This window comes from Callithrix jacchus, chromosome X, assembly GCF_049354715.1.
Source record: "Callithrix jacchus isolate 240 chromosome X, calJac240_pri, whole genome shotgun sequence".
In the NCBI taxonomy this organism is placed as follows: Eukaryota; Metazoa; Chordata; class Mammalia; order Primates; family Cebidae; genus Callithrix; species Callithrix jacchus.
Window position 1 is genome coordinate 63,577,931 of NC_133524.1, and position 144,179 is coordinate 63,722,109.

Genomic DNA, 144,179 nt, shown 5'->3' on the forward strand with positions numbered 1-144,179 from the left:
AAATTTATGGAGGCAGAAAGTAGACTGGTGATTGTTTAGACCCGAGAGGGACATGACATAGGGAGTGATAGCTATAGGCTAACTAGGTTTGTTTTTGAGACGATAAAAGTATTCCAAAATGGGTCATACTGGTAGTGTTACATATCTTTCACTGTACTAGAAACATTGAATTGAATACTTCAACTTGCTGGATTGCATTATATTGTAATTATATCACAATAAAGCTGTTAAGAAATACTATGAATAACTTTGCAATCATAAACTTGACAACTTAGATTTAATAAAAAAACTTCCTGAAAAAAAGACAAATTACCACAATTCACCCAATATAAAATAGATAATTTAAATAGGCCTATAAACCAGTGAATCAGTTTTGTAATAAAAGCCTTTCAGATCTCTAGGCCCATATGGTTTCACTGGAAAAATCTACCAAACACTTAAAGAATAATGAATACCAATGTTACACAATTCCAGAAATAAAGAAGTGGAAGACAGATTTTCCATCTCATTTCATGAGACTAATATTACACTGATACCAAACACAGACTAATACAGTACCAGGTATATTTCTGATTTATTTTAAATTAAACAAAATGTAGTATGTACATGCAATGGAACATTTATTTACCCTTAAAAAGGAATGTAATTATGATACATGCTACAGCATAACTAAACATTAAAAACATGCTAAATGAAATATGGCAGACACAAAAGTACAAATATTATATGATTCCACTTACACAAGATGCATAGAATTGGCAAATTCAGAGATACAAAGTAGAATAGAGTTTGTCAGGGGCTGTAGGAAATGATAATAAGGAGTTACTTGTTACAAAGTTTCTGTTAGAGATTATGAAAAAATTCTAAAAATAGATATTGATGATGACTGCACAACATTATGAATATAGCTGATACCATTGAATTGTGCACTTAAAATGATTATAAGGGTAAAATTTATGTATATTTTGCCAGAGTTTAAAAATATACCATGTACAAATACTTCAAATGAAATGAAATATTATGATAAAAGGTTAACAAATCACCTAAAGATCTGTATGAAAATTAAAAAAGGCTCATGAAGGAAACCAAATACTTAAATAAATGGAAATGTATATCATGTCCACCAATTGAAACACTTGACTTACTAAAGATGCCAATTCTCCCCAAGTTGATCTATGGGGTTATGTCAGTGCATATGAAAATTCCAGCAAGTTGTTTTCATTTTATTTTATTTTGATTTTTCTTTTCTTTTCTTTTCTTTTCTTTTCTTTTCTTCTTCTTCTTCTTCTTCTTCTTCTTCTTCTTCTTCTTCTTCTTCTTCTTCTTCTTCTTCTTCTTCCTTCTTCTTCTTCTTCTTCTTCTTCTTCTTCTTCTTCTTCTTCTTCTTCTTCTTTTCTTCTTCTTCTTCTTCCTCTTCCTCTTCCTCTTCTTCTTCTTCTTTTTCTCCTTCTTCTCCTTCTTCTTCTTCTTCTTTTTAGACTGAGTCTCACCCTGTTGCCCAGGCCGGAGTGCAATGGTGTGATCTTGGCTCACTGCAACCTCTGCCCTCCAGGTTCAAGTAGTGATTCTTTTGCCTCAGCCTCCTGACTAGCTGGGACTACAGGCATGAGCTACTACTCCTGGCTAATGCTTGTATTTTTAGCAGAGACGTGGTTTCACCATGTTGGCCAGGCTGGTCTCAAACTCCTGACCTCACGTGATCCACCAACCTCAGCCTCCCAAAATGATGGGATTACAGATATGAGCCACTGTGCCCGGCCAAGCAAGTTGTTCTTAGACAGCCAAATTTATTTTAAAATTTACATGGAAAAGCATATGCTCTAGAATAGTTAAAGCAATATTGAAATAGAAAAATGAAGTGGGAGGAAACACTCTATCTGATATTAAAACTTATTATATATCAACAGTAATCAAGATAGTGTCGTATAGCAGAGGGATAGATATAGAGATGAATGGAACAGAATAGAGAACCCAGAAATAGACACAGAAATATGCTCAATTGATTCCTGACAAATATTACAAAAGCAATTCCCTGTAATAAGGATAGCTTTTGTGACAAATGATCCTGGAGGAATTGGACACACATAAGTGAAAAAAATGAGCATTGACATAAACCTCACATCTTCTATAAAAATTAATTCAAAATAGATCACTGACTTAAGCATAAAACATAAAGCTGTAACACATTTAGAAAAAAAGGAAAAAATCTTGAAAATTTAGTGCTAGGCAAAGAATTCTTATACTTGACACCAAAACCATTTTTCATGACAAGAAAAATTGATAAATTTTGTCTCACTAAAAAAAAAACCAAAAAAAACCAAAAAAACAAACTTTTGTTCTACAAAAGATTATATTGAGAGCATAAATATACAAGTTACTGATTGGAAAAAATATTTTCAAACTACATGTCCAACAAAGAATTAGTATGCTGAATATGCAAAAAAAAGCTCTCAAAATTTATTTTTAAAAATCCAAATAAATGATAGCCAAAAGACATGAAGAGGCATTTCATTGAAGAGGATAAGATGGCAAATAAGCATATGAAAATATTTCACCATCATTAGTCATTAAAGAAATATAAGTTTAAAACCACAGTGAGATATCACTATAATTCTCTCAGAAAAGCTAAAATAAAAATAGAAACAATACTAAACACTAGTAAAGACGCAAAGAACCTGGATCACTTATACATTGCTGGTGGGAATGTAAAGTAACACAGCCACTCTGAGAAATATCTTGGCAATTTCTTATAAAATAAAAACTACTATATGACCCAGCAATTGCACTCTTAGTCATTTACTCTAGAGAAATGAAAACTTATATTCACACAAAGACTCGTATATGAATATTCATAAGAGATTTATTCGTAATAGCCAAAACTGGAAATAGCCAAGATTCCTTCAACGGAAGAATGGTTAAGCAAATTCTTTTACAATGATACAATGGAATATGGCTCTGCAATAAAAACGAATAAGCTATTGATATAATCAGCAAGTTGAGTATTTCTCAGGTAATTATACTGAGTGAAAAAGACTTATCCCTCAAAGTCACATTGTATAATTCAATTGACACAACATTTTGGTGTTGGTAAAATTATAGGAATGAAGATTATTTGTTGTCAGAGGTTAGGTATTGGACCACTGAGTGGTGAGGGGTGGCATGTGAAGAGAGAGAGGTGTGTTATGATAGGCAGTATGAATGATCTTTGTAGTGATGGAACTGTTCAGTATATTGACTGTGGTGGTGAGCACATAAATATACATATGTGAAAAAATTTTTTAAATTAAGTACACATACATACAAATGAGTACAATTAGAACTGGGGAAATCTGAAAAAGATTAGTTGACTTATCAATGCAAATATTCTGGTTGTATTATTGTACTATAGTTTTGCAAGATGTTACTATTGGATGAAAATATAAAGAAATATTATACTGTATTATTTCTTGTAACTACATGTGAATTGACAGCTAGTTCAGTAAAACTTTTCACTTAAAAACCTTTCAACCTGGCCCCCTATGCTAGGGCCACACATGTCCACACTTGTTTTCCCAACAATCACTGACATGATTGTAGCTTACTCTCTGCCTTTAATAAGTCTCTTTTCCCACTTCTGGTATCTACCTGTCTCATACACCTGGATTCCCTAGTATTAGGAATTAGTCATTTATCTACTTCAAGTTGTCTGAGGCTTGATATCAGAACAGTGGTATTTAAAAGGGTAAAAAATCACTGGTTAATTGGTGCTCAGGATAACAATACCTTTAAACAAACTAATACATAGACATAGTTGTCATCCATTTGTCCATATGCCACTTCTACTGAGCAATCTTGCCTCATTGGCTAAATAATTTTTTAATTCTGAAATCATTGTTGCAGTTATTTTGGTTATATGACCCTGTAAAAACGTAAGTGTTACCCTCTCTCTCAAAAGATCCATCATTCTTATTGCCCAAATAGTTTTACCCAAATCGATTTTGTCATTGTGATGACAATGAAGCTCCTTTGCCTCGCTGGGCCTCAATTTCCTGTTGTTTAAAATAACAGAAAATCTCCATCAAATATTCACATTTTAAAATTCTAAATAGAGTTTTAAGTCTTCTTTCCAACAAGAAGTACTCCCTAAGAAAATTTGCTACCTTAAAGCTTACAGTGAGCTTTACTTTCTCTAAACTCCATTTGCATTTGGACTTAGTACCAAGTAATTCAGCATTAAGGTTTATCTTAGTTGTTTGATGTATGATGAGAATGGAGCACCTGCTTTATACCTCTGGACCTTTTCAGCATGCTATCGTGATTAAAAACTTAACCTCAGAGTTAGATTACTAGGGCCCACAATCCCATCTTGACCGCTTACTATATTCTTTTTTTTTTTTTAAATTTTTTATTGGATTATAGGTTTTGGGGTACGTGAGCAGAGCATGCAAGACAGTTGCGTAGGTACACACATGGCAGTGTGCTTTGCTTTTCTTCTCCCATTCACCAACATTTGGCATTTCTCCCCAGGCTATCCCTCCCCACCTCCCCCTCCCACTAGCCCTCCCATTTTCCCCCCAATAGACCCCACTGTTTAGTACTCCCCTTTCTGTGTCCATGTGTTCTCATTTTTCATCACCCACCTATGAGTGAGAATATGCGGTGTTTCATTTTCTGTTCTTGTGTCAGTTTGCTGAGGATGATGTTCTCCAGATTCATCCATGTCCCTACAAACGACACAAACTCATCATTTCTGATTGCTGCATAATATTCCATGGTGTATATGTGCCACATTTTTCCAATCCAGTCTATTATCAATGGGCATTTGGGTTGATTCCAGGTCTTTGCTATTGTAAACAGTACTGCAATGAACATTCGTGTACATGTGTCCTTATAGTAGAACGATTTATAGTCTTTTGGATATATACCCAGTAATGGGATTGCTGGGTCAAATGGAATTTCTATTTCTAAGGCCTTGAGGAATCGCCACACCGTCTTCCACAATGGTTGAACTAATTGACACTCCCACCAACAGTGTAAAAGTGTTCCTTTTTCTCCACATCCTCTCCAGCATCTGTTGTCTCCAGATTTTTTAATGATCGCCAGTCTAACTGGCGTGAGATGGTATCTCAATGTGGTTTTGATTTGCATCTCTCTGATGACCAGTGACGATGAGCATTTATTCATATGATTGTTGGCCTCATATATGTCTTCTTTCATAAAGTATCTGTTCATATCCTTTGCCCACTTTTGAATGGGCTTGTTTGTTTTTTTCCTGTAAATCTGTTTGAGTTCTTTGTAAATTCTGGATATCAGCCCTTTGTCAGATGGGTAGACTGCAAAAATTTTTTCCCATTCTGTTGGTTGCCGATCCACTCTAGTGACTGTTTCTTTTGCCGTGCAGAAGCTGTGGAGTTTGGTTAGGTCCCATTTGTCTATTTTGGCTTTTGTTGCCAATGCTTTTGGTGTTTTGTTCATGAAGTCCTTGCCTACTCCTATGTTCTGGATGGTTTTGCCTAGATTTCCTTCTAGGGTTTTTATGGTGCCAGGTCTTATGTTCAAGTCTTTAACCCATCTGGAGTTAATTTTAGTGTAAGGTGTCAGGAAGGGGTCCAGTTTCTGCTTTCTGCAAATGGCTAGCCAGTTTTCCCAACACCATTTGTTAAACATGGAATCCTTTCCCCATTGATTGTTTTTGTCAGGTTTATCAAAAATTGTATAGTTGTATGTACGTTGTGTTGCCTCCGGTGCCTCTGTTTTGTTCCATTGGTCTATATCTCTGTTTTGGTACCAGTACCATGCTGTTTTGATTACTGTAGCCTTGTAGTATAGTTTGAAATCCGGTAGTGTGATGCCCCCTGCTGTGTTCTTTTTGCTTAGAATTGACTTGGCTATGCCGGCTCTCTTTTGGTTCCATATGAAGTTCATGGTGGTTTTTTCCAGGTCTGTGAAGAAAGTCAATGGTAGCTTGATGGGGATAGCGTTGATTCTGTAAATTACTTTGGGCAGTGTAGCCATTTTCACGATGTTAATTCTTCCTAACCATGAACATGGAATGTTTCTCCATCTGTTTGTGTCCTCTCTGATTTCGTTGAGCAGTGGTTTGTAGTTCTCCTTGAAGAGGTCTCTTACGTTCCTTGTGAGTTGTATTCCAAGGTATTTTATTCTTTTTGTAGCAATTGCGAATGGCAGTTCGCTCTTGATTTGGCTTTCTTTAAGTCTGTTATTGGTGTAGACGAATGCTTGTGATTTTTGCACATTGATTTTATGTCCTGAGACTTTGCTGAAGTTGCTTATCAGTTTCAGGAGTTTTTGGGCTGAGGCGATGGGGTCTTCTAGGTATACTATCATGTCGTCTGCAAATAGAGACAATTTGGCTTCCACCTTTCCTATTTGAATACCCTTTATTTCTTTTTCTTGCCTGATTGCTCTGGCTAGAACTTCCAGTACTATATTGAATAGGAGTGGTGAGAGAGGGCATCCTTGTCTAGTGCCAGATTTTAAAGGAAATGCTTCCAGTTTTTGCTCATTCAGTATGATATTGGCTGTTGGTTTGTCATAAATAGCTTTTATTACTTTGAGATACGTTCCATCGATACCGAGTTTATTGAGGGTTTTTAACATAAAGGGCTGTTGAATTTTGTCAAATGCCTTCTCTGCGTCAATTGAGATAATCATGTGGTTTTTGTTTTTGGTTCTGTTTATGTGGTGAATTACGTTGATAGACTTGCATATGTTGAACCAGCCTTGCATCCCCGGGGTGAATCCTACTTGATCATGATGAATAAGTTTTTTGATTTGCTGTTGCAATCGGCTTGCCAATATTTTATTGAAGATTTTTGCATCTATGTTCATCATGGATATTGGCCTGAAGTTTTCTTTCCTCGTTGGGTCTCTGCCGGGTTTTGGTATCAGGATGATGTTGGTCTCATAAAATGATTTGGGAAGGATTCCCTCTTTTTGGATTGTTTGAAATAGTTTTAGAAGGAATGGTACCAGCTCCTCCTTGTGTGTCTGGTAGAATTCGGCTGTGAACCCGTCTGGACCTTGGCTTTTTTTGTGTGGTAGGCTGTTAATTGCTGCCTCAACTTCAGACCTTGTTATTGGTCTATTCATAGTTTCAGCTTCCTCCTGATTTAGGCTTGGGAGGACACAGGAGTCCAGGAATTTATCCATTTCTTCCAGGTTTACTAGTTTATGCGCATATAGTTGTTTGTAATATTCTCTGATGATGGTTTGAATTTCTGTGGAATCTGTGGTGATTTCCCCTTTATCATTTTTTATTGCATCTATTTGGTTGTTCTCTCTTTTATTTTTAATCAATCTGGCTAGTGGTCTGTCTATTTTGTTGATCCTTTCAAAAAACCAGCTCTTGGATTTATTGATTTTTTGAAGGGTTTTTCGTGTCTCAATCTCCTTCAGCTCAGCTCTGATCTTAGTTATTTCTTGTCTTCTGCTGGGTTTTGAGTTTTTTTGATCTTGCTCCTCTAGCTCTTTCAATTTTGACGATAGGGTGTCAATTTTGGATCTCTCCATTCTCCTCATATGGGCACTTATTGCTGTATACTTTCCTCTAGAGACTGCTTTAAATGTGTCCCAGAGGTTCTGGCACGTTGTGTCTTTGTTCTCATTGGTTTCGAAGAACTTCTTTATTTCTGCCTTCATTTCGTTGTTTACCCAGTCAACATTCAAGAGCCAGTTGTTCAGTTTCCATGAAGCTGTGCGGTTCTGGGTCTGTTTCTGAATTCTGAGTTCTAACTTGATTGCACTATTGTCTGAGAGGCTGTTTGTTATGATTTCAGTTGTTTTGCATTTGTTGAGCAGTGCTTTACTTCAAATTATGTGGTCAATTTTAGAGTAGGTGTGATGTGGTGCTGAGAATAATGTGTATTCTGTGGATTTGGGGTGGAGAGTTCTGTAAATGTCTATCAGGTTTGCTTGCTCCAGGTCTGAGTTCAAGCCCTGGATATCCTTGTTGATTTTCTGTCTGGTTGATCTGTCTAGTATTGACAGTAGAGTGTTAAAGTCTCCCACTATTATTGTGTGGGAGTCTAGGTCCTTTTGTAAGTCATTAAGAATTTGCCTTATGTATCTGGGTGCTCCTGAATTGGGTCCATATATGTTTAGGATCGTTAGCTCTTCTTGTTGTATCGATCCTTTTACCATTATGTAATGGCCTTCTTTGTCTCTTTTGATCTTTGTTGCTTTAAAGATCTTTAAAGAGAATTGCAACTCCTGTTTTTTTTGCTTTCCATTTGCTTGGTAAATCTTTCTCCATCCCTTTATTTTGAGCCTTTTTTTATCCTTGCATGTGAGATGGGTTTCCTGGATACAGCACACTGATGGGTTTTGGCTTTTTATCCAATTTGCCAGTCTGTGTCTTTTGATTGGTGCATTTAGTCCATTTACATTTAGGGTTAATATTGTTATGTGAGAATTTGATACTGCCATTTTGATGCTAAGTGGCTGTTTTGCCTGTTAGTTGTTGTAGATTCTTCATTATGTTGATGCTCTTTAGCATTTAGTGTGATTTTGGAATGGCTGGTACCGGTTGATCCTTTCTATGTGTAGTGCCTCTTTTAGGAGCTCTTGTAAAGCAGGCCTGGTGGTGACAAAATCTCTGAGTACTTGCTTGTTCACAAAGGATTTTATTTTTCCTTCACTTTTGAAGCTCAGTTTGGCTGGATATGAAATTCTGGGTTGAAAGTTCTTTTCTTTAAGAATGTTGAATATTGGCCCCCACTCTCTTCTGGCTTGTAGTGTTTCTGCCAAGAGATCTGCTGTGAGTCTGATGGGCTTCCCTTTGTGGGTGACCCGACCTTTCTCTCTGGCTGCCCTTAGTATTCTCTCCTTTATTTCAACCCTGTTGAATCTGACGATTATGTGCCTTGGGGTTGCTCTTCTTGCGGAATATCTTTGTGGTGTTCTCTGAATTTCCTGCAATTGAGTGTTGGCCTGTCTTGCTAGGTGGGGGAAATTTTCCTGGATGATGTCCTGAAGAGTATTTTCCAGCTTGGATTCATTCTCTTCGTCCCCTTCTGGTACACCTATCGAACGTAGGTTAGGTCTTTTCACATAGTCCCACATTTCTTGGAGACTTTGTTCATTCCTTTTTGCGATTTTTTCTCTCATCTTGGTTTCTCGTTTTATTTCATTGAGTTGGTCTTCGACTTCAGATATTCTTTCTTCTGCTTGGTCAATTCGGCTAGTGAAACTTGTGCATGCTTCGTGAATTTCTCGTATTGTGTTTCTCAGCTCCTTTAATTCATTCATATTCCTCTCTAAGTTATCCATTCTTGTTATCATTTCCTCAAATCTTTTTTCAAATATTTTCTCAAGGTTCTTAGTTTCTTTGCATTGATTTAATACATGATCTTTTAGCTCACAAAAGTTTCTCATTATCCATCTTCTGAAGTCCAATTCCGTCATTTCGTCACAGTCATTCTCCGTCCAGCTTTGTTCCCTTGCTGGTGAGGAGTTTTGGTCCTTTCTAGGAGGCGAGGTGTTCCGGTTTCGGGTGTTTTCCTCCTTTTTGCGCTGGTTTCTTCCCAGCTTTGTGGATTTGTCCGCTGGTCGTCTGCGTAGTTGCTGACTTTTCGATTGGGTCTCTGAGTGGACACCCTGAATGTTGATGATGAAGTATTTCTGTTGCTTGGTTTTCCTTCTACCAGTCTAGCCCCTTCACTGTACGAGTGCTGAGGTCCGCTCCAGACCCTGCTTGTCTGGGGTGCACCTCTAGCAGCTGTGGCACAGCGAGGGATGCTACCAGTTTCTTTTTCTGCTATCTTTGTCCCAGGATGATGCCTGCCTAATGTCAGTCTTTTGGATATAGAGGGGTCAGGGAGCTGCTTGAGGAGACAGTTTGTACTTTATAGGGGTTTAATTGCTGAGCTGTGAGCTGTGTTGTTCATTCAGGGCTGTTAGGCTGCTATGTTTGATTCTGCTGCAACAGAGCTCATTAAAAAACCCTTTTTTTTCTCAAATGCTCTGTGTTGAGGGCTTTGTGCTTTATTTTTGGATGTCCGTTGAGGTCCTGCCCAGCTAGGATGCAGACTAGCCACTGTTTGCCTGCCGAGGCCCCGCCCTGCTGTTGTGAGGCTCGCCCTGGCTCTGCTGTTCTGCTGTTCTGCTGTTCTCCACCACACCCTGCAGCGGAGTCTCTCTGTTGTAGCGTGTTGCCTTGGCGACTGCTGGCTGCGTCAGCAATGGGCGTGTATCTCATTTGGGGCGGGTTGCCTTGGTAATGGTGGCCGCCCCTCCCCCTCAGAGCGTCTGGGGCCGTCTGCAAGGGGCTTGTTTGAAATCGCGGTTTTGTTCGTCCCACTGGGCCAATCCTAACGCTCTGTTCCTGCAATCCCCTGGGCTGGCCCACTGTCCAAGTCTAGCTCAGTCTCAAGTCCAGCCCTCTCACGTCTCCGGTTGCCTGTTCAACGGGGCACCCGGACAAGTGCACCCTGTGGGGAGTGCTGGGTAGGGCCGGCTGCCGCCACCCCGGCTGCCAGCTTCGCCAGGCAGAATATCTGCCTGGCGTCCCGCGTCTCCTCTTCACTTGGGAATTTCCCCTTTCCATGGGCAACAAAGATCAGTCTGGAAATGCAGCTCAGACTCACCTCTCCGCAGACACAACGAGAACTCCGATCCTGGGTTGTTCTCACAGCGCCATCTTGAGTCCTTTCCCCGTGTTGTCATCTTATAATAAAACTTTAATAGATGAAGTGTTACTTCTTATGACTGAGCAGAAAAAGTAGTTTCTTGAGGCAGAATCTACTATTGGTGATGATGATGTGAACATTGTGGAAACAACAACCAAGAACTCTGAATATTACATAAACTTAGTTAATAAAGCAGCAGCAGCAGAGTTTAAGAGAATAGACTCCAATTTGGAAAAAAAGATGTATTCTCTATGTCTATACCACCATGAATGTGCCCAATCTTGTCTGGTCTTGGAAGCTAAGCAGGGTCGGCCAAGTTAGTACTTGGATGGGAGACTGAATGGGAATATCAGGTGCTGTAGACTTTAACAAAAAAAAAAAGAAAAAAGATGTACAGTCAGTAAAATGCAATCAAACAGCATCACATACTACAGAAATTATTTTTTGTGAAAGGAAGAGTCAATCAATGTGGCAAACTTTATTATTGTCTCATTTTAAGAAATTGCTATAGCCATTTTATTCTTCAGCAAATACCAATCAGGTCAGTCAGCAACCCTCAATTTTGAGGCAAGACCTCCCACCAGCAAAAAGACTACAGCTTGCTGAAATATCAGGTGATCATTAGCATTTTTAGCAATAAAGTATTTTAAAATTATGATCCGTACTTTTAAAAATATTATAGATTCATGGGATATTTGTTCAGGTTTATTAGTTGGATAAATTGTGTAATGATGAGGTTTGTTTTGAGTGTTTGGTATATACAACTTTTTAGACACAACATTATTGAATATAATAGACTATAGCTAGTGCAAACGTAAAACCTATGCAAAATGAAATGAAAATATTGTGTGACTTGCTTTATTGCAATATTTGCTTTATTTCAGTAGTCTGGAGCCAAACCATAATAATTTCTCTTTATTTTATTTTGTTTTATTTTACTTTATTTTATTTTATAACTTCCAGGATACAGGTGCAGGATGTGCAGGTTCTTTGCATAGGTAAATGTGTGCCATGATGATTTGATGCACCCATCAACCCATCACCTAGGCATTAAGCTGAGCATGCATTACCTATTTTTTCTGATGTTCTCCCCCACCACCACCTTCCCCCAACAGGCCCCAGTATGTATTCTTCCCCTCCCTGTGTCCATGCTTTCTCATTGTTCAGCTCCCACTTATAAGTAAGAACATGCGGTGTTTGGTTTTCTGTTCCTGTGTTAGTTTGCTGAGGACAATGGCTTCGAGCTCCATCTATGCTTCTGCAAAGGACATGATCTCATTCCTTTTCATGGGTGCATAGTATTCAAGGGTGTATATGTACCACATTTTCTTTATTTAATCTGTTATTGATGGACACCTGAGTTGATTCCATGTCTTTAATATTGTGAATAGTGTTGCAACAAACATACATGTGCATGTATCCTTTTAATGGAATGATTTATATTCCTTTGGGTAAATACCCAGTAATGGGACTGCAGGATCAAATGGTATCTCTGGTTCTAGGTTTTTGAGGAATCATTTCACTGTCTTTCACAGTGGCTAAACTAATTTATATTGTCACCAACAGTGTAAAAGTGTTATTACAAAAATTGCTAGCATTCCTATACACCCACAACAGACAATCAGAGAGCTAAATCATGAATGAACTCCCATTCACAACTGCTACAAATAGAATAAAATACTTAAGAATATAGATAACAAGGAAAGTGAAAGACCTCCTCAAGGAGAACTATAATTCACTGCTCAAGGAAAGCAGAGAGGACACAAACAAATGAAAAAATTTGTTTTTCCATAGTCATGGATAGGAAGAAACGATATTGCGAAAATGGTCATACTTCCCAAAGTAATTTGTAGATTCAATGCTATTCCTATTAAATTATCATTGACATTTTTTATAGAATTAGAAAAAATACTATTTTAAAATTCATATGGAATAAAAAAATAAAGCCTGTATAGCCAAGACAATTCTAAGCAAAAAGAACAAAGCTGGAGCTGTCACACTACCTGACTTCAAACTATACTATAAGGCTTCAAGAACAAAAACAGCATGCACGTGTACAAAAACAGACACAGACCAATGGAACAGAATAGAGAACTCAAACCACGTCTTTGAGGTATACCTGCATTAAATGGGACAAAAGAAAGGTAGAGAAGCATGTGCAAAGGTTAAAGTAAAGGACCAAAAGTGGCCTCAGAGTGGGTGAATGCAGGAGACAAGAAACTGATAGGTTGGACTGGAAGGAAGCCAGATCACTAGGCAAAAGTAGTGCTAACCATGTCAAATTGTTTATAATATTTCATGATAGACTATTATACTACAAGTCTTTGAAGAAGATGAAACACAGAAGTAAGAAGGACATAGATATTAGAAGTCTATACCCTGCCTATGAATTTCCCTTTTGGATAGGAAGCCAGGAGGTAAAATAATTTTAGTGCAACCTTTATGTGATTATGTGTAAGTTTCTCTTTGGATCTCATTGCTCTATCAGTACAATGACAGGATTAGACAAAATGGTCTTCAAGATTTTTTCCACTTTTGACAACCATTTTCTTATTCACTTATCTATCTATCTCTATCTATCTATCTATCTATCTATCTATCTATCAATTCAACATGTATATTATAGAAACTAAATATTGGGCCATGTTCAAGGTCCTAGAGATATTTATGTGAATAAGACACGCTCCCTGACTTTCAAAGAATATACACTTTTTGAGGGAAAGTGGTAGGGAGGGTAGGATAAAGGGGGAGAGCAGTTAGCCAACAAGATCAAAATTAGATGGTAGAAGCTATAGGATACAGTGAGGATACAAGATGGAGATTGTTAACGCTTTCTTTCACAAAGATCAGGGAAAGTTTCATAGAAAAAGAGAGTTGACATTTTCAAAATTATCAGTAATTTTAAAATTTATTTTAATTGACATATAGTAATTGTACATATATATGGGTTATAGTATGATAGGTAATAGTTGGATGTGTAATGGTCAATTCAGGGTAATTAGCATACCCATCATCTCAAACAATTATCATCTCTTTATGTTGGAAACATTCAAATCTGCTCTCTAGCTATTTGAAATGTCAAGTAAGTTGTTGTTAACTACAGACACCCTACATTGTTACAGAATGCTAGAACTTATTCTTCTGCCTACCCAGTATTTTTTTAATCTGTTAACCATCCTCTTCCTATATCCCTTTGCCCTCTCTTTTTCCAGCCTCTAGTTACCACCGCTCTACCTTCTACTTTTATGAGATCAACCTTAGATTCCCTATGTGAATGAAAACATGTGGCAATTAACTTTTTCTGCCTAATTTATCTCACTTAGCATAATGTTCTCTATCTAGGCTCATTCATTTTACCATAATGACAGGATTTCGCTCTTTTCTATGTATTAAAAATATTCCATGGTACACATGTGACACAGTCTTTTCAACTGTTCATCTGTTGATTAACATTTAGGTTGATTCCATATATTGGCTATTGTGAATAGTGCTGCAGTAAATTTGGGAGTGCAGATATCTCTTAAACTCATTTCCTTTCCTTTGGATATATACCCTGTAGTGCATTGCTGAGTCATATGGTAGTTCTGTTTCTAGTTTTTTTTAGGAACTTCCATATTGTTTTCCATAATAACTGTACTAATTTACATTCGCACAAACAATGTATAAGAGTTTTCTTTTCTCCACATCCTCCTCAGCATTTTTTACCTTTTATCTTTTTGATAATGGTCATTCTAAGTGGGACAAGATAGTATCTCATTAGGTTTTGATTTGCATTTCCCTGATGATTATTGATATTGAGCAGTTTTTCATATGCTTGTTGCCCATTCGTATGTCTGATTTAGAGAAATGTTTATTCAGAATATTTACCCATCTTTTATTGCATTATTTGGCTTTTGCTATTAAGTTCTTTTTATATCTGGGATATTAATTTTCTGTCAGATGAATAGTTTGCAAATACTTTCTGCCATTCTGTAGGTTGCCTCTTCACTCTGTTGATTGTTTTCTTTGTTGTGCAGAAGTTTTTTAGTTTAATGTAATTCCTTGTCTATTTTGTTTTTGTCACCTGTGCTTTTGAGATTTTATCAATACAGTCATTGACAGGCCAATGTCCTGAAGAGTTTCCCTTGTGTTTTCTTCTAGCAGTTTCATAGTTTTGGGTCTTATATTAGGTCTTTAATTCATTTTGAGTTTTTATTTTGGTATATGGTGAAAAACAGTGGTATAGTTTTATTTCTCTGCATATGGATATTTAATCTTCTCAGCACCATTTATTGAAGAAACTGTTCTTTCCTCAATGTATGTTCTTGGTGCCTTTGTTGAAAATCAGTTGGCTGTTTAAGTATATGGATTTGCTTCTGTATTTTCTATTCTGTTCCATTGGTTTATAATTGACTTGAATCCTGAAGAATGAGTAAAAAATAGACATTCTGCAAGTGTTGTGGTGGGGAAAAAAGTGAATAGCATTTGCAAAGTTATTAGAACATTAAAAAACCAGGATATAGTTAGAAAATTTTAATCCTCAAGTGAGAAGTTCAGTTCATAGAAAGCCTTGAGCGCTACACTAAGATCAGCTTTTTCTTTGTTTAAAATTAACTCTTACTCTTGAATCATGGCTTGCTCGCTCTCAGAACCTAGTCCAGGGATTTCTATGGAATACATTTAAAAAGGTATTGGTTAAGATTTTAGATAGCATAGCAACAACAAAAAAGTAAAGATAAAATATCAAGGAATAAACTCAACTCCAAAATTTAATGACTACATGAAAAAAACTCGGAATTCAGGAACATAAAAGATAACCTGAATGAATATACAAACATGTTGCTTTTGGATAAGAAACTCAAAGTTGTAAAGGTGTCCCCTGAATTTGATCCCCTGAAAGTCCTCTGAAAATTCCCTTGAAATTTTTCTATAAATTTAATGTAATAGCAAGACTGGCACTAACTGAATACATGTTTATGGCCAATTCAGGTTTAGACAGGCTGATTGCAAAGTTTATATGGAAAATAAAAGAGACTATCCATAAGATTTCTAAAAATAAAATTATTATTCAGATATTCCTGCAATAATTCTGCATAACAAATAGCCTCAAAATTTTAGTAGCTAATAGCTGAAACACCAACATTCTTCTTATTATTATTTTGTTTGCTCATGGGTTTATGGGTCACTTGTTATTCTGCTGACCTTAACTGGGCTCATTAATTTTTGACTTTGGTCTGTGGTTTTGGTACATATATGTTCCATATGACCCTTTTCTACTTGGGCTAGCAGCTACCCAGGACATGTTCATCTCATGGTGACTTACGAAAGCCTAAGAGAGCAACCTAAAATATTAGGCATAGTTAAGGCCTTTGCTCACATCATGTCCTCTAAGTTTCCATTAGCCAAAGCAAGTCACAGAGCCAAACCCAACATCAAGTAGTCATGATAATACGCTACGTCTAGTAAGAAGCGTTGCAAAGTTAAATAGTAAAATATGTAGATAAGTGAAGAGTTGGAAGCAATAATTCAAACCACAACAATAATAATAGATAGAACCTTATCTACAAGATATGACAACATAAAATAAAGCTATGATAGTTAAAATATTTGGTGGCTTATTTATGAAAGCACAGGAACACCAATGACAGATGCAAATATATGTTAAAAGTTAGTATATGAAGGCCAGGAGTGGTGGCTCATTGTCGGGGTCGGGCACATCTGCCAGGGGACTACCAACCTGCAGGAGTCCCCAAGACTGCCAACGTAGATGTCTCGTTCAACCTGAGGGAGAGAGTGCACGGAAGTGAAAGAAAATAGAAAAGCGGAGTCTGGAGGGCTGGCTTAGGCTATGTCCAAGCAGCAATTTTATTTTTGCAATATGTTTCCTTATATACTTTTCTGAAGTCAAAGTTGTTTACACCAGATCAATGTACTTAAGTTACAGTAAGCAAGTTACGCTCACTAAGTTACGACCAGTAAGTAAGTTAATCCCATTAAGTAGGTTATGCCCAATAAGTAGGTTACTTTCAGTAATTGGGTTACGCCCAACAGATCAATGTAAGTAAGTTACAGTCACGCCCTGTAGTCTATGGTAAGTAAGTTACAGTTACGCCCTGTAAGCTATGGTAAGTAAGTTACAGTTACACCCAGTAAGTTGGTAAGTAAGTTACCAAGTGTAAATACTTAAGTTAATATTTTTTTTTTATTTTTTTTTTATTTATTTTTATTGCATTTTAGGTTTTGGGGTACATGTGCAGAGCATGCAATACAGTTGCATAGGTACACACATTGCAGTGCGTTTTGTCTGCTTTCTCCCCTTCACCCACATTTGGTATTTCTCCCCTGGCAATCCCTCCCCACCTCCCCATCCCACTGGCCCTCCCCTTTCCCCCCTATAGACCCCAGTGTTTAGTACTCCCCTCTCTGTGTCCATGTGTTCTCATTTTTCATCACCCGCCTATGAGTGAGAATATGCGGTGTTTCATTTTCTGTTCTTGTGTCAGTTTGCTGAGAACAAACAAGCCCATTCAAAAGTGGGCAAAGGATATGAACAGACACTTTACCGAAGAAGACATATATGAGGCCAACAATCATATGAAAAAATGCTCATCGTCACTGGTCATCAGAGAGATGCAAATCAAAACCACATTGAGATACCATCTCACGCCAGTTAGAATGGCGATCATTAAAAAATCTGGAGACAACAGATGCTGGAGAGGATGTGGAGAAAAAGGAACACTCTTACACTGTTGGTGGGAGTGTAAATTAGTCCAACCATTGTGGAAGACGGTGTGGCGATTCCTCAAGGCCTTAGAAATAGAAATCCCATTTGACCCAGCAATCCCATTAAGTTAATATTTTACAATGAAGGTAAAAAGGGTCCAAAATGAACACAATCAAGCAATAAACCATAAGAAGCTGAAAGTGGACACGTTGCCTCCCAAGTCCTCATATCCATAAAGTAATGTCTGTTAATTATTTAGAATAACATAGTCCCTCTCTCGGTTCCTGCTTTCCCTCAGCTCGACTCCCCCAACCAGGGATCTGTGTCTGGGCTCAAGCTCACGTATGGTGAGGCCCATTTCCCAGGGGCCTCACACGGGAGCAATCCCCACAGATTCCCTCAGCTCATGCCTGTAATTCCAGCACTTTGGGAGGCCGAGGCAGGCGAATCACCTGAGGTCGGGAGTTCGAGACCAGCCTGACCAACATGGAGAAACCCCGTCTCTACACATATTAATAATAATAATAATTAGTATATAATAAAAGTAGTGGGTCAGTTGAGATTCTCTTATTTCTGGCATCATAAACGGACTCTGGGTAATTTAAGCAAAGAAAAGAAAAAGAGTTACTGGAAGCATTTCAGAAAGTGCATAAAGTCACCCAAAAAGAGAACCAGGTATAGAAATGGGCAGGAAACAAAAAAGACAGCAGGAAAAAGCATAGCTAAGGTAAAATAGCAGAAATTTCTTGCTAGGACATCCATCAGAAGATGTTTATGAGGGTGAATTCTGAGTCCTTGTCTTGATTGCATTAGACTAAGAGTTCTGGGAGAAAGTATTCGATTACCTAATTAGCATCCTAGCTACCAGGAGGTGGGGAAATGCATATCTGATTTCATTTGGTTTTGTTATTTTATTTGTGGAAGGGAAAGAGAAGCCCACATTAATAGGAAACGTTTCTGAATGCCAGGAATCCTCCTGTAAGTGTCTACAACATATTGCATTTTCAACACAGAAAGGTATGGAGTATTCAGTAAATAGTCCTGAGACTATCGATGGCCAATTTTAGGGGTAGGGGAGGAGGCTGGGTCTCTACCTCATTTTTCACATGAAAATAAATGGACTGAAATGTAAGAGATACAACTAATATTATGGTAAGAAAGGAGAAGAAAATTGTATTTTAATTGTTGTAGTTTTCAAAGCAAGACATTGAATCCAGGAGGGACAAAAGAATTGATAAATTGATAAATAAAATACATTAACATTAAATATTCTTATGCACAAATAAAACATAAGAAAATAAATGGCAAATCGGAAAAAAATATTTCAAATACATACAACAATGATTTAGTTTTTTGAAATTTCTTTAATGCATGAAATCTTTTTTTTAATTAGTAAAGAGATCATCAATGGAGGAATGAAGTGCAAAAATAAGAAACTCACACAGAAGGCACAGCAAATAGATTTTAAACAGGAAAAGAGTCTCAACCGCACTAAATATAAAAATAAAAATTAACATAATAGCAAGACAACATTTTGCAGGTAGCAAAGAGGCAAAATATCAGATGGGATCAGGTTGCCTAGGTTTGAATCCCAGTTTTGACACTTACTGCTGTGTGACTTGAGCAAGTCATTTAATCTCTCTGTGCTTCAATTTTCTAATCTGAGTTAATATATGTAAAGCACTTACATAGTTTTTGCCACATCATAAGCACTATATGTGTTATCTATTATCATTGTTGTTATTAGAGAAGTCCCACAAATAAATTTTGTTTTCACTTTTTTTTCTCCAAGTGTGGTAAACAGTGATGAAATTCTGAGGAGGGAAAGAAGATGTTAAAGAGTTTCAGGAATTATTATGTTACATGTTACATAATACTTGCAAAGAAAAATTTTGATTCCCATTTTAGATATGGAGAAACTGAGATTCTGAGAACTAATGACACTTGTGTAAGTTCACATGACGTGTATTGCAGAATGAGGATTGAAACAAGCCCATCCAACAAACAGGGCTAGGATCGTTTTACCACCAAGATGCCTTCTCCAAAAAGAGTGAAAATGGTTTGTGAGAAGGAGGCCAGATCTCCAGATCCGTTGAAGATGAAAAAAGTGACTCAATTCTGGTTGGATATGAGAAAGAACTTTTGTTTCTTTTTTGAAAATCTCCCTCAAGGGAAGTACACATCTGTTTAATCATCTTAAGTTTTAAAAATAAAATATTTAATTGAGGAGCTCTCTAGATGCCTCTCCAATTGTTCTGTTAGATTTCTCATCAAGTTTGAATTCAGAAAGCAATGCTTGCACTTGACAACAAATTCAAATAGTATGAAAGGGTTTGTAGTGAAATATAAGTCTCTTTCCCTCTCTAGATCCTTGGCTTTCCAGGTTCCTCCACATAGGAAAATAGTATTGGAAGTTTCTTGTGAATACTTCTATAAACATTCTACACATGTACATATAAATGCACTTTGTTCTTCCTCTTTTAAGTAATGGTTTCATTCTATGCATAGTTTTACACACTTTTTTTTTACGTAATATCACGAGCATATATAGAAATATCTCACTTTTAAAAATAATAGCTTAGTACTCCATTGGTTGTATGTTCCATAGTCTGTACAACATAGCTCTTATTGATGGCCACTGGCTATTATCAATAATGCTGTAATTAACTTCTTTGTACCTATTTTTCAGTACATATGTGAATATATCTTGATAAAATTCTTTCTAGTAGAATGGCTAAATCAGTTGGGCATTTTGATAGAAAGTAAAAACATGCCCTGCACAGAGGATGCACATCAATTTATACCTCCAACAGTGGAGTGTGATAGTGACAGTGCATGTTTGCTTGTCTTGCCATATTAGTCACACCTTTGTAAACACCATGTTATTATCAAATTTTTTTAACTTTACCAATTATACCCATAACACTTATGTGCTGGACACTGATCTCTGTGGTTTGCATATATTAACTCATGTAACCCTTACAAAGCACTGATGAGATGGGTATTATGTTCTCTACACTGCAGATGAGGAAACTGAAGCAAAGGGTGATTATGTAATTGGGAAGTAGTAGGGCTTGCACCCCGAAATCTAGTTCCAGAATCTATACCCTTGATTCCTGTGCTGAAACACTTCTAAATTTCTTCTCTTTATCCTCTTCCCTCACTGAAGCAATTTTTTTTTTTGCCTGTGTTAAGAACTCAAGCCCTTTTCTTCCTTAATGTCCAGGTGAAGGGCAGGCAAAAATGTTTACTACCACTGTCACTTAATAGGGATCAATATATTACACTAAAAATTAGTAATCTTCAAATCAGGAATGTCACAGATGACATGTGGGAAGCAAGTTCTCTTGGCTTGTTTTGGTTTATTAATTAGACTGATTTTCTTTCTTCTGCAGCTTTCTTCAACACATGGTAGGTACTTTGGGGTCCTTTTTCACCTTTCAACACAAATTTATTGTTTTTAAAAAATAAAATTTTAGTTTGAGATAATTGTGGAGTCACGTGTAACTTTCAGAAAGATACAGAGAGATCCCTGCACTTTTTACCAAGTTTCTCTTCAATAATATTTCAAGAAACTATAGTATAATATCACAACCAGGATATTTACATTGATATAGTCAATATACGTAACACTTCCAACACCACAGGGATCCCTACTGTTGCAGTTTCATAGCCATCTCTACCTCTCTTCCCACCTAAACCCCTTGTTAACATATGGCAATTAATCTATTCTCTATCTCTATAATTTTGACTTTTCAAGGACGTTATACAAATAAAATTATACAATGTAAACTTTTTGAATTGGTGTTTATTCATTGAGCAAATTTTCTGGAGATTCATTTAAGTTGGTGTGTGTATCAACAGTTTGTTCTATTATATCGCTAAGGAGTATTTCATGTATGGCTGTACCACAGTTTGATGAACCATTAACCTATAGAAGGACATTTTGGTTGTTTCCAGTTTGGGGCTATTATAAATGAGGCTATTACGAATTTTCATATATAGACTTCTCTGTGGTCCTAACTTTTCATTCCTCTGAGGTAAATGACTAGCAGTGTAACTTCTGTGCCACATGGTAAGTGAATGTTTAGTGTTTTTGTTTGTTGTTAACTGTCAGACTATTTTCCAGAGTGGCTATACTATTTAATACTCCCATCATCAAGGTGTGAGTTTTTCAAGTTCTTCATATCCTCTGCATAATTTGATGTTGCCAATATTTTTCATTTTTGCCATTCTGATTAGGTATCTAGTGATATTGCATTGTGGCTTAAATTTACATTTCCCTTATGGCTAACAATAGTGAACATGTCCTTATGTTCATTTTATTTGCATCTGTATATTCTCTTCAGTAAAATACCTGTTAAATGTCTTTTGTCAATTTTCTATCTGGATTGTTTAGTGATTTTTTTTTTTACTGTTGAGTTTTGAGAGTTATTTACATATTCTTAGATGCTAGTCCTTTGTCAAATGTATAGTTTGCAAGTAATTTTTCTAACTCTGTAGCTTGTCTTTTGGTCTTTTTATCAGTCTTTGGCAAAGCAAAAGTTTTTAATTTTGGTGAGGTATAAATTTACCAAATCTTAATTTTATGAGTCATGCTTTGGGTATCAAGTCTAAGAATAATTTTCCTTGTACTAGATTCCAAAGACTTTTACCTGTTTTATTTCTAAATGTTTCATAAGGTTATATTTAAGTCTGTGATTCATTTTGATAATTTTTATACAAGCTATGAGGTTTAGTTCAAAATTCATTTTGTAGGGGGCACTATAATTGTCCAATTGATCCAACATTATTTGTTGAAAAAGATAACATTCCTCTATTGAGTCGCTTTTACACCTTTGTTAAAAATTAGTTGTAGATATTCATAAGGATGTATTTCTAGGTTCTCTATTCTCTCCTTTCAATCTTAAAATATAAGATTCAGAAAATGTAATTAAGTATAAAGTTTACTTGTGTAGACAGCCTGAGGATAACTACCCAGGAAATACAGACTCCAAACAACTGGAAACAATATTCCAAAATGGGAAAATTAAGGGTTCATTTATGTAGGCAATTAACAGGATTACAACAATTTCCATACGAGGTAAATGCATATCTTCTAGAGATTGTATTGGTTATAGCTTGCTACAATCGAATGAAGACTGCTGCAACATTCTGTAAGGTCGAATGATGATCCTAGAGAGTCTTAACTCTGGCATCACAAGGCCTTTCTTAATCACTTATAGGAAAAAGCAGAAGTTGTAGCTGCCTGCTACATGACTCAGGCCACTTCATCACATTCCCCTCAGGGATCAAAATAATTTAAAGTTCTATTAGCTTTAAGTTCGAATTATTTAATTCACATTTCCCCTTTTTATTAAGATCTTCCTGGGAATATATTGTAGACAAACTCAGATAGTTTGGCTACTTTCATGTTCAGGAACCTAGTCACACATCACCAGGAAGGCTTACTCTTAGAGAGTCAAGTCCCACATTTCAGGGAATATTCAGACTGTACAGCTAATTGGGTATATGCTGAATTTAGAGCAAAATGAAGGAGTTGACCTTTTGAGTTAAGCCAGGATACATGGCTGCATCTTCAAATAATGCGATTCATTAAGCAACCATTATTATAGTTTTATTTTCAATTGTGCAAACTGTTGCAAACAAATGTTGCGGAAGCAGTAAAGATGAAAACAAGGTTAAAACACAATAAATGACTTTAATTTCTAGAACAGGTTCTGCCACCAGTTTACCAAAGATCCAAACCAGCTACTCAGCCCATCATTCATAGAGCATATTAGATGAAAAAAGCTGGTTATTTGGTTTTTCATATCAGCCATTAATTTAGTGATGCTATTCAATTCATCTGGAATATAGGCAAAACACTAATTTTTTTATGATAGCACTGTATTCCCTTTGGGCTGTAGTACGTCTAAAGCCATATGTTCTAAAATACAGCCTTTCTAATATGAGCAACTTAATTGTTTAATAAAAAGATAACCATGTAGCTGTCATTTGTGGCCTTTTTTGTGTAATTGGTTAAGGCCTCTAAATGCCAAATGACATCCTCGATATTCAGTTATAGCAGAAAGATGGAAGCTAAATGAGCATATCAATGGAACACAGAAAAAGTGCAATGAAATTGTAAATAAGGAAAATTTGCAGGTTTTGAAAAGGTATGAACTATTTAACGTTGTGCCCAGACATAACCCAAAGAATATATTCTTACAATACTTGGAGTAACCATGGCCATGGATTGGTTCTACGCAGCCGAAATGTTCCATTCAGAGCTAGCCAATAAATATACAGCTGTTGTGCCCATTTAGTGGTATACAAATCAGTATTTTGTAATACAATGATGTGGATACTCTGTTTCTCGGGTGTCTGTCCCACATATTTAGTGCTGTTGGATCATGTATCTTTGGTGTGGTTCTTTGTTCCCAATGAAAACGAATGAGCTAAGCTGACCAAAAGAGGAGATAAGCCAGACAAAACTGTCCCAATTTTTTAAAATAACATTTCAAAATTGAATTGTCTTGTTTCTCAGTTGGGACAGTGCTAACATTAAACCTAATGAATTGGCTACCAAAAATCTCTTCCTACGTCCCTTACTTTGTAAAGTATTATTAATAAGTCAGTGTTTTATAGCATTCTTGGCTATGCTTGTTTTAAGCACCAATGACTTTTCATAGGTCTGTCTTTTATAATTTTATATAGCAACAGCCAGTGTTTACCAGAATGGGTTGATTTTAACTTAAGCAAAACCAATTAAAGAGCTTTGGGAAAGGAATTTTAAAAGCCTCAGTTAATTTTGCCAACTGTGCTTTGATTATTCCACTTGTGTATTCTACTAAATCAGATGACTGAAGGTGATATTCACAGTGAAAATGTTAGAGAATGGGCCAGATTTTCCATATTAACTAAATTATTTTTGCAGTGAAATGATTATTTCTGTCATGATGAATTTCTACAGGAGTTCCCAAAGTTGGAATAATTGTTTCTAAGATAACTTTACTTGCCACTATCATTGTTGCTCTTCTGAATGAAAATGCTTCTAAAAAATAAGAAAACTCAAATAATTATTGGAATGTACTTGTATCATTGTGATAGTGGCATAAAATGGATAAAATCAAATTGCCATACCTTGACAGGGCTTTCAGAACAAAGAGACGACCTTGAAATCCATGTAAAATTTTCCTATATTATGATTTGGACAGATGTGGCAAAAATCGTATGCCTTACAAGTAACAGTTAGTGAAGGCTTATAATTTTACTGGGGCTCCAATGACTTAAATCCTGTGCATAAGTTAGGAAAGATAACTAATTTGGTTTGAGGCATGGGTAGAACATTTAGTCCAAACCATAGCCCAGTCTCAAAGAACTATGTTCCTCCTTTTCTTTCCCAATTTTGTTCTGTTTTTGGATCTTTGGATTGAACTATTTTTTTTAATCAAAACCAAGTGCTTTTTTTAAAGCTAAAAGTACATTTATTTTCCTATCCAGATATTTTCATAGCAGTCATTTGGCTATATTATTTCCCAATTTATTTCATTTGCTTTCTGGAAGGTCAGACTTTGAATGGCTTATAATCTTGATAATGGGAATTGTTTTGGCAATAATATGCCTTCTAATAATTCTGAAACAAGTTATTCATTTTTTATGTACTGACTAAAAAAAGTTAAAATTTCTCTGTTTCCATAGCATTCCAAAGGCATTGGCGATCCAAAAACATATTTGCTGTATAAATATTAGCAGTTATTCTTTTAGCCAATTGATAAGTTCTAATTAATTCTGTTAACTCTATTTTTTTGAGCTGAGCTTGCTTCCCAAAGATAAACACATCTTCTTTCCTCAATTAAAGATTTATAGCATAAACAGTATGACAAACTCCAGATTTATTTTTCAAGTAAGATCCATATGTAAACTAAACAACATCAGTATTATTAGTAAGGGCAATTCTTTGTAGGTGAATCTTAGCAGTGAAAAGCTGTTTAATTAAAATTATTCAATCATGTGGCATTTTATCTGAAGGCAGAGGCAGAAGAGTGGTAGAATTCAGATGATTGCATCTGGAGATTAAAATATAGGGAGAATTAAGAAGAACTTCATAGGAAGCCAAACTATTAACTGAATCTATTTTATATATTTTTGTAGTAAAATATCACAGACACAACACATATAAACTGTAGGCATACTGACACACAGACAGAAGCAGGTCTTAGAGCTGTATGAGATTATTCAATTGTCAGTTTTTAGTTTCTCTCCCTTCTTTAGACTGTCAGCTTCTTCATTGCCTGTTCTGTTGCCCTAGATAATTGGCAGCTAGGCAACCCTAAATTTGCATTTCCAAATTTACTCTTCCAAATTTCACTCTTAGGTGAAAATGTATAGTCCAAAGTCACAGAACATAGATCTAAACACTATTCTTTGCTGAGACAAAGAAGGGCATATAGAACCAGTGAAGAAAAGATTGCCAGGAAAAGCATCCTAACCCAAGGTACGGCTTGTTATGTAAATTTTAAGCTTATGTCCTCCCCATAATAATCAACTTAGTGTGTTTCTTGATTAGATTACTGACTTCAGGCTAGAGCGCTTTAATGTATAGGGCAAGAAAAGCATGCTGTTTTCACTGCCTAATAATGACATATGTGAAAACCAGGTGTAGCTGGAAAGCAGACTACTTCAGTTACCTCATGGGAGTCTTTTCCCTCACTGGTGTGTTTTTTCATAGCTTCAATGTGTCCAAACCACACTTATCTATATGCACAAAGAAATAAGTAATAATCTACAGCAACAACCACTTATTGTAAATGCTGTCAGCCACCTCCAAACTGCAGCCCTTACCAGGTGGCTTGTCAGCAATTCACACCCACAGGTCAAGTTTTTTGAAAGAATAAAGTAATCACCATTAAGTCCAAAAGTCAAAGAGATCAGGGAAAGAGAACAGAGCTTTATAGCTGGGAGGAATCTTTCCATGACTCTCCAGACTCCACAAGAAAAAGAGAAGACTTCCAAAGGGATGTGTGGGGTTTTTTTTCTGTGCAGGTCTCAGGGCTGCTAGAAGTCTCTATATTTTTTGAAGTGGTATAAAAGATGGAGGAGCAGAAGTAGAATAAAATGGAATAACAAGTCTTATAGGAGACCAATTGGGAAGATCTTAAGCCTTCCAAAAGACAAAAATTATCTGTTTGGTACTATTGAATATTGAGAAATGACTAAGTAATTAATTGTTCTTGGATTCTGTGCAAATTTCCATCCTATACATTTGGTTTTCTTATCAGAAGGAGAAGAAGGTTAACTGGGATTGCACAACAAATACTCAAGCCTCTTATTATCTAACCCAAAACTCTAGATTTTACTCTCTCCAAAGCCTCTGATTTTAGAGGGTAATACTTAAATTTTAGAAGACATTTTGATAAATGTATTTGAATTTTTATTGGAGCAGCTAGAATAATTTTTCCAATATTGGTGGAGAGTTTTGACAACAGTTAATTAAGTACTATCTTTAACAGCTCCTGTAATTCTTCATTATTTATCAATGTAGTTTCCTCCATGGTGATATAAATTGTAATTTTCAAATTAAGAGAATCAGATTTTGAAAAAAATTGTACTCGTAGTTCTATTTTATTTTCTAATTCTAAATATGTTTCCCCCTTTTGAGAGAGGAACAAATGGAAAATATATTGTTCTAAGAATATTTTTTCTGTCAAATGGATAGGGCCAGAGGGAGTCAAGAGGAAACCATTTGTTCTCAGTAGAGAACCTAATTTAAAAACTATAGATTCAGATTTACGTGCTGTTAGAGGAATATTCGTTACACTCACCATCCGTATTGGTTTTGTTTTACCCGGAGGATTAGGACCTTATAGTAAGGTGGGATTTATTTCTGATAACGTAGCTCCAGTGTCAATAAGAGTTTCTCTTTGTTTTTTATTTAAAATAGTTACAATTTATCTTAAGGTATTGGTATTAGTGAGAAGAGGGAAGGTCCCTTTGATTTCCTCAGAGCACCCCATTTTTTCTTTTCTTTTTTTTAAGAGTTAAAATTTGCAGTGTTTCTAAGGGGAAGAAAATGTCACCTAGAAAGTATTACAAAGAAAGATTAAATTTGTCAGCTGTCTAAACACGATAAGACCACATGCTTTATACAGCGGCAATGCAGTCAAGTCCGCTTCTCCACACCGGGACAGGCCTCCTCCGCAGAAGGTGGCTGAGGAAGGCAAGGGAGCGCTAGGAGGCCTGCTGCTTCTGAAGCCTCCATTCCGTGGTGGCAGCCAGCATCCTTCGAGGGTGGCGGGGTCGGAGGACGCACCATCTGAGGCAAGGAAGCTCTCTGAGGCTATGTCATATTCAGAACTTTTGTTCAAGAAACGCTTGCGAGCCTGCTGGAGGAGCTCATCCTTACGCTGCACCAGCATGCGCTGTCTCTCATCAGCAGACCTGAAGAAGTGGCTCCCACGGGCCTCGAAGTCTTCAACCTCGCTGAGCTCCATTTCCAACTCACCAAAGTCCAGTGTCTCCTCCAGGTGAGGATTGAGGTCCAGCGGCACACACTCGGTCTGAGCAGAAGTTTCTCCCTCTTCCTGGTCACTGCTTGGCCTTTCCACGGAACTGTTCAATGCAGGTCTGATACTATCTGACCGCTGTGTAGGAAAAGGTACTTGGATCTGTCCTTCTAAAATGTTGTCTGTTGTTATTTCCACTGAGCGTGTCAGCTGGAGGTCCTGCAGCACTAGATGGTATGGAACCTGGGGAAACATCTCTTGAATCTGATGAACCATTGCATTGAGCTGGGAGTTGCTGGCCTGCATAATGCCAATAATGTTAGTTGTGTGCATCACTTCAACTGAAAAACTCGGCAGCCAGCTCGCAATCCGAGACCCATCGAAACGGAAGAAGTGATTATGTTGGTTTAAGCGAGGTCTCCCTTCGGCTGCTGCTACAGGAACCAAATTCTCATCCAAGTTCTCTCCTTGATGGTCTTCCCTGACACGATTATTGTTGGCGATATTAAGAGACATTCTGCATGTTGGACAGGAGGTGTCTTGTCCTAGCCAGGAACGAAGAGAGGAGTTGTGGAAGAGATGTCCACAGGGCAGTTTCCGTGCAGCCTGCATGGAGTCCCAGGAATGGCACAGTCGTCATTGTTGACAGCCAGCCCCTCTGGAGTTGCAACTGCAAACCTGGTCTCCATGTTCCCAACCACACGCAGAGAGTTCTGGTGCCGACGAATTCGACGCTGCACCTGATGAAACAGGTAACGCAACTGCATAAAGATGACCAGGCTGGCCATGGATAACCAGATGTTGCCAAATAACAACATGTGAATGTGGTGCATGAGGTCCAGGAACAAGAGAGTGAGCTCCATGATGAAATCTGTGTAATAGACGTATGTCCCCTTTCCTTCCCACGTCCCTTTGTGGTTGAGGTCCCAGAGGTGAATTACATACCGTAAAATCAAATGAGCAGTCCTCACTGTCTCAAGAAGAGACTCTGCAGCCATGAAAGCCAAGGTGTGCATTCCATGGGTGTAGCCAGTGATGCAGCAAACAGCCGCCAGTCCACAGCAGGAAAGCAGCACGGCAACCAACAGAGACGGGACTCGACCATGGCTGCTCATAGGTGTGGTGGGCGAGAAGGAAAGATACTCAAATTGATCCTTGCAGAGCTGAACCATCAGGTGCAGAAAGACAAGTCCAGCAAACGAGAGGCACCACATGACAACCTCTTCCACAGTCTGGACATTCAGCACACCAAAGATGAAAATGAACTTGTAGAAAATAAAATTCCAAAATTTGTCTTTGAGATGCTCTCTCTCACTCACCCGAAGAGGGCCAAACATAATACACTAGATGAACTTAGCCGCCGCTGCCGCCGCCCCCAGCGGGACGCGGCCCATTTTTTCTTTTCATTGGCCTGTTGTTCTTTCTGTATAAATTTCTACAATCCTTCTTGAAATATCCAGACCTTTAATGGATAATTTACACTTAAAAATTAGTTGGATAATTGTTCTAGTTGTAAACTTATTTGCTCTTTCTCTCTGTTTAGCTTCATTTTCCTTTTCTTCCATAGTCAGAGTATGAAAAATTTGATTGTTAAAATTAACTATGCCATGAGTTTGAGACGTAGACCAACTGGGGGATTGTCTCTTTATTGTAATTACCAATTACTTATCTATTTTAAAAACAAAGTTGGAGTTAAGGAGTTAAGGAGAGCATCATTTGGCGGTTGGCATGAATTTCTTCGGATAAGCATAAATATTGCTTAAACATCTTTTCAAATTTTTCATAGTATGACATCATAGGCTTATCAATATTCTGTCAGCATTGTTTAATTTTGTTCTAATCAGTCACTTTTTGTAAAACTAAAGGGATAGTGTCTAGTAAAGCTTTGACAGTACTGTGGGCTCATTCATTATTTGCTTCAGAAACGTTATGTAAGTCCTCTAAAAAATTTTCCCAGTTTGTCTTTGCAAACCAATCTTTGGCTTTACTTTCTGATACTAACATGTAAACCAACTAACATAAGTCAGATAATTAGGTCTGGTGCAGTGGCTCACGCCTGTAATTCCAGCACTTTGGGAGGCTGAGGTAGGTTGATAACCTGAGGTTAGGAGTTCAAGACCAGCCTGACCAACATGGTGAAACACCAATTCTACTAAAATTACAAAAAAATTAGCAACTGTAATCCCAACTATTGGGAGACTGAGGCAGGAGAATAGCTTTATCCTGGGAGGCAGATGTTGCAGTGAGCCAAGATTGTGCCACTGCACTTCAGTATGGGGAATAGAGTAAGACTCCATCTTAATAAAAAAAAATCAGATAATCCGAATCTTAAACTTAAATGTTTAAATCAAAATCTTTATTAAATCTAGTAGGGTTATGAAGAGAATCAGATAATTTTTAAGTACATTTTTAAGTTCTACTTTTAACCATGGTTGATAAATCAAGGTAAGTTCTCTTCTACTGGATGCAGGTGTTCCTGAAATAAAGTCAGAAAAGCAGAAGAAGAAAGAGGAGGCAAAAGGGGAATAAGTCCAGACAGAAAAGTTTTGACAATGGAGGACAAAGCGAAGCATCAGCTGACGGAGGAGAATAAATTTCAATAGTCTTTTCAATTCAGAAATTGTTTTAGACAATTTTTTTTCTTTCTGCAAAGACTTTATCAGACCTCTTTTAGATGCTTCTAAGTACAATTGGAAATATCTGTGTCAATTATTGTTATTTTTTTAGGGCTGGTTTTATCTAATTGAGCAAATATGCTAGTTTAAGTCTTTCAAAGGCATTCCATTTTGGCCACTATGATTTGGGATTATTGCAAATTATGCATGACTAGTTTTCTAAGTACTTACATGAAGAGGCACCATAAGTATTAAATATGAATCTAGCTGATATTTCTAGTGGAGGATCTCTCCTTAAGGAGGAAGTCTAGGTTTTAGATGGACAGCTGCCCATAATTTAGATTTACCTCTTTAATGACCAAAAGATTTAGATGGAGGTGTCTTGGATTGAGTGTGCTGCCTCCAGAAATAGCTCCTCAAGGAAATAGAGTCAGTTCCTTCTCTTTTTGTGTCTTGATATCCCAAGAAACTTGGGCGCTTAATGCACAAGATAATCAGCCTTTATTCATGCCCACCATATTAAATAAGGTTTTCTATATAATCTACTGAAGGGATTACTTATGAGACTATTTCACATCACAAGCATTGAGCTCGAACACTTCCACAAGAACTCGATCACCTAAGGTGCCTTTTGGCCAGGAGAAACAGTGTCTCTCATTTTGGTGACTTATGATTTTCCTCATAAAGAGCATTCTGTTCACTTAAGAAGAAAGTTTAGATTTTTCAATAGAACCAAGCTTCAGAATATGGCCAATTTTAAAGATTACAGATTTGCTTAAACCACAAAGATTCACTTACATCTTTCAAAGAGAAACTGTCTTCTCCTTGACCAAAATTTTAAATAAGGGAAAATATTATACAAACTACGAGTAATTCAAAACAAAATCTTAACCTCATGGGAAAGTAAAAGTTACAAATGTACAGTTAGCAGAATTTCTAAAGAAACAGAAACAAAACTCTAACCTGTCAGTCAGTAAAGTTTCAATTGCAATCTTGTTGAGTTAGGAATGTATATAGCACAAAAAATTATAAATTTCATTTGAACTGTGAGGCTTGAACCCCTGAGAGAAGCCTTTCCAAAGATTGTTTTGGATTCTGGCAAGGTCGGGTGAATAAAAGTAATTTGTGTTGGTGTCAGGGCTCCAGTTATCTGCTTGATTAGTTCTATTATAAAGAGACACTGGGGAAGGGGGCCAAGATGGCCAATTAGAAGCAACTGTTGTTCATGGCACTCATGGTGACGAATAAAAGAGGAGTGTAAATACAGCACCTTCAACTGAAATATCCAGGCTCTCACATTGGGAATGATTAGGCAAACAATTTGACACATGGAGAAGAAATCAAAACAGAGTGGAACAATAGCCTAGCTGAGAGAAACATAGAGCCAAGGAAACCCACACTTACAGCCAAGGAAAGTGGTATGGGAGAAACTGAGGCAACTAGGGTCTGGAATAGATCCGCAGCAAACCAAAGCAGCCCTGCAGAATAGTAGCCAGACTGTTAAAAGAAAAACAAACAAATAGAAAACAACAACAAACACAAAAACTCCATCAAAAAGAGAGCAACCTTGAAGATTAAAGGTATATAAGCCCAGAAATATAAGAAAGAACCAATGAAAAAACACTGAAAACTCAAAAAGCCAGAGTGCCCCTTTATTCCAGATGACCGCAACGCCTCTTCAGCAAGGGCTCAGGTCCAGGCTGAGGCTGAGATAGCTGAAATTACAGAATTAGGCTTCAGAAGGTGGGTAATGCCAAACTTTGCTGAAGTAATGGAACATGTAGTAACCCAATGCAAAGAAGCTAAGAATTATGATAAAACAATACAGTAGCTGAAAGTCAGAACAGCCAGTTTAGAGAGGACCATAACTGACCTGTTAGAGCTGAAAAACACACTATGACAACTTCAGAATGCAATCACAAGTATTAGTAGCAGAATAGACCACAAAAAGGAAAAAAATCTCAGAGCTTGAAGACTATCTATCTTTCTGCAATAAGATAAGTAGATAAGACTAGAGAAAAAAGAATCAAAAGTAATAATGAAAACCTCAAAGAAATATGAGATTATGTAAAGAGACTGAATAAATGAATGATTAGGGTACCTGTAGTAGATGGGGAGAATGGAACCAAGTTTGAAAACATACTTCAAGATATCATGCAGGACAACTTCCCCAAGGTAGCAAGACAGGCCAACTTTCACATTCAGTAAATGCAGAGAACACCAGGAAGATACTTCATGAGAATATAATTCCCAAAATCACGTAAACATCAGATTCTCAAAGGTCTAAATGAAAGAAAAAATGTTAAGGGCAGCCAAAGAGAAAGGCCAGGTTACCTACCTCCAAAGGGAAGCCCATCAGACTAACAGTGGACATCTTTTTTTTTTTTTTTTTAAGAAAGAAAGAAAGAGAAAGTGGGAGAGAGAACAAGAGTCTTACTCTATTGCCCAGGCTGGAATGCAATCCAAAAATAGGTAACACAAACCTCCTTTATGCCGACAATTGTGCTTAACAGTGGAGACAGGAAGAAATAAGGGAAGAAAATAACAACAACAACAAAAAACCCAGCCAACCAATATTTCATTTAAGTCTGTGAAATGCTATGCAATGCTGAAGAGTGATTTGCTTCCAATTATGTGGTCACTTTCAAAATAGGTGTAATGTGATACTGAGAAAAATGTATGTTCTGTGGACCTGGGGTAAAGAATTCTATAAATATTCACTGAGTTTACTTGTTCCAGGTCTGAGTTCGAATCATAGATGTCCCTGTTAATTTTCTATCTCATTGATCCGTCGAATATTAACAATGTGGTGTCAAAGTCTCCCCCTATTATTGTGCTGAAGTCCAAGTCTCTTTACAAGTCATCAAGAACTTGTCTTATGTATCTGGGTGTTCCTATATTGGGTGCATATATATTTATGATCATTGATTCCTGTTGTAGCATTGATCCTTTTGCCATTATGTAATGTCTTTCTTTCTTTCTTTCTTTCTTTCTTTCTTTCTTTCTTTCTTTCTTTTCTTTCTTTCTTCTTTCTTCTTTCTTTCGACAGAGTTTCACTGTTGTTACCCAGGCTGGAGTGCAATGGCATGATCTCAGCTCACCGCAACCTCTGCCTCCTGGGTTCAAGCAATTCTCCTGCCTCATCCTCCCAAGTAGCTGGGACTACAGGCACGCACCACCATGCCCAGCTAATTTTTGTATTTTTAGTAGAGACGGGGTTTCACCTTGTTGACCAGGATGGTCTCAATCTCTTGACCTCGTGATCCACCTGCCTTGGCCTCCCAAAGTTCTGGGATTATATGCATGAGCCACCACGCCCAGCCTTCTTTGTTTGTTTTAATATTTGTTACTGTTAAAGTCTATTTTGTCAGAGACAAAAGTTACAGCTCCTGTTTTTTTTTTTTTTTTGCTTTCTATTTGATTGATAAGTCATCCACCAACCCTTTGTTTTGAGTTCTTGTGTGTCTTTGCTTATGATGTGGATCTGGATACAGTGTACCAATGAGTTTTGACTTTTTATTCAATTTGCCTGTCTGTGTCTTTGATTCAGGCATTTAATCCATTTAAATTTAGGATTAATATTGATATTTGTGAGTTTAATGTTGTTTAATGCTCGCTGGCTATTTTGCCCATTAGTTGATATAGATTCTTCATTATGGAGATACTCTTTACCTTTTGGTAAATTTTTGGGATGACTGATACTGGTTGATCCTTTCTGTGTATAGTGCTTCTTTCAGAAGCTCTTGTAAAGCAGGCCTGGTGGTGACAAAATCTCTGAGTGCTTGCTGGTTTGCAAAAAATTTTATTTTTCCTCCATTTATGAAGCTTAGTTTGGCTGGATATGAGATTCTGGGTTGAAAATTCTTTTCTTTGAGGATATGAAATATTGACCTCTACTTTCTTCTAGTTTGTAGGGTTTCAGCTGAGAGATCTGCTGTGAGTCTGATAGGCTTCCCTTTATGGGTAACCCGGCCTTTCTCTCTAGCTGCCCTTAGAATTTTCTCCTTTATTTCAACCCTGGTGAATCTAACGATTATGTGCCTTAGGGTTGCTCTACTTGAGGAACATCCTTGTGGTGTTCTCTGTATTACCTGAAGTTGAAAACTGTCCTGCCTTACTAGGTTAGAAAAGTTTTCCTGAATAATATCCTGAAGAATATTTTCCAGCTTGGATTCATTCTCTTGATGACATTCAGGTACACCTATCAAATGTAAATTAGGTCTTTTCACATAGTCCCATATTTCTTGCAGACTTTGCTCATTCCTTTTTACTCTTTCTTCTCTAATCTTGTCTTCTCATTTCATTTCATTAAGTTGGTCTTCAACTTCTGATATCCTTTCTTCTGCTTGATCAATTCGACTGTTAAAACCTGTGCAGAGGGACTCAAGATGGCGCTGTGAGAACAACCCAGGATTGGAGTTCTCATTGTGTCTGCGGAGAGGTGAGTCTGAGCTGCATTTCCAGACTGATCTTTGTTACTCACGGAATGGGGAAATTCCCAAGTGAAGAGGAGACGCGGGACGCCAGGCAGATATTATGCCTGGAGAAGCCGGCAGCCAGGGTGGTGGCGGACGGCCCTACCCAGCGCTCCCCACAGGGTGCACTTGTCCAGGTGCCCCGTTGACCCGGCAACTGGAGATGTGAGAGGGCTGGACGTGAGACTGAGCTAGACTTGAACAGTGGGCCAGCCCAAGGGATTGCAGGAACAGAGCATTAGGATTGGCCCAGTGGGACGAACAAAACCGCGATTTCAAACAAGCCCCGTGCAGACGGCCCGAGACGCTCTGGGGGGGGGCGGCCACCATTACCGGGGTAACCCGCCCCAACTGAGATACACGCCCATTGCTGACGCAGCCAGCTGTTGCCGAGGCAACCCGTCCCTACTGAGATACACGCCCACTGCTGACGCAGCCTGCCGTCACCGAGGCAACCCGCTACAACAGAGAGACTCCACCGCAGGGCGTGGTGGAGAACAGCAGAACAGCGGTGCCGGGGCGAGCCTCACAACAGCAGGGCGGAGCCTCGGAAGGCAAACAGTGGCTAGTCTGCATCCTAGTTGGGCAGGACCTCAACGGACATCTAAAAATAAAGCCCAAACCCCTCAACACAGCATTTGAGAAAAAAAAAGGGTTTTTTTAATGAGCTCTGTTGCAGCAGAATCAAACATAGCAGCCTAACAGCCCTGAATGAACAACACAGCTCACAGCTCAGCAATTAAACCCCTATAAAGTACAAACTGCCTCCTCAAGCAGCTCCCTGACCCCTCTATATCCAAAAGACTGACATTAGGCAGGCATCATCCTGGGACAAAGATAGCAGAAAAAGAAACTGGTAGCATCCCTCGCTGTGCCACAGCTGCTAGAGGTGCACCCCAGACAAGCAGGGTCTGGAGCGGACCTCAGCACTCGTACAGCGAAGGGGCTAGACTGGTAGAAGGAAAACCAAGCAACAGAAATACTTCATCATCAACATTCAGGGTGTCCACTCAGAGACCCAATCGAAAAGTCAGCAACTACACAGACGACCAGCGGACAAATCCACAAAGATGGGAAGAAACCAGCGCAAAAAGGAGAAAACACCCCCCGAAACCGGAACACCTCGCCTCCTAGAAAGGACCAAAACTCCTCACCAGCAAGGGAACAAAGCTGGACGGAGAATGACTGTGATGAAATGACGGAATTAGACTTCAGAAGATGGATAATGAGAAACTTTTGTGAGCTAAAATATCATGTATTAAATCAATGCAAAGAAACTAAGAACCTTGAGAAAAGATTTGAAAAAAGATTTGAGGAAATGATAACAAGAATGGATAACTTAGAGAGGAATATGAATGAATTAAAGGAGCTGAGAAACACAATATGAGAACTTCACGAAGCATGCACAAGTTTCAATAGCCGAACTGACCAAGCAGAAGAAAGAATATCTGAAGTCGAAGACCAACTCAATGAAATAAACGAGAAACCAAGATTAGAGAAAAAAGTGCAAAAAGGAATGAACAAAGTCTCCAAGAAATGTGGGACTATGTAAAAAGACCTAACCTACGTTTGATAGGTGTACCAGAAGGGGACGAAGAGAATGAATCCCAGCTGGAAAATACTCTTCAGGACATCATCCAGGAAAATTTCCCCCACCTAGCAAGACAGGCCAACACTCAATTGCAGGAAATACAGAGAACACCACAAAGATATTCCGCAAGAAGAGCAACCCCAAGGCACATAATCGTCAGATTCAACAGGGTTGAAATAAAGGAGAGAATACTAAGGGCAGCCAGAGAGAAAGGTCGGGTCACCCACAAAGGGAAGCCCATCAGACTCACAGCAGATCTCTCAGCAGAAACACTACAAGCCAGAAGAAAGTGGGGGCCAATATTCAACATTCTTAAAGAAAAGAAATTTCAACCCAGAATTTCATATCCAGCCAAACTGAGCTTCAGAAGTGAAGGAAAAATAAAATCCCTTGCGAACAAGCAAGTACTCAGAGATTTTGTCACCACCAGGCCTGCTTTACAAGAGCTCCTAAAAGAGGCACTACACATAGAAAGGATCAACCAGTACCAGCCATTCCAAAATCACACTGAATGCTAAAGAGCATCAACATAATGAAGAATCTACAACAACTAACAGGCAAAACAGCCACTTAGCATCAAAATGGCAATATCAAATTCACACATAACAATATTAACCCTAAATGTAAATGGACTAAATGCACCAATCAAAAGACACAGACGGGCAAATTGGATAAAAATGCAAAACCCATCAGTGTGCTGTATCCAGGAAACCCATCTCACATGTAAGGATACACAAAGGCTCAAAATAAAGGGATGGAGGAAGATTTACCAAGCAAATGGAAAGCAAAAAAAAGCAGGAGTTGCAATTCTCATCTCCGATAAAATAGACTTTAAAGCAACAAAGATCAAAAGAGACAAAGAAGGCCATTACATAATGGTAAAAGGATCGATACAACAAGAAGAGCTAACTATCCTAAACATATATGGACCCAATGCAGGAGCACCCAGATACATAAGGCAAGTTCTTAAGGACTTACAAAAGGACTTAGACTCTCACACAATAATAGTGGGAGACTTTAACACTCCACTGTCAATACTAGACAGATCTACCAGACAAAAAATCAACAAGGATATCCAGGGCTTGAACTCAGACCTGGAGCAAGCAAACCTGATAGACATTTACAGAACTCCCCACCCCAAATCCACAGAATATACATTCTTCTCAGCACCACATCACACCTACTCTAAAATTGACCACATAATTGGAAGTAAAGCACTGCTCAACAAATGCAAAACAACTGAAATCATAACAAACAGCCTCTCAGACCATAGTGCAATCAAGTTAGAACTCAGAATTCAGAAACCGACCCAGAACCGCACAGCTTCATGGAAACTGAACAACTGGCTCTTGAATGTTGACTGGGTAAACAACGAAATGAAGGCAGAAATAAAGAAGTTCTTCGAAACCAACGAGAACGAAGACACAACGTGCCAGAACCTCTGGGACACATTTAAAGCAGTCTCTAGAGGAAAGTATATAGCAATAAGTGCCCATATGAGGAGAATGGAGAGATCCAAAATTGACACCCTATCGTCAAAATTGAATGAGCTACAGGACCAAGACCAAAAAAACTCAAAACCCAGCAGAAGACAAGAAATAACTAAGATCAGAGCTGAGCTGAAGGAGATTGAGACACAAAAACCCTTCAAAAAATCAATAAATCCAAGAGCTGGTTTTTAGAAAAGATCAACAAAATAGACCACTAGCCAGATTGATTAAAAATAAAAGAGAGAACAACCAAATAGATGCAATAAAAAATGATAAAGGGGAAATCACCACAGATTCCACAGAAATTCAAACCATCATCAGAGAATATTACAAACAACTCTATGCACATATACTAGTAAACCTGGAAGAAATGGACAAATTCCTGGATTCCTGTGTCCTCCCAAGCCTAAACCAGGAGGAAGCTGAAACTATGAATAGACCAATAACAAGGTCTGAAGTTGAGGCAGCAATTAAGAGCCTACCACACAAAAAAAGCCCAGGTCCAGACGGGTTCACAGCTGAATTCTACCAGACACACAAGGAAGAGCTGGCACCATTTCTTCTAAAACTATTTCAAACAATCCAAAAAGAGGGAATCCTTCCCAAATCATTTTATGAGACCAACATCATTCTGATACCAAAACCTGGCAGAGAGCCAACAAGAAAAGAAAACTTCAGGCCAATATCCATGATGAACATAGATGCAAAAATCTTCAATAAAATATTGGCAAGCCGATTGCAACAGCAAATCAAAAAACTTATTCATCATGATCAAGTAGGATTCATCCTGGGGATGCAAGGCTGGTTCAACATATGCAAGTCTATAAATGTAATTCACCACATAAACAGAACCAAAAACAAAAATCACATGATTATCGCAATTGATGCAGAGAAGGCATTTGACAAAATTCAACAGCCCTTTATGCTAAAAACCCTCAATAAACTCGGTATCGATGGAACGTATCTCAAAGTAATAAAAGCTATTTATGACAAACCAACAGCCAATATCATACTGAATGGGCAAAAACTGGAAGCATTCCCTTTGAAATCTGGCACTAGACAAGGATGCCCTCTTTCACCACTCCTATTCAATATAGTACTGGAAGTTCTAGCCAGAGCAATCAGGCAAGAAAAAGAAATAAAGGGTATTCAAATAGGAAAGGTGGAAGCCAAATTGTCTCTATTTGCAGACGACATGATAGTATACCTAGAAGACCCCATTGCCTCAGCCCAAAAACTCCTGAAACTGATAAGCAACTTCAGCAAAGTCTCAGGATATAAAATCAATGTGCAAAAATCACAAGCATTCGTCTCCACCAATAACAGACTCAAAGAAAGCCAAATCAAGAGCGAACTGCCATTCGCAATTGCTACAAAAAGAATAAAATACCTTGGAATACAACTCACAAGGAACGTAAGAGACCTCTTCAAGGAGAACTACAAACCACTGCTCAACGAAATCAGAGAGGACACAAACAGATGGAGAAACATTCCATGTTCATGGTTAGGAAGAATTAATATCGTGAAAATGGCTATACTGCCCAAAGTAATTTACAGAATCAATGCTATCCCCATCAAGCTACCATTGACTTTCTTCACAGAACTGGAAAAAACCACCATGAACTTCATATGGAACCAAAAGAGAGCCCGCATAGCCAAGTCAATTCTAAGCAAAAAGAACACAGCGGGGGGCATCACACTACCGGATTTCAAACTATACTACAAGGCTACAGTAATCAAAACAGCATGGTACTGGTACCAAAACAGAGATATAGACCAATGGAACAAAACAGAGGCACCGGGGGCAACACAACATACATACAACTATACAATCTTTGATAAACCTGACAAAAAGAAGCAATGGGGAAAGGATTCCATGTTTAACAAATGGTGTTGGGAAAACTGGCTAGCCATGTGCAGAAAGCAGAAACTGGACCCCTTCCTGACACCTTACACTAAAATTAACTCCAGATGGATTAAAGACTTAAACATAAGACCTGGCACCATAAAAACCCTAGAAGAAAATCTAGGCAAAACTATCCAGGACATAAGAGTAGGCAAGAACTTCGTGAACAAAACACCAAAAGCATTGGCAACAAAAGCCAAAATAGACAAATGGGACCTAATGAAACTCCACAGCTTCTGTACTGCAAAAGAAACAGTCACTAGAGTGGATCGGCAACCAACAGAATGGGAAAAAATGTTTGCAGTTTACCCATCTGACAAAGGGCTGATATCCAGAATTTACAAAGAACTCAAACAGATTTACAGGAAAAAAACAAACAAGCCCATTCAAAAGTGGGCAAAGGATATGAACAGATACTTTACGAAAGAAGACATATATCAGGCCAACAATCATATGAAAAACTGCTCATCGTCACTGATCATCAGAGAGATGCAAATCAAAACCACATTGAGATACCATCTCACGCCAGTTAGAATGGCGATCATTAAAAAATCTGGAGACAACAGATGCTGGAGAGGATGTGGAGAAAAAGGAACACTTTTACACTGTTGGTGGGAGTGTAAATTAGTTCAACCATTGTGGAAGACGGTGTGGCGATTCCTCAAGGCCTTAGAAATAGAAATTCCATTTGACCCAGCAATCCCATTACTGGGTATATATCCAAAAGTCTATAAATCGTTCTACTATAAGGACACATGTACACGAATGTTCATTGCAGCACTGTTTACAATAGCAAAGACCTGGAATCAACCCAAATGCCCATTGATAATAGACTGGATTGGAAAAATGTGGCACATATACACCATGGAATATTATGCAGCAATCAGAAATGATGAGTTTGTGTTGTTTGTAGGGACATGGATGAATCTGGAGAACATCATCCTCAGCAAACTGACACAAGAACAGAAAATGAAACACCGCATATTCTCACTCATAGGTGGGTGATGAAAAATGAGAACACGTGGACACAGAAAGGGGAGTATTAAACACTGGGGTCTATTGGGGGGAAAAGGGGAGGGCCAGTGGGAGGGGGTGGTGGGGAGGGATAGTCTGGGGAGAAAAGACAAATGTGGGTGAAGGGGAGAATAAAAGAGAGCACACTGCCATGTGTGTACCTACGCAACTGTCTTGCATGCTCTGCTCATGTACCCCCAAACCTATAATCCAATAAAAAATTAAAAAAAAAAAAAAAAAACCTGTGCATACTTTGCAGAGTTCTCATATTGTATTCTTCAGTTCCATTAATTCACTTATATTCCTCTCTAAATTGTCTATTCTCATTAGGATTTCGTCAAACCTTTTTTTTTTTTTTTTTTAAGTTTCTTAGTTTCTTTACATTGGGCTAGAACATGTTCTTTTAACTCAGAGACGTTTCTTGTTATCCACCTTCTGATGCCTAATTCTGTTAATGGAACACACTCGTTCTCCATCAGGCCTTATTCCCTTGTTGATGAGGAACTGTGATCCCCTGTAGAGGGAGAGACACTCTGATTTTGGGTATTCTCAGCACTTTTATCCTGGTTTCATCCCATAATTGTAAATTTATCCACCTGTCGTCTTTGTAATTACCGACTTTCAAATTAGGTCTCTGAGTGGACGTCCAGCTTGTTGATTCCCTGTGCTGGAATCTGAGCAACCCACTGTGCCAGGTAAAACAGTGGCATTAAAATTCATGGTGCTTTTCTGCCCAGGAATCTTTGGTCTGGCTTCCTTCTTGAGTCCCTTTTTCAATCAGCTGAATAGGCGACTCTGCCTTCCCGGAGCTCCAAATGTCGACCAAAAGGGGACGCAGTCTCGTTTACTCTGCACCAAGAACCACTGTGCTGGGGTGCCAGCAAAACTGCTGCACCAGCCACAAGAGTCGTGCTGGTGACCTGTGGGGCTCCTCCGCTGAGAATTTCCTGGTCCATGAGCAACAAGAATTCATCTGAAAGTGTGGTGTCCTCTTGTTCTTTGCATTTTCACTCGGAGCTAGAATCCTGAGCTGCTAGTAATCAGCCATCTTGGATCTCTCTCCCCTAACAGTGGACATCTTAATGAAAACTCTTCAAGTTAGATGAGATTGGGAGCTAAATATTTAATGTTCTTAAAGAAAAGAATTTTCAACCCTGAATTTCATATCCAAGCAAACTAAGCTTCATAAGTGAAAGAGAAGTCAGTTCCTTCACAGACAAGCAAATGCTGAGGGAATTCGTTACCACCAGACCTGCCTTACAAAAGCTCCTGAAGGTAAGACTAAATATGAAAAGAAAACCTATTACCAGCCACTTCAAAAACACACTGAAGCACACAGATCAGTGACATCATGAAGCAACTACATAAACAAGTCAGAAAAATAACCTGCTAGCATCATGATGACAGGATCACATCTGCACATAACAATACTAACCTTAAATGTAAATTAACTAAATGTCCCATTTGAAAGACACAGAGTGGCAAGCTAAATAAAGAACCAAGATCCATTGTCATGCTGTCTTCAAGAAATCCATCTCACATGCAGACACATAGGCTCAAAATAAAGGAATTGAGGAAAATTTACCAAGCAAATGGAAAACAGAAGGAAGCAGGGGACATGTAGGAACATTTCTAGTTTCTGGAAAAACAGGCTTTAAACCAAAAAAGATAAAAAAGAAAAGACAAAGAAGGACATTATATAATGGCAAATGATTCAATTCAACAAGAAGAACTAACTATACTAAATACATATGCACCCAGTGCAGGAGCACTCACATTTATAAAGCAAGTTCTTAGAGACCTTCAAAGAGACTTAGACTCCCACATAATAAAAGTGAACTTTAATACCCCACAGACAATGTTAGACAGATTATCAAGACAGAAAATCAACAAAGACATACAAAACTTTAACTCAGCTCTGGATTGAGCAGACCTAATAAATATATGCAAAACTCTACCACATAACAGCAGAATATGTGTTCTTCTCATCACCACACAACACTTACTCTAAAATTGATCACATAATTGGGAGTAAAGGACTCCTAAGGAAATGCAACAGAACTGAAATTATAGCAGTCTCTCACACCACAGTACAAATTAGAAATCAAGATTTAAAAGTTTACTGAAAACCACACGACTACATGGAAACTGACTAATCTACTTCTGAATGACTCTTGGGTAAATAATAAAATTAAGGCAGAAATCAAAAGTTTCTTTGAAAGTAATGAGAACAAAGAGACAATGTACCAGAATCTTGGGGAAGTTAAAGCAGTGTTAAGAGGGCAATTTACAGCACTAAATGTCCATATCAAAAAACTAGAAAGATCTTAAGTTAACCTAACAGCAAACAAACTCCAAACGTATCAGAAGACAAGACATAATCAAGATCAGAGCTGAACTGAAAAACGTAAGAGACACATATACTAAAATTGGATTGATACAGAGAAGATTAGCATGGTCCCTGCACAAGGATGACCCACCCTGCTTTTCTTTCTTATCCATGTGACAAGTTATTTCCCTAATTCTTTCCAATGCAATCTCCTAGATATTTCAGTTGAAGGTGCTGTATTCAGTCTCCCCTTTCACTCCCATCCATGAGAAGATTCAAATAAACACAATCAGGAATGGTAAGTGTGATATCACCACTGACCCAACAGAAATACAAACAACCATCAGAGAATACTAATAAACAATTCTATTTATATAAACTAAAAAATCTAGAAGGGATGAATAAGTTTCTGGACACATACACCTTCTCAAGACTGACCAAGAATGAAACTGAATCTCTGAATACACCAGTGACAAGTTCTGAAATGACCAGAGAGATTCACAGCTGAATTCTACCAGAGGTACAAAGAAGAGCTGGTATGATTTCTACTGAAGCTGTTTCAGAACAATGAAAAGAAGAGACTCCCCCCTGACTCATTCATTGAGTCCAGCATCACCCTGATACTAAAACCTGGCAGAGATATAACAATAACAAAAACTTCAGGGCAATATCATTGATGAACATCAATGCAACAATTCTTAGCAAAATACTGGCAAACTGAATCCAGCAGCACATCAGAAAGCTTATCAACCATGATCAAGGAGGCTTCATCCCTGGGATGCAAGGTTGGTTAAAGATATGCAAATCAATAAAGGTGATTAATCATATAAACAGATGTAAAGACAAAAACAACATGATTATTTCAAAGGATGCAGAAAAGGCCTTTATTTATTTATTTATTGTTTCATTTTCATAGATTATTGGGGAACAGGCAGTGTTTAGTTACAAAAGTTAGGTTTTTAGTGTTGATTTTGAGATTTTGGTGCACCTATCACCTTAGCAGTATATGCTGTACCCTATTTGAAGTCTTTTATCTTTTATTTTTTATTTTTATTTTAAGTTTTTTATTGCATTTTAGGTTTTGGGGTACATGTGCAGAGCATGCAATACAGTTGCATAGGTACACACATGGCAGTGTGTTTTGCTTCCTTTCTCCCCTTCACCCACATTTGGCATTTCTCCCCAGGCTATCCCTCCCCACCTCACCCTCCCCCTGGCCCTCCCCTTTTCCCCCCAATAGACCCCAGTGTTTAGTACTCTTCTCTCTGTGTCCATGTGTTCTCATTTTTCATCACCCACCTATGAGTGAGAACATGCGGTGTTTCATTTTCTGTTCTTGTGTCAGTTTGCTGAGAATGATGCTCTCCAGATTCATCCATGTCCCTACAAACGACACAAACTCATCATTTCTGATTGCTGCATAATATTCCATTGTGTATATGTGCCACATTTTCCCAATCCAGTCTGTCATCAATGGGCATTTGGGTTGATTCCAGGTCTTTGCTATTGTAAACAGTGCTGCAATGAACATTCGTGTACATGTGTCCTTATAGTAGAACGATTTATAGTCCTTTGAATATATACCCAGTAATGGGATTGCTGGGTCAAATGGAATTTCTGATTTTTTTATTTTTTTAATTTTTTATTGCATTTTAGGTTTTGGGGTACATGAGCAGAGCATGCAAGACAGTTGCATAGGTACACACATGGCAGTGTGTTTTGCTTCCTTTCTCCCCTTCACCCACATTTGGCATTTATCCCCAGGTTATCCCTCCCCACCTCCCCCTCCCACTGGCCCTCCCCTTTTCCCCCCAATAGACCCCAGTGTTTAGTACTCCCCTCCCTGTGTCCATGTGTTCTCATTTTTCATCACCTGCCTATGAGTGAGAATAAGTGGTGTTTCATTTTCTGTTCTTGTGTCAGTTTGCTGAGGATGATGTTCTCCAGATTCATCCATGTCCCTACAAACAACACAAACTCATCATTTCTGATTGCTGCATAATATTCCATGGTGTATATGTGCCACATTTTTCCAATCCAGTCTATTATCAATGGGCATTTGGGTTGATTCCAGGTCTTTGCTATTGCAAACAGTGCTGCAATGAACATTCGTGTACATGTGTCCTTATAGTAGAACGATTTATAGTCTTTTGGATATACATCCAGTAATGGGATTGCTGGGTCAAATGGAATTTCTATTTCTAAGTCCTTGAGGAATCGCCACACCGTCTTCCACAATGGTTGAACTAATTTACACTCCCACCAACAGTGTAAAAGTGTTCCTTTTTCTCCACATCCTCTCCAGCATCTGTTGTCTCCAGATTTTTTAATGATCGCCATTCTAACTGGCGTGAGATGGTATCTCAATGTGGTTTTGATTTGCATCTCTCTGATGACCAGTGACGATGAGCATTTTTTCATATGATTGTTGGCGTCATATAGGTCTTCTTTTGTAAAGTGTCTGTTCATATCCTTTGCCCACTTTTGAATGGGCTTGTTTGTTTTTTTCCTGTAAATCTGTTTGAGTTCTTTGTAAATTCTGGATATCAGCCCTTTGTCAGATGGGTAAACTGCAAACATTTTTTCCCATTCTGTTGGTTGCCGATTCACACTAGAGACTGTTTCTTTTGCTGTGCAGAAGCTGTGGAGTTTCATTAGGTACCATTTGTCTGTTTGGGCTTTTGTTGCCAATGCTTTTGGTGTTTTGTTCATGAAGTCCTTGCCTACTATGTCCTGGATGGTTTTGCCTAGATATTCTTCTAGGGTTTTTATGGTGCCAGGTCTTATGTTTAAGTCTTTAATTCATCTGGAGTTAATTTTAGTGTAAGGTGTCAGGAAGGGGTCCAGTTTCTGCTTTCTGCACATGGCTAGCCAGTTATCCCAGCACAATTTGTTGAACAGGGAATCCTTTCCCCATTGCTTGTTTTTGTCGGGTTTATCAAAGATTGGATGGTTGTAGATATGTTGTGTTGCCTCTGATGCCTTTTCTGTTCCATTGGTCTATATCTCTGTTTTGGTACCAGTACCATGCTGTTTTGATTACTGTAGCCTTGAAGTATAGTTTGAAATCCGGTAGTGTGATGCCCCCCCTCCCACCCCTTCTGCTGTGTTCTTTTTGCTTAGAATTGACTTGGCTATGCGGGCTCTCTTTTGGTTTCATATGAAGTTCATGGTGGTTTTTTCCAGTTCTGTGAAGAAAGTCAATGGTAGCTTGATGGGTATAGCATTGATTCTGTAAATTACTTTGAGCAGTATAGCCATTTTTATGATATTAATTCTTCCTAACCATGAACATGGAATGTCTCTCCATCTGTTTTTGTCCTGTCTGATTTCGTTGAGCAGTGGTTTCTAGTTTTCCTTCAAGAGGTCCCTTAAGTTCCTTGTGAGTTGTATTCCTAGGTATTTTATTCTTTTTGTAGCAATTGTGAATGGCAGTTCGTTCTTGATTTGGCTTTCTTTAAGTCTGTTATTGGTGTAGAGGAAGGCTTGTGATTTTTGCACATTGATTTTATATCCTGAGACTTTGCTGAAGTTGCTTATCAGTTTCTGGAGTTTTTGGGCTGAGGCGATGGGGTCTTCTAGGTATACTCTCATGTCATCTGCAAATAGAGACAATTTGGCTTCCACCTTTCCTATTTGAATACACTTTATTTCTCTTTCTTGCCTGATTGCAGTGGCTAGAACTTCCAGTACTATATTGAATAGGAGTGGTGAGAGAGGGCATCCTTGTCTAGTGCCGGATTTCAAAGGGAATGCTTCCAGTTTGTTCCCATTGAGTATGATATTGGCTGTTGGTTTTTCATAAATAGCTTTTATTACTTTGAGATACGTTCCATCGATACCGAGTTTATTGAGGGTTTTTAGCATAAAGGGCTGTTGAATTTTGTCAAATGCCTTCTCTGCGTCAATTGAGATAATCATGTGGTTTTTGTGTTTGGTTCTGTTTATGTGGTGAATTACATTTATGGACTTGCGTATGTTGAACCAGCCTTGCATGCCCGGGATGAATCCTACTTGATCATGATGAGTAAGTTTTTTGATTTGCTGTTGCAATCGGCTTGCCAATATTTTATTGAAGATTTTTGCATCTATGTTCATCATGGATACTGGCCTGAAGTTTTCTTTTCTTGTTGGGTCTCTGCCGGGTTTTGGTATCAGGATGATATTGGTCTCATAGAATGATTTGTGAAGGATTTCTTCTTTTTGAATTATTTGGAATAGTTTCAGAAGAAATGGTACCAGCTCCTCTTTGTCTGTATGGTAGAATTCAGCTGTGAACCCATTTGGACCTGGGCTTTTTTGAGTGGTAGGCTCTTAATTGCTGCCTCGACTTCTGACCTTGTTACTGGTCTATTCATAGTTTCAGCTTCCTCCTTGTTTAGGCTTGGGAGGACACAGGAATCTAGGAATTTATCCATTTCTTCCAGGTTACCTGTTTATGTGCATAGAGTTGTTTGTAATATTCTCTGATGATGGTTTGAATTTCTGTGGAATCTGTGGTGATTTCCCCTTTATCATTTTTTATTGCATCTATTTGGTTGTTCTCTCTTTTATTTTTAATCAATCTGGCTAGTGGTTTGTTTATTTTGTTGATCTTTACAAAAAAGCAGCTCTTGGATTTATTGATTTTTTGGAGAATTTTTCGTGTCTCAATCTCCTTCAGTTCAGCTCTGATCTTAGTTATTTCTTGTCTTCTGCTGGGTTTTGAGTTTTTTTGATCTTGCTCCTCTAGCTCTTTCAATTTTGACAATAGGGTGTCAATTTTGGATCTCTCCATTCTCCTCATGTGGGCACTTATTGCTATATACTTTCCTCTAGAGACAGCTTTAAATGTGTCCCAGAGTTTCTGGCATGTTGTGTCTTCGTTCTCATTGGTTTCGAAGAACTTCTTTATTTCTGCCTTCATTTCGTTGTTTATCCAGTCAACATTCAAGAGCCAGTTGTTCAGTTTCCATGAAGCTGTGTGGTTCTGTGTTGGTTTCTGAATTCTGAGTTCTAACTTGATTGCACTGTGGTCTAAGAGGCTGTTTGTTATGATTTCAGTTGTTTTGCATGTGCTGAGCAGTGCTTTACTTCCAATTTTGTGGTCAATTTTAGAGTAGGTGTGATGTGGTGCTGAGAAGAATGTATATTCTGTGGATTTGGGGTGGAGAGTTCTGTAAATGTCTATCAGGTTTGCTTGCTCCAGGTCTGAGTTTAAGCCCTGGATATCGTTGTTGATTTTCTGTCTGGTTGATCTGTCTAATATTGACAGTGGAGTGTTAAAATCTCCCACTATTATTGTGTGGGAGTCTAAGTCTCTTTGTAAGTCGTTAAAAACTAGCCTTATGTATCTGGGTGCTCCTGTATTGGGTCCATGTATGTTTAGGATTGTTACCTCTTCTTGTTGTATCGATCCTTTTACCATTATGTAATGGCCTTCTTTGTCTTTTTTGATCTTTGCTGCTTTAACGTCTATTTTATCAGAGATGAGAATTGCAACTCCTGCTTTCTTTTGCTCTCCATTTGCTTAGTAAATCTTCCCCCATCCCTTTATTTTGAGCCTTTGTGTATTCTTGAGTGTGAGATGGGTTTCCTGGATACAGCACACTGATGGGTTTTGGCTTTTTATCCAACTTGCCAGTCTGTGTCTTTTGATTGGTGCATTTAGTCCATTTACATTTAGGGTTAATATTGTTATGTGTAAATTGAATACTGCCATTTTGATGCTAGCTGGCTGTTTTGCCCATTAGTTGTTGTAGATTCTTCATTATGTTGATGCTTTTTAGCATTTAGTGTGATTTTGGAATGGCTGGTACTGGTTGTTCCTTTCTATGTGTAGTGCCTCTTTCAGGAGCTCTTGTAAAGCAGGCCTGGTGGTGACAAAATCTCTGAGTACTTGCTTGTTCACAAAGGATTTTATTTTTCCTTTACTTCTGAAGCTCAGTTTGGCTGGATATAAAAATTTGTGTTGAAAATTCTTTTCTTTAAGGATGTTGAATATTGGCCCCCACTCTCTTCTGGTTTGTAGAGCTTCTGCTGAGAGATCTGCTGTGAGTCTGATGGGCTTCCCTTTGTGGGTGACCTGACCTTTCTCCCTGGCTGCCCTTAGTATTTTCTCCTTTATTTCAACCTTTTTGAATCTGACTATTCTGTGCCTTGGGGTTGCTCTTCTTGCAGAGTATCTTTGTGGTGTTCTTTGTATTTCCTGCAATTGAGTGTTGGCCTGTCTTGCTAGGTGGGGGAAATTTTCCTGGATAATATCCTGAAGAGTATTTTCCAGCTTGGACTCATTCTCATCGTCACATTCTGGTACACCTATCAAACATAGGTTAGGCCTCTTCACATAGTCCCACCTTTCTTGGAGACTTTGTTCATTCCTTTTTGCACCTTTTTCTCTGATCTTGGTTTCTCGTTTTATTTCATTGAGTTGATCTTCGACTTCAGATATTTCTTCTGCTATTGAAACTTGTGCATGCTTCGTGAAGTTCTCGTATTGTGTTTTTCAGCTCCTTTAATTCATTCATATTCCTCTCTAAGGTATCTATTCTGGTTATCATTTCCTCAAATCTTTATTCATATCTTTTTTCAAGGTTCTTAGTTTCTTTGCATTGATTTAAAACATGTTCTTTTAGCTCACAAAAGTTTCTCGTTATCCACCTTCTGAAGTCTAATTCCGTCATTTCGTCACAGTCATTCTCCATCCAGCTTTGTTCCCTTGCTGGTGAGGAGTTTTGGTCCTTTCTAGGTAGCGAGGTGTTCTGGTTTTGGGTGTTTTTCTCCTTTTTGTGCTGGTTTCTTCCCATCTTTGTGGATTTATCCACCTGTCATCTGTGTAGTTGCTGACTTTTCGATTGGGTCTCTGAGTGGACACCCAGATTGTTGATGATGAAGTATTCCTGTTACTTGGTTTTTCTTCTACCAGTCTAGCCCCTGTACAACTGCTGAGGTCCACTCCATGCCCTGCTTGTCTGGGGTGCACCTATAGCAGCTGCGGGACAGTGAGGGATGCTACCAGTTTCTTTTTCTGCTATCTTTGTCCCAGAATGATGCCTGCCAAATGTCAGTCTTTTGGATATAGAGGGGTCAGGGAGCTGCTTGAGGAGACAGTCTGTACTTTGTAGGAGCTCAAGTGCTGAGCTGTGAGCTGTGTTGTTCATTCAGGGCTGTTAGGCTGCTATGTTTAATTCTGCTGCAACAGAACTCATAAAAAAAACCTGTTTTTTCTCAAATGCTCTGTCTGGGGGTGGGGTTGGGGCTTTCCTTGTGAGTGTCCGTCTCACTGTTCTGACCAGCTAGGAGGCAGTCTAGTCACTATTTGCCTGCTGAGGCTCTGCCCTGCTGGTGTGAGGTTCGCTCTGTTGCTGCAGGCTCTGGCCTTCTGCTGCGGTTTCTGCCCTGTTTCCATGAGCTCCACCCTGCGGCAGAGTCTCTCTGTTGTACTGGGTTGCCTCGGCAACAGCAGTCTGTGTCAGCAGTGGGCGTGTATCTCAGTAGGGGCTTATGGCCTCGATAATGGTGGACGCCCCTCCCGCACAAAGCTGTGCTTTAAGAAAACCTCCTCACCCGGAGCGCTTGGAATCGCCATTTTGCGCTACCCCAAATGCTGTCCCTGGGATTTTCTGGGCTGGCTCACTGTCCAAGTCCCGTTCAGTCTCAAGTTCATCCCTCTCATGTCTCAGTTTGCCTTTTCAACAAGGCACCCGTAACAGTGCGCTTTTGTATGGAGCGCTGTGGAGCGCCTCTGTGCTCCGGCATGAGCCACAGCCACACCGGCTGCTGGCTACACCAGCCAAGACCTCTGCCTGGTGTCTTGTGTCTCTTTTATACCTGGGAATTTCCCCGTTCTGTGGGCAACTAAGATCCGTCTGGAAATGCGTCCCCGACTCACTCTCTCCGCGCATCCAGCGAGAGCTTCAATCCTGGGTTGTTCTCCCAGCGCCATCTTGAGTCCTCCTTTTATTTGAAGTCTTTTATCTCTCACACCATTACCACTTTTTCCACCTGGGTCCCCAAAGTCCATTTTGACGTTCTTATGCCTTTGCATTACCATAGCTTAGACCCAGCTTATCAGTGAGAACATACAATGTGTGGTTTTTCATTCCAGAGTTACTTCACTAAGAATGATAGTCACCAGTCTTATCTAGGTCACTGTGAATGCCAGTAATTTATTCATTTATATGGCTAAATAGTATTCCATAGTGTATATATATCACAGTTTTTTTATCCAGTCGTTGATTGATAGGCATTTGGGTTGGTTTCACATTTTTGCAATTGCAAATTGTGCTGCTGTAAACATGCATGTATGAGTATCTTTTTTTAAGGGAAATACAGTGTGCTCAATTTTGATTATCATTGAATATAAGGCACTACTCTAAGCAGTAAAAATAAACTCACTAAATCCTCATGCCATTATGAAATAAGTATTACTGGCCTCATCCTCATTTTACAAGCAGAAAGTGGGAAAAGGAGATACACTGATTTTTTTGTACAGTCAAAAGATAATCATTTGAGCTTGAGTTTGAAGCCAGTTAGTCTGACCTGAGTCCACTTCCTTAGCCCAAGCTATAATCTTTCTGCTATAGTGTGCTGGTTAATTGGCTCACTGGTCTCTAAAAAAAATTTCAAATCAATCTTGACTAAAATTCAGTTTTAGATAAATCAGGTAAAACCCATAAAGTATTATTTTACAGTGTACTTTAAAGTTGAAGCACTTTTTCTTCAATTTCTCTTTCTGCTTATCAAAACAATCACTGGGTAAACATTGAACAAAATCAAAACTGGTGATTAAAATTATTATTATTTAAACAAATAACTTTTTTGTTATTATACTTCAAGTTTTTCTCTGGTCCACTCTTCCTGAAGTAATTTTCCTCCTTTATAAACAGAGTACTAAATAAGGCTGGGAATCCCTGATTTTCTTGGCTTGCCTCTCCCATCATGGATTATTTACCTTAAGAGTGAGTTCAGGTGTGGGCAATTAGGGTACAGCAGTCCTCACCTGTCATACTTTAAATAGACATTCTACACTGAGTAGGAAGCCTTGGTCAAGAAGACGGACACAGACCTCTTGGCTACAGTTCCTTAAAGTGTATTTAACACAGAGCTGAGAGCTGATAAATGACAGTGGTATGCCCTTCCAAGGGAAGAACTGAAGCCCTAGACTGGGCATTGAAAAGAGAGGGAGCAATGTCTTTTGGCCATGACTACCTGTTACAGAACTATCATCACACTTAACCTAAAAGGGGAAGGAAGTGGTTTGTGGTTTAAATGCCATAGACTTTCACTGTTTTTATAGAGATTTAGTAGATTTTCTTGAAATACATATTTCTCCATTTTCTGAAAGGTGTTAGGACAATTTCCAGAGATATTGATAGTTTTATATAATCTTTCCAGATTAATACTTGTTTTGTTATGGAGAAGATCCACTGAGCACCTCATTGTACCATTGGGGAAGTCTTTCCATTCTGTAGTGTTTTTGAGTGTATATCCTTATGCAGATTTTTGAAGTTATTTCTCCGGCTATTAGAGTATATATACATGACTTATCAAAAGCTACTGAGCTGATATTTTGCCTTTTTGGGTAAAGAATCACGATCTCATCTTGTTTTGTGTTTTTAAAAATTATTCTATTTTAATAATTGTCTTAAATTTTTTATACATATATTGAGAAACACATCAGATACTATCGTAATTTTTCTTTAACCATAAAAAAAATTAAAAAAAACTCAAAAGAAGGAAAATCTATTGCATTGTATTTACCCATTGTTTTGCTTTTCTTTTTTTTTTCTTTTTTTCTCCTTGATGGTCCAAGATCCCTTCTTTTATTACTTCTGTTCTGTAAAAGAACTCTGTCATTTTTTTAGGGTAGGTCTGCTAATGACAAATTTACTTAGGTTTTCTATTTCTTAAAGTGCTATTATATATTCTTCATTCTTGAAAGATACTTTCACTGGATACAGATTTTAGGGTTGGCAAAACTCAAAACATACTGTGCCAATTCTATATGGCTAGCATGGCTTCTGATGAAAAAAAATCTTCTGTCATTCCAATAGTTTTTCCTTTATAGGTAAATTGTTGTCTCCCTCTTGCTGTTTTTCAGAAGTTTGATGATAATTATATGGTGCCTTGGCATAAACTTCTGCAGTTTTTATTTTGTGGGGGGTTTGTTCATCTTCTTTAATCTGTTGGTTGTGGTCTTTTTGCCAAATTTGGGAAATTTTAGCTATTATGTTTTTGAATACTGTGGCAGCCTCACCCATTTTCACCTTTCCTCCTGGGACACCAATGATTTGAATGTCAGATCTTTTTTTTATGGTCCCACAGGTCTCTGAGTCTCTGTTCATTTCCTTTTCCAGTCCATCCTTTCTCTGTTGTTCAAATTGGATAATTAATATTGCTTTATCTTTAAGTTCACTGATTCTTTTTTGTCTTATCCATTCTTCTCTTGAGTATATCCACTGAGCCTTTTTAAAATTACAGATATTGGAGAGAGAGATCCAAGATGACTGATTACTAGCAGCTCAGGATTGTAGCTCCCAGTGAAAGCACAGAGAATGAGAGGATGCCACACTTTCAGACAAATTTTTGTTGCTCATGGGCCAGGAGATTCCAAGTGGAGGAGCCCCACGGGTCGCAAGTGCCACTATTGTGGCCGACATGGTGGTGCTCAGTGCAGAGTAAACGAGACTGGGTCCCCTTTTGGTCAATGTTGGGAGCTTCGGGAAGGCAGAGTCACCTATTCAGCTGATTGATTGAAACAGGGACTCAAGAGGGAAGCCAGACCAGAGATTCCTGGGCAGAAAAGCACCATGAAGCTTAATGCTGCTGTTTTAGCTGGCGCAGTGGGTTGCTCAGATTCCAGCACTGGGAATTAACAAGTTGGCCATCCACTCAGAGACCTAATTTGAAAGTCGGTAGTTACAAAAACAACAGGTGGATAAATTTACAATCATGGGAAGAAACCAGCGCAGAAAGGCTGAGAATACCCAAAATCAGAATGCCTCTACCTCTACAGGGGATCACTGTTCTTCATCAAAAGGGGAACAAGGCCTGATGGAGAATGAGTGAGTGCATTCCATTAACAGAATTAGGCTTCAGAAGGTGGATAATAAGAAACTTCTCTGAGTTAAAAGAACATGTTCTAGCCCAATGTAAAGAAACTAAGAAACTTAAAAAAAAAAGGTTTGACGAAATCCTAATGAGAATAGACAATTTAGAGAGGAATATAAGTGAATTAATGGAACTGAAGAATACAATATGAGAACTCTGCAAAGTATGCACAGGTTTTAACAGTCAAATTGATCAAGCAGAAGAAAGGATATCAGAGGTCGAAGACCAACTTAATGAAATGAAATGAGAAGACAAGATTAGAGAAGAAAGAGTAAAAAGGAATGAGCAAAGTCTGCAAGAAATATGGGACTATGTGAAAAGACCTAATTTACATTTGATAGGTGTACATGGATGTCATCAAGAGAATGAATCCAAGCTGGAAAATATTCTTCAGAATATTATTCAGGAAAACTTTCCTAACCTAGTAATGCAGGACAATACTCAACTCCAGGTAATACAGAGAACACCACAAGGATATTCCTCAAGTAGAGCATCCCCAAGGCACATAATCGTTAGATTCACCAGGGCTGAAATAAAGGAGAAAATTCTAAGGGCAGCTAGAGAGAAAGGCCGGGTTACCCATAAAGGGAAGCCTATCAGACTCACAGCAGATCTCTCAGCTGAAACCCTACAAACTAGAAGAAAGTAGAGGTCAATATTTCATATCCTCAAAGAAAAGAATTTTCAACCCAGAATCTCATATCCAGCCAAACTAAGCTTCATAAATGGAGGAAAAATGAAATTTTTTGCAAACCAGCAAGCACTCAGAGATTTTGTCACCACCAGGCCTGCTTTACAAGAGCTTCTGAAAGAAGCATTACACACAAAAAGGAACAACCAGCATCAGTCATCCCCAAAACTTACCAAAAGGTAAAGAGTATCTCCATAATGAAGAATCTATATCAATTAATGGGTAAAATAGCCAGCTACCATTAAATGACAATATTAAACTCACAAATATCAATATTAATCCTAAATTTAAATGGATTAAATGCCTGAATCAAAGACACAGATAGGCAAATTGAATAAAAAGTCAAAACCCATTGGTACACTGTATCCAGATCCATATCATAAGCAAAGACACACAAAGACTCAAAAAAAAAAGGATTGGAGGAAGACTCACCAATCAAATGGAGAGCAAAATAAAAACAGGAGTTGTAACTTTTGTCTCTGACAAAATAGACTTTAATAGTAACAAAGACTAAAAGAAACAAGAAGGACATTACATAATGGTAAAATGACCAATGCAACAACAGGAATCAATGATCATAAATATATATGCACCCAATATAGAAGCACCCGGATACATAAGACAAGTTCTTAATGACTTATAAAGAGACTTGGACTCCCGCACAATAATAGTGGGAGACTTTGAAACCATATTGTTAATATTAGATCAATGAGAAAGAAAATTAACAGAGACATGTATGATTAGAACTCAGACCTGGAACAAGTAAACTCAGTGAATATTCATAGAATTCTTCACCCCAGGTCCACAGAACATACATTTTTCTCAGTATCACATTACACCTATTTTGAAAGTGACCACATAATTGGAAGCAAATCACTCTTCAGCATTTGCATAGCATTTCACAGACTTAAATAAAATATTGGTTGGCTGTTTGTTAGTTATTTTCTTCCCTTATTCCTTCCTGTCTCCACTGTTAAGCACAATTATCAGCATAAAAGAGGTTTTTAATACCTATTTTTAGATTGCATTTTAGCCTAGGCAATAGAGCAAGACTCCTGTTCTCTCTCCCCCTTTCTCTTTCTCTTTCTTTCATAAAAAATAAAAAATAAAATTACAAATATTTTATTTTTCTGTTCTAAAAGTTTTATTTGGCTTTTTTGCTGTATTTTTATTTATTTTCATTTGTATTTCCATGTATCATTTTAGGTACAAGGGTACATGTGCAGGTTTGTTAAATAGGTAAATTGTGTGTCAGATTATTTTGCCACCCAGGTAATAAGATTTGTGTACAGATTATTTTTCCACCCATGTAATAAGCATAGTACCCAATAGGTACTTTTTTTCCTGATCCTCTTCCTCTTCTCACCCTCAATTAGGCCCTAGTGTCTGTTGTTCCCCTCTTTGTATCCATGTGTTCTTACTGTTTATCTCCCACTTTTAAGCGAGAACATGCAGTATTTGGTTTTCTGCTGCTGCATTAGTTTGCTGAAGACAATGGACTCCAACTCCATCCATGCTGCTACCAAAGAAATAATCTCATTCTTTCTTATGACTGCATAGTATTCCATGATGTATATGTACCACACTTTCTTTATTCAGCCTACTGCTGATGGATATTTAGGTTTATTGCATTTCTTTGATATTGTGAATAGTGCTGCAATGAACCTATTTGCATACATGTGTCTTTTTCTTTTTGAAAGAGTCTCGCTCTGTCACCAGGCTGGAGTGCAGTGATGCGACCTCTGCCTCCCAGGTTCAGGTGAGTCTCCTGTGTCAGCCTCTCAGGTAACTGGGACTACAGGCACCCACCACTACGCCCAGCTAATTTTTGTATTTTTAATAGAGACAGGGTTTCACCATGTTTGCCAGGATGGTCTCGATCTCTTGGCCTCCAAAAGTGCTGGGATTACAGGCATTAGCCACTGTGCCGGGCCCTGAACGCATGTGTCTTTATGGTAGAGCAATTGATATTACTTTGAGTATATACCCAAGAATGAGATTGCTGGGTTAAATGGTAATTCTGTTTTAAGTTGTTGGAGGAACCACCACACTGCTTTCCACAATGCCTGAACCCATTTACACTCCCACCAGTGTATCAGCATTTGCTTTCTTCAACCTTGCTTACATTTGTTATTTTTTGACCTTTTAGTAATAGCCACTCTGACTGTTGTAAGATGTTATCTCACTGTTGTAAGAGGCCTCTGGCTTTGTTCTTTTTGCTCAGGAATGGTTGGCTATTCAGGCTCTTTATTGGTTCCACATGAATTTTAAAATAGTTTTTTTTTAATTCTGTGAAGAATGTCCTTGGTAGTTTTATAGGAAAAGCATTTATATATTTTTCAATTATGAAGCAAGTATATAATCGTGAATTCAACAATTTTTATGATGGGTGCTTTGAAATTTTTCTTGGATAACATCAAGATCTGTGTCACCATATTGACATTGGTTATTTTTTCCCTATTTGAGATTTTCCTCATTGTTGCTATAATATATGGTTAAAAAAATTATCCTGCACATTTTAGGTATCATTAGATCCTCGGTAATTTTTAAATATTCTATTTAACAGGCCTCCTCTGATACCATACAAATGGGGGAAGTGGAGTAACGCCATCAATAGTGCCAGGTGGGGGACAGAAATCTAAGTCTCATACTCAGCCTTCCTTGACACCCCAGAGATGAGTGCCTTCTTACTGCTAGGCAAAGTTGAGAGTTTTAGCTTTTTGCTAGGTCTCTGATTACACCACCCTGGCAAAAAGGAGGAGAAGCACATTTTTACTGTTTCCCATGTGGTCTCCACTGACATCTTTGGGTAGGAAAATGCCTTGTAACTTCTGGATGATAGAGAATACTCTGGCATCTTACTCAGCCCCCACTGACATTGGTGGAGCAGGGAGTTGGAAGAGTGCCCTGTAAACCACTGGGTAGGTGTGGAATCCGAGACCCCTGCTAGGCCCCAACTGATACCATAGAGACATGCTTGTTATCACAGGGCGGTGATAACAGTCTCCAGTCCCCACTTGATTTTCTCTGATACCACTTTTACAAGAGAGGATGGGACACCTCATTACAGCATGGCAAAGGTGGAAGTCTTGGCTTTCTCCACTGTTGTCAGTAGTGTGGAGATGATGCCATAGTTTTTTCCATGATGTTTGGCTGAGGTAGGGCAGTTATTGTCTAAAAGTTTTCTGTATCACCGAGTTGCCGCTTTTCTTGTCTTTTGGCTGGAGAGAGCAGGCTTTTCTTGGGAGCATTTTAGGTCTATGCTTATTAATATTTCCATGTTGCTGGTTTTCTTGCCACCCAATCTGAAATATACGAGGCAAAAAGAAAACCTAGGGCACTCATGTGTTGTTTACCAAGTTCTATGGCGCCTAGATGGTCCACCTTCTTCTCTCTCTACCTTTTAGGGTCTTCTCATAATCGTATATACAATGCCTAGAAATTCCACCTTTAATCAGTAGAAGGAATAGAGAATTGCCTCCATTCCTTTTTGGTCTGGAACCTAAAGCCTTTAATTGGTTTTTATGAGGTAAATTTCGATGTAGTTTGGTTTGAGTCTGTGGACTCCGCCCAGGAAGCTGGCATATTAGAAGCCCTCTACATTTGGTCATCACAGGAAATTAAAAAAAAAAGACAAAAACCAATCTCCTATGTCCAAGCTGCACTACAGACAGTTAAGTCGGAATCTCTGGGGATAAGATCTAGGTGTCAGTATTTTTAAAACTCCCCAAGTGATTCCAGTATAAAATCAAGGTTAAGTATCACTGCTGCATGATTTTTTGACTAGGGCTAAATTAGAAACACATCTCATACAAGACAGCAGGGAGGCAGAATCAAGAAGAGATTGATCAGTGATTGGAAAGACTTCATGAAAAAAAAAGTCTCTGACTAAACCCAGATTTTTTCATCTTTCTCCATATATGCTCTTCAGTACAATATTGTTAAACACTATAATGATATTTAATATTGTTACCGATTTACTGAGTTCTGTTTTCAAAGACAACACATACCTGAGTAGAAAAGTCCACCACAATCTGTTTCTTTATTGTCCCTACATATGGGAAACTTACCTTCTTAGATTTAGCTTGATAATCTTAAAATGATCCTTAGAGGCAAATTTAATCAAATGTGATTAAAATTTCAGGATTAAACAAAGCTGATTCCAAAAGGGAATAAAAATATCAATAAATCGCATAGATTAGACAAGAATCAATCCCTATTCACTCAGTTGTGTTCTAGTGACCATTTCTGGTTTTCTTCTCTGTCTTCCTCTTTGAGATCTCTGTCACCAAGAATGAGTCTACAGCAAAGGTAGGTTTCATTCATTGCACATTAGGTTGGAAATGGTTCTAGTGATCATAGAGCCCAGTCTCCATTGTGCACAAAGGAGAAAATTGAGGTCTAGAAAAAGGAAGGGTCTTACTACAGCTATGGAATTAGGGAATGGTGGAAGCGAGACAAGAATTCAGATCTCCAGCATGTTCTTTGAATGATACCACTGGGGCCAAGGAAACAGTATAATCAATGTAGTTACTCACATTATATAGGAATTAGTATAGTATAAACTGAAGATATTTTGAAACTAGTATGGAATTCTTGAAAACTCCTAGGGAGACTGCCTGATGTAGCTTTCCAAGCTGAACACTATGAGGAACTCAACGGGATAAAAATCCTCTTTTTTTGAGGCCTGTCTTAAGGAGGCAGCTGTGGTATAGTGGACAGTGCTGGGCCTCAGAGTCAGACAGACTTGGGCTGAAATTCAGAATGTCACTTGCTGCTGTATAGTCATAGAAAAATTGTTAAATCTTTGTGAATTTTAGTTTCTTCTTTCATAAAATAAAGACTGTAAAGGATGCCTACCACCCAGGAATATCATGAGTATTGAATAAGACAAAGTGTGGAAGTAGAAAAGCACTTGAGGAATAATCACTAAATATAGTTTTTCATCCACCTTCTCTTTCACTAAACTACTCCTTAGTAGTTTAGAGCTCTTAAGGAAGGTAATTTGCTCCCATTAGAATCCACAAGGAAGAAATGCTTTGTAGATGGCAAGGTGACTGCACAGCTGCCCTCAGTGGGGATCCATTTTGTCCAGACAGGCAGCATGTGAGCCCCCAACACTCGTGTGTACACAGTTTCTGAGGCCTTACAAGGCTGCCGGGTACACGGAAACTTGCCAGTCACACTGTGGGCATAAAATGAAGTGTCATACCAGCCCAGAAATATGCAAGTGTTTAGTCCCTAATGAAAAGGTTATTAACAATCACCTAAGAATTCTGTTTAACCATTTGATGACTTGTCTGCTGCTTTAATCCATCTATTCACAGAGATCTGGTTTCCCCATGTCCTTCTAGGGTATAGAGTGGGGGTTCTCTGCCCTTTGACTGACACAGGCACACACTGAAATCAACTCCAGAACAGATAAGGGTTGCCCAAATGCTAACCATTCCTATGTTTTTATTATCATCCAACAATCAGAGGATTAAATCTCCCCCACTGAGCCACCATTTTTATCAAGTGAGAATGCAAGTCCCGGTTAGGCTTTAAAAAATGACTTCTCTCAAACAGAGTTATGATAAATACACAAGCCCTGGCCTCTTACCTCCTGGTAATTCCAGTCACTTCTCCCCCATTCTGTAGTGGTTCCCTCAATAAACCCTTCTACAGCCTGTGATAGTATTTCCCAATATTGCTTTTCCTATTCACACCCCTAAGCCTTAGTGGTTTCCTCTATCCTTTCTCCTTTGGTTTGAGTGATATATCCTAAGTTTTCCTTCTCTAAGTTCCGCCTAGATGCTTTCTCTCCCTCTTTTCTCTGGGTTACATAGGGTGTAGAGAGACTAAAAAGAAGAGAACTGAATAGGACTCCAGTTTTGTCTCTTTCTTTTGCCCTGAATTGAGTAATTAAGTGGTGTTTGCCTGTGTGTGTGTGAGAAAGAGAGAGAGGAAAAGAGATTGCTTATAGAATCAGTCCTGGTAATGTGCACTTTTTAGAAAGTAAATTAGTAAACCAACAGCAGTCTACTCAGAGATCAGTAATCATAGAATATCTTTTTAAAACAGCTTTATCAAGGAATATTCTGTATATTATAAAATTCATCCATAATTTCATGTATACAAGTCAATGATTTTTATTAACTTTATTGAGTGGGGCAGACATCCCCATTACTAAATTTTAGAACGTTTTTATCCTTTAAATAAGATCCCTCATGCCTATTAACATTTAATCGTTTTTTTCTCATGCCCATTCCAAGGCAACCATTAATCTACATTCTGTTTAGATTAGCATGCTTTTTATGGACATTTTATATAGATGAAATCATACAATATGTGGTCTCTTGTATCTGGCTTATTTTACTTGGCATGATTTGAGGTTCATCTACAATGTATCATGTGTCAGAAGTTCAATCTTTTTTATTGCTGAATAGTATTCTATTATATGTATATACCACAACTTTTTATCTCTTCATCAGTTGATGGACATTTGGGTTATTTCCACTTTTTCGATATTGTAAATAATGTTTCTACGTTTGTATAAGTATTGCGTGTACATATGTTTTTAATTATATTGGGTATATACCTAGGAGTGATATTACTGGATCATACTCTAGCTTTAGCTTTTAGAGAAACTGCCAGACTATTTTCAAAAGTGGCTATACCATTTTATAATTCTACCACCACTATATGAGGTTTCTCATTTTTCACATCCTTGCCAACATATGTTGTTGTCAAGATTATAAAATATTAAAGACGAAGGAAACTTAATTTTCCTCTCTCTTAAATTAAGTTTTAGTAAAGTATAGCATTCAAAATTAAATAGTGTCTCTTTAGGTGGTCCCTTTAATCTGGTAAGATTATCAACACACACAGAGACCCTGAAATGGCAAGGCAGTACTCTTAAGAGGTAATCATCCAGATGGTCTAGCTAGAATATGCTTGAATTTTAACAAATTATAATCAAAATGAAAACACACACACATATACAGACACACATGTAAATTCCTAGAGATTTTGCAGACCTCGGAAGACTCATGCACAGTTCCCTAGGGCCATGGAACCCTGTTTGAAAAGTATTAGTTTAGAACACAATAGTTTCTAGTAGATCCTTATCCCAGAGGATAATATAAATGGCATAAACAAGTTTAGAAAAAAGAAAGACAGCTTGTGCTATAACCCAGATCTCCTGTGCGACAAGTCAGTGAATCCCAGCACTACTGATGATCAGAAACACATTTTTTTTTTTTTGCTGTGTTCAGTGAGAAGAAACACACCAGCAAAATAAGGCACCTGGTTCTCTGAAAGTAGAGAAATAAACAAGGTGTTTGGATATATTTCTGTTTATTGGACAATATAAAATGCTCGCAGAGAATCATAAACAAACATAGCTCTGCCAGTATCTACACATGCATATGGCTCAAGATTTAACAAAATCTCTATAAATAACACATTCATGAGAAAAAAACAATAATTAAAATGTACCAATATTCAATATAAAACACCGAAGACCTAGCTAGTGAGGTGGGGTTGGCAGAGAAGAGGGGAACAGGAGGGAGTTTGATCTCAATGTGACAGGGCTGTCTGTTGTAGATGGGTATGCTGTAGTACTGAATCCTTTCCTAGCCTGGATCTGAGAATCTTGGAGGAAAAAACTGTTTTCCCAGACTCCCTCCTGTCAAAATCCAAGTCAAGGTGTACGGAGAGAAAAAGAGTAAACCAAAAAACCCAATTCATTATCAACAAATACCTCCCCACTTCCTTACAAACAAAAACTACATTTTTTTTTTATTTTGCTAATTCATATGAAGACAACTTAAATATTGTTTAGGCTCAAGGGTGTGTTGAAAATGTTTCTATCAAGGGTACTTTGTGCTTCCACTGACCAATGACCACTTTGTCGAAATACACATAAAAGCATAGTGCTCAAACAAATATGCCCCAAACTTTAAAAGCATTGAAAAGGAAAACTGTAAAAAGAATTTTCCTGAAGCAAATACTCAACTATGACATTTGCCATGGCCCAACCAGAAACTATAAAGAAAAACATCCTCCACTTCACCTTTGCCTGAAATACCTTAAAATGCAAAGCCAATTGCCACCTCCAATTGCTGACCCATAAAAAGTTGGAATTAAGGTGATTCTGGGTATGGCTTGGGCTGTTCACATAATATTCATGCCATGAGCAAGCACAGTGAAGAAGGCTGGCTCTGTCACTTTATTATATTATTATTATTATTATTGTGTTATAACCATTATCTTTCCTCTAGAGCAGCGGTGTTAAATGTGGGCTTGAACTACTGCCAATCACATGGCAGCTTTTGAACACCTGCAGCACCTGCAGCCTGCTCAAGCCGAATCATTCCCTCTCTGGATACTACTTCTACCAGAAGGTGTAAACATGATCAGTGAAAGTCAGTGAGATAATAATAAACTGTAGCAGAAACAAAACAAAACAAAACACACCACCAAAAAACACAGCACCTAAAGGCCAAGGCCTAAACTGTTGGTTGCCACATATTTGTGAATACCTATGCAGGGCCAGGCTGCTGGCTTGGTACAGGTTTCTATTTTAATTACTTCTAATCCTCAGTCAGTACAATGAGACCTTTTTTCTTTTTCCCAAAGTACTTTTAGCAATCTGATCAATTGGTTGTCTCAGGGGCTCTTAATCAGTGTTTGTAGATGGACTAAAGTATTTACTAAAAATATTTATGTATTAAAACTCTAAAGTATTTAATAAAACTCTAAAAGCAAAAATCTCGCCATAGAGAGCACTCTTGTTAGAGCTAGAATAAGGTGATGAAGTGCACATTCTGCCTAATGTACTTAATGAACCACCTAATACTTGTGGGACAAGAACTAACTGTACAAGTTTCAGACAGATTCTCAGATAATAAAGAATACAACCTCCATGGAACTTGTTTTTCTCTGAGCATGATATGTGCAGGTGGGAACTAAAGGTAAAAAGATAACTGAGAAAGAATCAAAGGGAACAGTGGGGAGACAGCTGAGATTCAATTGACATTTCACCAGAAAGACACATACTCAGATGTCCCTAAATGGATTGAGGGCTGTCTTTGAGGGACTGCTGGGAGGTAGTCTGGGAAACCCAGGCTCCAGAAGGAAGATTACTTTGGTTCAGAAATGTTCTGTAAGGTTCCCAAATGGCAAACTTCAGCCCTCCTCCTTGCTGAGGGTGGAGAGCACCTCAAATACAGGGCGAGGCCCAGGGGATCTAGAGGGAAAGTGTTTACCCTGCCCTATGCTGTAGAGCAGGACCATTGTTCTTCAAACATATACAACACCCTACAACTGCCCCAGGGAGTGCAGTGAGTCTAGAGAAGAAGGCAGAAGAAAACTTATAATCTGTAGAGGGTGAGAAATAGAGGGACAGAAAAGTAAAAAATTATTTATCCTGCCCCAACTGAACTAAGATGCAGATGAAATCATATGCTATTTTTTTTTATTGGAGACTACACTGCTGCCTTGGAGACACTCAACAAACTATGGGGCCAGCTATTTTTTCTGCGAGTGGGGATGGGCTGTCTTAATCAACCTCCTAATCTTTCTCCCATGCTCCTTAATGATCTTTTAAGGATCATTTACACAGTGTCTGGTGAAGAGAAATAACTAAAGAGGGCCTTTCAACAACCCTGCTTGTCTCTATGCCATAGCCAAGCCTAGTTTCTGCTCTAGCTGCTCTTCTCTGGCTTCTACTCTCAGTCAGGGAATGCACACCTGGGTCTGTGGGTGGATGTGTAGGCCACACTATCTTTCTCAAATAGGAATTACTTTGGGTAAGTCACTACTGTTTTGGCCTCAGTTTCCTCATATTTAAAATAAGCATAAAATATCAATGAGGTTTTTTAAAACTGTATAGCACTAAATTGTTATTGACAGTTTTGCCCAAACATTTACAGTATCTGTCTAGGCTTTTAAAGATGGGATAATTGCCCATTCTGACTTTTAAATAAAGTTAAAGCCTCAAGTCACCTAAACTAAAATTAGAGACTCAAATTGCGGAAAGGAGAAGCAGGGGGACTGAGGAGTTGGAGGTAAGTGGGGGAAAGGAAAATGAATGTTCCTACTGGCTCTAGCCTATATCCCTTCTTTCACATCCAAGGGACCAAAAAAAAAAAAAGACAGGAAGAAAGAGCCCTGTCTAGCCTCGCAACTCTTCACATTTTCTAACCTCTTTGGGACAGTGATGAATGGCAAATCTTTTAGCTTTCCAATGTGGTCCGACCTAGCAGAGAATGTACCAGGCTGGCAGAAAGAGTCGTGGGAAACTGGCGGGACGAAGAGAGAACAGGCTTCATATGATGGGCAAGGACATTACCTCATTCATATTCAGGCAAAAGGGCCTTATGTGTCTATCTACCCCTTTTCCTTTCAGAAAGAGTTGTTTTCTCAAACAGATATGGCAAGAAAACAAAAAATCCTCCTACCCCATAACATTTTCTTCCAGAAAATGAAGATTTCAAGATATTGAAGAGGCCATGAAGGCACCCGAGCTTGCTGTTCACCCCTGGATAACTGAATAGCTTAAAGCCAATCACTTTCCATCTCTGGGCTTCAGTTTTCTCATCTGTCAATTGGGGATGATAATCTCTGCCTTGCCCACCTCTGGGTCTGTGTAAAAATCCAGTGAGATGATGACTATAAAAGCACATTGCAAAACGTAAAGGGAGACACCCATAAATGCAGTGAATTCTAGCATTCTTAATCTAGGATAACTGTGCCCTATCTTGATTTTTACAAATTGTCACATCTAACATCCCAGACTATATAAGGTGCTTTCAAGTGAAGGAGCCAGTTGCTCCACTCATTTGAGTGCTTTTTCTTTCCAAACTTGATACTTTATGCGGGAGTGGGAATCAGCCCAATTGGCCCATTATGGACAAAAGGGGAGAGTTAAAAATAACTTGTGATGCTCGCACCTGAGCCCTGAGGGTCTCATTTGCTCTGCTTGTTATCAGAGAGCCATGGAAAGAGTAGTTTTATTCATGCTGAGAAGCATGTGAAACTGGTATTAAGAGCTAATGAAATGCTAATTGGGTTTTTTTTTCTAAACCAATAAAGCACAAAATGGTCCCTAAGCTGCCTTAAGGCCAGGACTCAGTGAGAACTTTAGCTCCTCCGTCCCTGAGACCTCAGGAGCTTTATTGTCAACCCAGAGTCCAAAGCTCTGAGCTTGGAGTTGGTCTTGGGATCTAGAGACTGAGTTTTGGGCTTTAGAAGATGAAGAACCTGGAAGGGACAAGAGACAAGAAGAGAAGAGAAATGTTGAAAGTAACTTTAAGAAGGACTAAAAAAAAAGACACTAGTTTAAATCCTCACTAAATAAGGGTAGAGATCTACTTGTAGGGAAGAGGACCTTAGCAAATGTGCTTGCTTCAGAGCTGTCACAACTAGGAAACTCTATGAGACACGAGCTGGGGAATTATGGCACCAGGCCTCCCACAAGATAGATATTAATACGTGTGTGTGTGTGTGCACGCACGTGTGTTGAGGAAAGAGGCAGTGTTGAGGAGCTAAAAAGGGAGAAGGGTTTGATTTTGTCCCTAAAGTGCTAGGTAGATGTGCTGACACAATTTTGAGAGGCTTACCTGACCAAAAATGCAGGCATGAAAACCCTACCCCATTCACTGCCCTTCTCTCACCTTTTCTATATAATCAAGTTGAGCTAGGAACATGTCTGGTAGTCTTATGAATGGGAAATCTGGCTCCCCAGGCTACAATGGGGAAGCAAGAAATGCTGCAGATCAGTCCTGGTGAAATGGAGAATCAATTCTCTGGTGAGATGGGACAAAATATGCCCCATCTGTAGGATATTAGCTGTTGTGGACACATTTCAGGCCCCTGTTGCTGTTGTGGTATAGGAACGAGGAAGCAGAGTCCAGAGAGAACAACTAGGCAAGGCTGCCAGGAGCCCAAGAGACCTAGGGAGAGAGCAGATCAAATTAGAAATGTGGGGAAATCTCACTAGCACCCTTTTCTCTCTACCCCTCCAAATATCATACGTTAAGCCAATGGTTGAGGTTGTAACAGAAATACATTAGCTAGACAGTGATATGACAATTCTACCTTATTCTACATTGGTGAAACCATTTATCATGAAGATGGGTTTAGTTCTAAGCTCCACAAAATTTAGAAGAAACTAAAGTGGTATTCTCCAGAGAAGCGATGTTATCTTTAAGCCTCTGCAGGGCTATCACAAAACAGAGGAAACAGATGAGGTCTGTCTGGCACAATGAACAGAGCCAGGATGCATAGATAGGTACTAAAGGGAGACAGAAAGCTCTTTTTTTACATTGACTTCAAACCTGCCAGTCACAATTGTGTATATTGTAATATACATTGAGAAGTAGTCAGCCATCTGCCACCTCAAGTATGTGAGCAAGGACTGCACAAACTCTTATTGGGAATATTATAAAAGGGACACATGCCTTGGAAGAAGAACTGGACTAAATAACCTTGACGGTACCTAAGTTCATTAATTTGATATCTGTTATGACTTTTAAATGTACATTTGTTCACATTTTCTTAGGTTGGATGTAGGGAGCAGGGAAGTCATTGGGAGAACTGAAAATGTATTAACTGAAGAAATACATCAGTGGGCGATACAAGGTATTTGATTAGTTGAAAACTGGAAATCTACCTCCTGTCCTATCTTTTGCTGCTTAAGCCTTTGAGAAAGTAACATTGGCTATCAAATCGTTGCAATGATGCAGTTGGATGAACTCTAAAATGGAGCCCCTAAACCTGGGTTCTTGCCCAGTTCTAGCCCACGAATTTGCTCTGTGACTTTGAGAAACTAATTTTCCCTCTCTGTGTCTCAGTTCTTGCCTCTGTAAAATGAAGGGATATGCACAAGGTTTGTATAGCTATTAGGGAATGGAGGTTGATTTGAAATATAGGGTTTCCCGATGAGAAGGCTTGCATATTTTTTTCTACTGTGCTATGCTGTTTGTACATATAAAGGGAGATAGCTGAATGTGACCATTAGATAGTGGAGCCCTGAGAGAGCTTGTGAAAGGCCAGAATGGAAAGACTGGTGTCATGACAGCCTTACCAGTTCCCTGACAATCGGAGACCCAGAAGTGTGATATCTGACTGGCTAAAAAATCAACATCACCGCTGTTGTCCCTCCACCCACAAGTGTTCCTAGCTTGCTGCTGTTCCTCCACTCTTTGTGAACAATAATATTCCAGAGGGGAATTCCTTGAGGGTGGTCCCTAATTTCTGTTTTGCTTTTTTTCTGATCCATCTTTCTGGCTCACCTCATTAGAGTTAAGGGCTGGGAACTTCAAAGGGCACATTGAGCTCCAGCCTGTCTCCTGTGCTTTCAGCTGTGTTTCCCCCCAAGGTCTCAGCTCCAGTATAGGAGGCAGAGCTGGAAAACTTTTGCAGGTCCAGCTCTGTGCATTCGATGGGGTTGTGGACCCAGTGGGAGTGGCTCTCTGAGGCGCAGGAGGCCATGGTAAAGGACTCCTGTGTGGGAAAGCCACCAGTCGAGCTGCAGTCGTCCTCGAGGATAGGGTTAAGTGGCTGCGTCTGAAAGATGCTCTCACTCACTTGGGACTCAGGACTGGTCTCCTTGCTGGGTGGCATGGGGAAGAGAGATTCTTCCTCTGCTGCCTTATCAGCCTCAAATTGCAGCGAACCTCCTGCAACTCGAAGCAGAAAGCCACTGGGTTACCCAAAAGCAGGTGCTCTTCTCAGCTCAGCACTGGGTACTGAGCACAAGATAGGGATGTCTGGGAGCAGATTCTTACCTTCCTCTCCCTGGGGACTAGAGCACCTAGCACCAGGCTGAGGTGACACAGTTGAAAAACATACTTACATTTGGGTATCAGATTGGGTTACCTGGTACTGGATCAGGGAAAATAATCAATTTCTCTAGACAAAAAGAAACCTTTGTGGGAAACAGGATTTTGATACCCTCTCCCTTGCCATAATCTTCATGGCCTGGGGTTATGTCTGTATACATTATTTTATATGACAAACTAGACTCTGCAGATGGAATTAAGGTTATGGATCTCAAAATAGGGAGAGAATCCTGGATTATTCATATGAGTCCAATGTACTCCTGTGACCCTAAAAGCAGCAGAAGAAGACAAAGGAGACAGAGAGTATGAGAGAGATGTGGCATGAGAGAAACTCAACTCACCATTGCTAGTTTTGGAAACAGAAGGGGGCCATGAGCCAAAGAAAGTAAGTGGCCCTAGAGGCTAGGAATGGCCTTCAGCTTAAGGCCAGCAAGGAAATAGGACTTAAGCCCTTTAACTCCATAGGCCTGAATTCTGCCACCTTCATGCATGATCAAACAAACAGATTATCTCCCCAAGACTCCAGAAAGAAACAGAGCCCTGCCAATATCTTAATTTTGGCATCGTAAGACTCCTAACAGAGACTGAACAGCCTGCTGAACTTCTAAGCTATGGAAACTGTGAGATAATAAACTACTAAATGTGTGGTGATTTGTTATGATGATAGAAAATAATACACCTTTTATGCATAGGTCTGATTCAACATCAGGTCAAAAACAGAACCTGTGAGATGTGTGTTTGTTTGGCCTCTTAACTTTGATTGTGATTTTGCTCTTTATTCAAATTCATTGACTATGTTTACTACAATTTCACACACACAAAAATCCAGATTTCTGAATTCTCTTGAAAATGTAGAAGATTCTGGAACACTAAATATTTCCACATGGTTACAAAGACCTGGAGCTGAGTAGTGGATTCCACTTTAGACAAGGGAGCGCTCTCTAGTTTACCACATTTGCTACTTGTCTCTCTTGCAACCTTACATTGGATCTAATTCATACATACATCTCACCTCGGTATGTGTGTAAGTCAGTGACTCCTGAAAAAGTTTTCCAAAAATGTCTAGCCCTCCTACCCCTTATAAAAACACTGGGGAAGCTTCTTGCCCTTATATTCCAAGAAGGCTACCACATTATTATCTTCAGGATAGGACAGCAGAAAAAAGTCACCCATCTCTCCTCTCCTGAGGCAGCTCTCAGATATTCTCTCATTTTCATCTTTTGGACCCTGGGGTCCAATTGCTTCACTGCTCATGTTTCATGTCCATGCACCCAGGGACTAAGTAACACCTCTTATCTGGGACACTGGCCTCCAAAGTCAGAGACAGGAAGGTCTACCCTGAGTCACAATGTCCCAGGGGCTAGCAAAGAGTAGACAAGAGAGAAGTAGACTTTGAGAAGGATCATAAAGGGACAACAGTGTTCCCCATGTATCATGAAGCCCATGAAATGCTATATTCATCTCCATTTAAGCCAGGGCACAACCAAATATACCTCTTGGGTTTTTCAAGATCATCTGCCAGGCCCCAGAGCCAAACTGACGAAGACAAATCTACATTAGCAGGATCTTCCCGCACAATTAGTGCTGCTTTAGGTCCAGTGTCCAGTGGGATGAAAAGGAGTCCTGAGCACTCTTTTATCTAGTAAACTTTATCAGCCTCCTTATAAATAAATCAACTTCATTTTCTAGTCTGAGTTTCCTATTTCAGTGTCCCTGCCTAACTCTCAGTTCCCTTAATGGTGCTGAAGCTGCAATGAACCTTGGTATTCTTGGCTGGAGTTCTAACTCTTTGCCTGGTCCTGACCAGCCACCTTCCCACTTCCTCCATCTTTGCCCTCAGTGAGCTGGATTTTCTGTCCCATATTCTTGTCTAGTAGCTGAAGTTGTGCTTAACAAAGATCACAATGTTAGTGTGACTTTTTTTTTTAAATTATGGTAAGTTGTGTAATTATTCTATTATATATTAGTAGTAATAATAGAAATAAATTAAACAATAAATATAATATGCTTAAACCATTCTCTCCATGGTCTGTGGAAAAACTGTCTTCCATGAATTAATCTAGTGTGACTTTATATATGATTTTCCATCTGGACTTTTGCATGGCCATCTGATATGGACTGGGCCAGACCTCTTGGACATCAGTATTATCTGAGGAAGAAAGTCTAGGTTTGCCAACTCTTCTGGACGTTGGGGTTTCAGTTATCCCCATTTGTGAAGTTAGTATACTGACAGAAGTTGCCTTAGACCTCAACCACTTTTATTACAGTCATATCTCAGATATAGCCAAGCCTTCCTCAATTCCTGACATGCTCTAGAATTTATACCTAGTAGTATAGATATAAAGAATTGTAAAAGAACTCAGAAATCAAAAAGATCAATCCTATCTCATCTTAACGATTAGGAAGAAAGAGTTCTGAAGAGGCTATATGACTTGTCTAAGGTTACATAGTGATTTAGCGGTAGCTGTAGAACATAGGTCTCTAGTTTCCTTTCCTGTGGTATCCCACCATACCACATTCCTTTACAAACCCCTGAAATGTAATGAAAAAGTTCTTCTAAACTCTCAGCGTTAGCCTCAGTAATCTCTGAAGTCCTATGCTTCCTACTGCAGCCCCAGAGAATTCCCCAGACTCACAGAAGACTATTCATGGGGTTTTCAAGCAAGGTAGAAAAGGCCCATTATTTCTCAACCTCAGAACAGTCCTCTCTTCTGCCAATAAAAGCCTTGTTCCTGATTCATGCGAAACGTTAAACAGCCACCCTTACCACGCTGGCAATGTCTGTTGAAGAACTGCTTGCAGTAGAGGAAGAAGAGCCCCAGGAAGGCCAGGGTAAATACCACCAGCAGGCTGCTCACCAGTGCAACAAGTGTGGCCTCCTGAGGGGGCACTGTGGGTTCATCTGCCTCCACTAAGCTCAACTGAAAGGCACCTGTGAGACAGAAAAAAAAAAATGGGGCAGGTCAGTTAGTGAGGGCAGTGAACAGTCACCCTGACCCTGGGCCTGGACTTCCTCAGGCTGTCACCCTTCTCCCTAGGGCCTTCCCCAGCTAGAGTTCCTATGCTGGTTTTACTTCTTTCCAGAGCAGGCAAAATTATAAAGAACAAGGCAAAAGAATTTGCACATACTGGTGGTATGTACAAATTAGTACAATTAATCTAAGATGCACATATCCTATGATCTTTCCATGCCACATTTAATAACACAATCCAGATAAATGGCAACAAGCTAAAACATTCATCATTAGAGCACAGGATAAACAAATCATGATATAATCCTGAAATTACATATTCTTACATAGCACTTGAAGACCTTTATGGATCAATGTAAACAATCTAGAGGGGAAAAAGCAAATTGTAAAAAGAGAATATGTAGCTTGATATCATTTCTATAAAACATTATAAAATACATAATAATGGCATATATTGGTTATGAATATGTACATATATCACAAAAGAATTCAAGTATTAAAACATTAGTGGAGAGTATGGCAGAGGCATAGTGCTTACCAGTTATCCACATGATCCCCTGTATTCCCCTTATACCCCTGCAGTAAGGCCATCAGAGTACTTCTGGCCAATGAACTGTGAGTCAAAATAACATGTGTCAATTCCAGACTGAGGCAGTTAAGAACCAGTAAGTCTCCTCCATCTCTTCCCCTGTATCATTGACTTGGAAGCTATATGGTTTAGAAGGCACTGTCAAATGAGGTAGGAAGGTCGTCGCATAGTGAAAAATAAACTTTTATTGTATAAAGTCACTGAGATTTTGCAGTTTGTTTGTTACTGTAGCATACCCTACCAACAGAATACATACAATTTCAGGATAGTGGTTGTATCTGAGCAGGTAGGGAGATAATAGGACTGAGAGGATCGCGAATTCCATTATATCTGTGAAATCTTCATTCTTTTAAAATATCTGAAGCAAATATGCAAAATGCTATAATTTATTAGCTTTGGATGGATGCTGGGTAATTGCATTTTAATTTTACAATTTTCTGCACTTAAAAATATTTTTATGTTTGAACTTTTTCATGATTTAAAAATATACATCAATAATTTAAAAATAATAAGTAAATATCTGGAAGACAAAAATAATAGATAGTAAGATAAATGGATACTGATATAGGCATAGATTAGACCCTAGTTCTTCATTCAGTCTTTGCAAATCCTCAGCCCTAGGGCCTCCTATATATTTCATATAATAGTAATATCTCATAAGTGTACATATGTTATAATTTGTAAAGTGCTTCCTAATACCCATTTTATCATTAGACCTAGACAGCCACCACACAACGTATGAAGAAAAATTATTATCATGACTCACATTTTTTTCAGAGGAGGGAAATGAGGTTCAATGAGTTTGATTTGCAGAGGGTTACATAGATAATATGTCGTGAAACCAGAATTCAAATCTGATTCCCTTGCCATTCTAGAGGAAAGGGTATGAGGGAATAGCGGAAGTCTTTACTACCCCATCTTGCTGCCACCCAATGGGTTGAGGAGGAAAGGGAAGAAGATAACTTGAGTACACACATTGAACCTCAGAGGTGGGGGTCTGCTTCGTGCACGGGATGCACTCTTGGTCCTGCAGGCCTCCAATGCGTGTCTTTCGGTAGAACCTGTGTTCAGAGCAATTAGGAATGGCAGGGTGATCAAACAAGGAAAGCACTTGGACCAGTTCTAACAGCTCCTAAGAATTTTGCCAACCTGAAAATAAGTGCCCACCCATCATTGTGAGTTATCTGCCTCTGTGTCTTATTCTGACTCAGAAGCCTAGACAGTCCACTTCTTTCCCCATTCACCACACCATGTAGCCCAAAGGAGACCTAATTCCAAAGAGAGGGAAGAACTGCTTTGCTACCAAATGCATCATAACTTCTTTTAAGTCTACAGTGAGATTTATCTTGAACTTTGGTCCTAGGCTGAGAGTGATGATGAAAAAGCTGTGAAGTACTCATTTGTGACTGACAATGTGCTAGGCACCTTATAGAGGAATCTTAGGAAGATACCACTTCTCTCTTCTGGGAGCTTAAACTGAATATTATGTTGATGGTTAGACTACCTCAACTAAGTTCTAAGAGGTGAGGATGGGAGAAACCTCCAACAGCTAGAAAAGCCCAGACAAACTTGGTCTCATAAACCAGGCTCACCTGGGCAGACAGTCTCCACAGACAGCATTAGAGGTAGCTGTGCAGTTGAACTTCTGAACACGATTGATGACAGCACAGGTAATGCAAGTTTGACATCTGTGGTGGCCCCAGCTGCTTTTGTACCTGTGAGGAGGGCAGGCTGTGCAGTATGCATCTCCACCCTCTCCATAACCACAATCCTGTAGAGAGATGGGAGTTGTTAATATTGCTCTACATGGGATCACCTATGGGATAAGTGGACTTGTACAGAGTAGTATTTTGCAAACTCCAAGTTGTAACCCCACTACTAGGTCATAAGACCAATTCACTAGGTTGCAGCCAGCATTGAAAGATAAAATAGAATAATAGTATCAAATATAAGAGTACATAGAATGAAGTAAAGCTAAATATTTGTATCAGTCAGCATAAGCTAGTCTGTAGTATGGCAAAAGGGAAACCCTAAATTTCAGTGTCTTAAAATAATAAAAGTTTATTTCTCACTTATTATATTTGCCTACCAAGGGGTTCCTGAGGGCTCTACTCTACATCATCCTCAATGGGGTACCCAGAGTTACAGAAGCTTTATCTTTGTGCTGCCATGATTACAACATTGTGAACTATGTACAAGCTCTTAAAGTTTTCCCCAAGAAATGACCCATTTTGCTTTACTCACATGTCCTTGGCCGTACACATCACATGATCATTAATATTTACAAAGGGTACAAGAAAATGCAATTCTTCAATGTGGTGGAATGTGGGGAGCTGAAATATTTAACAAATAGTCTTAAGCACTACCCACATCAGTACTGTTTTATAAAAATTTTACAGATAAAATACATGAAAGTCAAGCTTTCAAGATGGCGGTAGCTGAGGGGTAGACTGAGAGGCCGAGTTGAAGGCCCTTACCAAGTAAAAGAGGTCAGGAATCACTCCCTCCCCGCTTCTTGCAGTCCTTGGAGCACAGCCGAAGTGTTTTTCTTTTTTTAATGAACAAGTAAACCATACAAATTGTCAACATGGGACGGAGATCTACATCATCCACTAAGAGTGGAAAATTTATGAACCCCACAGATCCAGCCCGAAAAGAAGCCCGGAAGCGAGAATTGAAGAACAACAACAACAACAAAAAAGGCTCGTGATGATTTGAGCTGCAGTTTTAAAGATGAGGGATCCAAAACAGATTATCGAAGATATGGAGAAATTGGATGAAATGGAGTTTAACCCAGTGCAACAGCCACAATTAAATGAGAAAGTACTGAAAGACAAGTGTAAAAAGCTGCGTGAAACCTTTGAACGTATTCTACGACTCTATGAAAAAGAGAACAGATATTTACAAAGAATTGCGAAAGCTAGAGATAGAGTATGAACAGAAGAGGGCTCAACTTAGCCAGTATTTTGATGCTGTCCAGAATGCTCAGCATGTGGAAGTGGAGTGTATTCCTTTGCCAGATATGCCACATGCTTCTTCCAACATTTTGATCCAGGACATTCCACTTCTTGGTGCCCATCCACCCTCCATCCTAAAGAAAACCTCAGCCTATGCACCTCCAATTCGGGCAGTTTCTATCCGTCCTCTTCTTGGACATGGTGTTCCACAGTTGCCCCCTGGCAGAAAACCTCCTGGCCCTTCCCGGATCCACCTCCTCTTCCTCCACTTCCACAAGTCGTGCAGAAGTATGGCCGTAAAGTTGGTTTTGCCCTAGATCTTCCCCCTCGTAGGTGAGATGAAGACGTGTTATGAATATTTGAAGAAATAATGGCTTAAAACTTCCCAAATTTGATAAAATACATCAATTTACCCATCCAAGATGCTCAAGAAACTCCAAGCAGGATAAACTTAAAGAGACCCATGCTGAGATACACTATAAACAAAATATTAATAGCTGAAAACAAAAAGAAAATATTGAAAATCAAGAGTAAAATTATTTGCCAAATAAAGGTACTTTCAATAAGATTCAAAGCATACTTCTCATCACAAAGTGCAGAGACTGAAAGTCAGGGAGATGACGTATTTAAGTGCCTAAACAAATAAACTGTTAACCAACAACTCTATATATAGCAAAAAAGTTCTTCAAAAATAAAGGAATAATTAAAACATTCCTAGATAAAAAATAGCTCATTGGTATCACTAGACCTGACTACAAGAAGGGAGTCTTTCAGGCTGAAATGAATGGACATTGGACAGTAACCCAAAGCCATACAAAGAGTAAATATGTCTGGTAAAGGTGAATGCATGGAAAATATGATTCCACTTATATGCAATATATAGAATAGGAAAATCTGTAGAGCTAGAAAGTAGAGTAGAGGCTATCAGGCACTTTGGGGAGGGGGAAATTGGGAGTTACTGCTTAATGTGTACAGAGACTGTATTTGGGGTAAGAAAAAGTCTTAGAAATAAAGGGATGATGGTTGCACAACATTGTGAATGCGATTAATGCTACTGAATTCTACACTTACAATGGTTAACACAGCAAATTTGAGGTTATATATTGTACCACAATCTTAAAAATCATAATGCAATATACAAAAAACCATGAATTGTAAACTTAAATGGGTGAATTGCCTGGTATGGAAACTGTATATTAATAAGGCTGCTAAAAAACACAGATCTCCAATAAGTCTGGGTTTCTAAATGGCTGAGAAGAATCTTCCTACTCCCCAACATGAATTGGAGTTACATTCAGGAATAAATACTTAATCTGTTATGTCACCAAACTTTAGCATTTGTTGCAGCAGTTAGTATTACCTGAACTAACATTTAAGTTATACTTTCCCAGGAGTTGGAAACAGTGAGCATCAGGCAGACTCTAAATACTCCCACCATTCTGTCCTTGTGTTTGCCCACTCAGGCTTTACCCAATGCCTTACATACAGCCTCACTCACAATGATCTCATATACCAATGGGATCTGACATGGGCACTAGCCATTTTACTCATAATGTAATTTTCTTGAAAAGGCAAAGGGCTTCTCAGACTCTCTGCTACCTTATGTGCAGCATTGGAATAGTGATAGCTGCCATATCTGTTTTAAACAGTGAGCTGAGGGTCAAATTAATAGGAAACACAATGTGGTGATGGAAATCCCTGATCCAAGGTAGCAAAGACCTAGCTTTAACTCCCACTTCCACCACTGACCAGCCCTGTGACTTTGGGCATGTCATTGGGCCTGAATTTTCTTGTCAGAAATAATGCTATCCAAATTATAGGTTTGTTAAGTTTACACAAGCTGACCAAATGAACAAGGGAATATCTCAAAGTAATGAAGAATAGCTGGCTTTTTAAATAGGTCATGGTGGATACCAGAAAGATAATGTGAAAAATGATCAAATTTGATACATTCCTCACACTATATACCAGAATAAATTCCAAATAGATCAGAAATTTATCGATAAAAATTAAAACCCAAAAGTACCAAAACAAAAGATAAATAAATTCCTCTTTAATCTGGGAATAGAGAAATCTTCTTTAACTGCAACTCAAAGTCCAGAAGCAATAAAGGAAAGATAGATAGTTCTAATTACCTAAAAATTCAAAAAAGTTTCAGGATAAAAGATTCATAAGCAAAATTAGAAGACAAATAACAAACTAGTAAAAAATGTAAACCATATCACAGACTAAAGATTTATATTGTAACATACAGAAGTGGTATAAATTAACAACAACAACAACTTTATGAGAAACTAAATATATATTCACAGAAAAAGAAACATAAACAGCTCTTATCCCAGATAAAAGATGTCTCTTAACCAGATACACACACACACACACACACACACACAACATACACAGATACATATATAACTCTGTGTAGGGGTTGTTTGTAATGCTTGTCACTATGCCTAGAATATAGTAATCCTTCAATTAACAGATAAACATTAGATATTGTTCTTCTGGAAAGCAAGTGTTTATACCATCTAGATCACTGGAATCAGAAGACCCGTGCCTGACTCCTCACTTACTTGCTTGCTAGATAAGGGAATGACAAAACAAACTAGCATTTATTCAAAATTAACCAATAAGTTGACTGATTGATCGACTGATTGGTTAGCACTCCCTTTTATTTTATTGGTTAACTCAGAAAACAGTTTTGAAGCAACTACAATGTGTGAGGGTGGTATTCTGAATACTGTGACTAAATAATTGAATCAATCAGACAAAAATCCACATACTCATGATGTTACAATCTTGTTTATTCTTCATAAAACCTCAAAAGGGTGCATTATAATCCATGTTTCACAAATAAGCAAAATTGAGGCATAAATTGTTGGCGTGAGAAGCCTCTTCCTATGGGCCTGAGATTCCCCACCCACAACTAGAGACAATAGGCTGCAGGGGGCACCTGAGATTCCACCATAAGGATCCAGCTTAAATATCTCTTTATCCTGAGGGTCTGAGATTCTTTTCCCCCACAAAGGAACAGGTGGCTATACTGGCAAGTGGTATCTTACTAATAACAAGTGGTCCAGTCTGGGGAATGTTCTTTGACTCCACAACTCAGACACTTCTTTATGCCGACTTAGATGGATCGAGTGACCTGGTCCAGGAAAACTCCTTCTATATCTAAGGCAGCACAATATAAACCCCACAGACCAAAAATCACACCACAATGGTCCTGGAAATTAAACAGTCTTTAGAGCTGCAGCTCATAAAAGTAGACCAGAAACTGTATGCTAAACCTAAACAGATGACTGAGTGCTAACGTAAAAGATTTAAATAGGACTCTGAGTCTCCTGGCATAATTGACAAAATGTCCAGAATACAATGAAAAACCACCCATGATAATAAGCATAAGGAAAATCACAACATGAATAAGAAAAGTCAATTAACTGACAACAACCCTTAGATAAAGCAGATGCTGGAATGACTGAAAAAGAATTCTAAAGCACCCATAATAAAAATGTTTTAAAAACCAATTGAAAATTCTCTTAAAAATAGAAAATATCATCAAAGAAACCGAAGTTTTGTTTTAAATAAGCAGATAGCAATTATTAAAGATAAAATGACAGATATTAAAAAGAAAACCTCACTGGATGGGCTTAGTAGCAGAGAAGAGACAGATGATAGAATCAGTAAACTTGAGACTAGAACAATAGAATTTATGCAACATGAACAGCAGGAAGAAAACAGACAAAATAAAATGAACAAAGCCTCAAGAACCTATGAGACTACAACAAATTATAGAATAATCATATCATCAGAATCTTATGAAAAGAACATTTTAAAAATGTGTATCTAAAAATATTTTCAAATAAATTGGGAGAAAACTTCACAAATTTGGCAAAAAGACCTACAAGTTAAAGAGGATGAACAGACCCCAAATATAATAAATCTAAAGAAATGCACACCAATACACATCATAAAACTTCAGAAAACTAAAGACAATAAAACAATATTGAAAATAGCCAAGAAGAAATGACATTAACTATAGAAAAACACTCTTTCAGATGACACAACAGTGGATTTCTATCAGAAGCCACGGAGGCCAGAAGGAAGTATCACATTTTTCAAGTACTGAAATTAACTGTCAACTGCAGATTTATATCCAGTGAAAGTATCCTCGGAAATAAAGGGACATAAAAACATTCTCAGGCAAAGAAAAACTAACAGAGTAAGTTGCTAGTAGGCCTACCCTTAAATAATGGCTAAGGGGAGTTCATAAAACAGAAATGAAATGATTTAAAAGACAGAGGTGATAAGAGAACTCTTGGAGCATCAGGAAGGAAGGAAGAACTCTGGAAGAGAAAAAATATGGGCATATAAATTGTACTATCTTTCTCTTCATATATTTTATAAATCATGGTCAATGACTAAAACAAATTTAACAAAAATTATATCTGATATTTGTGACAATGATATTTAATACTGGGGAAAGTAAAGGAGTCTAAAGGGAATAGACATTTCAATACTTCACTTTAAATGGCAAAACTCTGATGCCAGTTGACACTGAAAAAGTAATATGTATATTGTAATACCAGAACCACCTGTAAGAAAATGATACAAAGAGATACACTCAAAAACCCTACAAATAAATCATGATGGAGTCCTAAATAAAATGTTCATGTAACCCACAGGAATGTATGAAAAGACAAATAGAGGGACAAAAAACAGAGAAAACAAAAAAAAAAGAATAAAATGTCAGGCTTAATCCTCAAATATCAATAATTATTGTAAATATAAATGATCTATATATGCCAATTAAAAGACAGAAATTGGCATAGCGAAATAAAACCAAAATCTATCCAATTGTATTCAATATAAATTTCTTAAATAAATGAATCATTTTTTAATAACTTAAGGAGCAAATTATCATTAAAATTTTATTAAGAATTTTTCTTCATAATTAGGAAGTTCTTTCAAATGATTAAAGTGCAAAAATCCTTTTGCTACTAATTAGTTTTATGACCAGAAACCATTGATCTTCTTAATTTTACCATGGTTGCACAATGCTGATCCAAAATTTTGATGCTGATGGTGCTATAAGAATAATTATTTGTTCTAGATAAAATACTAACTTATACAACATAAAAGGGCATTTCTCTTAAACCTATAATCAAGAATGGTTTAGACTGGGAATGCAAGATATTTAAATTTAAAGAATTTATTAATATATGTCATCAAATTAATACATTAAAGGGAAAATATATTTAAAAAATCAATAGATGATAATAAAATGAAACAAAATTTAAAACCATTTCTGGTTTTTAAGTACAAATACACTTACATGTTAATATATTTTATATATTTTATATAAACGCTTTTTAAAATACTCTGTTATCTACTATATGTCTGTCTACTTAAGTTCCTTAAGTGAGTACACAAAGAACAATAAATAAATAGAAAGAACAGAAAGAGAAACAATAAGAAACAGATCACAAAATAAAAAATGCAAATGGATAAATAAACACAATAAAGTTGGTACATTTCCCCTATCAAATAAAAAAAAGTAAAACCAAAATTCTCATAAAGTCCTCATAAATTAGTAATTAATACTATAAAGTAAGGCATAAAATTAATGGATGATGAAAATATGTATTATTCATGTGCAGTTAGGCTTCTCGGACATGGGAATTCAATGCACTGTTGAAAATAAATGTAATTGTAATGGAAATTAGTGAAAACAAAATTCCGAAGTGTTATCTGCTGATATATTTCAAGCGTCTTAAAATTGTATGCATTATTTAGCTTTGCAATTGCACATCAAGAAAAATGTCCTGTGGAAATGGTGTCAATTTTCTGCAAATATTTATTTACAGTGATGCTTATAACTCATAAATAAAATTTAAAAGTAAATAAAAGTAACTTTAGCCAGATGCTTCTAGCTGCTTATTCAAACATCAATGCCCCTCTTCTTCCTTACTATGAAAACACTGATTTCATTCTAGGTAGCATGATGACCAGCCTCAAGAATGGATTCTTGATCGGTCTTAATCATAAAATCCCATTCTCATTTGCCAGACACTTATTTCCCAGTCTCTCTTCCAGATAGAGATAGCTACATAACCCAGTTATAGACCATAAGATATAAGGAAAAATCTGTTGGACAGCTTCTAGGAAAAGACTTCTTCCCTATAAAAGGCAAGCTTTTTTGACCCTGTAACTGATTCCTGACTTTGACTATGTGAAGATATGATGCTTCGAGTTTGGCAATCATGAGCCCACAATCATAACAAAACAGCAAGGTGTCCAAAATGAAGGATTATAAGAGCCTGAGTCCTTGATAACATTGCTGATCTGCCTAACAAATAAAATGGCTGCCTGTCTCCAGACTTCATTACATAAATAAATATGGTTCACGTCACAGTTAAATTATATGTTACTTTCAACTTAATACATCCTAATTGATTCTGAGGTAAAATAATATGCCCAGAACACAGATGGGACTCATGCCTACGTGTATCTGGATCTACAGCTTCTATATATAGTATATGTGTATGTATACTATACAAAATGGATATACTATATAAAATGGATATTAAAGCACATATTGGATCTAAAGCTTCTGTATATAGCATACGTACACATATACTATATACAGAAGCTTTAGATCCAATATGTGCTTTAATATCCATTTTATATAAGTGTTTTATATATGTGCATTTTACATATGTGCTTTAATATCCATTTAATACAAGCTTTATATATATGTGTGCTTTTATATCCATTTTAGTGTACAGCATGACCTAACCTCTGGTAATCTTTCCTTGGTTCTGGGGTCCTTTATTAACCATGTGGGTACCGCACTATGGGACATAATACCACGAGTAAAGACTTAGAATTAGTGGGCCAGGAGCCGTGGCTCAGGCCTGTAATCCCAGCACTTTGGGAAGCTTAGGTAGGCGGGAGTTCTGCCTCAGTTCCCAAACTCCTCACAAGGTCAGGAGTTCGAGATCAGCCTGGCCAATATGGTGAAACCCAATCTCTAGTAAATATACAAAAATTAGCTGGGCATGGTGGCATGCACCTGTAGTCTCAGTTACTAGGGAGGCTGAGGGAGGAGAATGGATTGAACCCAGGAGACGGAGGTTGCACCGAGCCACTGTACTCCAGCCTGGGTGACAGGGGAAAATACCATCTTAAAAAAAAATTAGAATTCGTACTTGTATCCCTTGATATCCCTGGGCCTTATTCTCTTCATTTTTTAAAATACAAGGGTAGGAAGAAAGTGGGCTAGATAACTAACTGCTATATTGTTTTCTAGCCACAGACTCATGTAACTTTCCCACCCAAAACCCTCCAAAGAGTTCCTAGTGCACTTAGAGAAAAATGATCATTTCTCATAGAGCTCAAGCCCCTATCTGGTCTGGTCCATACCTCGCTCTCTGACCTCTTTGTGCACTACTCTCCCTCTCATTTACCATACATACATTGCTCCCTTTTCCTTCAACATGCCTAGTTCATTTCACCTTGGGACTCTGCACTAGTATCCTCTCCTCAGAGGGTGTCTCCTTAGGGAGACCTTTCCCTGTTTCATAAGCTGAAGTAGCCATCCAGTCACTCTGTATCACATCACCTTAATTTGATTCTTCTCATATCTTCATATCTAGATTCTTTATTTATCTGTGTATGTGTCTCAATTATTATTTTTTTCACTAATAGTAAAATGCCCATGAGGACAAATATTTTTGTCCATTTTTCCATATCTATGGTATCTACAAACATGCCTGTCACTCTGCAAGAGTTCATTAAGCAATTGCTGAATGAACAAGCAATTGCATAAAATAGGGCATGAGTATGTAGAAAACATCTGCTAGCTATCTGCTTCTGGACTCTGTAGCCCCAGCTGCAGCCAAAATTTAATATCACTCCCAGGTTCAGGGACCAACAAAGGACCTGAGGAAAGAACAATTAAGCAGATCCAGGCTTGAAAACAAGTAGGTTGTATGAAGTCTCTGCCTTGCTGGTCATTTTGTTCTGATCCTTATCTTTAATTGGGATTTTAGACCCTCCCTGGTTCCACATCCCTAAATTCTTCATTGCACAGCTTCTGCAGTAGTGCAGATCCTCTAGAACAGAGGCTGGAGTTCAGAGAATCTGCACTACTTGGTTCTTCTCCCTTTCTGATTCCTAAGATCTGATATCTGGCTCTTCAGCACCATGTGGTGTGGCTTTGCTTTAGCTAACAGATTTCCCTAATGCTTAACAGTCCTCATGGATCTCTGCACAAGACATCTCTTCTTGAAATACCCTATTATCTCATGGAAACTCTCCTGGCCATGATCCTGCTAGGCTGACTTCATGCTGGAACCATGACTGATATTGCATACTCTGTGGATCCCAGGTTTTACCTGTTGAACTGGATCAGTCATAGGTAGGGATGACTCCCCTAATCTTGGCCTCTTTCAGTTGCCAGGCTGGTTCCTAATTTGTGACAAAAATAAGTGTACTGATTAAGGAGAACTTACCTTGGATAGCTCCTGTCCAGGACCACACTGCTGGCAGGTGACACACCGTCCCCATTGGTCCAAGTATTCATTTTCTTGGCAATCCATGGTGGGAAGGCTGTGGGTACAGAACATAAGAACTAGGGAGTTAGTGCAAAGGGACTGTAAGTAGTGGCTTCCATGTCACTTGGTTTCTGGGTCCTCTTAATCTAGTCTCTGGCTCTGAGACAGTGGGGCTGAGGAAGCGAACACAAAAGAGTTAATGCTTATATAGTTCTGACCATATGCCATGAACTCTTGTAAATGCTTTGCATGTAATAACTCATCCAATTCTCAAAACAATTATGTTAAGAATTATTATTAGCTACATTTTACAGATGAAGAAACTGAGGCAAAGAGACCAAGCTATTTGCTCAAATTCACAGTCAGTGGCTATACCAGGAGCTGAATTTGTAAAGAGAATAATAAGACAAGGAGTTGGCTTCTGCCCAGGGGGTACAGAATACTCACAAGCCCTCATGTGTGAACAGATCATAACAATTTAGAAACTACTTTCACACCTATTATTATTTGATCTATACAACATCCATGTGAGGTCAGCAGTATAGGGATTATCATCTTTATTTTGTAATTGAGAAAGCTAAAACATGGTTTCTCTTTGACAACAGTGGTCCTCGGAGGCACTAGTTGCCATTGCTTCTGTCCTAGGCAGAATGGGAGGGTAGAATGATCCAGCATGTAGAAATATCTTAGTGCACTAAGGTTCACAGAAAGAGAAACATTACTCAGATAAGTTCTTGGAAGACAGATGCATATGGCAGTAGAACTAGCATTGGACTGAAAATTAGATCTGGATTCCAATCCTGGCTATAGGATAGCCAATAATCCTGTTGCTCAGGATGAAGAGATTTCCTAGAGCATGGAAATTTCAATGCTAAAACTGGAATAGTTTTGGGCAAAGTGAGATAATTGGTCACCCTACTTGGCTCTTACCTTTTCAACCTGCAATCTGTGACGTATCACTTTATCTGTTTTGGCCTTGATTACTTAATATAAGCAAAAGGGATAGCATGTTCTTCACCTACCATACATAGCTCTTGGAAGGATTAAAGCTGCTAAGGTCCATCAAACCATTCTGAAGAGCTATACAAAATAAGGCAGAGTTAAGTATTCAGAAAGGTTGTCTTCTACAAAGAGGAATTTTAATGAAGGGGTTCCAGTAATTCATACATGGGGCTTATCCTACTCAAAAAGAAAGGTAGCATGAGGTATTTTTTAATTACTCATGACCTCATACTGGGGTGAATTTCAAGTGGTTTCTAAAAGTGTCAAAGGTCCTAAATGTGTACTTTAAGTCAGAAGAGAGGAGAGTGTACATGTGTACCTTGAGAGGTCACCACTCTTCCACTCAAAGGTCCCCAAAAGAGATAGGTTAAGTCATCCTAGCTGGCATTCTTGCTTAAGTGCACCTTTTTCCATCAACAACTGGGCCATTCTTTCCCATTCCTTCATTCAAAGGAAACTGGGCTACAAGATCCATGTTTGCAAAAGATAAACATACTCTCTTCTGTGCTGATTTGTTCCCCGGCCAATGGTATTGACCTCAGTAGGCATGCTTCCCTCCCCTTGCTATGTACTCTTCTCACTGAGAACAAAAAACTCAGTATTCTCATATCCCTCATGACCAGGAAGTTCAATGCCACAGTAACAGGGCCAGGATACTGATCTAGACAACGTTCTTATCTCCCCTTTTGCCCACAAAACAGAAAAATATTGTCAGGAACCAAGAAGTAGCCCTCCTCTTGAACTAAGTTCCCATAGTAGGCATTTAAAATCTCCATGACAAGCTGCTGCTGGCTTTTGATGGTCTGAGACACCTCATTTCACTTGGTTTCCAGAGCTCAACCCACCTAATAAACATGTGGCCTAAACCCTAGCATGTCTCTAACCATGGCTTTGAAACCTCTGTCTAGGCAAGGCAGGCTTGTTTCCAAAACCCCATATCAAGACTTAGGGAATGAACAGAGAGCCTTTCCCTCTTTTTTTCTCATCATGCTTATTCAAAGCATACAAATTAAATTATCTTTCATTAGAAGTTTAACAAATTGACGTTTTAAAAATTATTTTTATTTTTTTCTAATTATACTCTAAGTTCTGGGGTACCTGTGGAAAACGTGCAGGTTTGTTACATAGGTATACATGCGCCATGATGGTTTGCTGCATCCATCAACATGTCATCTACATTAAGTATTTCTCCTAATGCTATCCATCCCCTATAGTCCATCCCCTGCTATCCCTCCCCTAGTCCCCTACCCCTGCACAGGCCCTGGTGTGTGATGTTCCCCTCCCTGTGTCCATGTGTTCTCATTGTTCAACCCTCACTTATGAGTGAGAACATGCAGTGTTTGGTTTTCTGTTCTTGTGTCAGTTTGCTGGGAATGATGGTTTCCAGCTTCATCTATGTCCCTGCAAAAGATATGAACTCATTCTTTTTATGGCTGCATAGTATTCCATGGTGTACATGTGCCATATTTTCTTTATACAGTCTATCACTGATGGGCATTTGGGTTGGTTCCAAGTCTTTGCTATTGCAAACAGTGCCACAATAAACATATGTGTGCATGTGTCATTATAATAGAAGGATTTATAATCCATTGGGTATATATCCAGTAATCGGGTTGCTGGGTCAAATGGTATTTCTATTTCTAGATCTTTGAGGAATCGCCACTCTGTCTTCCACAATGGTTGAACTAATTTACACTCCCACCAACAGTGTAAAAGCGTTCCTATTTCTCCACATCCTCTCCAGCATCTGTTGTCTCCTGATTTTTTAATGATAACCATTCTAACTGGCATGAGATCTCAATGTGGTTTTGATTTCTATTTCTCTAATGAACAGTGATGATGAGCTTTTCATGTGTTTGCTGACTGCATAAATGTCTTCTTTTCGTAAGTGTCTGTTCATATCTTTTGCCCACTTTTTGATGGAGTTATTTATTTCTTGTAAATTTTTTTAAGTTCTTTGTAGATTCTGGATATCATTAGTCTTTTGTCAGATGGGTAGATTGCAATTTTTTTTCCCATTCTGTTGGCTGCCAGTTCACTCTAATGAAAGTTTCTTCTGCTGTGCAGAAGCTCTTTAGTTTAATTAGATCCCACGTGTCTATTTTGGCTTTTATTGCCATTGCTTTTGGTGTTTTTGTCATGAAGTCCTTGGCCATGCTTATGTCCTGAATGGTATTACCTAGGTTTTCTTCTAGGGTTTTTATGGTGTTATGTCTTATGTTTAAATCTTTAATCTATCTGGAGTTAATTTTTGTATAAGGTGTAAGGAAGGGTTCCAGTTTCTGCTTTCTGCACATGGCAAGTCAGTTTTCCCAACACCATTTATCAAATAGGGAATCGTTTCCTCATTGCTTGTTTTTGACAGGTGTGTCAAAGATCAGATGGTTCTATATGTGTGGCATTACTTCAAAGGCCTCTGTTCTGTTCCATTGGTCTATATCTCTGTTTGTACCAGTACCATGCTGTTTTGATTACTGTTGCCTTGTAATATAGTTTGAAGTCAGGTAGTCTGATGCCTCCAACTTTGTGTGTTTTTTTCTTTTCTTTTTCTTTTTTCCTTAGTATTGTCTTGGCTATGCAGCTGTGTATTGGTTCCATATGAAGTTTAAGGTGTTTTTTTTTCCAATTCTGTGAAGAAGGTTAATGGTACCTTGATGGGGACAGCATTGAATCTATAAGTTGCTTTGGGCAGTATGGCCATTTTCATGATATTGAGTCTTCCTAACCATAAGCATGGAATGTTTTTCCATCTGTTTGTGTCCTTTCTTCTTTCCTTGAGCAGTGGTTTGTAATATTCCTTGAAAATGTCCTTCACGTCCCTTGTTAGTTGTATTCCTAGGTATTTTATCCTTTTTGTAGCAATTGTAAATGTGAGTTCACTCATGATTTGGCTCTCTGTTTGTCTGTTATTGGTGTATAGGAATGCTTGTGATTTTTGCACATTGATTTTGTATCCTCAGACTTTGCTGAAGTTGCTTATCAGCTTAAGGAGATTTGGGGCTGAGGTGATGGTGTCTTCTAAGCATACAATCATGTCATCTCCAAATAAAGACAATATAACTTCCTCTTTTCCTAATTGAATACCCTTTATTTCTTTTTCTTGCCTGATTGTCTGGCCAGAACTTCCAGTACTATGCTGAATAACAGTAGTGAGAGAGGGCATCCTTGTCTTGTGCCAGTTTTCAAAGGGATTGCTTCCTGTTTGGCTTTATTAAAGAGTACAAAATCATAGACTCTGGACTGTTTTGAAGAAGTCAGGGTGTATGTGTAAAACTACCTAATGAGGGTTAAATGTCATTATCCAGGAATAATGTCAGACCTTATATCAATTTTTCCCTGTAATCAACAGTTTACTGAAGCATATGTAACTACCTTTAAAAAAATAAAGTAAAAGAACAATTACGCTTTCAGAAAATTAGAGCTACTCTTAGGTATCCCATACTGCAGCTAGACACTCTTCCAAAGTATCACAAAAAATGTGGCTGAATCCTCTAAACTTCTGGGTAAGTTGACAATATAGACAGACCTATAAAATTCCCAAGAGTAGAGACCACTGCATGCCCAGTGCCTAGCCATGAACCTGGCAGAGGTTGTGTACCTCAACAGTGCTTACTATTTGTTAGCTTGTCCACATGCTTCGTTCCCTGGACTGTGGCTAACTATGCATATGTATCTAGCCACCTAGGTTATTTCTCTTTCAGATAATAACTTTGCAACCAATAGTAGTAACCTCACATCAAGAAAAGAGCAAAGCTCTTAGTTAGGGACATATAGATTTGGGTTTGAATCTTAATTGTGCATCCTCAAACAAATTGTTTTACCCTTGTCAGCATCAGTTTCTTCATCGGGAAAATGGAGGTTTAAATAATATACTGTACAGTAGTTTAGAAAATTAAATGCAATAATAAATGTTAAAGGACCAAGTATAGGACTTGATACATATGAGACACTTGGTAATTAGCAGGTTCCCTTTTTCCTCTTCAGAAGAGTGAGGTTTATAGCAAAAGGAGTGCACATTTGTTACCCTTGGGATGTGTGGGGAAGAAAAGGAAAAGGCACCTAAGTTTCTTTATTGACCATTTCAGCTGGAGCATGAAGGCGATGTTTAAGATGGGTCCCACTATATCAGTTTCCTACTCATTAATCGCAACCACCAGTGACCTGAGGCTTAAGAAAAAGATTCTCCAGATACCTTCAGTGCCTAAGCCACCTTGGCTAAAAGAAACATTGTTCTAAGTGTTTGCTAGATTTTTTTAATCAAGGCATTCCTGTATAGGATTAACTTGGTCGACAAACATTTGGAAACATTTCTGAGATAATTGTCTTTGAAATGGAAGTGCAAAGGAAATAAAATCAGATTTGCAAGTAAGCGAGGATGTTATTATGGACTTTATGAAATAGCATATCATTTTCCACAGAACAGTCCCTCTCAACTCCACAACTTAAGGTTGTGACTGCTCAAGAAAATTTGTTTTCACCCCAACTATGACATGGGATTGTGTTCTCTTTGCATTACTGAGGGTTGGGAAGAGGGAGGGAAGTGGCAGATGCCTCTTTTCTCAATCCCATGAAGTATAATATATGGTGGGGTTCTGATTCTGCTAAAGCCCATCGCCCACACAGTTGTACTGTTTGCTAACTATATCCTGAAATAATGCCTCCAACCTCCCAACTTGCCCAGAGAATATCTGATCTGCGTAACTCAGGAGTAGTTTGGACATCAGATGAGGTAATGTGGAAGTGCTCTAAAAATTCATGTGGGTCACATGCTGGGAATTTTTGTCTGTTTCTGACTGCAGTACAACATATACATAGCAAGGAGTACAAAGATTAAGTAAACCAATAAATTTTTCATGAGTACATGCCCATGTAAACACCAACCAGATAAATACACAGAGCCTTTCTATTACTCCAGCAGGCTCCCTCATGCCCCTTCCCAGTCAATGTCAGCCCCTCTTCAGGTAAGTATAGCACAGGCTTCTATCATTATGATTAGTTTTACCTGTCTTTGAAATTCACATAAATTTGAATCATACAAGATGCACTATTCTGTTTCTGGTTTCTCTTGCTAAATATAACATCTGTGATAGTTATCCACTATGTTTTTTTCAGCAACATTTGCTCATTACTATTGTTGTGTAGTAGCCTATTGTATGGATATACCACGATTTATATATTTTTTCTTGGCAAACTTTGGGCTGCTTTTAATTTGACGCCATTATAAATTGAGTTGTTATACTATCGTTCACTGATTTTTTTTTTTTAAGAGTGTCAAGAAAATTCAATAAGAAAAAAACAATCTTTTCAAAAAGTGTTGTTGGGGAAACTGGATATCCACATGCAAAAAAAATCAAATTGGACCCCTAACTCACATCATATACAAAATTAACTCATGATAGACTAAATCCCTAAACTTAAGAGTTAAAAATACAAAACTCTTATAATACTTTTTTTATAAGAAAACATACAAATTCTATAATCAATGTTTTTCTCATAAGAAAATATAAATGTAAATGTTTGTGACACTGTATTAGGCAGTGGTTTCTTAGATATAACAACAAAAGCACAAGAACAAAAGAGATAAATGGATCAATGACATGTAAACAAAATTTAAAAATTAAAAATGTTTGTGTTTCAAAAGACAGCATCCAGAAAATGAAAAGAGTTCTTCGATCCAAGATGGCCCTTTAGGAGCAGCTCAGGATTGCAGCTCCCAGAGAAAGCGCAGAGGGTGAGTGTACGCTGCATTTCCAGATGGATCTTTATTGCCCACAGACCAGGAGATTCCCAGGTGGAGGAGCACTATGGGTTGCCAGCGTGGGTGTTTCAGCCGGCACGGCTGTTTTGCCGGCGCTGCAGTGTGGTGGATCTCCGTACAAAATACACTGGTCAGGTTGCCCTTTTAAGCTGGCAACTGGCACTCTGAGAAGGCAGATTCACCCATTCACCTGATTAAATGGGTCTGAAACAGGGGGCCAGGCCAGGAGATTCCTGGGCAGTGCCATTGTTTCAGCTGGTGCAGTGGGTCGCCACATGGGAAATCACACAGATCCTGGTGCCCTTTCAACAGGCAACTGGAACACCTGGGAGAGAGTCAACTGTTCAACTTAAAATAAAAAAAGGCTTGAGGCAGGGAGCCAGGTGATCAGGCTCAGTGGGTCCCATTCCCACAAAAACAAACAAAACAGCAATTGGAAATGCTCGGGGTTGAGAGCTTTATGGCAAGCACAGATGAACCCAGGATGATGCAGCTCAGTGGGGGAGGGGCGTCCGCCATTACTGAGGCACTCCACCCCTATAAAGGTAGTCCGCCATTGCTGAGGCACCCTGCCATTGCCGAGGCAACCTGGTGTTGCAGAGGCAACCCACCATAACAGAAAGAGTCCACCATTACAGAGGTGGGACACCATCGCCGAGGCAGTTCTAACCACACCTATATAAACAGGACTGCAGGGAATCTCACAGGGCAGCAGGGCAGAGCCGGATGCAGGGAGGAGCTCACAGTAGCTCAGCAAAGCCTCTGCAGGCAGACAGTGACTAGCCTGCCTCCTTGCTGGACAGGGCAGCCCTGAAAAAAAAAGGCAGCAGCACAACAGATACTCATAAATAAGGCCCTAACTCCCCAGGACAGAGCACCTGGGAAAAGAAAAGGGGGTTTATGAGTTCTGCTGCAGCAGACTTAAACATGCCTGCCTAGCAGCTCTGAATGAACAATGGAGCTCACAGCTCAACACTTGAGCTCCTGTAAAGAACAGACTGTCTCTTCAAGCAGCTCCCTGACCCCCGTATACTGAAAGAGTATACTGAAAGAGTATATCATTCTGGGACAAAGATAGCAGTAGAAGAAACTGGTAGCAACCCTTACTGTTCTGCAGCTGCTGCAGGTGATCCCCAGGCAAGCAGGGCCTGGAGTGGACCTCAGCCATTCTACAGCAGAGGGGCCAGACTGTTAGAAGGAAAACGAAGAAACAGAAATAACTTCATCATCAACAACCTGGACATCCACTCAGAGACCCAATCTGAAAACCAGCAACTACACAGGCGACAGGTGGATAAATCCACAAAGATGGGAAGAAACCAGCACAAAAAGGAGAAAAACACCTGAAACCGGAAAACTTCTCCTCGTATAAGGGATCACAACTCCTCACTAGCAAGGGAAAAAAGCTGGATGGACAATGAGTGTGATGAAATGACAGAATCAAACTTCAGAAGGTGGATAATGAGAAACTTCTGTGAGCTAAAAGAACATGTTCTCACTCAATGCAAAGAACTAATCTCTTGAAAAAAGATTTGAGGAAATGATAACAAGAATGGACAACTTAGAGAGGAATATGAGTGAATTGATGGAGCTGAAAAAAACAAAAGGAGAACTTCTTGAAGCATGCAAAAGTTTCAACAGCCAAATTGACCAAGCAGAAGAAAAAATATCAGAGGTCGAAGATCAACTTAAATAAAATAAAACGAGAAGGCAAGATTAGAGAAAAAAAGTGCAAAAAGGAATGAACAAAGTCTCAAAGAAATGTGGGACTATGTGTTTACTAGGTATACCTGAATGTGATGAAGAGAATGAATCCAAGCTGGAAAATACTCTTCAGAATATTATTCAGGAAAACTTCGCCAACCTTGCAAGGCAGGCCAATATTCAAGTCCAGGAAATACAGAGAACACCACAAAGTTATTCCATGAGAAGAGCAACCCCAAGGCATGTAATTGTCAGATTCACCAGGGTTGAAATGAAGGAGAGAAAACTAAGGGAAGCCAGAGAGAAAGGTTGGGTTACCCACAAAGGGAAGCCCATCAGACTCACAGCAGATCTCTCGGCAGAAACCCTATGAGCCAGAATAGACTGGGGGCCAATATTCAACATCCTTAAAGAAAAGAACTTTCAACCCAGAATTTCACATCCAGCCAAACTGAGCTTCAGAAGTGAAGGAAAAATAAAATCGTTTGTGAACAAGCAACTACTCAGAGATTTTGTCACCACCAGGCCTGCTTTACAAGAGCTCCTGAAAGAGGCACTACACATAGAAAGGAACAACCAGTACCAGTCACTCCAAAAACATACCAAATGCTAAAGAGCATCAACAAAATGAAGAATCTGCATCAACTGATGGGCAAAAAAGCCAGCTAGAATCAAAATGGCAGGATCAAATTCACACATAACAATATTAACCCTAGATGTAAATGGAATAAATGCACCAATCAAAAGACACAGACTGGCAAATTGGATAAAAAGCCAAAACCCATCGGACTGCTGTATCCAGAAAACCCACCTCACATGCAAGGTTACACAAAGGCTCAAAATAAAGGGATGAAGGAAGATTTACCAAGCAAATTCAGAGTAAAAAGAGCAGGAGTTGCAATTCTCGTCTCTGATAAAATAGACTTTAAAGCAACAAAGATCAAAAGAGACAAAGAAGCACATTACATGGTGGTAAAACAATCAATACAACAGGAAGAGCGAATGATCCTAAATATATATGGACCCAATACAGGAGCACCCAGATATATAAGACAAGTTCCTAATGACTTATAAAGAGAATTAGACTCCCCCACAATAATAGTGGGAGACCTCAACATGTCACTGTCAATATTAGACAGATCAACCAGACAGAAAATTAACAAGGATATCCAGGACTTGAACTCAGACCTGGAACAAGCAAACCTGATAGACATGTACAGATCTCTCCACCCCAAATCCACAAAATATACATTCTTCTCAGCACCACATCACACCTACTCTAAAATTGATCACATAATTGGAAGTAAATCACTCCTCAGCAAATGCAAAAGAATGGAAATCATAACAGTCTCTCAGACCACAGTGCAATCAAGTTAGAACTCAGAATTCAGAAACTAACTTAGAACTGCACAGCTTCATGGAAACTGAACAACTGGCTCTTGAATGTTGACTGGATAAACAATGAAATGAAGGTAGAAATAAAGAAGTTCTTTGAAAAAACGAAGACCCAACATACCAGAATCTCTGGGACACATTTAAAGCAATCTTTAGAGGAAAATATATAGCAATAAGTGCCCACATTAGAAGAATGGAGAGATCCAAAATTGACACCATATTGACAAAATTGAAAGAGCTAGAAGAGCAAGATCAAAAAAAAAAAATCAAAACCTAGCAGAAGACAAGAAATAACTAATATCAGAGCAGAACTGAAGAAGATAGAGACATAAAAAACTCTTCAAAAAATCAAGAAATCAAGGAGCTCGTTTTTCAAAAAGATCAACAATATAGAAAGACCACTAGCAAGATTAATAAAAAAGAAAAGAGAGAATAACCAAATAGATGCAATGAAAAACGACAAAGGGAAAATCACCACAGATTCCACAGAAATTCAAACCATCATCAGAGAATATTACAAACAACTCTATGCATATAAACAAGTAAACCTGGAAGAAATGTATAAATTCCTGGACACTTGCATCCTCCCAATCCTAAACGAGGAAGAAGTCGGAACCAAAACTAGACCAATAACAAGATCTGAAGTTGAGGCAGTGACTAAGAGCCAACGACATGACTGTTATGGGTGCCCTGTTGAACCAGCAAACTGAGACCTGGGAGGGCTAAACTTGAGACTGAATGGGACTTGGGCAATGAGCCAGCCCAGGAAATCCCAAGGACAAAGCGTTTGGACTAGCACAGTGTGACAAACAAAACAGCGATTCCAAACCCTCCCGGTGAGGAGGTTTTCTTAAAGCACAGATCCATGGGCGTCCACCATTACTGAGGCAATCAGCCCCCACTGAGGTACACGCCCATTGCTGACGTAGCCTGCCATTGCCAAAGCAACCCGGTTCAACAGAGAGACTCTGCTACAGGGCATAGCCCATGGCAACAGGGCAAAGATCGTGGCAACAGGGCGGAGACTGCAGCAGAAGAGCAGAGCCTGCAGCAACAGGGCGAACCTCACAACAGCAGGATGGAGCCTCGGAAAAAAATAGTGATTTGACTGCCTCCTAGCTGGGCAGGACAGCAAGGCGGACACTCACAAGGAAAGCCTCAACCCCTCCCCCGCCCAGACAGATCATCTGAGAAAAAAAGGGTTTTTTTCAGCCTATCAGCCCTGAATGAACAAAAGAGCTCACAGCTCAGCACTTGAGCTCCTACAAAGTATAGACTGTCTCGTCAAGCAGCTCCCTGACCCCTCTATATTTAAAAGACTGACATTTGGCAGGCATCATTCTGGGACAAAGATAGCAGAAAAAGAAACTGGTAGCATCCCTCGCTTTTCTGCAGCTGCTATAGGTGCACCCCAGACAAGCAGGGCCTGGAGAGAACCTCAGCAGTCATACAGCAAAGGGGCTAGACTGGTAGAAGGAAAACCAAGCAACAGAAATACTTCATCACCAACAATCTGGGTGTCCACTCAGAGACCCAATAGAAAAGTCAGCAACTACGCAGACGACAAGTGGATAAATACACAAAGATGGGAAGAAACCAGCGCATAAAAAAGGAAAACACCCGAAACCAGAACACCTCGCCTCCTAGAAAGGACCATAACTCCTCACCAGCAAGGGAACAAAGCTGGAAAAAGAATGACTGTGATGAAATGACGGAATTAGACTTCAGAAGGTGGATAATGAGAAATATTTGTGAGCTAAAAGAACATGTATTAAATCAATGCAAAGAAACTAAGAAACTTAAAAAAAGATAAGAAAAAAGATTTGAGGAAATGATAACAAGAATGGATAACTTAGAGAGGAATACGAATGAATTAAAGGAGATGAAAAACACAATACGAGAACTTCGCGAAGCATGCACAAGTTTCAATAGCCAAATTGACCAAGCAGAAGAAAGAATTTCAGAAGTCTACGATCAACTCAATGAAATAAAACGAGAAACCAAGATCAGAGAAAAAAGCACAAAAAAGAATGAACAAAGTCACCAAGAAATGTGGGACTATGTGAAGGGACCTAACCTACGTTTGATAGGTGTACCAGAATGTGATGAAGAGAATGAATCCAAGCTGGAAAATACTCTCCAGGACATTATCGAGGAAAATTTCCCCCACCTAGCAAGACAGGCCAACACTCAATTGCAGGAAACACAGAGAACACCACAAAGATATTCCGCAAGAAGAGCAACCCCAAGGCACATAATCGTCAGATTCAACAAGGTTGAAATAAAGGAGAAAATACTAAGGGCAGCCAGAGAGAAAGGGCGGGTCACCCACAAAGGGAATCCCATCAGACTCACAGCAGATCTCTCGGCAGAAACTCTGCAAGCCAGAAGAGAGTGGGGGCCAATATTCAATATCCTTAAAGAAAAGAACTTTCAACCCAGAATTTCATATCCAGCCAAACTGAGCTTCAAAAGTGAAGGAAAAATAAAATCCTTTGTGAACAAGCAAGTACTCAGAGATTTTGTCACCACCAGGCCTGCTTTACAAGAGCTCCTGAAAGAGGCACTACACATAGAAAGGAACAACCAGTACCAGCCATTCCAAAATCACACTAAATGCTAAAGAGCATCAACATAATGAAGAATCTACAACAACTAATGGGCAAAACAGCCAGCTAGCATCAAAATGGCAGTATCAAATTCACACATATCAATATTAACCCTAAATGTAAATGGACTAAATGTACCAATCAAAAGACACAGACTGGCAAATTGGATAAAAAGCCAAAACCCATCAGTGTGCTGTATCCAGGAAACCCATCTCACATACAAGGATACACAAAGGCTCAAAATAAAGGGATGGAGGAAGATTTATCAAGCAAATGGAGAGCAAAAGAAAGCAGGAGTTGCAATTCTCATCTCTGATAAAATAGACTTTAAAGCAACAAAGATCAAAAGAGACAAAGAAGGCCATTACATAATGGTAAAAGGATCGATACAACAAGAAGAGCTAACGATTCTAAACATATATGGACCCAACACAGAAGCACCCAGATAAATAAGGCAAGTTCTTAATGACTTACAAAGAGATTTAGACTCCCACACAATTATAGTAGGAGACTTTAACACCCCATTGTCAATAATAGACAGATCAACCAGACAGAAAATCAACAAGGATATCCAGGGCTTGAACTCAGACCTGGAGCAAGCAAACCTGATAGACATCTACAGAACTCTCCACCCCAAATCCACAGAATATACATTCTTCTCAGCACCACATCACACCTACTCTAAAATTGACCACATAATTGGAAGTAAAGCACTGCTCAGCAAATGCAAAACAACTGAAATCATAACAAACAGCCTCTCAGACCATAGTGCAATCAAGTTAGAACTCAGAATTCAGAAACCAACCCAGAACCGCACAGCCTCATGGAAACTGAACAACTGGCTCTTGAATGTTGACTGGATAAACAGTGAAATGAAGGCAGTAATAAAGAAGTTCTTCGAAACCAACGAGAACGAAGACACAACATGCCAGAATCTCTGGGACACATTTAAAGCAGTCTCTAAAAAAAAGTATATAGCAATAAGTACCCATATGAGAAGAATGGAGAGATCCAAAATTGACACCCTATCGTCAAAATTGAAAGAGCTAGAGGAGCAAGATCAAAAAAACTCAAAACCCAGCAGAAGACAAAAAATAACTAAGATCAGAGCTGAACTGAAGGAGATTGAGACACGAAGAACCCTCCAAAAAATCAATAAATCCAAGAGCTGGTTTTTTGAAAAGATCAACAAAATAGACCACTAGCTAGATTGATTAAAAATAAAAGAGAGAACAACCAAATAGATGCAATAAAAAATGATAAAGGGGAAATAACCACAGATTTCACAGAAATTCAAACCATCATCAGAGAATATTACAAACAACTCTACGCACATAAGCTAGCAAACCTGGAAGAAATGGATAAATTCCTGGACTCCTGTGTCCTCCCAAGCCTAAACCAGGAGGAAGCTGAAACTATGAATAGACCAATAACAAGGGCAGAAGTCTAGGCAGCAATTAAGAGCCTACCACACAAAAAAAGCCCACGTTCAGACGGGTTCACAGCCGAATTCTACCAGACACACAAAGAGGAGCTGGTACCATTCCTTCTGAAACTATTCCAAATAATCCAAAAAGAAGGAATCCTTCCCAAATCATTCTATGAGACCAATATCATCCTGATACCAAAACCCGGCAGAGACCCAACGAGAAAAGAAAACTTCAGGCCAATATCCATGATGAACATAGATGCAAAAATCTTCAATAAAATATTGGCAAGCCGATTGCAACAGCAAATCAAGAAACTTATTCATCATGATCAAGTAGGATTCATCCCGGGGATGCAAGGCTGGTTCGACATAGGCAAGTCTATAAACGTAATTCACCACATAAACAGAACCATAAACAAAAACCACATGATTATCTCAATTGATGCAGAGAAGGCATTTGACAAAATTCAACAGCCCTTTATGCTAAAAACCCTCAATAAACTCCGTATCGATGGAACGTATCTCAAAGTAATAAAAGCTATTTATGACAAACCAACAGCCAATATCATACTGAATGGGCAAAAACTGGAAGCATTCCCTTTGAAATCCGGCACTAGACAAGGATGCCCTTTCACCACTCCTATTCAATATAGTACTGGAAGTTCTAGCCAGAGCAATCAGGCAAGAAAAAGAAATAAAGGGTATTCAAATAGGAAAGGAGAAAGCCAAATTTTCTCTATTTGCAGACAACATGATAGTATACCTAGAAGACCCCATCGCCTCAGCCCAAAATCTCCTGAAACTGATAAGCAACTTCAGCAAAGTCTCAGGATATAAAATCAATGTGGAAAAATCACAAGCCTTCCTCTACACCAATAACAGACTTAAAGAAAGCCAAATCAAGAACGAACTGCCATTCATAATTGCTACAAAAAGAATAAAATACCTAGGAATACAACTCACAAGGAACGTAAGAGACCTCTTCAAGGAAAACTACAAACCACTGCTCAACGAAATCAGAGAGGACACAAACAGATGGAGAAACATTCCATGTTCATGGTTAGGAAGAATTAATATCGTAAAAATGGCTATACTGCCCAAAGTAATTTACAGAATCAATGCTATCCCCATCAAGCTACCATTGACTTTCTTCACAGAACTGGAGAAAACCACCACGAACTTCATATAGAACCAAAAGAGAGCCCGCATAGCCAAGTCAATTCTAAGCAAAAAGAACACAGCGGGGGGCATCACACTACCGGATTTCAAACTATACTACAAGGCTACAGTAATCAAAACAGCGTGGTTCTGGTACCAAAACAGAGATATAGACCAATGGAACAGAACAGAGGCAACAGAGGCAGCACAATATATCTATTACCGTACAATCTTTGATAAACCTGTCAAAAACAAGCAATGGGGAAAGGATTCCCTGTTCAGCAAATGGTGTTGGGAAAACTGGCTAGCCATGTGCAGAAAGCAGAAACTGGACCCCTTCCTGACACCTTACACTAACATTAACTCCAGATGGATTAAAGACTTAAACATAAGACCTGGCACCATAAAAACCCTAGAAGGAAATCTAGGCAAAACTATCCAGGACATAGGAGTAGGCAAGGACTTCATGAACAAGACACTAAAAGCATTGGCAACAAAAGCCAAAATAGACAAATGGGACCTAATGAAACTCCACAGCTTCTGCACGGCAGAAGAAACAGTCACTAGAGTGAATCGGCAACCAACAGAATGGGAAAACATTTTTGCAGTTTACCCATCTGACAAAGGGCTGATATCCAGAATTTACAAAGAACTCAAACAAATTTCCAGGAAAAAAACAAACAAGCCCATTCAAAAGTGGGCAAAGGATATGAACAGACACTTTACGAAAGAAGACATATATGAGGCCAACAATCATATGAAAAAATGCTCATCGTCACTGGTCATCAGAGAGATGCAAATCAAAACCACATTGAGATACCATCTCATGCCAGTTAGAACGGCGATCATTAAAAAATCTGGAGACAACAGATGCTGGAGAGTATATGGAGAAAAAGGAACACTTTTACACCGTTGGTGGGAGTGTCAATTAGTTCAACCATTGTGGAAGACAGTGTGGCGATTCCTCAAGGCCTTAGAAATAGAAATTCCATTGGACCCAGCAATCCCATTACTGGGTATATATCCAAAAGACTATAAGTCGTTCTACTATAAGGACACATGTGCACAAATGTTCATTGCAGCACTGTTTACAATAACAAAGACTTGGAATCAACCCAAATGCCCATTGATGATAGACTGGATTGGAAAAATGTGGCACATATACACCATGGAATATTATGCAGCAATCAGAAATGATGAGTTTGTGTCATTTGTAGAGACATGGATGAATCTGGAGAACATCATCCTCAGCAAACTGACACAAGAACAGAAAACGAAACACCGCATATTCTCACTCATAGGTGGGTGATGAAAAATGAGAACACATGGACACAGAGAGAAGAGTATTAAACACTGGGGTCTATTCGGGGGAAATGCGGAGGGCCAGTTGGAGGGCGAGGTGGGGAGGGATAGCCTGGGGAGAAATGCCAAATGTGGGTGAAGGGGAGAAAGGAAGCAAAACACACTGCCATGTGTGTACCTATGCAACTGTCTTGCATGTTCTGCACATGTACCCCCAAACCTAAAATGCAATAAAAAATTTAAAAAAAAAGAAGCTAGACACAAAATGACAAATATTGTATGATTCTATTTACATAAAATTCCCAAAATAGGCAATCAGTAGAGACAGAAAGTAAGCTTTAATGGTTATCAGGGCTTGGGGAGAAAGGAAAATGGGGAGTGACTGCTTAATAGGTATAAGTTTCTTTCTGGGGTAATGAAAATGCCGTGGAATTTGACAGTGGTGATGGTCATGTGACTTTGTGTATATGCTAAAAGCAGTGAATTATATACTTTAAAAGGGTAAGTCCTGTAGTATGTGAATTATATCTCATTTTAAAAGATAGTTTTTTAGCTTTATTTAATACTGTAAATGCATTATTCCAATAGGACATTGCCTAAGTTAGCCCTCCAAAATTGTTAAAGCTGCTATGAATAATTTTATATAGTCCTCCAACTATAATTTGATTCATTCAACTTTTCAGCGAAACTTATCCAGTACGTGTTATATATACATTGTTGTCTTTACAAAGGCCAAGAAGGGGCAATATGACTGGAGTTATGTTCTTATTTTGCCTGTCTGTCATGTGGCTGTTCTTCCCACTCATCGCCCCATCCTGATTCCTCAAAAAGGAACGTAGAGGAGTAAGACTGCAAGCGGACAGGGAAGAGGAGAAATAATAAAACTGAAATTAATAGTAGGCCCCAAATTAGCTCATCGTGCCCTGAATAATTGATGTTGGCCAAGTTTCTGCTGGACGCGAGGTACCCTGGCTGCTGGAGGTACAGCTGCTTCTGGCTGCAGCTTGTGGCTGTTGCTCTTCTTAACTTGCACACATGCCTGTGGGATGAAACATGCTCCTCTCTATGTAGTATGGGTAGGCAGGACAGAAGGACAAGTCTAAATTAAGAACTCAGTACTTCAGGATATTTACATTGCCTGGACAGTGCAGGAGGGGAGGGATTAAAAAGGGTGAAGAAGACAGCTGATGGTCTTCATGCCTTGCCCATTCCTCTCCTGTGAGTCCATCCCTCTACCCACATGCACAAGACAAAATCAAAGCAGTTGCTCAACGTTGCCTTGAGGACACTGCTTTCCTTTATAATCAAGCTTCTAAACTGTACAGTGTCATCATTTCTCGATGTCTGGCCTGTAATCCAAATGTTGCTTTACCTTTTGGTGTTGGCAGTCAGCCTTCCCTTTTTCTGACCTGCTTCTATCCCAGGTTTCTCTTGTCTATAACCTCCTTCCAAACTATCAAACATTATATCTGCCTTTTGCCCTACTATTTGTAAAGTTTGTACTTCTTCTTTTAGTTCAGTATAGTGAATGGTTCTAGGGCCAGCTCTGCCATCAGGGGATTATCCCTTCCCAGTGCTGGAATCAAGTTCCCCTTTCGTACCATTAGGGAGTTGGTTTGGCTAATCTCTTAGACCATTGGTTCTCAATTTTGGCTGCACCTTGGGAGTGACAAAACATACTGACACGTGGGTCCCTCCCCTAAGATTCTGTTGTAATTAGTAAGAAATGCAGCCTGAGCATGTGACATTTTACAGTTCACCAAGTGATTCTTATGTGCAGACAATGTTGAAAAATCACAGTTTTAAGGGCTCTTTTGGGTCTAATCTTGTCTGTTTCACCTGAATATAAAGGGCACTCAGAAAAAAGTCTTTTCTGTGTCTCTCTCCCATATTCAGAGAGATTCTGGCCTGCATAACAAGAGTGAAACTCTGTCTCAAAAAAAAAACAAAAAACAAACAAACAAAAAAAACGGAATCTGTTGAGAGAGAAACCTGGGTCCTACCCACATTTTTTCTAGGGAGAATAGGAAATAAAAATAAAGAGGCTAAAACATGTTAGATAATGTCATTTCCAGCCTCAAAAACCATTGAAGTCTCCCTCTTTCACTAATAATAAAACATAAGTCCTACATAATTTTGAATATAACTTCAAAAATGAATGGGTATATAAAAACATAAAATATACACAGTGATGTATGACACATAATAAAGAGCTAATATTAAAAAATAAAAAATTAAGTTCTTATAATGGCCAATAGAGCCCTTAGATGATATGTCTACCTCAACTTCCCCCATTATTTTCTTGACTTTATGTTCTACTACTCCTTTCCTTATTCTCTTCACTCCAGCCATGCTGACCTCCTGTTTGTCTTCAGACTAACCAGAAATGCTTTCATCTTAAGGCCTTCACATCTGCTGTTCCCTCAAGCAGAAATGTTTTGTCCAAGATATCTGCATGGCCACCTCCCTAATCTTCTTCAGTTCTTTTTTCATATACAGTCTTCTTAGTCAGGCTTCTCTGATCACTCTCAAATTTCCACCTTCTTTCCATAATTCATATCCCCATTTCCTATTTTATTCTTTTCCATAGCAATATGATCTTCTCACATATCATACGTCTTACTTAGGCACTTCTTTATTGTTTATTTCTTCCCCAACTGGAATGTAAAGGCCATGAGACCATGGTACCTATTGTGTTTGCTACTTCATCCTCAGTGCTTAGAATAGTGCCTGGCGCACAGTAGACACTAAATAAATATTTGTGGTGTGAGCAAATGGTGAAAATCTACAGAATAATGGGAATAATCTCCTACCTGAGTAAAAGGTTTCAGAGTGTATAGAGGACTTTATATCAATTGGCTCAACAGCTCATCATGATATCCCTAGGAGGAAGCTAGGGATTGTCATCAAAAATTAATAAATTTGGCCAGATGCAGTGGCTCGTGCCTATAATCTCAGAACTTTGGGAGGCCAAGGTGGGTGAATCACGTGAGGTCAGGAGTTTGAGACTAGCCTGGCCAACATGGTGAAACCTCGACTCCACTAAAAACACAAAAATGAGCTGGGCATGGTTGCACATGCCTATATTTCCAGCTATTTGGGAAGCTAAGGCACAAGAATCACTTGAACCGGGAGGCTGAGGTTGCCGTAAGCCAAGACTGTGTCACTGCACTCCAGTCTGAGCAACAGAGCAAGACTCCATCTCAAATACATAAATAAATAGATTAAAAAAGAAGATCACATGGTGAGGAAGGAAAGGACAGATCTGAGATCTCACTCAAGATTTCAGTAAGAAGTAGAGCTAGGGGGTCATCATGGCAGACACTAGGCCGGACTAGATTGCAGTTCTGACTCGGATGGACAGAGCAGTGTGAGGAGGCTTGCATCGTGAATTTTAGGTCCAGAACGACTGTAAGAACAAACCAGGAATCCCAAGAGGACCCACAGACACTCTGAAGGAAGTAGACTGCACCTGTAGGACCCAGCAAATACTCCAAATACTGTGAGTGCCCCAACTGAGGAAGTGGAAAAGGGAGATCCTCCACTACCGAACACACACCCTTCACTGGGGAAACTGAAGATCTGGTTTGTGGGAGAAGTTTCTGACTTTACCTGGAGCTGAGTCAATAGAGAGCCAAGGAAAATACAGGGGTAGAGGAAGCAGCCATAAAGGACGTGGGAGCTTGCTGGGTCCCCAAGCAGGCCATTCCTGCCTGGAACCACAGGGAACCATCAGAAGGATGACCAGAGGCATGGGGGGAAACATCATGGGGAAAAGGAAGTCTCCAGCTGAGCTTTGTAACAATTTGAACCAGGAGAGAAGCATTCTGGTCAGAACTCGGGGTACAGCACTAATTTTGTGTGAAGACTCCACAGGCAGGGGAAGAACCAAAACCCTTTTCTTTCACAGCTGAGAGGTAGGTAGCATGGGGCAGGTTCTCAAGCCGGGCTCACCCACTGCCTAGAAACAGACATGTGACTATTAGGGGGGTACAGTGGGAGTCAGACTGGCCATTAAGATTGTGTGGGAGCTGGGCGAGGCCTGTGACTGCCAGCTGTGCCCCACTTCCCTGACAACCTGCATGACTCAGCAGAAGCAGCCATAATCCTCCTAAGTACACAACTCCATGGATCTGGGAACCTCACCCACACCCCCACAGCAGCTGCAGCAAGACCCACTCAAGGACAGTGTGAGCTCAGACATGCCTAGCCCTGCCCCCACCTGATTGTCCTTCCCTACTCACCATGGCAGCTGAAGAAAAAGGACATATGTACTTGGGAGTTCTAGGCCCGTGTACCACTGGTTCCTCTCCACACTACCACAGCTTATGCTCTCTGAAAAGCACCATCTCCTGGCAGAAGGCCAACCACCACAAAACTAGAAAATTAAACCACTAAAGCTAAGAACTGTTGACAGAGACCATTTCACCCCCTGCTACCTCCAACAGAACAGGTGCTGGTATCTACAGCTGAGAGACCCATAGACGGTTCACACCACAGGACTTTGGGCGGACAACCCCCAGTACCAGCCAACAGCCAGGGAGAGGGAGAGGAGAGGAAGAGAGGGAAGAGGACGGCGGGGGGGGGGGGGGGGGGGAGGGGAGGGGAGGGAAGAGGAAGGGAGCCTACAAAGGAAAACCTATCAGATTAACAGCAGATTTCTCAGCAGAAACCCTACAAGCTAGAAGGAATTGGAGGCCCTATTTTCAGCCTCCTAAAAATATAACAATTATCAGTCGGGAATTTTGTATCCAGTGAAAGTAAGCATCATATATAAAAGAAAGATACAGTCCTTTTCAGGCAAACAGATGCTGAGAGAATTCACCACTACCAAGCCACCACTACAAGAACTGCTAAAAGGAGCTCTAAATCTTGAAACAAATCCCAGAAACACATAAAAACAGAACCACTTTAAAGCATAAATCAATCACACAGGACCTATGAAACAAAAATACGTTTTAAAAAGCAAAAACAAAGAAAATGTACATAGGCAACAAATAGCACAGTGAATGCAATGGAAACTCACATTTCAATACTAGCATTGAATGTAAATGGCCTAAATGCCCCACTTAAGAAATACAGAACTGCAGAAAGGATAAGAACTCACCAACAACTATCTGCTGCCTTCAGGAGATTCACCTAACACTTAAGGACTCACGTAACCTTAAAGCAAAGGAATGGAAAAAAGCATTTCATTCAAATGGACACAAAAAGTGAGCAGAGGTAGCTATTCTTATATCAGACAAAACAAACTTTAAAGCAACAGCAGTTAAGAGACATAGAGGGACATTATATGATACAAGGCCTTGTCCAATAGGAAAATATCACAATCCTAAACATACATGCAAATAACACTGATGCTCCCAAATTTAGAAAGCAATTACTAATACACCTGAGAAGTGAGATAGACAGCAATGCAATAATAGTTGGGGACAGAACTCAAAGGTAATTTAGGACCTATGAGTCTGGCACACTTTTCAAGGCAGTATTGAACTTTAGAGAATGGAGGTCCTCCCAGCCTTCACTGAAATTTTTTCTTCAGTGATATTTTAGGATAGGCAAAGATGAATTTTATGAATGTCAACCAAAGTGCACTTGAAATAATTGTTTGACAGGGTAACTGTCCAAGCCTTAGGAGATAAGGGTCAGGTCAAAGTTGGTTACAATAGTAACAGAGAGAAAGTGATAGTAGGAGACATAAACATTACAAAGTGAGGACCAACAGAATGACAAGAGTCAGAGAAGATTCTGAGAGATCCTCCCTGGGAAACCACAAGAATCTAAGTGCCATAAGAAGCATGAAAGCTGCGCTGCTTGGTAGGAGAAAAGATAATGCACTGGTTTTTCTATTATTTTAAGTATAGAGAAGTTGAAGGGGAAAGAGAAACATTTCAATGGTCATGCCCAACAAGCATATAAAATATGTAGAATATAGGTTGAAGTTGGAGATGTGTCAATGCATTAAAAGACCAGAATAAGAGTTCTTTCTCATGGCTGCACATCAGAATCATCTGGAGCACTGAAAAAAAAAATCCTATTCTCTAGATTAATTAAATAAAAACCTCTGCCGGTTGATAACCTCTGGCCTAAGTATATCACGGCAGAAGTTAAATCATGGGTAAAGAAGAATGGTTGGGTGCAGTGGCTCCTGCCTGTAATTCACTTGAGGTCAGGAGTTCAAGACCAGGCTGGCCAACATGGCAAAATATTGTCTCTACTAAAAATGCAAAAATTAGCCAGGTGTGGTGGTGCACACCTGTAGTACCAGCTACTCAGGTGACTGAGGCAGGAGAATAGCTTGAACCCAGGAGGCAGAGGTTGCAGTGAACTGAGATAGTGCCACTGCACTCCAGCCTGGATGACAGAGTGAGACTCTGCCTCAAAAAAATAAAAAATAAATAAAAGAAGAATGCCAAGAACAAAACATTGAGGGTCACTCATACTTGAAGCTGGAAGAGCAGGAGTAGATGATAGCAACCAAGAAGGGAAAGCCAGAGAACCCTGATAGGGTAGTATAGCACAAAGCTTTAAGTAAGGGATGCCCAATGTGTCAGCTTTTAATACTGGGAGGTGGAGGAGGACAGGTCTGAAGATGTGTTATTTTGATTTTATTTCATGGGCAGGTGATGAAAGTAAATTGTCTTTTTGTGTTTAAGTAAAATCTGCGCCTGGAATAGACATAATTCAGAGAACACAGGTGGTTACTTCAGTTTTTAATGCGGTACTTTCAACATTTCCAAAGCGGCTGAAGAATTTTAACTGTTAGTGATAGTAACATCTGTCCCAGTAATGTCAGGAATGGTATATCAACAGAGGAGAATGAACATATACAAAATTAAAGAAGTCTCATCTATTCTCCTTTGTCTTTTATTCTAGCGCACACAGCAAGAGGTAATGCTCCAGCTGGGGTAGAAAAAGAAAAAAAAAATCTTTACTAAAAGCCATTGTCATTGTATAGACAGAATTAATGACCAATTGAATTGGGCTGCTTCCACTTGGCCAAAAGTAAATGCTAACCATACGTGTCAAATTGTTTTGCCTTCAAAACATGTGCATACATGCACACACACAACAAACAGCACAAACCTCAAAAGACAAATATAACTTAGAAGACTGTAAATTAAAATATAAATATTTGGATAGTGTTTGGCAACTGCTGAAAATAATCGTTAAAGGAAAGGGGAAAAGGAACTGTGTAGCCAAGAATACAAAGATATTATTAAAGAAACAGGATGAAATTAAGGACACCAAATTCTGGGCTGATTTTGAGGGAAAATGTTCTTCTACTGACTTCTGAAATACTCTTCCCAGGTGAGAGCAAAAGCATAGAAACTACCCTGGATTATGTTCAAGGGAAAAATGAGATAATGTATGTGAGAGTGCTCTGGAAACTCCAGATTGTGCTATACATGTGAGGAGTTGCTATGATCTTTGTCACTACCACACCCAGAGCTGAGGAACAAAGGGCACGGGAGACAAGCCTCAAGCTAGACCAGAACTCAGCTAAACTCCGCTTTGCTCTGCTGTTACCCTAGCCAAAGTGAGTCTCTGGTCATGTACCAATCACCACACGATGCCATAAAAATATGGTATCATAAAAAATTAGTTACTCAACCAGCAGTACTGGAAGGGAAGATAAGTTGACTTCCCAAGAAGGCTTTTGGCTGAGTTGTCCCAGTTGGGAATTGAATTCATAGTATGATTTATTAGCAGGGCTGGGACTGGATAAAACTCAGTCAAGTACTCCAATTTCTGATTTCTATTAAGTCTGTTGGTCTTGCCCCACACTCCCTCCATCCTGTCGCATTTACCAAGCAATCCTGAATAGCTGTATCTGAAGATGTCAATAAGAATAGTCTATTTTTTTCCCATAGCAATCAAGTACTCCATCCTATCCTTATAGGTCAGGGAACAAAATATCCTAAAGGATAAGAGATCCAAATCTGTGGGCATTTACAAACACAACCCAGGGCCACATCCTTACCAAAGGACCGGGAGAATAGAATGAGACCCATAGAATGAGGCCTGTGTGTACAAAATGGAATACTGCCACCAAAATATTTCTTTATTTTTTCTTTAGATGCCCAAGAAAACAGAGAAAGGTATAGGACTTTGTGAGGTTGTAGAGGGAAGGTGAGATTGATAACAAGAAGCCTACAATCTCATATGTAAACACACATCCTTTGAGACCATTTTTAAACTCTGACAATCTTAGAGTCAAAGGGGGGGTTTAAAATTAATCTTAGCCCCAGTGGCCTGTTGCCCAGTAAAGAAATATTATCCAGCTCTACTTGAAGTCCTTTAGTAATAGGCACCTCAGTACTCTTAAGACATCACATTCCATTGTGGGTTTCTTTTTTCCTCCTCTTTGGCAACCAATTAAAACTTCAAACTATTATAATTGAAAACATATAGTCACGGAATCCTGAAAGTATTCAGGACAACTTAACCCCATTTCCTGATGAACCAAGATGAGGAAACTCATGCTCAGAAAAGGGATAGATTTTTCCAAAAGTCACACGGTTGGTGGTAGACCTAAAAGTAGAATTCAAGTCTGCATATTCAGGGCCCAGTGGCTTCTCTACTTCCCGTATAAAAAGAGAAGAGTTGGCCCAGCTTTAAGACCAATTACTCAGTGACTATACTACCAACGCTTCAGCTTCTTTTTCCTAACTCCCACAGCCCGATAATGGCTCATTTTACCCTCAACAGAAACAATTCCAAAGGGTGGGCTGGTTCATGGAGAGATGGATTGTAGAAGGGAAGTAAGCTGCCTACTCTTTTTGGCTTATCCACAATGGTGACTAACAACCTCCTGGAAGTAGGACATCTTACTGTTTGATTCCACCATATATTACATGGAAATTCCTTTATTTTTGAGAATAAAGTGATGTCTTTTGGTGATGTTTGGAGGGTATAATAACTGTTGTCACCCCAAGATAGGGAGAATTAATTTCTGGTCACTCAGAAACCACTTGATGAGTACCTTCTGTGCTAGGCATTCTGTTAGAACTTAGTGGCAAGAGAGAAAACCAGAGGTAAATAAAGCATATTCTCAATATTTAGGAGATTGCAGTCTGGTGAGGAACATAAAAAGTATGTACCGTTAATTCTGATGAAAGACAGACTATAGCCATCCTCATATCTATGTACACAAAATAATATTAATTGTATTTTACATACTGATGGTGAAACTGACCCATATCCTTCCTGTTAAGCGCCATGAAGATAATACATGGGTGGACCTAGTTTCCAAAAGAAAGCAGTGAAAAAGCAGCTTCTGCTTCAATATGAAGCTTCAGCACTAAGGAATGGCTCCAAAAGATAATTCATTCTCTGCAGGCGGCATTTAAGTGGAGCAGGTCAAGAAGACATCTAAAGAAAGGAATTCAGCCAGGCGCGGTGGCTCAGCACTTTCGGAGGCCAAGGAGGGTGTATCACAAGATCAGGAGATCGAGACCAACCTGGCCAACCTGGTGAAACCCTGTCTTTACTAAAATAGAAAAAATTAGCCAGGCGTGGTGGCACGCACCTGTAGTCTCAGCTACTCGGTAGGCTGAGACACACTTGAACCTCGGAGGCGGAGGTTGCACAGTGAGCCAAGATCACGCCACTGCACTCTAGCCTGGTGACAGAGCAAGACTCTGTCTCAAAAGAAGAGAATTCTCTCAAAGAAGGAATAACTGCTTTAAGGTAATTGGAGAATCCATCTTTCTTTTCTCTCATTCTTTAGTGCCAGAGTCGGCCTAATTGCCCAGCTATCTATCACCTTAAACCCTAACAGCTGTGGAAATTAAAAAACCATACTGAACTTGGAGTAAGAAAAATGTGGCTTCCAGTTCTGGCACAGATACTTACTAAGTAAATGATCTGTTTGGCCACCTGTATAATATATATAAACAAATCTGCACTTCCCTCAGTTGAAGATAAAGAATCACTGGGATGATAGATTTGAAAGTATTTGGCAAATAGTGGAAAAAAATGATTTATATTCTTTAATTTTTCTTTTTGAGATAGGGTCTCACTTTTTTGTCCAGGTTGGAGTATAGTGGCATGATCATAGCTCACTGCAACCTCAAACTCCTGGGCTCAGGAGATTCTAGTGTCTCAACCTCCCAAGTAGCTTGGACTATAGGTGCCCAGCATCCAGTGCCCTGCTAATAAAAAAAAAAAAATTACATAGACAGGGTCTCGCTATATTGCCCAGGCTGGTCTTGTACTCCTGGACTCAAGCCTCCCTCTAACCTCAGGCTTTTAAAGTGCTAGGGTTACAGGAATGAGCCACCATGCCTGATCAGAAAAATTAGTTTAAAAGATAATAAATTACAAAGAAATTTGTCACATTTACCCATTCTGTCCCTTTTGCAGAAGTCCTCATTACTATGAAGACATACTCATATCCCAGTTTATATAATTCAAAACCAGAGTCATATTTGACTTGGCACCATGCCAGATAAGAAATGGTACAATTAGCTGAGCTGTTTGACTTGGGAACAGAAGATACAGGGGGATCTGATCTCTGAAAAACTGGTCATGGAAGAAAAATGATTCAAAATTTTCTGTGCCACTGTAGATAGCTCAGGCAAAACTAATACCTGGGTATTTGTCCACTAATGAGTCACAAGAAAAGGAGTGGATATGGTAAGAATAGAGATTTATTTAAACCACTCCCCATTACTGACCATTAAAACAAAAGCTCACCATGAGTTCCTGAAACAGGTGAAATCTGTGTGACAGCCCTTCCACTTTGGAGAGCCACACTTTTGATGTGACAGTACAGCAGAGTAATCCACCACTGGGGGTGTAATCACCAAACTATTCTTTGGTGTGTGAATTATTAGTGGAAAAGACCCAGCTGTAATTAGACCTCCACTGTGTACTTAGCTGGAAGAACATGTTAATTCTTCAATATGTCTCTTGGTTAAACATTGCACAGTTCTTACCTCATTTCCGTAAATAAAGTTTTGTGAATGTTTTGTATTGTGAAAAATTCATAACATTGATATTTTGATTTATAATATTTCTAATTGGTAGATTGAATTGAAAAGTAAAATTTATTTTTATATGTTCAGGGGAATTTTAAAGTCAAATCTTTTGTAGATGATTTAAAAAAATCAGTGTGGTTTATTTTACTTACTTAACCCACTGGTTGTTATTCTGTAACATTTTGTATAAATGGTAAATTTTGAATGTGTTGTTATTTTACCTAGATGTAAAATTCCACATGTATTAAAATGTACAAAGTTTTGTTAATAAAATTTAATAATGTTTGTTTATTAAAAAAAAAAGAAAGAAAAAGAACAGACTGCTCTATGTGGCCTCGAGGGGAATGACTAGGATATCCAGGTACAAGCTTTAGGAAAACAAAGTTAAGCTAAGAAAAGGAAGCACTTTTAGCAGTCCAAGCCCTTCCCTGAAGTGAATGGGCTCTCTCAGGAAGAAGTAAGGAACTCCCTCTAGAAGTGTTCAAGCAGAGATTGTCAGGGATGTTTTAATGTGGAGTCCATTAGGGTAAAAGAAAATTACACATCATGAAATTCCATTTGTCAGGCACTGTGCGCTAAACCCTTGGCAGGAAATATCTCTTTTAATCCTCTCATAACACCATGATGTGAGTACTATTATCCCTTTTTTTTCAGGATAGAAAGCTGAGGCTCAAAGAATTTCACTACTTCTCATTTGGCTTACTACTGGCATGGTGAATGGTAGGAACAATTATTTGTTGCACCTGTTTGGCATTCAATGCAGTAGTACCTTACACTGTGTGTAAAACACATAAACACACCACACATACTTCTAAATGCTTTGTGGAAATACTGATCCTAGTTGGGAATGTCAGGTACATAATATGTTTAGGATCACAAACAGTGGATACTTGAATACAGCCATGTCTAGCTCAGAAAGTGCATATCCTTTCTATTGCATTATCCACAGAAGTGAGATGGGAATGCACAATCTTTTACCCTCTAAGCCAACTCGAAAAGATTCTGATTTTCTCTTTCTTCCTTTTTCAATCCCATATAATTTATCAACTACAAAGTTCCATAGATTCAACTTTTGTGATGGCTTGTTAAATTCATTACCTCCTTTCTATTCCCATAGCCACCGCCTCAGTCCCAGGGCCTTGTTCCCTCACTGCCTCTAGTTTATCCATCTCTTGTGTTTTCCTATTCCATTCCAGTTGACTAACCTTTTTTTTTTACCAGATTACTGTTCCTAAAGCAGAGGATCTGCCGTTTTTTTTAAGCTCAGAAACTTTCAATGGCTTTCCATTTTCTGCCAAATCAAATCAAAATCCTAGCATCCACTGTCTTTTGCAGTTTACCACCCATCTGCCTTGGCAACTTTAACTTACATTTTCCTGCTAACTCTAAAATCCAGGTCAGCTGGTGTTCTTTTCATATGCCTTGAGATTCCCTGCCTTAAAGCAGTTGTTCCTGTTATTTTCTCTGCTTAAACTGTCTTCTCTATCTCCACCTGTTGAAATCTTATCTGTGTACCACAGTCTATCTTAAATAATAACAGTTAATATTTATTGAGTGTTTATTTTGGGCCAGCCACCATGCTAAGTGTGTGAAAGTATTTTATATGGATTATATCATCTAATACTCACAACAACCCTATGAGGTAGGTGCTATTATTATCCACTTTAGCCTGGAGTTAACAGAAACTCAGAAAGGGAGAAGTAATCTTATTTTTCCGAGGTCACACAAATTAATAAATGGTGAGTATGAGATGTGAACTCAAGCAGTCTAACTCTGGAGCCCTGAAAGGCATTGCAATTTTAAAAAACAATCAAAAAACCTTTTTCTGATTTCATATGGTTCAACTTGATATGATCCTTACTTGGCAGCCTCTGAGCATTTTGATTTAACTTTTAAAACCTCTTTTGTGTTATATTTATATTTATCTGTGTTTTTTTATATCTAGGATGACACTGTCAGGCCCCAGTGGGTACAGCCTAAGTCTCAAACATCTCACTGTCTCAAACATGGTGGCACAGACTAGGTGCTCAGTGAGTCTCCTGAGTTGAAGGTATGCTGTGGTGAAAGAAGGAACAGAGGAGTTATCTAGCGGAGATGGTGCAAACTTTCCTGCCCCAGCTACCCAGCATAACATTGGCGAACTCTGCCAACACCTGTCTAAGTCAGACCCTGAAGTCTCTGTTTTCCTAGCCTGATCTCTGGCGGGTCCCTTCTTGTCCCCCAGTTCTTGCAGCTTGCTGGGTCTCGGCCAGTGTTTGGGGTGAGGCAGGATCAAAATAACACTGCCCGAGGCTCAGCTCCCAGGAATGAGAGATCAAGTAAACCAAGCCCGGCGGGTGAGGGGGTGGATTGAAAGCCCCCAAACAGAGCCAGCTTGCTCTTTACACAAGCCCTGACTTGCCCTCGAGCCACGTGGGTGGGTCAGCAGTTCTGCTTTCCTCAGGATGCTCCACAAGTCTGATCCTCTGCGCGCCCCCACCCCGCCTCCACTAACTCCCAGCCTCCTCGTCTTTACGAACGCTAGATGCTCAAGGTTGCTGGACACGTCCAGGCATGTTCCCAATGCAGGTCCAATAAGAGCCTACAGGGCAATGCAGGTACAGTAAGAGCCTACAAGAACTGGCTCGCCAAGACCCTAGGGATATCAGCCCAATTCCCTGGCACCTCAGAAAGCGCTCTCCAGATACAAATGGATGAACTGACCGTCAGCCACGGGGCGCCTTCCCAGTTGTTTTTGCGGCACCCTAGCAGGATCATCCTGACACGATTCTGTACTTCTGCACCTAGATGCCGCAGGTCCCAGCCGCCTTGCCACACCAGAGAGTGTTCCCACACTTACCCTGTAACGGAGTAGGTGGCTCTTGCTTCCAAAATGGGATTCCGGGACAAACCCACCTCAGCGGAGAGCAAACAACCCACCCAGCTATCTCCCCTCGGCCCCCGCCCCTCGGTCCCCGCCCCTCGACCCCGCCCCTCGACCCCGCCCCTCGGCCCCCAGCTTGCCCACACACTCACAGTGGATGAAATTCCTTGTAATCAAGATTCCGCTTGACTCATTTCACATCCACGTGTAGCTTCAACAGCCCAAATCCTCCTTTCAGGGTAAGCTTACCTCTTCCTCCCCAGTGAAGTTCCTAGAGCAGCTATTGGACTACTTGAGTGTCTAGGCGTGGCTACGAAAAGAAACTCTGCCCTTCAGAGACACAATGTAAGGCTGAAGAACAGTGACCAAGCGACTGGTATGGCAGGAGCTGCAAAGCTCCTGGGACCGAAGCGGGGCCAGAAAGTAGAGGGCCATGGTGTTGGGTCTAGAGAAAGCGTCAAGTTATCTCTTTCACAGCTGAATGCAGCTCAGCTCATCCGAGTTTGTTCACGAATTAGCAGCTTTGGAGTTTGACAGGGAAAATTGTTGTTGGAAAAGCCACGATTTTCAGACCCATGGAGAAGTCACTTTCCAGCTCTGGCTCTGCCTCAAAAAAATACTCCTCCATTCAGAAGTGTAGGTACTATTGTGACAGGAGGAAGAGAGCAAAAATGAAGCAGGGAAAAGACTACTAAAAATAAAAGAAAATAAAAGACTACTAAAAATAAAAGAAAACTGTTTTTGGCACTTAGCTCTGATCACCCATCTTCTCTGGGCCCCTGATTGTCTGTGCAAGAAGAGAGTTGAACTACATAGTTTCTAAGGGCACTTCAAGCAATAACACTTTGGGAGTTTATTATCTATGATCTCAGAGCAGCAGTGGATAATCCTGAAACGTTACTGGTCCCTGACCTTGAAGAGCTTGCAGAAGAGTTGGGAAGATAAAACTGACTGGACAGTCAGAAGGCCAAACTATGAGGTACAGACTAGAAGGGTTGGGGGGCGGGTAAAAAGAAGTATTAAAAAAGAGTTTGCCAGGGGAAGCAAAGGCTTTTCAATCGATTTGGAGGTTTTAGAAGAGGTCAAAGAGGAAATAGCATTATGGGTAGAGGAAAAGAAAAGCTTGAGCCAAGGTATGGGGGAGAGGACTGAGAAATGTGTCATTATCAGCCTCTGAGGGACTCCTCCTGTACTGGGCAGAGGTTATATGCCCGCTCAGGATAGGGTCTCAGTACAGCCCCTGAAAAGCTTTTGGTGGGAAAGGGTTGAATAGACCCTAAGCTGAAGTAGAAAAAGGGTTAAATGAATGTTGTATCTGTCCCCTTGCTAGAGTTGAGACCAGAATTAGCTACTGTGGGCTCAGGCCTAGAAGGAGGGAAAACTGCCAGAAATGGAATCCTAGGTCTGCCTCTTACTAGCTTGATGACCTAAGGCAAGTCACTTAACCACTCTGTGGCTCAGGATTCTCTTCTATGAAATGGGGAAAATAACAATCCCTTACTCATAGGATTGTTTTGGGAATTATATGAGTTAATATACAAAATAGTGTTCATATGTATGAAAAGCTTAGAACGATTTCTGGGACATAGTGGTATAGAAGTGCTTATTAAATACAAATAAATAAATACATGAATGCACTTTAGGGCCCTCTGAAATTATCTGTGAGATTCCAATGAAAATAGCTACCCTGGATACCTCTTATTTCTGTCCTGTCCTTTCCTAGGAAACAGGACCTCTGCTTTTTCTCCATGCTCTCCTACCCAGAGAGGCTTAGTTACAGACAGTTCTGAAACTTTTATGTAGTGGAAAGAACAGTAGCTTGAATTTAGATGTCTTGACAAAACTAAATATAACATCATGTAAATCTCTTCCACTCTCTTAGCTTTCCTTTCTGTATCTGTATCCTGAAGAGACTGGATGACCTTGAAACCCTAGGTCAGTGCTTCTCACATATTAATGCGCACACAAACCACCTAAGGATCTTGTTAAAACAGAGTCTGAGTTAGCAGCTCTGGTGTGGGGCTAAGACTCTTATTTTGTAACTGCTTCCAGGTGATACTAATAATGCTGGGCCACAGACCATAGTTTCAGTAGCAAAGGTCTAGAAGGTGTACAAGAAGAACATTTACTGAACATCTGTATGTCATGCATATGTGTCTCTTTACATACCTTACAGCAGTCCTATGAGGTTGAGATTACTATACTCATTTTGTAGATGAAGCGGCTCCTTGTACCCTGTGATTCTGCCTGGAAGTACAGGAGAAAACTTGAGATAGAGGTGCCAGGGAAATGTCAGAGTCCACAAGCAAGAGCTTGTGGAAAGGGATTATAAGCAGCAAATGTGAAGCTACTGTCCTCCACCATTACTTGTCCAATAATACTATAACAGTTAGCTGGCCCTCACTAAGCACTTACCAGGCACTGTTCCATTTTTTTTTCATGAATTAATTCATTTTATTTCACAATCTATGAGGCCACAATCAGAATGATCCTCACCTCTGTTTTGCTCACACGTCAAATTCAACTCATCAGTATATCCTGTCAGCCCTGCCTCTTGCCTCAGAGATAAACTCTGAATTTCAACAACTTCTTAGCACCTTCACTGGAACCACTCTGGTGCAAGCCACAATTACCTTTCACCCGAATTATTGCCATATCCTCCAACAGCTCTCCTTGCTATATTGTCCTTACCCGGCTCCAGTCAGTTCTCAGCCGCTGCAGCCAGTGATCCTTTTAAAAGTACATCAGTCTAGTCTGTCCAGGCAATTCTACTGGTTGGCATCTTATTCAGTGGAAAAGCCAAAATCCTTAACTATAGTATATAATAGTGTACAATCCATCCCACTCCATCCCACCCCAACTAACCTGCCCCTCTATCTCTGATCTCATCTCTTACCACTCCCCTTGGCCACCATAATCAACCCCCCTGGCCGCCTTAATATTTATTCCAACACTCAAAGCATGCTCCAGACTCTGGTCTTTGTATTTGCTGTTCCTTCAGCCTAGCCAACTCTTACCCCAGATATCAGCGTGGCCCCTTTTCTCACTTCCTCCATATCTCTGCTTAAATGTCACCTTATCAAAGAGGACGTTTTTGAATACCCTATCTAGTACAAGCTAATGAAATTGACTAGGCCTTTTGAAATCCACTGGGTAGGTGAACTTTTCCTCAGCACTAACCCCAGAACCTGAGGTGCAGTGTGGTGGTAGGTAGGGTTAAGGCTCTCTGCTCTCTATGGGTGAGCCACTTTAGCTCCGTGTGCTTGTGCAGCAGAACTAAGTTTGGATCAGCTCATTTCTTGAGGGCTTTCCACATGTCCTCCCTTTATCATAGACAGGAGTCACTTCATGAATCCAAACTGAGTCCTATCAGTAAAGAGTTTCTCTGCCTATACTATAGTGCTGGAACCAGCCTAACCTGACAGCAGAATAGGCAGGACTAGCCTCCACTCTGCTTATCTCTGGGGCCAGACAGATTCTGGGGCTTAATGAGATTGAGTGCTCACTGATGCCACCCCTCAGCTCTCTCTCAGCAGTTACTTAGGGTCAGTCAGGGGAATATTGGCCTTAGCTGTGTCTCAGAGAATCCTGAGTAACCTCTAATTCTAGTGTCCAACAAAGGCAGGACAGCATTTCATGAAGGAGCTTCATGGTTATCCAGGCAGAATGGGGCCCTTATAGCTCTTCTCAAGACTGGGAACAGGGAGCAGAAAAAGAGGCTGAAAGACTAAGGGGATGCTGAGGCCTATGGGGCAACTCCTATAAACTCAAACATTGCTAGGGATGTCCCTGAATACAATATCAGTTTCTTGTTCTCTTTAGTCAGCCTATGAGATGTGTGTAGATAAACTTTGCCATGCATATCTGATGTGATGGTGTATACAGGCTTAGGTCTTCTGAATTAGAAAGCTGGGGTATAAGAGTTACTTCCAGCCGTGGGAATTTTCAAACTTCAGTTGGATTCTATGCAGTCCAGTAGTGTTATCTCTAATTCTAAATCATCTTCTATTCCACTTGCCCAAGATGGCTTTTAAAACTCACTGTTCTTACACAGCTCCCAAACTCCTAGCAGATGACTTCACCTCCAGTTTCAATGAGAATGTAAAGGGGCACCAAGCTTGAGCTCTAAAAACATCTGACGTCTCCACATTCAAGCTCATCCTGTTTCTCACCTCAGAGATTCGTCCTGTCTCCATCCGTGTTTACTCCTTCTGTCTATTCCATTTTACTTTATTTGTATCTTCATAGTCTTTCTTCCTCTGGCTCCTTCTCCTAAATTGTCTTTCCATTCTGAACTAGGATTCATTGCTTTCATATCTTCACCTCCACCTCTTCATTTCCAAACTCACGATAGTCTGCTCTTCTCAAGGTCACCCATGAATTCTTTACTATCCAACCCATGAATTATTCTATTTTCTTATTTGAATTATCTATAACATCCAACATTGTTTGGATTCTTTTCTTTCTGATTCTCTTACCTTGACTTTCATGGAAACCATGTCTTCTGGTTTCACTTATTTCTCTACAGCATTTTCTGGATTCTCATTCTCCACTTGCCCCTCAAGTGCACAGCTTTTACAGAGTTCCCCCAACCCTCCATTGGCCCTCTGGCCTGATTCTAACTTCTCTCACTGGAGTGTGAACCTATGTGGCAGAGACTTTGTATACGATTTCACTAATTTTCACATGCAAAACAGTATCTAAGGTATTTTAAGTGCTCAATACATTTTTACATATGTTATATATCAATACATCTGTTGAATAAATGAATCGGTGGGCCCAAGGAGGCCCAAGGAGGAGAATTCTCACATTGAATTTATCATTCTATAATGAGCTACCAGGCCTCAGGTGTGCCATGATAAATATAACATGGCTGCAAAAGAATTGAAGCCCACATCCAAAATAATAATAATAGTCAACACTTGATCACTGCTTGATGAACTCTATATGTCAGGCCCTATGCCAAATGTTCTATATGCAATAGCTCATTTAATCATCGCAATAATCCTATGAGGCACAAACCATGACATCACTCCTATTTTATTTGTATTTATTTATTTTTTTTATATTTTATAAATAACAAAATTGAGACACGTAAATGATAGGCAACTTATCTATGCCATCTATCAGTGCCACAACCAATAAGTGGCAACTGACCCAGGATTCTCAAGAATAGCTGATGACTAAAATATTCACTGACACACTAAAATGTACAATCCTTTCTTTCCCTTCCAAGCAGAGGCTCTTCTCATCCTCTCTGGAGAGCTATTCTAAACTTCTACCTTTAGAAATAGAGGTTAAGTTCCTATTTTGGCACCTAATTCTTAGCCCAGAAATATTGACTCTTTTCTGCATTAAGAAAACAGATTCTATTAGGTATTTAGTCCCTACACTTTCTTCCCTAGTACCTATAAGGTTCTCTCTGTCTTCACTCATCCTGGGTTTTCCTCTGGAAGAAGAGGAGAGAATGCCTCCCCTGATCTCTATGAATCTTTCCCCATCAATTACCCCTACTCTCTCTGGCATCAATATTTACTTGACTTCTTGTGCCTACCCCTTTTACCCATAAAAATATTTGAATTCCTCCCACTACAAAATATAATCAACCCTTCTACCACATTTCTTCTTTCTCAAATAACAGCCTTGTCTCATTTTCTTCCTTAGCAATCTTTTGGCTACAGTGTCTCTATCACTGTTTCCATGTCTTAACTTTCCATTAATTTTCCAACCAACTATAATCTGGCTTCTAGCCCCATATGTTCTCCCTGAAGCCTGAGAGGAACAGTTCACTGCCAAATTTTAAGAAACACTTTTGCTCATCTTCTTACTTGATTCATCCACAGCTTTTTCCAGTGTTGGTCACTCTTTTCTTTGGAAAATACTCTTTCTAATGTTGAAAAAAAATCCTGCCCCCCGTTTTCTTTCTGTTTTTCTTTTTATTTATTTATTTTTTATTATTTACTTTTTCCATAAGTTATTGGGGTACAGGTGGTATTTAGTTATATGAGTAGCTTCCTTATCATTACTTCTTGCTATCGTTTGTTCTCACCTTACTCAAACAACTTCAAATGTAATTTTGACTCAGCCAAGTAACCAAACCTCTGTGCCTACTCTATAACTTCGTGAGCCTATGCTCAGAAGCTCAGCACACACTGACCAGAAGGCTCTGCACTATTGAATCTTCTAGACATGTATTTGTTAATAATATTACTTTAATGTAATATGGGGCATAACCCTTTAAAGTCCTGTACACATGTACCTTATTCAATCTATAATCACAGGAAAGTAGAATTACTATTATTATAAAAATGTACTAATTTGAAAAGGCAGAATTGATATCACTGAATGTGCACTATATGCAGGCACTATACTAGGCAATGTGGTAAGTTATTTTACTAACCCTTCTAGAGCAGCTCCATAATTAGTTCTATTTTTAAAATGAAAGAAACAAACATATAAAACATTAAGTGGGAGTGACAGAAGCAAGATCGTTGGATCGAACTTTTCAGCACTCATCCTCTTGTGGAAATATCAATTTGAGAAACAATGTGTAGCCTGGGCAACAAAGTGAGACTCAGAGAAAGAAGGAAAGAAAGAAAGAAAGAAGAAAGAAAGAAAGAAAGAAAGAAAGAAAGAAAGAAAGAAAGAAAGAAAGAAAGAGAAAGAAAGGGGAGGGAGGGAGGGAAGGAAGGAAGGAGGGAAGGAGAAAAAGAGAAAGAAAGAAAGAAAAGAAAAGAAAAGAAAAGAAAAGAAAAGAAAAGAAAAAGATAAAAGAAAGAAGGAAGTAAATTAGCCGCTTCTGGTGATACGAGCCTGTAGTCTCAGCTGCTTGGGAGGCTGAGGTGGGAGGTTTGCTTGAGACCAGGAATTTGAAGCTGCAATGAGCTATGATGATGCCACTGCATTCCAACCTAAGTGACCAGAGCAAGACTCTGTCTTAAAAACCAAAACAAACAAGCAACAACAACAACAATAACAAAAAAGATAACTATGAACAAAATTATTTTTACAAGAGTGAGGGAATCCAGGTGAGAGATTATAGTACCTGGACATAGCACAGAAATTTGAAAAGACACATCAAAGAGGGAAAGAAAGAAAGTTTTACGTTATCCATGTTACCCCTCTCCCAAGTCTTGGCAAAAACCATGACATCACTTGTATTTTACAGATGAGAAAATTGAGGCACATAAATGATAGATACCTTATCTATGCTAACATATCTACCCTAGTTATCAGGCCTACTACAGCTATAGGCCTGGTAAGTAAGGTAGATATGAATACACAGGACTACCCTATGTATTCAGGTTCCAGGCCCATTCCAGACTCTGGAGAAGCCCCACCATCAGACGAGACCACACAGCATCAGACTCCATGCTGGCATTCACAGACCCAGCCTCCAGGCTGGCTAGAGTGTCAGAACAAATCTCAAAGACCCCAGCTCCAGTGTGGTTTACATGGCAACAGACACCAGGCCAGCTCGCACAGAACAAGGCTCCATACTAGTCCCCATGGCCTCAGCCTCCAGTGGACTCAAAGACCAGACCTGCTTCTTTAGGCCCCAGCGTCACGTTAGCCCATGGACATATGCTCCAGAACCACCTCCCACTGCCCCAGGATCCAGGCTTGGACCACAGACTCAGCCTTCAGGCCAGGACACATACTAGGCCTGCTCCCAGAGATACAATATCCAGGCTAGCCCCTATAGACCTAGCCTGCAGGCCACCACTTTTAGACTTACAATCTAGTACACCACTTGCAGACCCAGGATCCAGGCCTACCCTAAACAGAAGATTTTCAATACAGATGAAAAAGTCTCATATTGAAAAGTTTCCATCTAGGACTTTCAAAGCTAGAGATAACTCAATGTCTGTCTTCAAAGCTTCCAAAGGTCCTGATGACTCTCTTGTTAGGGATTAATGCAGCTGGTGACTTTAAGTTATCCAGATATGCACTTGTTGATTAATCTTGGACTTTACATTTCAGAGATTGCTTCTTTCCTTAAACCTCATGAAGTAACCTCTGTTACCTTCCTACTTTTCTTCTGCCACTTATTTATCTCTGTCAACCTTCACAAAATAAAAGAGAGTTAAAACTTTGCTCCAGATTAAGCTCTGTAGAGACAATGTTTTGGCTGGTTTGATCTTCTATCCAGACCAATAAAACCTTCTGCCCATTAGCAATTAGGCTATTTGACTTTGTTATCATTCATGTGTTCACTGGAGTAGCATTTTTAATTTCATTCGTGAACTTTTTCTTTGCATTCACCACTTTACTGTTTGGTGCAAGAGGCTTAGCTTTCAACCTATGTCAGCTTTTGACATGCCGTCCTCACTAAGTTTAATCATATCTAGCTTTTGATTTAAGGTGAGAGACTTGTGACTTCTCCTTTCACTAGAACACTTAGAAGCCATTTTAGGGTTATTAATTGGCATAAATTCCTAATTAGTTTTGTCTCAGGGATAAGGAGGGGTAAGGATAGGGAAAGTGACAGGGAAATTGCCAGTCAGTAGAGTGGTCAGAACACATAGAATATGCATTATCAATTTAGTTCACTGTCTTATGGGCACGGTTTGTGGTGCTCCAAAACTATTACCAGAGTAATATTAAAGGTCACTGATCAGAGATGACCATAACAGATGTGAAATTAAAATGTCAGAAATACTGCAAAATTGGCAAAATGGAATGCACAGACATGAAATAAATATATGCTGTTGGAAAAATGGTTCTAATAGATGTGGTCAGTGCAGGGATGTCACAAACCTTCAATTTGTAAAAATCACAGTGTCTGAAAAGCACAATAAAGCAAAATTCAATAAAACAAAATATGACTCCATGTTGAAGAGATATCTGCATTTCCATATTCATTGCAGCATTATTCACAATACCCAAGATACGGATGTATATGACCTATGTTGGTCTAAGTGAAAAATCTGAGGCTTCCTTCTTACTCTTTCTCCACCTAGCTTTCTCTTAAAGCTAGTGGAATTCTCTCTTGAGATTAATGAAGCTCCTCACTTGAAGAGGTTTGACGATCTTGATTTTTCCCCATTTAGTGATGTCAGAACACCTTTTCACTTCGGTTCTGAACAAAGCTTATTTAATTGACTGGAAAATCTGGGAGGGTTAGAGTTAGTTTAAGAGGCTGCATAGGTATGGCAAGAGGAAATTGACTTGGCTCAGGAAGGGTTGAAGAGGTTTCAGTGGCTTGTTATTGAGCCCAAGCTGCCAAACTACACTTGCAATTTTGGCTGGTGAGTCCAGGGTCTGATTTATATGATGGAGGTCTGGCGAGTTTCTTATGCTCATGAGTAACCCCAAAATGTTTAAAGAGATAGGAATTACAGAAGGTTTCCCTGTCTGTAGTTCAGCTGATCTGTTAGATCTGTTAGATTGGGGAAGGAAACTCACATCATCTAAACACCTATCACACCCTGCACTGTGACTCTTATTTTATGTCTATCTTATCTACATCTCAAAACAACTCTTCTATGTAAGTATTATTGTCCTAGTTTTACAAAAGAGAAAACAGAAGCTTGTAAATTGCTCAGGATCATATAGTTAAGAAATGGGATATTAACTTGATTCCAATTGTACTGGATTTCAGAACTGTGCTCTATTGGAACAGGCTGTGTGTGGTTATAGGCAAGAGTAAATCAACTCAGTTTAACTTATACAAAACCTAGCTAAACAAAAAGGCACTTATTGACTTTATTTTAGGAAGAATTGCTGGGATAATCTAGGAAGAAGAATTAGGGTAACTCATGGAATTGAAGAGCGATAGGAACCAAGATTTTGGTGAGTGGAACTAGAGACTCAAAGCTGCTAGGACTCTCCTTTCCTCTGCATATCTCTTAACTTTGCTTCTCCATTCAAATTTCTTTCATGCTCTCTTACTTCAGACAGGTTTTGTCCACTTGCCAGGAAACATGGCTGACAAGAGCCTCATTTCTGCAACTTCAATGGATAGAACTTCCTTTTCTCCTAGAATCTACATCTCAGTGAAAGACTGACATGGACACAAATTGGGATTGATAATCGCTGTCGCCGGAGAAAGTGGGATATTTTTCTTGGCAAAGCCTAGATCACAGGCCAACCCAGATTTGTGAGAATTTGTTACAAGAAATAAAGGACAGATTAAAAAAAAAATCCCACAGGCAAATAATTACATGTGGTTTTCCTGCTCACTAGGGACTAGTGCAGAGTTTAACAAGCTTTTCTATTTTTTCAAGTGCGGATAGTAAATGTTTTTAGGCTTGTAGGCCACATACTCTCTTTTACCTCTTCCTCATCCTCTTTTTCTTCTTGCAATCCTTTACATAGGTGAACACCATTTTTAGCTCATAGGCCGTACCAAAGCAGTCTTCAAGCTGAATATCATTTGGCTGGACAGTTTTTCCGAGCTCTGGTTTAGCGAAGTTAAATAAAGATCCAGGTCTGAGCCATTTTGAAACAGAGCATGCTACAGTATCTTAGGAAATAGTCAACTACAAACTGGGAATGCTCAAACCTGCAGCTAAATTTATTAACTGAAATAAGGTAGATGCTTTAATGAACATGGCAAGAGGAAACTAACATTGGAGAGCCTAATTGATGTGAAGTGTCATGCTAGGACTTTTATTTTTTATTTTTATTTTAATTTTTTGAGATGGAGTCTCACTCTGTCTCCCAGGCTGTGGTGCAGTGGCTCAATCTCGGCTCAGTGCAACCTCCGCCTCTCGGATTCAAGCAATTCTCCTGCCTCTGCCTCCCGAGTTGCTGAGACTACAGGTGCCCACAACCACATCCAGCTAATTTTTGTATTTTTAGTAGAAACGGGGTTTCAACTTATTGGTAAGGCTGGCCTCGAACTCCTGATCCGCCTGTCTCGGCCTCCCAAAGTGCTGGGATTACAGGTGTGAGCAACTGTGCCTGGCCAGAGTTTTATATAACATAATCTCATTGAGTCTTCACAATAATTTTGTGAATCAGGTACTGTTATTATTCCTCTCTGAAAGATGAGGAAACAGACTGAGAGAAAAGTGACTTGTTAAAGTCCACCAAGCCAGTGTCATAGCCAGAGTTCAGGCACAAGTCGCAAGTCTCTCTGGCTACCAAACCAAAATCCTTTACAGTACTTTTAGCATGTCAACTGCATGTTCTGTGGTTGGCGGGTTAGGGAGGTAGTTCAGTCTAGAAGGCACATCAATAGCAATAACTGATACCTACCTAGGGTCGCAAAAAGATGATACTCACAATCATCTTTGGGCATCACGTCTGTTTCAATGGAGTCACCTGGTATTTTTAGTTTCTTATGTTACACTGACTTTCAATAACCAGCATGGAATACCTTTTCACCAAGTAATGTTAGCCAAAGGAGATAGGCAAGATGTTTTAATATATACCAAAGGATAGTTGCTTCAATGTTGTTAGAATTTTATTCCTTTGAGCTCTTACGGTTGTGTGCTACATTGATTTGTGGGTAGGGAGGTTTAACACAAAGTAGATTTTGAAGCAGCAGAACATTGTTTTGATGAAGAAATATAGCCAGGTAGACCCCTTCTTTCTGTTTTTCTGTTCCCCCATATAAGACAGAACTTAAAGTAGATAACAGATATACTTCATGCTTTAAGGAATGTCTTCTTTTGACAATGATAAATTTGTAGCCTTTGAAATATGCCTTTCCAAAAGTAAACTAGCACATATCTTCTCAAGTCATCTGCCATTGAGTTTTCTGCTTTGTCTTTTGAGGTCTTGCAAGGGCCACTAAATGAAGAAATGAAGAAAACTTATTTACTATGTATCTACTATGTGTCAGGGGCTTTCCTAAAATAAGTTTATAAGTTAGGTAATACAATTATCCCATTTTAATTTGATTGATTCTTAGTGTGCCTTTCATATCCCCATGTATGAAGACTTTGAGACTCAGAGAAAGGAATTAACTCTCTTAAGGTTACACAGTTTAGGAAATCCAAGATAATGATCTCAAGTCAGTCAGACACACAGACTCTGCTCTTTTCCGGATACACCGTGCTACCAGCAATTGTTCTCTGGTTCCCACAACTCCTGAACTAGAGCAAGAAATAGGGGTTTATATTTATGAAATTTCAACGTTAGCATTTTGGCTTATTGGGGTTTCTGGAGTTCTTCATTATAGGGATTTGGAGTACAATGAGTCATGAGGCATTTTTTGGCATGTAACATACTTTTATGAAGACCTATTTATCCCCTGTGAGCTAATGCTTTTCCTCATAGCATGCCATGCAAAGTAACTGCCCCTAGCCCACCCCTTTACCCTGGCTTGCTCCTCTCACAATTCTCATGTCTGTACTTAGGATACATCACAAGGTGGAGCCTGTAAAATTTCTCTTGCAAAAGGTCCCAGACCCTTCCTTAGGGCCTAAATAATGAAATTTTATTTTGAGATATATTATACATAAATAAAATAAACAGAAATGGAATATGAATGAGAATATGAAATAATAAATAGCCTGCTTGCTTTTCTCTATATATAAACACTATAGTTTACTTTTGTCTTTTTTTAAAGTTTATGTGAACGAAATCATATGCTATGTTTTCTTTTTTTTGTCTCATTTTTTCACTCAGTATTATGTGTATGAGATTCATTGAACATGTTGGGTATAGAAGTTATGCGTTCATTCATGTTGCTAGTTCTTTTATTGTACAAATATACGAATATACAGTGTATTTTATGAATTTATATGTTTTCCTTACATAAGGACCATGCTAATCATACATTCAGTTTTCCAATTTTAGTTTATGTGCTGTGGAAGTGAGCATGAGCCTTGGTTTCTTCTGCAAAGTGGAGATAACAGAGCTAGCCAACTCATCAGTTTGTTGTGATAATTAAATAAGACAGATATAGGTTTAACATTCATAGTGCCTGGTTGGCTTTCTATTCTTTTCCACAATGAGAGGCTTTAATGTACAGAGCATGTGGTTTTGGAGCCAGAGATACTTGTGACTGGTTTCTAGTTGCATTGTTTCTTGCCTTTCTCAAGCCTCAGTTTGCTTGTCTGCAAGATAGAGATGAATAATATTCCCCAACAAGTTTTGTCATAGGAATCCTGTTAAAAATGCAGACTATCTGGCACATGGTAAGCACTTGTTGGTTGATCTGGCATAGGTTTTTGAACTATACTTCATTTTTAAAAGGTATTCTAGGCTGTAGTGTTTAAAAATCATACTGTTGATCAGAGAGTATTGATTTACCAGTTAACGTCGAGAAGTAGAAATGGGGACTCAGTGTGTATATGAGTGTTTGTTTGCGTATGTGTATGTGTGTGTGTGTGAGAGATAAAAGAGATATATAGAGAGAGAAAGAGAGAGAGGAAAAGAGAGAGAGAAAGAGAGAGAGGAAAAACGCGAGAGAGAAAGAGAGATATAGAGAAGAGGAAAGGAAGTGAAAGAGAGAAGTGATTTAAGGAGAAATAGTGAGGTTGTTTTTCTGTGTGTGGCTTTATAGTCGGAGACCTTGACTAGAAACAGGGAAGAAGAACCCTTTTGAAATAGAGCCTATAAAAGTAATTTTTAAAAATGGTAATCCAGGATGTAGTTTTTCCTTGGCGGTGGGGAGAGGTTCTGATTAGTGATTTGAGTGAAAAAAATTGTAGTTATCACTATATTCATCTCAATGTGACAACCAGACCTGAACCACACACCACTAAATGTGAAGAATTACCCTCGGAACCCATTAGCCATAATCAGAAACAATTTTGCCAGATGTTATTAATTGCAGAAAAGCTCCACTTTCCTCCTCAGGAGGTTGACTCAAACCTTTCAGAACTTTCTGTTTGTTTTGATGACTGACAAGGAGAGTGAGGCATGAAACTATTTTATATCCTCCCAACTAATTTCTAACCTAGTAGGGTGGGTTGCCTGTTATGCTTCTTTCGTATCCTGTAAGGCAGGAGCAGGACTGGAACCTTATCCACTGAGCTGGGATATCCTTAACAAACATCAAATCCTGAAGATAGTTCTGTATTTTCTCAACACTTTTCCTCTCCCATTATTCCCCCCAACCCCTTGCTGTACCCAACTCCACTTTGTCTCCCAGACATAAATAAAACAACTACTGAGAAGCCATGATATCACTGAGTATGAAAGGCTAACCAATGGCCAAAGGAAGGGTTGACTCTTCCATTAGCTCACTTTTGATAAGTCACTTTCTTTTTCTGGACCTCAGTTTTACCATCTATCAAATGGGAATACAACACTTTCCAGTTCCCATAGGATCGCTTAGGAAATTTGCAAAACAAATTGTGCAAAGTGAAAGCCTGAGGGTATGTAAGGCACAATAAAAACAACCAATACTTATTGACTCATTAAATACTTACTATAAACTAGGTACTCTTCTAAACTCTTTATACACAATATCTTCCTTAATGTTCAAAACATGAGGCAAATATGATTGCCATCTTAAATGTATGGAAGGATTAAGTGAGTCTGAGAGGGGTGAAGTCACTTGCCCAAAGACATATGGTCAAGTAATTTGGAGAGCTGAGTTTAAAGCCACAAAGTTGTACTGTAGAGTCCATGCCCTCAACCAGTTTAAGATTCTGTCTCTTTGCTGTCATTACTACATTTCTCCTGCCTTCTGATCTGCTGAAGTCCAACTCAAGTCCCATCCCTTCAGAAAGCCTTGTCTAACCACTGCAGCCATTAGCTAAATAGCCCCTCCAGAGTATTTATTGATGCTGTATTGCTAATATGATGCCTAGGCCTATTGCCTTATCATTCCCAACATATTTCTACTTAAGTTTTTCATAGATGTTACTCTCATTTGGTCAGATATATTGTAAGCTTACTGTGAATGCATATTGTATCTCATACTTTTAGGTATCCCCTGTAATATTGAGGATAAGGTAGAATCAACAGCTCTCAGAAACAGAAGGGATCTGAAATTTTTTTTAACCAATGCTCCTCTTTAAAAAATGGTCTGACTATGGCAAATAAAAAAGTAACAGGGAAAGGATGATCATCTTCCTTGCTCCTAATGGTGTACATTTTTATTAGCACAACTCATGAGTGGTTGGTTCATTCATGCATTTATTTGACCAACAATACTGTGGTATTATATGTTATGATAAGCAGTGAAACAAAACGGAGTAAAAACAGAAAAGTTCGTAACAAAGTCCCTGTCCTCAAGGAGCTTACAACTTAGTAAGGGAAGATGGATATGCATATAAATACATGGGACAACGTATTTAAGAAAATATTTAAGTATTTATAGGAAGTAAATATTTGTAGGAAGAATGGGAGAAAACAAAATTGGAGCAAAAGGTAAACCAGCCATGGAAATTTTCCTGAAGGAGGTGAATCTGGAGCTAAATGTTAGCCATCGACTACGTGCTTACTATAAGGCCAAGGTGAGGGAGCATTTCCAGTAGAGAAAGCAGTATAAGCTATTTGACGCAGAAGTGTGAAATCATTGAGGGCCTTATATATCACACTAAAGGATTTGGATTTTATTTTATAATCATTAGGAAGACACTAGAGGATTATTCTAGCAGCAGTTAGAGAATGGACTAAAAGGGAACAAAACTGTGGGAGACAGGGAGACCAATTAAAAGACCAGATATATGAAGGGAGAACTAATTAGAATACTATGTAGATGAAGGCCTTAACTAAGGCAGCAGCATGGAAGATGGGGAGGAAAACTCAGACAGGACATATTTTAACAAGAGAGAAAAAATAAGGTTTAGTTGCTAGTTGAACATGTGGCGGGTGAGCAAAAGGGAGCTAAGAGTATGAATGTGCAGGTTTATTACAGCTTAGATGACTGGATAAATGGGGGTGTCATTCACCAAAAGTGAGAACATAAGATGAAAAACAAAATTGGAGGAAACCACTATGAGGATAGTTTTGGACATAGTGAGTTTTAGATTTCTGAGGGTATGCAGGTAGATACTTTAAGTAGGTTGTCAGTTATATGAAACTGAAGTCAGGAGAAAAGGCTGGGCTTTGAATTTAGAATTAATATCTTTAACATTTATTATTTATTATGTGTCTATCACTTCACAAGCAGTATCTCATTTAACCCTCACAAAGACTGTAATTTAGGAGGCATATTTGCCCCCTTTTTACTAATGAGGAAACCAAGGCTTAGAAGAGGTTAAGTTATTCGCACAGTTAGTAAGTGGCAGAGCCGGATTTAAACCCATGTCACTCCTGCCTTAATGCCTGCATGCTTATCACTGCTGTAAATAAAATACTGTCAGTGGATGTGATTGTTTAAGGTACACTCATAGACTGCAAAAATAAGAGAGTCAACAGGTGAAACCTCTAGGCACAACAAACTTTTAGGTGTGTGAAGAAGAAAAGACTACAGGAGGGATTGAGAAGGAACTATCAAAGAGATAAGAGGAGAAGCAGGCATGGGAGGTATGGCAGAAGCTGACAGTAGACAAGTCAACGGCCATGGAGCAGGGATCAAATAAGCAAGGTTGCTGCAAAAAGACCTCAGGATCCTGTTAGAAGGATGTTTTTGATTCATACTAGAGCACTCTCAGAGGAGTGATGAGAGTATAATTTGGAGTGCAGCAGATTGTAAAGTGAGGAAGTGGAGAGACTGAGGTGATACTCTTTTGAGGTACTTATCAGTAAAGAGAAAGGGAAAGACAGGTTGGCAGTCTGAGAAAGATGCAGAGTAGAGGGATTTTTTTTTCCAACTGGAAGTGGTTGAGTGTAGTGAGATACATGGTTTGAGCAGTGGACAGAGATGTGGAATATTGAATATACCGAATAAAACAGGGGGCTGACCAAGAACACATTAAAAACACTGTCAAGTGCAGCATTAAAGGCCCCAATGAGGATGGAGCATATGGATTTGCAGGTGCCCTAATGTGCCTTGTTGCATGATAGCTGTAGCCTCACTTAACAGCTTTATTGTGGGAAGGAAGCACACCAAAATTATTCTCAAACTTTTTCCAGTCCAATGCTCCTGAAGGGTATGACATGAATAACTATCAATTTCTGTGTGCTTACCATCTCCAAGGCATTCTTTTAAATGTTTTACGTATGTTAACTCATTTAATCCTTGCAATAACCATAGAGTTTAAGAGTCTATTTTTATTCCCATTTTACAAGTAAATAAACTAAAATCCAGAGGATATGTATACTGCTAGCAAACTGAAGAGCCAGGATTCATACAGAGGTGGTCTAAGCATGATTCCATGCTTACAACCACAAGGCTGTAACTATGACTTACCTATAAGGCAGTGATTACCCACTCAGCCTGGAGTGGGTATGGAGCTTAGCTCCCATTTACAAGTGACAACATGTAGTATTTGGCTTTCTTTTCCTGTATTAGTTTGCTAAGAACGATGGCTTCCAGCTTCACCCATGCCCCCGCAAAAGATATGATCTCATTCCTCTTTATGGCTGCATAGTATTCCATGGTGTATGTGTACCATATTTTCTTTATCCAGTCTACAGTTGATGGGCATTTAGGTTGATTCTATGCTTTTGCTATTGTGAATGGTGCTGAGATGAACATATGGGTGCTTGTGTCTTTATGGTAAAATAATTTGCATTCTTTTGGATATATACTCAACAACGGAATTGCTGAGTCTAGTGGTAATTCAGTTTTTAGTTCTTTGAGGAATGGCCACACTGGTTTCCATTATGACTGAACCAATTTACACTCCCACAAGCAGAGTATAAGCATGTCATTTCCTCTGCAACCTTGTCAGCATCTGTAATTTTTTGACTTTCAATAACAACCATTCTAACTGGTGTGAGATGGTATCTCATTGTGCTGTTGATTTGTATTTTCCTAATGATTATTGATGTCAACTACTTTTTCTTATACTTGTTGGCTGCATGCATATCTTCTTTTGAAAAATGTCTGTTCATGTCATTTGCTCACTTTTTATTTATTTATTTATTTTTATTTATTATTTATTTTCTATTTTTTTATTGCACTTTACGTTTTGGGGTACATGTGAAGAACATGCAAGATTGCTCACTTTTTAATGAGGTTCTTTGCTTTTTGCTCCTAAATTTAAGTCCTTTTAAATTCTGGATATTAAAACTTTTCAGAAGTACACTTTACAAAAATTTTCTTCCATTTTGTGGGTTGTCTGTTTACTCTGATATTTATTTTGCTGTGCAGAAGATCTTTATTTTAATTGTATCCCATTTATCATTTTTTGCTTTTGTTGCAATTGTTTTTGGTATCTTTGCATAAAAGCTTTGCCAGTTCCAATGTCCAAAATGGTATGTCCTAGGTCTTCTTCCAGGGTTTGTATAAATTTAGGTTTTATATTTAAGTCCTTTAATCCATCTTGAGTTGATTTTTGTTTATGGTATAAGGAAGGGGTCCACTTTCAATCTTCTGCCAATGGCTAGACGTTATCCCAGCACCATTTATGAGGGAATTCTTTTCCTATTGCTTGTTTGTGTCAGCTTTGTTGAAGGTCAGATGGCCATAAGTGTGCAGCACTATTTCTGGGCTCTCTATTCTGTTCTGTTTGTCTATATGTCTGTTTGTGTATCAGTACCATATTGTTTGCTTACTGTAGCCCTGTAGTATAGTTTGAAGTTGAGTAATGTGATGCCTCCTGCTTTGTCCTTTTTGCTTAGGACTACCTTTGCTATTTGTGCTCTTTGTTGGTTCCATATGAATTTTAAAATAGGTTTTTTCTATTTCTGAGAGGAATGTTATTTGTAGCTTGATGGAAGTGGCATCAAATACGTAAATTGCTTTGGGCAGTATAGTCATTTTACTGATATGAGTCAGGATGAATGAATACTTGATTACTCCTATGCATAAGCATGGAATGGTTTTTCTATTTGTGTCATCTCTGATTTCTTTGAGCAGTGTTTTGTATTCTCCTTGTTCAGACATTTCACTTCCCCAGTTAGTTTTATTTCTAGGTATTTTATTCTTTCATGGGAATTGTGAATGGGGGTGCATTTATAATTTCATTCTTAGCTTGGATATTTTTGGTGTACAAAAATGCTACTGGTTTTTGTATGCTGTTTTGTATACTGAAACTTTGTTAAAGTTGTTTTTCAGGTCCAGGAGCTTTGGGACAGAGACAATGGGGTTTTCTGTATACAGAATCATGTCATGTGCAAACAGGGATAGTTTGACTTCCTCTCTCCATATTTGGATGCCTTTTCTTTCTTTCTCTTGCCTAATTTCTCTGAACAGAACTTCCCCTACCACACTGAATAGGATTGATGGGAGAGGGCATCCTTGTCTTGTGCCAGTTTTCAAGGGGAATGCTTCCAGCTTTTGCTCATTCAGTGTGATGTTGGCTGTGTGTTTATCATAGATGATTCTTATTATTTTGAAGTATGTTCCTTCAATGCCTAGTTTATTGACAGTTTTTAACATGTAGGGATGGTGGATTTTATTAAAATATAAATGCTGTTTTTGATGAAATGTTCAGAGAAAGCCTTAAAGTGACATTTACATAGAGAGTTGAATGATGTGAAGGAATCAGCCATGAGAATAAATCTAGCAGAATAGTTTTTTTTCAGAGTAAATACCAAGTGTAAAGACTATGAAGTGGGAACACATTTGACTTGTCTGAGGAACAGCAAGAAAGCCACTGTGGCTAGGGCAGGGTGAAGGAAGGGAAGAGTCAGGCTAGATGAGACTTGTGATGTGAACAAAAGCTAATTTTTCCTATTCTGTAAACTGTGGATAATAATAGTACTTATAGAGCTGGAGTAAGGAATGAATGAGATAATGCATGTTAAAATTATGGTACAAGCCTGGCACATGGCAAGTACTCAAAAACTACTATGTGCCATCATTGTTATTATTATCAGGCTGATCATGCTTAGTTTTGCCATACAAGTGGCAGAGTCTGAATTAGAAGTATGAGTCAGAGCAGGAACTTCTTGGTGGAGCAGGCAGAGACAAGAGCATGAGCAGAAATGAAGTAGCCATAAATAGGAAGTAAGATCTATATCCTTCACTGGCACAAATAGACTAGAGTGGTGTCACATAGAATGACTGATATTTAATATGAGGGAGAAAGACTGGAACATTGACAACAGGGCTGAAAACCATTAAGTCAAGATGGCCCACAAGAGGAAGTTCTCTGGTCTGAAAGTCAGGAGGCTTTGTCTTCTCATCAATAAAATAGAAAAAGTAACTACTTCATACAGTTGATAGGATTAATGAAAGCACCTAGCACCGAGCTGGGCATGTAAGAGGGGTCGAAAATATGGCCAGTTGACAATTGTTAAGAGTTAGGGTGCATGAAGATGCTTCTTGGGCTACAGAATTCTGTTGTCTATGCCATATTTTCTCCACAGGTGCAAGTCTCAATTGCTAGATGGCATTCATGATGTTTGCTTCACACTCCTTCTTAAATTGATGGCTTTATATTCTGACTATAGCCCACTGGCTCTGACTCCACCAGAATTAAGAATTATTCCATACTTTCTCTTCCTGCATTTGGACCCCTGGCATGCCATTTTGATTTGGTATGCACCTCTGATCTACTGTCCAAATTTATTGTTTAAGGTGAAAATGAGGATTTCCTGGCCTTGAAGAATCTATGCTCAATCATACTCTCTTAAGACAATGAAGAAAGAGAGTAAAATGTGGGCAACTGTCCATGCAAGGTCCCCACCATCATCAAAGGAACACCTCATTATCTACAGATGCTCACTATTCCTAGACCCATTTAATAATGAGAATGACTCAACACTAAGCCTCTCCACTCCAGCCTTACCCCCTACACATAGAATTTTTAATTGTTTTGTACTTAGGGTAAAAAGGGGAAAAGGAAGATACTTATTTGGCACTTCTAATATCAGACAAGAATTAGTCTGCACTATAGGGCAGAGAAATTAGTGTAAAAATGTTAGTAGAGTCAGCTATCACCAAAGTCAATAGAGCAGAGCCAGGATGAATGTTGCAAGAGACAAGTCATTTTAGCACTTTCTGGAGCTAAGTGGGGCATAAAAATTAGTTGGAAAGTATTTTGAATTAGGGGATTCAGTTTGTGCCTAACGTCTGTCCAAACCTCTTTTTTGTCCTCTGAGTCAGTGTAAATCTGACCTTGGCTTAAAACCCCTTGAAAAAAAAATTAACCAGCTAGGTCACTGGTGCTTGGGAATATATTATGCCAGGAACCAGAATAATCAAGAATGCATCAGCCTCATCATTACGGAAGACTTGCTGTTTGAGGCTTGATAACTCTGTAAAAACTGTTAAACTCTGGGCTCTGGCAAACAAATTCCATCCCAGTCCATAATACAACACTGAGGAAATTGTACAGCATTTTGAGTCTGAATAAGGAAAAGATTTTCTGTAAAATTATTTGTTTTGTTTTCCTTTACTCCACTTAGGCTATTTCTTTATTTAAGGGGTTGAGATGTGTAGCTGTGGCTTGCTAAGATAGTTGAAAGGGTTTATAAGCAATGTTCACTTTGATTTGGAACTCATATCAATACGATGGCAAAGGGTCTGCTATATGTTACCTTGTAAATAGATACAGGATTGGAAATTCAGGAAATGATGGAATTAGGAGTTTAGAAGAGAGGGGAAGATAGGAGTATAAATAATCTATTTTAAATTACAGTAAATAGTGAGAACTGGCTGAAGTTCAGGGTACATTGGAAATTAAATGACAGACTTGGGGAGTTACATTTAACCTAAGCTGTCTGGCAATTTCAAAAAGCAACTATTTCTGGTGTAACCCTACTAGCGGACATTTGAGACGATGTAAAATGCTGTCACCTTGCCCTTGCGCTATTCCTGCCAAAAAAGATCTAGGGTTGCCCTTTGATATTAGTCACTTGCCAGGGTCCAAGAAAAGACGATGTTTTAGGTATCTATCTCACTTTGTTACAAGGCAATCCTATCGACATCCATTCTCTGGAATTCATGTTCTGGAAGAAAATAAAAAATCTTAGAAATATTCATGGGTTTTGATCTAGCAATCCTCATTCTGGGACTCCTGCCTAAGGAAACATAAAAAATTTAAAGATAGTGGGAGGAAATGTTAGAAGGGGATGGATGGGTTTCTGGCATTGATCATGGTGGTGATGTCATGGGTATATACTTATCTTCAAACTCATAAATTTGTATACATGAACAATGCATAACTTTTTGTATGTCAATCTTACCTGAGTAAAGTAGTTCAAAAATTATATACATATACCTTTATGCATAAGACTGTTTATTACAGTGGTGAAGCTTTTCATAGCAACACATTTCAAGCAGTCTCAATATCCAATAACAGGAAATGACTTAATGAATCGTGTTGTGATGCAATATTATACAGCCAGTAAAATGATACTTACATGGTGTTTTTAAAAATTAAATTAGACATGTTTCTAATGTAAAGTTATATAAAAATTATACAATTATACATTTAGTATAAATTTAATTATGTAAACACATTATGTATTGTGCATTAATGTAGGTATATATGTATGGAAAATACATTAGAAGGAAACACACCTAAACATTAACAATGATTATCATTGTTTAAGAAGATTATAAGTGATTTGTATTTTCTTCTTTATTTTGTGCAGTTTTCTTAGAAGCAAAGGGTAGAATGACTGTTACTAGGGGCTGGAGGAGTTGGGAAGACTGGGGACATGTTAATCAAAGGATACAAAATTTCTATTAGACAGAAGTAATAAATTTAAGAGATTTACTGTAAAACATGATGAATGTAGTTAATAACATATTGTATACTTGAAAATAATTTAAAAGAGTAGATTTTAAGTGTTCTCACCATGAGTAACTAAAAAGTATATGAGGTAATACACATGTTAATTAGCTTGACTTAGCCATTTCACAGTGTATATCTATGTCAAAACATTATGTTATACACTGGAAATATATACATTTATATTTGTCGATTTTAAAATAAAATTTAAAGTAGATATTAAAATAAAGAACCATGTTACTAGCTTTGAGTAAATGATTCCACCCTCACAGGGTAAACAAAGCTGTCAGGCAGTTTGAACTAGGTGGAACTCACTGCAGCTTCCTGGGTCAGAGCACCTGCGGGAAGGAGCAGCTGTGGGTGCAGCTTCAGCAGGCTTCAATGTCCCACCCTGATAGCTCTGAAGAGAGCAGTGGTTCACCCAGCATAGAATTTTAGCTCTGATAAGGGACAGACTGCATCCTCGAGTGGATCCCTGACCCACCATGTATCCAGACTGGGAGACACCTACCAGTAGGGGCCTATAGACACCTCATACAGGATAGTTCTGGCTGGCATGTGGTGGGTGGCCCTCTGGGATGAAGCTTTCAGAGGTAGGAACAGGCAGCATTCTTTGTTGTTCTGTAGCCTCCACTGGTGATACCCAGTCAAACAGGGTCTGAGGTGGACCTCCAAAAACTCCAGCAGACCTGCAGAAGAGGGGCTTGGCTATTCAAAGGAAGAGGGAATACTCCCTAACTCATTTTATGAAGCCAGCAACATCCTGATACCAAAACCTGGCAGAGACACAAGAAAAAAAGAAAATTTTAGGCCAATATCGCTGATGAATATCAATGCAAAAATCCTCAATAAAATACTGACAAACCAAATCCAGCAGCTCATTAAAAAGCTTGTCCACCACGATCAAGTTGGCTTTATCCCTGGGATGCAAGGCTGGTTCAACATACACAAATCAATAAATGTAATACATAACAGAAACAGAACCAATGACAAAAACCATACAGTTATTTCAATACATGTAGAAAAGTCCTCCAAAAAAAATTCAACAGCCCTTCATGCTAAAATTTCTCAATAAACTAGGTATTGATGGAATGTATCTCAAAATAATAAGAGCTATTTATGACAAATCCACAGCCAGTATCATACTGATCGGGCAAAAATTGGAAGCGTTCCCTTTTAAAACTGGCACACGACAAGGACGCCATCTCTCACCACTCCTATTTGTATTGGAAACTCTGGTCAAGGCAATCACGCAAGAGAAAAAAAATTGAAGGGTATTCAAATAGGAAAAGATGAAGTCAAATTGTCTCTGCTTGTAGATGACATGATGATATATTTAGTAAACTCCATCATCTCAGCCTAAAATCTACTTAAGCTGATAACCAAATTCAGCAAATCTCAGAATACGAAATAGATGTGCAAAAATCATAAGCACTCCTATACATCAGTAAAAGACAGAGAGCCAAATCATGAATGAGCTTCCATTTACAAATGCTACAAAGAGAAAAAAATACCATTAGGAATACAACTTAACAGGGATGTGAAGGAACTCTTCAAGGAGAACTACAAACCAGTGCTCAAGGAAATAAGACATGACACAAACAAATAGAAAAATATTGCATGTTCATGGATAGGAAGACTCAATATCTTGAAAATGGCCATAATGCCCAAAGTCATTTCTAGATTCAATGCTGTCCCCATCAAACTATCATTGACTTTCTTCACAGAATAAAAAAAAATACTTTAAATTTTATATGGAAACAAAATAGAGCCTGGGTAGCCAAGACAATCTTAATCAAAAAGGACAAAGCTGGAGGCATGATGCTACCTGACCTTAAACTATACTATAAGGCTACAGTAACCAAAACAGCATGGTACTGGTACCAAAACAAATATATAGACCAATGGAACAGAACAGAGGCCTCAGAAGTAATGCCACACATCTGAAACCATCTGATCTTTGACAAACCTGTCAAAAACAAGCAATGAGGAAAGGATTCCCTATTTAATAAATAATGTTGGGAAAACTGGCTAGCCATATGCATGAAGCTGAAACTGGATCCCTTCCTTACACCTTATAGAAAAATTAACTCAAGATTGATTAAAGACTTAAATGTAAGACTTAAAATCATAAAATCCCTAGAATAAAACCTAGGCAATAGTATTCAGGATATAGGAATAGGCAGACTTCATGACTAAAACACCAAAAGCAATAGCTACAAAACAAAAATTTAAAAATGGATTCTATTTAAACTAAAGTACTTTTGTACAGCAGAAGGAAATATCATCAGAGTGAACAGGCAACCTACAGAATGGGAGAAAAATTTTCAATCTCCACATCTGACAAAGGGCTAATATCCAGAATCTAAAAAGAACTTAAATTTACAAGAAAAGACAAACAACCCTGTAAAAGTGGGTGAAGGGTATGAACAGACACTTCTCAAAAGAAGACATGCTTGCAGTCAACAGACGTGAAAAAATGCTCATCATCACTGGTCATTAGAGAAATGCAAATCAAAACCACAAAGAGATACTGCCTCCCACCAGTTTGAATGGTGATCATTAAAATGTCAAGAAACAACAGATGCTGGAGAGAATGTGGAGAAATAGTAACACTTTTGTACTGTTAATGGGAGTGTAAATTAGTTCAACCATTGTGGAAGACAGTGTGGCGATTTCTCAAGGATCTAGAACTAGAAGTACCATTTGACCCAGGAATCCCATTACTGGTTATATACCCAAAGGACTATAAATCAATCTACTAGAAAGACACATGCACATGTATGTGTATTGTGGAACTGTTCACAATGGTAAAGAATTGGAACCAACCCAAATGTCCATGAATGATAGACTTGATAAAGAAAATGTAGCATAAATACACCATGGAATTCTATGCAGACATGAAAAAGTACGAGTTCATGTCCTTTGTAGGGAGATGGATGAAGCTGGAAACCATTATTCTCAGCAAACTAACACAATAACAGAAACCCAAACACTACATGTTCTCTCTTACAGGTGGGAGTTGAACAATCAGTACTCATGAACACAGTGAGGGAAACATCACATACCAGGTCCTGCTGGAGGGTGGGGGACTAAAGGAGTGATAGCATTAGGAGAAATATCTAAGGTAGATGACGGGTTGATGGGTGCAGCAAACCACCATGGCACATGTATACCTGTGTAACAAACCTGCACATACTGTACATGTACCCCAGAACTTAAAGTATAATAAAAAATTAATAAAACAAAAGATCAGTGTAACAAAAGACAAAGAAGGCTGGGATACTGCTTTGATTAAAGAAGACTAAAGAGACATGAAAACTAAATGCAACGCATGATCCCTGACTGGATTTTAGATAAGAAAAAAAAAAACAGGTATAATAAAAATTATTGGAACAAACGAGGAAATTTGAATATAGGTAATAATATTATATAAATGCTAAGTTTCCCAATTATGATGATCTTATTAAGGCTATGTAAGGGAATGCCCATATTCTTAGCATATATATGCTGAAGTACTTCATGAATACAGGTCAAGCATTATGATGTCTAACATTAACTCTCAAATGTCTTAGGAAAAAATATAACAACCACTATAAAATATACATACATGAACACATGCATAAACACTAAGGTGGGAGGAAGGTGGTAGACAGCTTATGGGCATACATGAGGAAAAATTCTAACAATTAGTGAATTTAGATAAAATGTATATGGTGTTCATCGAACTGTTCTTTCAATTTTTCTGAAAGTTTGGTATTTTTCAGATAATGTTATGAAGAGAAAACAAGAAATAAAATCATGTATGTAAAATGTATCTACTAAAGTTCCTGACAAATAGTACACATCCAATAAATGAAGATACTGTTATCACTGAAAGAAATACTTGGGTAAAGTTAGATATGCAGCTCTCTACTCTCTGAGGACCCAAAATACAGAGCTAGTGAAACGTGAGCCCATGATCTTCCAGTCCACGTAATACAAGGGCCAAAGTATACATGCCTTCCATTCTAGTATGTGCACTGCCTAAACCGTCACAAGATATTCACCATCCCAAGTTAACTCAGACTTAACGTTCAAGCCCTGTGATAAATAAAAGCCAGAGAAAGTACCTCTGTTCTGATGATGGGACCAGGTCATTCTGCTGCTGCTTGGGACATATTACCGGGTCAGACCTTTTTCTGATATCGGCCACTGCTGGTATTCCAATCCTATCTCTAACGTGGCTATCTGAAAATCCTATTAGAGTAGAATAACAGACTCTGAAAGGAGAGAAATACAGCAAGCCCATGAATTAAAGAGAAATTAAAAGCCAACCATATAGCTTTGCTCCTCAGTAGAAAGAATTTTTTCCTAATTGTCTGATAAGTTGCAAAACCTGTTTTCTATTTTAAAAGGCAACACTGTTGGCACAAGCTTTATTTACCCTTAATCTTGTATACTTAGATGACAAATTTCAATCAGCTATAGAAATGCATGTTGCTAGATAAGACAGAAACAGAAAGATTAGAGAAAGAAATAGAGGGAAAGAATGAGTGAGATTAGAAGAGGCAGAGATCACAAATAGACACAGAAAATGAGACTAAGGAAAGAGACAGTGTAAAAAGAAGAGAGAAGGAGAGGGAGAGAGAAAGAGAGAGAGGCAAAGAGAAAAGGAGAGGTAAAGAAAGAAAGATAAGGTGAAAAAGAAAGTTAAGGCATCTTGAAGATTGTGAAAGTTGTGAAAAATAAAAAGAAATTTAGGCAGAAAATGTGTAATTTTTGTTTTAAAGGTCTAAGTAAGTTTTAAAATGTTAATTATTAAAGAAATTCTGAATGTAAGCATATTAGCTAAAGTTAAATCCATATCATCCAGTTTTTCTGTAAACTGGACAGTAAAATAAGGCACAACAGGTTTTCCTTAAAGCACTAACCTGCTTTTTTACAAAGATTATAAAAAGTCTCTTAGCACAGGCTCATCCCTAGAATTTCCAGTACACCAGCACCAGCCTGGAGACTGCATCCTCATCAAAGGATGGAAAGAAGAAAAACCCAAGCCAGCCTAGGAAAGATCCTACAGGAACACACACACCCTGGACATCACCTGGGGAATGCTGGAAAGGTCAAGGCAGGAGGCTGAGGGAATCCTGCTCTGGACACAGACACCATTCACTCCAGATAATTTGTATCTTTTTTACTTTCTCTCTCACTTTGCCTTCTACCTATATCTGCTACACTCTATGGAGCCCATCTTCTAATCTACCTTTTTACTGCCGTGTTACTTAACAAACACCCCCTTTCCCAGTTTCTAACAATGCAACTGCTTGGCTAAGGAGGGATAGATTTACCCCCAGTGGGGTCCCTCAATAATGGCACGCATTGGATTAAGGTGCCAGATAACATTACATATCACTCCACTATTCTCCCACTGTGTTTAAGTAACCCTTACTGTGTATCTGCCCCAAAAGAAGTATGACTAAATCATGGCAAAGGAAATGCTTTAACATTCTTAGTTGCAGGCAGCCTCAAACTGGGCAATGAAATCAATGCTGCTTTCCCAAACATTCCTTCCTATGCTAAAGAACAAAGCTGAGACGTCTGTCATGGGATACAAGTCCGTAGGCTCCAGTTAGGCAATTATAACATCTTAGACTGGAGCCCCCACAGCCAATTGCAGGACAGCCTTACTAATGTTTTCATCAATTATAGCATTAATCACAGTTTCAGAGCCACATATCATTTCCCTATAATTTGGGCTGATGGGGGGATGAAATATCACAGACCCTGAGTCAAGTCCATGCCACCCCAAAGCACCTTGTGGATCCTGGGACATACCATAATTCCAGTCCCAACCATACTATAACCTTTATTTATAATCACACTGATTGGTGCCTGATTTTCACTACCCATCCATATGTTTTCCTTATGGGAACTAACATTTCCATTATACCCCAAAACTCCACGTTTGTAACCCAGGTGCAGGGACAGGCTTGGTTTGCTTCATGTATCACTAATCACAGCATATCTAATTAAAAATTACTAGTGTCATGGTATTAAGAAGAAAATCTGAGGCATTCCTACCAATCAATTTAACATATGATTGGCAAGGTTCCTTTGCCCTTGCCACTTTAGAATGTGCCCTGTCCCAGGTCAGACACAAAAGATTTATAGTTACACTCATGGCCTTTATAGTCTCAGCTATAGTCATACTGGCAACTGCCAACACAGCAGTGGCATCTATTACCGAGTCAGTAAAAACAGCTGCTTTTGTAGATAATCTGGCCCAAAAATATGTCTAATAAAATTCTCTTACAGCAGGGTATAGATGAAAACATTGTTGCACATCTGAAAGCCCTCAAAGCTGCTGTAGAATATGTGGGAAAGTGAAAGGATGCACTGGCATTCCAACAGCAATTAAGCTTCAACTGGAAAGATAAACATATCTGTGTCACTTCTCTACCATGAAATCAATCAATACACAGTTGGAATGAGGTGCAACAACACCTCTGGGGAGCCCTTCATGACAATTTAACAGCAGATGCAAAGACAAAACTAAAATTTTAGAATCCCTTCACGCTGTAGAGATACACACCCAAGAAACAGCCATATGGAAGGTTGTGTAAGATCATCTCTCCTGTTTATACTCCTGCTCCTGGAGACCACTCTTTAGAAAAGAATGTTGCTAAGTGTACTGATTCATAATTGTTCTATGTTATTTGTTAATTCTAGGATGCACAGCCTGAATACAAGCAATGATCACCTTGCCTAACAGACAGGTTACTGCTACATCTTGTCAGTCAACAGAACCCAGTATTAAAAACAGAAAAGGGGAGATGTGGGAATTCAGTCAGGATGGTGGCAAAAACGATAAGGAAAAAATAGTGGAGAAAAGTTATAAAATATAGTCTTAAATCCTTTTGGAAAGCCTAATGATTTTTTCATAGTTTCAGTATAAGTTTTGGCTGAAGGCAGCCTAAATCCCCCTTACATTTATGTAATAAAGAAAGCAAACAACTAAGGCATGTGGGGGAGTTTACTTAACTAACTTGTTTATTCATGTGGTCTTAAAACTAACCTTTGAGCTAGATGGCCCTCTTGTGGGGAGGTCAACCTAGAGGAGATATTACCCTCTAATGGTGTTTGCTTTGGGCCTCAGAACTTGTGCTTTAATCTTCACTCTAGTGGTGTTGACTCAAGCCTTTGTCAATTAAACTTCACTAAATAAATGCAATTCTCACTGTCTGGAGAGGTCCAGCAGTTGCAACCATTTACAGGACTCTCCAGGATGCATGTAAGTGACCATGGACCCTCAGCTGAACTGGAAAAGCATAATATATGTGTGTCAGTGTACTTTATTCATCTGTCATTGAGTCAGAGTCTGCAGGACAGACCTCCACAGGTAGTGACCCCAACAAAAATGCAGT

General features: G+C 38.9%; 1 protein-coding gene and 3 pseudogenes across 8 annotated transcripts; 2 read left to right on the forward strand and 2 right to left on the reverse strand.

Moving 5' to 3' along the window:
- Window positions 1–27,426: 27,426 nt before the first annotated feature.
- On the reverse strand, window positions 27,427–33,546 carry LOC100401238 (E3 ubiquitin-protein ligase AMFR pseudogene; annotated as a pseudogene). Its single transcript, XR_013531645.1, has one exon. The product of XR_013531645.1 is annotated as an E3 ubiquitin-protein ligase AMFR pseudogene (transcript).
- Window positions 33,547–43,316: 9,770 nt separating this feature from the next.
- On the forward strand, window positions 43,317–43,407 carry LOC118150765 (U6 spliceosomal RNA; annotated as a pseudogene).
- Window positions 43,408–62,341: 18,934 nt separating this feature from the next.
- Window positions 62,342–114,366, reverse strand: EDA2R (ectodysplasin A2 receptor). Of its 7 annotated transcripts, none has more exons than XM_003735750.7 (7): window positions 114,283–114,366; window positions 83,884–83,980; window positions 74,003–74,181; window positions 73,386–73,471; window positions 71,617–71,781; window positions 68,301–68,687; window positions 62,342–66,959 (listed from the first exon to the last, which is right to left on the reverse strand). In XM_003735750.7, the coding sequence occupies exons 2-6, from the start codon at window positions 83,968–83,970 to the stop codon at window positions 68,311–68,313; spliced, it is 894 nt and encodes a 297-aa protein (XP_003735798.3). In that variant the 5' UTR covers window positions 83,971–83,980; window positions 114,283–114,366; the 3' UTR covers window positions 62,342–66,959; window positions 68,301–68,310. The 7 variants fall into 7 exon arrangements, with proteins under 7 accessions (XP_003735798.3, XP_078219494.1, XP_078219498.1 ...); XM_078363368.1 differs by having other exon boundaries at window positions 68,301–68,693; XM_078363372.1 differs by having other exon boundaries at window positions 68,596–68,687; window positions 114,107–114,366.
- On the forward strand, window positions 74,829–75,722 carry LOC144581100 (WW domain-binding protein 11 pseudogene; annotated as a pseudogene).
- Window positions 114,367–144,179: the final 29,813 nt, after the last annotated feature.

Coding starts and splice junctions, on each gene's coding strand:
- EDA2R (XM_078363368.1), bottom strand. CDS start 83,970: ATGGATTGCCAAGAAAATGAATACTTGGACCAATGGGGACGGTGTGTC. Junction 73,472..74,002: donor TGTGGAGACTGTCTGCCCAG/GTGAGCCTGGTT, acceptor CTCTGAACACAG/GTTCTACCGAAAGACACGCA. Junction 71,782..73,385: donor CCCCACCTCTGAGGTTCAAT/GTGTGTACTCAA, acceptor TCTGTCTCACAG/GTGCCTTTCAGTTGAGCTTA.